This window comes from Pezoporus occidentalis, unplaced genomic scaffold (assembly GCF_034315485.1).
Source record: "Pezoporus occidentalis ecotype Australia unplaced genomic scaffold, CSIRO_AGI_Poc_V1 ctg53, whole genome shotgun sequence".
Taxonomy (NCBI): domain Eukaryota; kingdom Metazoa; phylum Chordata; class Aves; order Psittaciformes; family Psittacidae; genus Pezoporus; species Pezoporus occidentalis.
In genome coordinates, this window is record NW_026915866.1 from 6616956 (window position 1) to 6759621 (window position 142666).

At 42.8% G+C, this 142666-nt stretch overlaps 6 protein-coding genes across 10 annotated transcripts; 2 read left to right on the forward strand and 4 right to left on the reverse strand.

Annotated features, from left to right (window-relative positions):
* The first annotated feature begins 261 nt into the window (after positions 1–261).
* On the forward strand, positions 262–26370 carry METAP1 (methionyl aminopeptidase 1). Of its 2 annotated transcripts, none has more exons than XM_062637643.1 (11): positions 262–467; positions 10758–10809; positions 13071–13183; positions 14486–14546; positions 15035–15126; positions 15802–15885; positions 17369–17507; positions 20324–20455; positions 23017–23160; positions 24264–24329; positions 24497–26370. In XM_062637643.1, exons 1-11 carry the CDS (start codon positions 354–356, stop codon positions 24655–24657), a joined length of 1158 nt encoding a protein of 385 aa, XP_062493627.1. In that variant the 5' UTR covers positions 262–353; the 3' UTR covers positions 24658–26370. The 2 variants fall into 2 exon arrangements, with proteins under 2 accessions (XP_062493627.1, XP_062493628.1); XM_062637644.1 differs by having other exon boundaries at positions 13074–13183.
* A 2865-nt stretch (positions 26371–29235) lies between these two features.
* On the reverse strand, positions 29236–36187 carry LOC134173540 (alcohol dehydrogenase class-3). The gene is made up of 8 exons (XM_062637652.1): positions 36038–36187; positions 34975–35116; positions 34306–34393; positions 33271–33490; positions 32491–32751; positions 31555–31690; positions 30506–30644; positions 29236–29529 (listed from the first exon to the last, which is right to left on the reverse strand). The coding sequence occupies exons 4-8, from the start codon at positions 33466–33468 to the stop codon at positions 29505–29507; spliced, it is 759 nt and encodes a 252-aa protein (XP_062493636.1). The 5' UTR covers positions 33469–33490; positions 34306–34393; positions 34975–35116; positions 36038–36187; the 3' UTR covers positions 29236–29504.
* A 13241-nt stretch (positions 36188–49428) lies between these two features.
* On the reverse strand, positions 49429–59000 carry ADH1C (alcohol dehydrogenase 1C (class I), gamma polypeptide). The gene is made up of 9 exons (XM_062637636.1): positions 58828–59000; positions 57617–57718; positions 56246–56384; positions 54103–54190; positions 53775–53994; positions 52824–53084; positions 52212–52347; positions 51031–51169; positions 49429–49643 (listed from the first exon to the last, which is right to left on the reverse strand). Exons 1-9 carry the CDS (start codon positions 58843–58845, stop codon positions 49610–49612), a joined length of 1137 nt encoding a protein of 378 aa, XP_062493620.1. The 5' UTR covers positions 58846–59000; the 3' UTR covers positions 49429–49609.
* Positions 59001–71813: 12813 nt separating this feature from the next.
* On the reverse strand, positions 71814–83187 carry TRMT10A (tRNA methyltransferase 10A). Of its 4 annotated transcripts, none has more exons than XM_062637646.1 (8): positions 83039–83187; positions 81395–81696; positions 80229–80391; positions 78709–78780; positions 78177–78251; positions 77091–77240; positions 75764–75869; positions 71814–72200 (listed from the first exon to the last, which is right to left on the reverse strand). In XM_062637646.1, exons 2-8 carry the CDS (start codon positions 81667–81669, stop codon positions 72034–72036), a joined length of 1008 nt encoding a protein of 335 aa, XP_062493630.1. In that variant the 5' UTR covers positions 81670–81696; positions 83039–83187; the 3' UTR covers positions 71814–72033. The 4 variants fall into 4 exon arrangements, with proteins under 4 accessions (XP_062493630.1, XP_062493629.1, XP_062493631.1 ...); XM_062637645.1 differs by having other exon boundaries at positions 83035–83184; XM_062637648.1 differs by lacking the exon at positions 71814–72200 and adding an exon at positions 72438–73701 and having other exon boundaries at positions 83035–83187.
* Positions 83188–87703: 4516 nt separating this feature from the next.
* MTTP (microsomal triglyceride transfer protein) lies at positions 87704–116033 on the forward strand. The gene is made up of 18 exons (XM_062637654.1): positions 87704–87884; positions 92640–92827; positions 93379–93522; positions 95664–95771; positions 96184–96300; positions 97493–97632; positions 98479–98629; positions 102041–102198; positions 103102–103270; positions 103828–103935; positions 104924–105133; positions 106162–106373; positions 106978–107075; positions 107178–107299; positions 108057–108284; positions 112986–113110; positions 113431–113601; positions 114423–116033. Exons 1-18 carry the CDS (start codon positions 87824–87826, stop codon positions 114589–114591), a joined length of 2679 nt encoding a protein of 892 aa, XP_062493638.1. The 5' UTR covers positions 87704–87823; the 3' UTR covers positions 114592–116033.
* Positions 116034–120458: 4425 nt separating this feature from the next.
* Positions 120459–133270, reverse strand: CUNH4orf54 (chromosome unknown C4orf54 homolog). Its single transcript, XM_062637655.1, has 2 exons — positions 128856–133270; positions 120459–124131 (listed from the first exon to the last, which is right to left on the reverse strand). The coding sequence occupies exon 1, from the start codon at positions 133257–133259 to the stop codon at positions 128865–128867; it is 4395 nt and encodes a 1464-aa protein (XP_062493639.1). The 5' UTR covers positions 133260–133270; the 3' UTR covers positions 120459–124131; positions 128856–128864.
* Between the last annotated feature and the right edge of the window lie 9396 nt (positions 133271–142666).

The following is a 142666-nucleotide window of genomic DNA, read 5'->3' on the forward strand; positions in this document are numbered from 1 at the left end:
CAGCATGACTTGAAGCGGGGAATCAGGGGTATAGCGTCTCCTCTCACCTCCGTCAAATGCCGGCCGGGTTATCCCGTCACCGTACCGGCAACATCTCGCCCAGCCCTCTGTATGGGAAACTTGCCCTCACTGAAGGCTACCTGCGCGGCCGGCGGCTGCGCGGAGGGCAGGCGGGCGGGGAGAGGAGAGCAGAGGAGGGGAGGAGCGGCGCTGAGCGGCCTATAGGCCGCTCCTCCCCTTCTCTTCTCTTTTCTCCTCTCCTCTTGCCGCCCGCCCGCCCCAGCCGGCGGCACCTCCGGGCGGCGGCTCCTCCCCCGCCGCTCGCCGCGCCGCGCCTGTGGCAGCCCGGCAGCATGGCGGCGGTGGAGACCCGTGTTTGCGAGACGGCTGGCTGCAGCAGCGAGGCCAAGCTGCAGTGCCCTACCTGCCTCAAGCTGGGCATCCAGGGCTCCTACTTCTGCTCTCAGGTGAGGCCACTAGGCTCCGCTCCCAGCTCGCCCGTGGGGGTGCCTGCCTGTCCTCCTCACGCTGCGGGCCGGGTTTCGATCCGCGGCCCGGCGTCCCCGGCATTACCGCCCTGCCAGCCTTGGGTCCGCCGTTTGTGCCTACAGAAAGTTCCTCCGCACGGTGGGGGACGAGTTGGAGCCCGGGGAATGCCGGGCCGGCGGCCACGGGTGGGGCGGTTACCCCTCGGGGCTGGGGCAATGCGGGACTTGGCTGCTGCCGAGCGGACGGGGCGGTAGTGAGGGGTGCGCGGCTTGTCCTCGGCCTGAAGGTTTGGGTGGTGGGGGTGTGTGTGCCCATTAAAAATAAGGGCTTAGTGGGACAAAATGAGACGGGCTCATCAAATTCCAGCGTGTGCGTTTCTGTGTCTGCATCAGCTCTGGAGTTGCTTGGCTTTGATAAACTTGTTGCTTTGAAAACGGAATCTCCTTTTCCTTTAAATACGAGCTTCTGGGAAAATTACTCGCTGCTCTTCCTTTTTTTTTATGCCTTTAGATATGTTGCTTTAAGGGTACTGAACAGGGAAACTCAGGTTAGGCCAGTTGTCACACAGCCATCAACTCCTGTTAAACATACTCTGTAGGCCTCAGCTACCCTCACTTATTACCACAGTGGTAATGTAGTTTGGTCCTTAACTTAAATAGAAAGTACTGTCTGACGGCTGTTGAGTGGGTTTTTAGTTTGTTTTTTTAACAACATTAAAATGCACAGTAAAATGCATGGCCTTGTGCTTTGAACTTGGATGTGTAACGTCTGTCAACATTGGTGAGGTATGCGTGTTTTAATTTGGAGATTAACGGAGAACTTCTCTGTCAGAATTACAGTTCAGGGTAAAATCTTGACTGTAGATAAACTTAAAATCATTCAGTCACATAAGCTAAGGATAAAATTAACTTACTAGCTGGACGGGGTTTTTCTGAGTCAGGGTGTAAGCTGACAGTTATAGTTTGAATGGGGCTGGGAGAAGACTTCCCACGTGCACGTAACACACCCACAGCACGGTTTCTGGTACTTTCCCCTGAAGTCTCTGATGCCAGATGCTGGTAGTCAGTGCTAACTAGATCAGCTGCGACTCCAAAGTGTTCTTACGGTTCTGTGTGTCTAGTTCCTGTGTGGTGCTTATGGCTGGTTTGTGGGATTCACATTGTGTTTTACTACCTGTTTTGACATGTCTGATGTAAACCTCATCATAAATGCATCTTCAGCACATACAGATACTAGTTGATGATGACAAAGCCATTTGTTAACAGACCAAACAATCCTATGTGAGGAGTTCTACTAACATCTTCACTCCATTCTGTCCCATCTCTAACTCAGCTAATCTTATACAGGATGCAGAGATTCTTGTTATGTATATATTTGGTTTAATTATTTTGAAATATCTGCTACTGTTGTAAGGTAAAAGGGGAATTACCCAAAATATGTATTAGCTTGTTAAAAGAGGCTGCTGGATAACCAACCACATGCTTGTAAGGCTGTCCTGTCTAGAAAATCAAATACTGAACTGTGAATCCCAGTCATCTTACTCCTGAGTGACCTTGGGTGTACTGTTTTTTCTTGCTGTCCCTCACTGTCCTCATCAGTAAAGTAGGTAAGCACAATGATTCCCCAGATATGAAAGGTGGTTCAGAAGTTTTGGGACAACATCTTACAGAAGAGAAAGAAATTAATAGCAGCCTGTTTTCAAGACGTGCAAAAAATGTCATGCACTGAGAGAACAGTCCTCGTGTTCAGCCTGCAGTGAGGACCTTCAGCCTCCCTGAGTACCTCCTGCAGAGCTGCCCCAAGATTCCAGCTCTCCCCATCATCTCATATGTGTGATGGAGGAGACTCACTGCAGCGCTCCACACGGTCAGGATAGGTGAGGGGCTGCTGACAACCTGGCTGCCTGTCCAAATGAGCACACAACAGGTTAAGGAGTTTTGAAAGCCAGGAATTTTCCTCTGAGCTTCCAGCAAGTTTCAGCTGACAGTACTGGACTGGTTAGCATTTGTGAAACTTTTCCAGAGTTCTCTCTTTGTTGGTTTTCTTTCCATTGTAGTTTTGCAGATGTAACTGTTAGATAAGCCAGTGAGTGGGCCTCGGCTGTTACTCCACATTATAGCACAGCCTGTGCTGTAGCTGCCATGGTTCTTTTCCTTACTTCAAGGGTGCATGTTTCTACCACTTCTGTTAAGCTGGCCTTGATTCCTTGGTGAGCCACTTCTGTGGGCTTTAGAGTTTTCTTTTAATGGAGAAAAAGCAATTGCATTGATGGTTTTATTTTGCTGGTTTAGCTCCCCAAAGCTTTGTACAGTGGGGTCATACAACGCCAGTGCTCCAGGAGTGTGCTGCCAAAGAGCAGGCTTGTCTGTTGCGGCCCAGCACTCCGTAAAGTCAACCCATCCTTACTGAGTGCAGCGGTGGTAGCTGGGTGTGCAGGCACTGACTCTGGGCTGAGAGCAGGATAGGAGCAACAAGCTACCTGGTGTATGTCTGAGGACACACAGAAGCCTACGATGACTTGTTCACACAGCCAAAACTCCAATCAGAGCTAAAACTGAATTTGTAGGAGTTTGTTTTCTCCAGTGCTAAGAATAAGCGGAAAAGTGTGAACTACTGTAGAAAGGTAATCAGTATGAAGCAATGTGTTTGAATTATAAGTAGTAACATATAGTTTGCTAAGAAAAAATAATGCAGGATGTATAGGAATGAGAAACTTGGTGTAGTGAGGAGATTCATAGAATCATAGAGTGATTTGGGTTGGAAGGGACCTTAAAGGTTCCAACCCCCCTGCCATGGGCAGGAACACCTTTCACTAGACCAGGTTGCTCAAAGCTCCATCCAATCTGGCCTCGATTAAACGTCTTTTTTCATCACTGCACATAGAGAATTCAAGTGAACTTTTCAGATAGAGTGTATCAAGACAGTGATTTCCCCAGTGGGTTTATCATTTGTGTTTCTCCTTTCCTTGAGAAAGGGCATTATTCTGGTCATTTATTTCCCCCTGCATTTCTGCAACAAAAAGTATGCTTCAACAGCATGCCCCCAAAACACTGAAGTAATCTAACATCCTCTGAAATTCCTTTGAGCCAGCACTGTTCTATCTCTGGGTGTTGTGTACCTTGGAAAACTGCATACAGCTGTTGAATGATGGTTGTGCTTGTGGGTTATGGGTGAAAAGGGGGCCAAGGCAGCCAGATTCTGGCTGAGCAGGGAGGTTTTGAACTGGTAACGGATGGCTTTTAGCAGTGGAAGAGCTGAGGTTTTGTGTTGAACCTCAGCATTATTTTCCTTCCTTTCACTCCAAGGTGTATGTAACAAGAGGGAATATTCTGTGGAGGGATTCTGTCTGCTGTTAACCTTTAATAATATCTTCACTTAGACTAATAAATCAGGTACTGTGGCTGCCAGCTACCTTCTTTCACTGTCTTGCTTTCTCTTTTGTAGAGACTTGCTACAGTGTTCCTTGTCTTTAGCATCTTACACTGAGGTAAAGTAATTCAGTCTATCTTCTGAATGTGGAAATAACACAGAAGCCCAGCATCACATCTCAGGTGTATTGTTCCTCTAAGATGAATTTGCTATTGTGAAATCTGCCTTTATAGATGCATGTGTCACTTTTGTGTCAGTTGTATACAGCATACATAAACTGTGTTTAAATACACAAAAGATTTAAGTTTCTTCTGAGCTTTCTGTAAGCTGCTGAACGATAAACAGAGGGAAAGTATTAACTGTTCTTGAGATTTCCAGTTACTACTTTTATATGAGCCTTCTATTTGTAAATTGATCTCTTATTAATAATTTTGTGTTGCTTTCATGGAAATTTCCTCTCTCATGCTATTTATATCTGTGTAAGTGTCTCAGATGAAACAGAGTAGTCGGAGGTTTTCTGTGGACTGTATGCTAGGTTGGGGGCATTTCTCCAGCCCAATTCAGAAATACCTATTTCTGACCATGTGCTGGAAACATTCTCTCATAAAATCAATCCCTTCCTGCTTTGTGTACCTGTGTGTTGTCAGTCCCAGAGAGGCCTGGGTGTATGAAGTGATCTGGTTATGGGGACGAAAGTGGGGCCTGTGATACAGTGAAGCTGCTGCACATGAGTGATTGTTGGACATGTGTTTTAGGTGTTTGAAGGGAAACCATTTCTCCAAATTGTACAGTTAGCCACCAATGGGGCTCTTCCCATTTGAGGTGGGGCTTGTTAAATTCTAGTAACAGGAAAGAAATACTGCTTTGTTTTCTCAGAGGGTCTGTATACCGATTTACTCCTTTCCGAGAGGCACATTTTCTCTGATACTCAGCCCTGGGCCCTTGACAGCTTTGGATACTCAAGGTCACAGTGATTTGTGAAAAACCTGAGGAGAAGCATGTGTTGTCCTGTCCCCCACTTTGCTGTTGCTTTTGCATTCATTATGTTGCAGGTGGGGAACAGGGAGCAGTGGACCTGTATGAAACTATTTTTTATCCTCCCCTGTGTCAGACTGTAGGACATAAGTGCCATATTTCATCTTGGTTCAGTGTTCTTTGCTGTGCCTAAAATAGGCTTAAAACCTGCTGCTTGGATCCAACTGCAACACATAAGAGTTTCATTTGGCACTCTGCAGATACCGTCTGCTAGAAGGTCTTTCAACAGATTTCCTTCACCAGGAAGCTGACATTTTTAATTGCCTATAAATCACCATAAATACCTGTGTCTGCTGTAAATGCCTGGTTATTGCTGGTGCACAAATGCTGAGCCCTTGTAATTTTCTGAAAGTAAAACTTCAGACGGCTTTCTGAGCTGTGTTGAGAATACTGAAAGGACGGTCCAGTTTGAATGTCTCTGGTCAGTTGTTCCTCCACCTGTCTCAAAAATTGCTTGTGTATCTGTGTAAATCTAAAGAGTTGCAAAATGCAGTCTATTCCTCAAAGGAAGGGCTCTGTTACGTGGGACACAGAAGTCTCAGGGTGAGATCAGGCTTTAGATGAAGGAGAAAGCCAACCTTGCTCATACCAAGGTGCTGCATGTAGGTGCTTCCCTTGATTTGAATCGGAAAATGTATATTCAGCTCTTCTGAAAAACTGACTGGTCATGTGTGCTACTTTGGCTGGTTTGGGAATTCTGTACTGAGTTTTCAGGCTAGAGGCTGTCTCTGTGGGCTTGTACCGCACCTGGAAGAATAGGGTTCAGCATGAAGAAGAGGTCACATGTATTAACAATTGCATTCCTCAATGTACGTGTATTTATGGATAAAATGTACAGTTAATCTGTATTGTATTAAATATATATTTCACTGATAACCCGATATTTTTCTTAGACTAAATGGTGAACTTCAGCTTTTTTTTTTTGTCTTCTGTTTTGCATACCTTCAAGGTGGCTTGGTTAAAATTGAGTTCTCATTAAGCAAAACTACATCATCTCAGATTAAACCTGAGACAATTTTATGTTAGACAGACATTTTAAAGTTCTATTAAAATAATTGCTCAGAATATTTTAAATACAGTGTACTCCTTGGCACTGTTTCCTAGACATTTACCTGTTAGAATTCAGGGTATAATGACATGCAAAGGGACAGCCAGTCTGTCCCACAGTCTTGATTCCAGATGTCTTTTTTTTTTTTCCCTTTTATTTTTTATCATGTAGAATGGGTACTTTTGGAAATTCAGCACAATGGCTCTAAATGATGATCACAGTGAATGGAGAGGGGTAATTTTGTGGACATTGGACGTGAGTTGGAGTTCTCAGTAACTTGGGGTGGTTTCTGCATACCTGCTGGTAGGTGTATTTACAGTGTCAAATGCCAGGTTGTATAACGCAGCACAACCCAAAGGTGAAGGGCAGCATGAAGAAGAGTGTCAGCCTTAAGGCTGGAAATCACTGATGATGAGTTGGCAGAGCCAACTGAAGTGAGCTGCTATCTTGCAAAGGCAGTTCAGAAACACAGTGAGTATGCCTTGGATTCTGTGTTGTGGTGTCTGCACAGCTTCCCGTACTTGGAAAGCTTATTTAAAGCTAGTTATGTCTGTGCTGTACAGAGGTTAGCAGTGCAGTTGTATCCTAATCTTGGTTGATTTAGCACCCTTTTATCCCCTGGAATTTGCAGTTGGCTGGACTTTTCTACCTCTTAATCAGGTTGTGTAGATACATGAACCAAAAGAGTAAGAGGCTCTTTCCTATGACTGTAGAGATGACAGTAAATATAGGAAAAAAAAATCCTTGCTAAGTAGCTTAGTAACTGTTTTAAGGGGGTTGGTTTTGTTCTTTCAATGACTGGTTGAAAGGAATGAAAGGCCTAAAGTATTTGGTATGTTGGTAGTGAAAATGCAGTGTACTGTAAACCAAATTCTGCTGTGCTGAATGATTCTGTCAGTACTTCAACCAGTAAATATGTGTTGGGGCAAGTCCTTAAGGGAAAAATAATTTATAGAAGTAACATGGATTCCACCAGGTGATCCAAGAGGAATCTTTCTAGATCATAATGCTTATTGTGGCTTTGGTTACCTTTTGGTAATGGCCCAGGTTCTGGTGAACACTGGGTTAAGCTTGTCTTTAAACACAGAAGCAGTGGGGCTGGCTTAAGTGTGGCTTGAAGCCAGAAATGCTGTTAAAGGTTTAAATACGTTATGGCCTCTGTCTAAAAATCACAGTTGTGTTTTTCTTGATGACAGAGTAGTTGTACCCAAGATTGCTCTAAACAAATGGAAGATTACCCCTCCTCCCCCTGCCTTTTTTTTTATGGTCATACATTTGACCTCTGTTCTTGTTAAGCTCTCCTCAGTGTTCTTAAGTCTTCTGTCTCGATTGCTATATAAAAGATGGTTGCCATAAAACCAAAAATGCTGTAGGTGAGAAGGGTAGGGATGTTAATATCAGACATACTAATGGATAATGTAGCGTTTCAAGTGAAATCCAGGAGTCTTCCAAGAAACTTGAAGCCAAATTCATATTATTCATGTATAGTTTCCCCCTGAAGCTAATTAATGTTTTCAAATACAGCCATGTGAGATCATGTATTCCTTTTTTAAACCGTATCAGAAAAGATAATTAGTATTTTCATTTTGATATTAAAATCAGCCTGGATATTTTTTCCTGAATTTTGTTTATTTAATAATTGAAAATTTCCTATCCTGATCTCTATATGGCATGGGAACATGGAACAATCACTAGAGCCAGGAATGATAATGGAAAGATTAAAGTAAATGTCTCAGCAGAAAGCTGTGGGGAGAAGGCTCAGTGAAAAGCAGAATTTTCTCCAGAAAATTCTCCAGAAAGTGGCTCAGATGGAGAGAAAGAGTGGCTTTCCTCTATGGCTTGTCAGGAAGTCTGCTGTATAGAAGGTGAGGGTTTATGCAATATGCAGTGGTACATTAGTAGTGCTTTGTTGCCAGAGCTATGATTCTCCAGCCTGTGAGATGACAGCTGCCATATTTTTATCTGGAATTGCCAAGGCAGAGCCCTGAAGACGTGTGCAGTGAAGTGCTTGTGCAGTAAGTTGTTAAATATAAATAGTTTGTGTGTACCCAGTAAGTCCAATGCTTACAGGAAGCATATGACTGATCCTACACAAAATATATGGGTTGTAGGTGGATGTGCAGCATATCCTTTGAATGCCTTCCAAAAGTGTCAGATCAAGACAGAGATACTCGTTGGCTGTACACTGCATGTGCTTAGAAGAATGCTTCAGACTTGCTGTGCGTACTTGTCGCAATTGATGGATGTGCGTATAGTACACGTGTCTGGGATGTCTTGGTGTACAGCAGCTTGTTTGGAGCAATGCTTGTAGCAATTCTGATGGAGCTGCTGTTCTTCTGGAAACAGAGGGCAAGTAAAATCTGGGAAACATGTTTGGGATGACTCAGACATATGGCAGCCTTATGTTGGATTCTCTTCAGTTGTTTACAGCTGCAGGAAATAAAGAGTCAAAGAGGAGCCTGCTGGGTTATGATACTGCCAGTGGTGTGGCGTTTGCCTGCTGTTTTCAGGTTATGGGCCTGCAAAGAGGAAAGACTGTTGGTGTCGGAGAAAGGAATGGCCTTGGAGAATACACCTCAAAATTGCATGGGGAAGGGGAGAGAATGAACTAAAACCAGTAATTGCCGCAGCTGATGTATGTATTAATTCCCAAAATGCTCTTTTGTATCCCCGAAAGTGGACTCTAGATTTGTAGACTTTGGTAGCTGCTTTAAGGCCTTGGTTGTATAATCCTTCTCCTTCAGAACAGAGGCCTGGTGTTTAAAAGGGTATTAAAACCATACTGATGCTTCCAATGTCCTTGAAATAGGATTTTTAGCATTTTTATTTTTCTTAAAATAGGCCTCAGCTCCTGCTCCTTTTCTCCCAGCTCTCCAACAAAAACAGATCATAATGCAGCACAAAGGTCTGTGTATGAAGCAAGTTATACAAGTAGGACAGTAAAACCTCCTGCTGCTTGTTCAAAAAGATGTTCTCTCTGGTAATCCAAAGTGTTGGTTTCAAGGCCTCTTGTTGCTCAGACAGTAGGCTGAGAAAGTTGGGGCTGTTCAGCCTGGAGAAGAGAAGGCTGTGTGGAGACCTCATAGCAACCTTCCAGTATCTGAAGGGGGCCTATAGGGATGCTGGGGAGACTTTTCATTAGGGACTGTAGTGACAGGACAAGGGGTAGCGGGTTAAAAGTTAAACAGAGGAAGTTTAGATTGGATATGAGGAGGAAATTCTTTCCTGTTAGGGTGGTGAGGCACTGGAATAGGTTGCCCAGGGAGGTTGTGAATGCTCCATCTCTGGCAGTGTTCAAGACCAAGCTGGACGAAGCCTTGGGTGAGATGGTTTAGTGTGAGGTGTCCCTGCCCATGGCAGGGGGGTTGGAACTAGATGATCTTAAGGTCCTTTCCAACCCTAACCGTTCTATGAGTCTATGTAGCACCATGGCATGTTGAGTACCAGTCCAGAGAACGTGGCGGCTTTAATTCTGTGTTGTAGGAGAAGGATGACAAACAGCTGGTTTGGGTGATTTAATTCTGTGGTGTAGGAGAAGGATGACAAACAGCTGTTTTGGGTAATGAGTGGAAGAGCACACGAGAGGCTTTCTCTGAATATAGGCATTCTTGTGCATCACTTACTGTGTTTTTGTGGGTACAGTTTGATAACCACTGGTTGCAAGACTAACAAGAAGATGGGTCTGCAGGAGTAGACAGTCAAGACTGCTCAGTAGCAACCAGAAGCAGGGGTTACACATCAGGCTTAGTTTACAGATCTGCTGTCTTGTGCTGGTTGAGTGTTGTATACATTAGTTTGAATTAGTTGTTGGCTCTGGATGGTAGTTTTACAGTGGTGATTCAGCATTGGTATTGTCTTTCCTTATAAAGCAAAACAGTTTGCTTACTGCTTCTTTCTTCAGAAATTCAGCTATTATTGTAAATGATTGGAATTAGCTGTTTTCTAATGGTTGTTTTGAGTGCACACAGCCATTGAATTAGACTTTCTGCTACAAACCCAAGTAATTTCCTAATTAGCACCTTAAAGGATTACCTTTAATGCTGCCTTCTGCAACTTCTCTTCTTAAATTTCTCCTTTTTTCATGTCTTCATCTTAGTCTTTTTTCAGTCTCCTCCAGCTGCCAGGCATCTGCTGATTGTCACATGAGCTGCTCTACTTGTGCTTGGACAGAAGAGAAAAAAGTCGGACTCCTCCTTCACAGTCATTCTTGTCTTGATTTCCATTTAAACTTTATTATGGTTTAATTTCCTATTTCCATTCAGTAGCCCTCACTTACCAGCCCTCCTCCCCCTCAGTCTATTTTATTTGTTCCTTTGTGGTTGTGGTGATTGGCCTCTGTTGCTTTCCTGTGCTGGGGAAGAAGACAGAAGGATGCAGTTAGTGAGAGGAGATGGCTTCTTGTAGGAGCCAAGGGAGGACCATCCTGCTCACTGCAGTGCTGTCAGATCTGGTATGGGGATAGACTCTTGTGATTCAGCCAACATGGAACAACTGTGGTGTTTAGTTACTCATTAAAGCGATAAAGGCACAATATTTAGCAGATAGGATTAGATCAGTGTGTTTTACTGTGATGGGTGCATCTGTTTGGCTCTGTTTTCTGTCTGTTCTGGCTCATAAGCTGTTGAATGTAGTATTTTATATTGTTGAGACTAGCCGTTACAGTAGCATTTACTGCATCTTGCTGCAAGGGTTAATAAAATCGGTCTTCTAGTTTTCTTTTAAAATAGAGATGCTTCTCTTTTATGGGGATGTTATGTCTGTCTAGGATAATGCTACTTAAACATACATAATGTATATATTTTGTTTGCAATTCTAGGAATGCTTTAAGGGAAGCTGGGCTACTCACAAGTTATTACACAAGAAAGCAAGTAAGTACATTTTAAAAATCCATTTTAATAATGTTTTGAATTTGTTTTTTCCTGTACTGCCAGCTGTAGATGGCCCTGCTTAAGCAGGGGGTATAGAGGACCTACAGAGGTCCCTTCCAACCTCAACTGTTCTGTGATTGTGTGTCTAAGAGTGGTATGGGTGTTTCCAAGATATATGGCACTGGATTCCACATATCTGAAATTTTGTCTGGTTCCTGATACTCTTAAGGATCTATGTAAATTTTTGGACCTAGTGGTACAGATCTGTTTCTGTTCCCTTTTCTTTTTGTGTAAAGCATTCTTCAAGCTACATTGCTAGGTGCATCAACAAAGAAAGAGGGATGCTGAAATAAAGGGCAAGGAGAATAATAAACTGTAATTATAAGGCATTGCCAGGCTTGTGCCATCATAGCATCTTGATACCTAATGTAGTAAAAGGCAGTAAAGTGGGAAAGGTCTGTGTGAAGGCTTTGTGATAAGACACTTGGTGGGATGCAAGCAAGCCAGTCAGAGTGTAGCTGGGTGTACGTTTGGGGTGGTGGACCCCTTTGGGAAAAAAAGGAAGATGTTTTTGAGTACTGAAGCAGCCATTCATGGGAGGATGTATCATAGCTAGGATTTTGCTGAGTTTAGTTGAAGGCAATAAGAATATCTGTATGCCTTAGTTACAGCTGGTAGCTGTGGCACAGAAATACTAGTAGACTGGTGGATTCTCCCTTATCTGAGTAGTAAAAATAATCCATTAGTTTAAAACCAAACAATCGAACAGAGAAAGTCTTGCCTCCTCCCTGCTACTCCCCTGCCCATCTTCATCAATTCCTGCTTGAAAGGGAGGTGGGAATAAAAAGTAAGTGGCATGGCAGGGATTCAAATCCTCCAGTAATTTATATCCTCCTTTCCTAAAATCCAATAAAACTCCGTTTTCCATGATAGATGTTGCATGGTTATTAGGTTGGAGTAGCACAGACAATTACAAATGTTTTCCTTCTGTCTGCCTACCTAGCATAAGGGGTCACATAGTTCACACTTGCAGTCTGAATCCTGTTACTTTGTACCTGCATGGATATGAAACAGTGTTTGTTGTTAGTGCTGGTAGTCCTGGGGTGCAGTCTTCTGCTTCTGTTTATCTGACAGCAATTTTTTCTACAGCTCCACTAAATCCGTGATCTTGTTAGCTTCCTGGGTAACTGTTGAGCCCAAGTTGAGCTGGCAAGACATCAATGCAACAAACTGAAGCATCTCAAGGAAATCCAAAATACTGCTTCATTAAAACTTTTGGTTTTTAGAGTATCCTTTCTCAGTGGTTTATCTAAACTGAATGCCACGTGAGCAGATGCCATGTGAGCAGACGGCTCAGCTGTCAGCCACAGAGGCTCTAAGGAACTCAAGTTAGGGCTTGCTATGGCAGACCTTTGCCATCTCTTAATTCTTATGAGATATAAACAGAGATGAGTTAACAATTAATGCTGCTGTGCTCTTTCTTAACCCTTGCCTCCTCTTTCCCAGGAAATATTTTTCCTTTCGGTAATGCTCACAAGCCACTTGCTTCAATCCTTTATGCAAACACCTTAAATCTACACCATTAGACTGTGTTATTTGTGAATGAAGTCAGTCACTGGAGCACATTAGACATGAATTTCACAATGTTGAAAAAACTGGGAACTTCCAGCAGGTTGGGACCATCTTGGAAGGTGCACACACTGCCTGTCCTGAAATGCAGAAGTGACAGCAGTCGCACTCTCTCCATCAGATCTGGAGGAGCTGTGGGTGCCATGTATTGAAACTAATAGTTGGATACTGTTAAGCCTTCTCATCCAGGTCATTTCTGTCACTGAATGCTAAGACGAATTACAGAAAAGGAAGATTAATTTACAGTGCAAGAATGTTAATTGAAGGGATGATTCTTTCTGTAGAAATATGCTTTCTCCCCAAGAATTAAAACATGCACAGAACTAGGTTTTAGAACTATATATTAAGAGCAGCTTAAATAATTACTACACTTTATTTGTGCATTCAGCACTGCTGTCCTGACATTCCCCAGTTTGCTATTGAATAGAGCTGGCAGGATGTGAATTTTGAATGTGAAAAACTTAAGGGCAATACAAAATGAGGACTGCTACTTACACTTTTATATATCAATATCTAAAACACCAGCAAGAGTCAGATCTGGACTGATGTACTTCTGAGTCACTTTCTGGACCCCGCAGTTCTTATTCTCAGTAGGACTGATTTTGCTGCTGCCTTTTTTTTTGTCTTTTCAGAAGATGAAAAAGCGAAGCGTGAAGTTTCCTCTTGGACCCTGGAAGGTGATGTTAACACAAATCCCTGGTCTGGTTATCGATACACTGGTAAACTCAGGCCACATTATCCACTGGTAAGCAACAGGTGCCACTGTACTCAATTGCTGCTACGTTCTGTAGCAACTAATGGACCAGTCCTGACTTACTACTTCACATTTTAGATGAGAAAGGAAAGCTTCTTAAGCAATCTCAACCTGATGGCAAGGACATGTATGACTCTGTCCATATTTTTTTTGTGGTTCATTTTAATTTAACTTATCTGTATCTTGGTGTATTTAAAATTAGTGCATGTGAGGTGATATCCATCAGTAACAGGCTTAAGCTCATGCCTTTTGGCTGTATGTTTTGACATGTGTTCTGCTGCTAGTTGAGATGATGTCTCCTAGCTCTTTACTGTTCGCACCAATAATGGAGCAGTCTGTTTTGGAAAAACTCAAATGAATTAATTTTTAATTAAAAAAGGTTTATTTTATGTAAATGGTTTGAAATAATCTGGTGAATGAGCTGGTGAACAGCTTTGCTGAAGGAACAGAGGTTTTGGTGACCTCCAGCACTGGAATAGTGAAGAGTAACTGAGATAGTAACATTCTGAGCTGTGAAAGTTAGATTTAGAACACAGTCTCAGTATAGCTGTATTTTTAAATTGGTATAAATTTATACATGGAATGAGCCAAAGTTTTTACCCAAATAATGGCATTTCATTTACATTTGTCTTTTCTAATTGTCCTGTGGTAGAAATGCTGCCCCTGTGGCATCTTCTCTATAGTCTTCCCCATCTGTCACAGGCTCTAGAGAACAGATTAACAGAGCCTGAGCCCATGTATGTTTGTTAGTGTAATTGAAGAAAGGGTGTTTTGTCTCTGTCACCAGCTAAGTAATTTAGTAGTGTTACCGCTTTTTTGTCTTCTGACTGCTGTAGGATTATTGAGGCAAGTGAAACTATAATAAAAAGTGCTAATGACTAGGGTGATGAGTAGGAATAGCAATTTTGCTAATAGACATTAATAACCAGAGAGAAGAAGGATGCCTTTGGAACCAGTGCGTTTGCCATCTGGAAAATAGCAGAATAAACACCACAGTGTAACAGGGTAATACGGTATAAAACCAATCTCATTTACTTGACACACAAAAGTTTAATCTTTCCAAAGCTGTGATGTTGGCTGTTAGAAGATGTATAATATGAGAGCAGTAAAGAGTAACAGGAGAATCTTTAAGAAAAAAAAATTTGATGCGTTTTGGAGTGTTTGCGTACTTCACTTTTTTTTAGTGTAATTAGCCATATTTCACTCTATTTAATTTTGCTGGATGAGTCGCTGTTTTTGTGACTATAATAAGTATTCATGCAACCTAACCAGCTTTGATCATGATGTATCTAGACGCCAACGAGACCTGTGCCAAGTTATATTCAGAGACCGGATTATGCTGATCACCCACTAGGTAACTTAAAGCAAATCACAATTATGGAGTATCATTGTTTGTTTTCTATTTTTCTTTTAATTGAAAAGCCTTTAAAGCATGAAGGAGACACAGGAGAAGGGAACCTTTTATCTGTTCTTCTCAAAGTAGCTAAGAAAGATAATACGTTTCTATGAATAGAATAATTTCCTTGTAAGTCTGATTTTCAAGGTTGTGTTATGACTAACTAGAGACAATGGTTTTATGCAGTAAGTGAACAGGTATCCTAGCACATGCGGTCATTACGATGTTGTGGAAGGCTTATGAATTCAAATTAATATGGATAATGATGATAATGCTTTGACTTAGTGTTCATTAGGGTTCATTACTTTAGTCTGTAGTGAGAATGTATGTACTTTTATGCCATTGGTAAGCCAAGTAAGTTCCTTGATTGGACATGTGTAGCAATCACTCTTCCATATAATGTGGTTTATTTATTTCTTTTTCTCCTCTGCCTTTTTTCTTTTCAGGAATGTCTGAATCAGAACAGGCTTTAAAAGGAACCTCTCAAATAAAAATACTCACATCTGAGGATATAGAAGGGATGCGAGTAGTGTGTAGGGTAAGGGGGCTTTAGTTTTCATGGTGAAGTGCCTTTATTTGTCAGAAATCCATAGTGATTTTACCAGTTTGTGACAGCACATGTGACCCTACAAACGTTTAAAGCACTTTTCAGCACTGAAAAATAGCCTGGGAAAATAGGTATTTCTTGGTTTGTTTTTTCTCCTTGTGACTCCCGATTCACAATAAACTGTTTTGCAAGAGAAAATATAACATTTATCTATTTTGTTACTAAGTGAGATGTGTGGCTGAAATGTTGTTTCTGCTAAGAATATATTGTATCGTGCATAAATGAGAACAGAACTTCTTCAAGAGTTACTACTAACTAAAAACTAAAAGGCAAAACAGAGTCTTATCCCTAACAATTATTGAAGAAAAGCTGTTCAATTGCAATCACTTTCTTGTGCATAAAGTCAAACATTGAAATGTATTCAGGTAGTCTGAGTTAAGATTATGGTATCCTAGGTAATTGTGCTCCAAATTTTAATCAGAGAATTTTCAAATCTCACAGATGTGGCTTAGTAATATAACCCATAAACATCTGAAAGTCTTTGTAGAGCCCAAGCGTGCCCAGCTTTCCTAGCATTCTTGGTGGTGGTGTAGAAAACTAATAAGTTAATTGTCTAGGAAGTAGTCTTGGTCTTATTTTAAATCGGTCCTTTTGTTTTGTTTGCAGCTTGCTAGAGAAGTATTGGATGTTGCTGCTATGATGGTGAAAGCAGGAGTAACTACTGAAGAAATTGATCACGCTGTCCATTTAGTAAGATTATTTTATTGTTCTTCCAACATTTATAAGTGCTTTCTTTTCTCTCTTTTTGTGTTGGTATTGCATAGTTTTCTTTGTAGTTACATGAATTACCTTTTTTAAACTGTTTCCCAATTTGGAGTATGGACATTAGAAATATGTGTAGGTTCAAAATGAGTTAGGAACTCCTGGGTGCCTCTCTGTATCAGCTCCTTCTGTGAGTTTCAGTTTCAGGTTCTTTCTGCTTCCTCACCTGTTTTCTTGGTTAACATTATATAATTTTCTTTTTTCTAAATCTTTTTGCTCCAAAGATACCATTGTATAAAGAACATCATATGTAGGCCATGAATGTTTTGTCCTCTGTGGTGCTGGGTAAGATGTAAAGAGGAGAAAGGTTAATTATTTATGACTAGGAATCAGAAGTGAGGAGCCTTAGAGAGAATTGAAACAAGATGTTTGATGCAATCACGCAAACTAAAGCCCAGTCCAGTGAAATATTTGAAATGAAATATATTCAACTATTTTCCTCTCTGAACTATTCATAGATACTTGAATTGAGTAATTTTTATTTCTCTTGGCTGTCTTCTTGGTGCAGGGTGTCAGCTGATAATTGGGGATACTTGTGTGCACTGTGGGGAAGGCAGTGATTATAGATAAATTTGTTAGAGAGCTTTCTGCTTGCTGATTGTTTTAGAACAGAAATGCAGATAAGCATTTGCAGCTGCTGAGCCAAGATTATAAAGAACTTACTCTGGTTTGATTGGGCCACAGGTTTCTGCTGAACTGCATTAAACACTAAACTATTTACTTACACATAATGTGTAATGTGGGCAACTAGTAGTTTAAATGGTGTTACCCCTCAGCAGTTTTTGGAAACCTTTGCGTGGCAGATGGCTGACAATGACCAATCTCTTCAATTGGTAATTTACAGTCTTAAAATGTTATTCTTTTTTTTTAAATGAAAAAAGTTAACACAGTATTCCAGAACTGCTCGGTATGTCTCAGTGTGTAGATGTATGTATATAGAAGTATGTATAAAAAGTATGCATCAGTTTTTCAAACATCCCCAAAAGGTTATCAGAGGGAGTGCAAAAAATGCAGCTTAAGGTCTCAAAGCCAGGGGTGAAAGAGTGGTGCTAGATGTCTCTTTGTCTAACTTGTGTGTTCTGCAAAGGTACTTAGACCAGGTGCTTAAAAGTCATTGAAAATTATTCATTTTTTTAGCTAGATAAGTATTTTGTGCATTATTTTAGACCTAAATATTTTAGCATTTGTAGTTGAACATAAAAATGAGTAGAATTAAAATTAAACTCTTTACTGTCTTCCTGGTAAGAAATGCAAAGCATAACAAAATAGTGTGATGTTAAAAAAATGCTTGAAGAATCTTCTTTTCCAAGGGTCACTGCATTTTAACTTGTCATTCTTACTGTAAAGCCGTTGTGCATCTGTTTGTACAAAACTGACTAATGTAAAGTGTAAATTGTATTTTCTAAATTAGGCTTGTATCGCAAGGAATTGCTATCCTTCCCCTCTGAATTATTATAATTTCCCAAAGTCGTGTTGTACGTCAGTGAACGAAGTGATCTGTCATGGAATTCCTGACAGGAGGCCATTGCAGGAGGGAGATATAGTTAATGGTAAGTGCTGTGAAAATTAACCTTCACCATTTCTACCTTTTATTCAGTTAAACCATGCAGTAAGATGAGGTTTCACTACCAGAGGCTTTTGTTCTCATTTACAAATTAACCTCTGTTCTTCATATATTTAAATCAATGATTTTAATGAAATAATTTAAAAAGCTTGGTTCATTTTAAGAGCTTTATAACACTTCTACCCTGATCTGTGCATTAGTATACTACCTGAGTATTCCACTTGTGGGCTAGGCTCCAGTTGTTCCAGACTGCATAAATAGTGAATAAAATTTATATTGAATTATTGAATGGGATCAGTTCTGCATGAATTCTTGATTAGATGGCTCTAGATCCTTAAGATTTTGCTACAGACATGATGACTATCATGACTGTAAGGATCCTAATGGTGAGGTGTTGTATAGGTTCATATTAAAAACATACACTTTTCTTGAGCATTTTGTACCAGCTGCATTTTGTTCATGGTACTCAAGGTACTTACACCTTCTTGGGTGGTAAGGAATACTTAAATTACCATTTTTTGTTTCCACATTCTTTTTTTCTTTGCTTGTCATTAAAAACTAATGACATTGGTTTTGTAGAAACATTTGCAGCTTTTTTTATTGCATTGGTTTGCTTTTCTCTTATGTGTAAATAAATACCCAGTGTATTCTAAGGTTTGGCCTATCTCTAGAAGCAGGTTGGAATTCTTTTAGATTGTCAGATATTGGGTGTGTATTGACATGCAATAAGAGCTATTAAGTCTCTTCAGAATGAGTCTCACGATTGCTGCCCATTTCTATGTCAGGTTGATAGCTCTGAGCTGTAGTGTTCATGTAACCATTTGGGCAAGGCTCCTTTATCTTTTTTTTAATTTCAAAGATGGTGCCTTTGCACAGCTCTGTTGCCAATTTTTCTGGCATTGCTGGCTGCCTGAGAAGCCTAGCTGAGTTTACTAGGTTGGCTTCATCTATATGGTGCCTTACCTCTCCACTATTTGCATGCCACAGCTGTATATAATGCCTTTTGTAAGAGGGATACCATTGTATCACATCATTGTTCACATCCATTGTTGAACATACCATTGTTCACATCCCTGCCTTGACTGCATTTGCCCAAGCTTTGAGCCTTCTGCTTTCTTTTGATGAAGAGCAACTAGCTTACTCTTTTGTAGCTGAGTAGGTCTTATTGCAAAATGGCCCACATCTTATGGGTAGAACATCCCTTCCCCATGGGCTCAAAAGGCTTCCAAGTCTTGTAGGTTTCTTTTTGTAAGGAAGTGGCTCAAAAGCCACTTTACAATAAGGAATAAAATGGGGTTCAATGGAGATAGAAAAAGTACTTTAGAGGGAATGTGCCCAGTGAACAATAGAGGGAAGTGCCCATATTTCTCTTTACTTAAAACTTTTTTGCCTGTTGGAAGCAAAACGTGGCCATGTCAGAGTCTAAACCAGGTTTTTTGTATCACAGGAAAATGTCATCCAGAAGGTACTGGTAGGTGATGTCTAGTCCGACACCCTGCTCTGAGCAGGCATCATAACATTTAATCATCTTGTTCCCTGGGAGCAGATTCTTAAACAAAGCTCATATACCTACAAGTGAGTGAGACGTTCTGGCCTAATCTGGTAATGTCAAGAGGAAGTCTTGTAATCACATGTCCTGTTGAGACAGCCTCTTTGCAGCAAGTATTCTGGACACTGTGTGAAGGAGCTCTGATAGACGGTTCACAAGAAACTTGCTTGGATAAGTTACCAGGGTCCTGTTGTTAGTTACTAGGTAGTATTCCAGTAGTCCCGCACAATTCTGCAGTGAGTATAGTGTAACCCTGTATGTGCACGTATCCACAGCAGGCGGGATTGGTTTTGTGTAGTGTTAATTTCATTCTTAAACATTTACCAGCAGTACAGATTTATTGCTGACACCAATGGTTTTCCCCCACATTTTCCTGTCAAGGCTGTACTGGTCTCTCTAAGGGGCTCATGCAACATATTCCTAAAGTGTTATTGCCCAGTACAGTTTCCTTCATGGCTATGTACCAGTGAGGGCTAGTGGTTTTGGTACAGCTATTAGACCTATCAGGCTACTGACAAAAGCCTGATAAACACAGAAATACCCATTCTACCACAGGAAGTCAACTTGATATGCAAATCTAGAATATTTTGCTTGTGTTTGCTGTATATGATGACTAATTTTTCACTTGTCTGCTATAAAAGACAGGATACTAAAATAGTTGTCAGCTGTTTCTAAACTGGTAAGCCTGTTCCCATGTTTTGTAAAAGGACTATTTGCAGCGAGCATCTTGTATGGATGTTCTTAATCAAAAAAGCCTATCTTTTTTTGCAATGAGTTAAACTAAAAAAGTTTTTTTTTCCTCATTGAAATTACTTATGCTGCTATTTTTCAAGACTGAGTTATATCACTTTGAGTTTACAATCAACATTATACACAAAGCAAATGAGTTTTGCTGCAACATAATTCTAAACTCTTACTATATGTTCTTCTAAACCTTGGTTATTTAAGCATGCCCTTCTCATTCTTGCTGTTTGCCTGATACCACATGCTTAAATTATTTCATTTGAAAGAAGAAAAGAAAAAGTTCTAAGTAATTTAGTATATTTTTCGTAGTCAAGAATATTACTGGACAAGTTGCTGTGTATTCAGTGTTGAAGAAATGTTACCTTCTTGGCTGGAAGCAGTGGGTTTTAGCATTACAGTTTTTGCAAAGGTGTAACTACTCTAAACATGCATGGAAGCTTTTTCACAAATGAAGAGACAAAGTGAGAAATACACTGCTAATATTACAGTATTTCTGGTATTCCTTGCAGTGGATATTACTGTCTATCGTAATGGCTACCATGGAGATCTGAACGAGACATTTTATGTTGGAGAAGTTGATGAGGGTGCAAGGAGGCTTGTCCAAACAACTTACGAGTGCCTAATGCAGGCCATTGATGCAGGTAAACCCTTTGGCTGGAGCCTGAAGCATTTTGGTTTCAATTCTCAACCATGAATGCTCCTGTTTGCTACTATGGGGAGTGACTTCTGTTGTAGGACACAGAAGTGTTAGTGTGTGTCACCAGCAAATGATGTATAATACCGTGATTCTTCAAATGGCACAGTTCTGTGGGTAGTGTTGCAACTTTTACTTGTAATGTGGGTTGACAAGGAAAATGTAACTGATGTTCAGCTGATCCACATATGATGATACTTAAATGGAAACAGCCTTTTTAGACTGTTAGATGAATAAAACATCCTCAAACCAAGTTGTTTAGAGAACGTGAAGAACAAAGTGTGTTTGGAAAATCAAAGTATGGCTTCCTACTTTGATAATGTGAACAATGTTGCACAATGAGCCTATTAGGCAAAAAAACTCTGAACATTTAAGTGTATCTCTGTCCCTTCCAAACCTAATGGTTATTTCATAAAGCTAATTACGAGCTTTTCATTTTCATCTTTATGCAAGAAAAGACAGATCTATATCCTTCAGTACCCACAGAACTTCAATTATGTTGCTTAGATATGTCAGGGTAGCTTCACTGAGACATACCATGAGATAGAAAGAATGTCATGTTCAGCTCCATTCACAAAGGAATATACTATGTTCTCTTAGACAAATGGAGAAAAGAAACCAGAAATCTCCCAAGTGCCTGCAAATATTTGTATTATCTGTTTGGTTTTTTTTTATACCCTGCAGGTTTTTAAAATCCCCAGTAAAATTCACTCACTTCAAGGCCTTTGAAGACTGAAGTTTAAGGTGCTAGATCTGAAGTCTTTAAACTTGCACTTAATCAAAAGTAAATGAAAAAAAAACAAACTATAGTAGCTTACTTTGGTTAATAATTTGGAGATGGCTAGCCAAGCTGAGAAGACAAATCCATGTGAATGATGCCTTGCGTATCCATTGTGTGATCAAGAAAGTACTGCAGAGTTGAGCTGTGAAGAACATAAATTACCTGTTTATGTGGGATTACTGTTCTAAAACAGCCACTTTGTTTCTCAGAGCTAAATCAGAATGTTTATCTTTACTCCTATACTTTATTTTTATAGCAAATGTTACATCTGTCATCTTTCATATCCTGATGTATAAACTAGGACAGAAATCCACCTTCATGTTAATTATAATAAGATTTAAACTCTCAATGTAAGTTCACCAGCTTTCTAGATGCTGTAACAGGTTCTAATGGGTGTTAGACATTCCCTGTTAGTAGGAATTCTGGTAGCAAACGTCCTGGCTGTTAAAAAGGGTTGCCTCTCCCCTCTTTAAATCATCTTAATTTCTTGGCACTGTACCGGCAGAACTCTCACTTAGGAGAGTTTTATGAGAGAGAAGCAGAGGGCTCCTTGCTGCTTTGAGATGAGTTGCTTGATATTGTCAGGCCTGAAGAAGATGGTGCTTCACAACTAGTAGCATAAAAACAACAGATTGATGTTTCCTTTCTCACCATGTCTTTTTATTTTTTTAAATTATTTTGGGAAAAGCATGCACATTCTAGTAATCTAAATTTCTTTATTTTCTGTAAATTCAACTTACAGATTTAAGTTGTAGTTTAAGTTGGCAGAGAATTTTACTAAGTGGCTTTGTTCTTACAGAGTTTTAGCTTTGTATGTGAACTCTGCTTAAGATGCTCCACATAACCACACTACATCTGGCTCCTGAAGGAGCAGCATGTATTCAGGGAGTTGTGAATGATCTTGAAATAGCATTTACATTCTTTATTTTTTAGTGTCTCAAGGTTGCTTTTGGTATGCATCTTCATTGGCTGATGGAGGAGGCATTGTTGCTTTTATGGCATTATTACTCCCTTGTCCAAGTGCTCAAAGTGATTTCTTTCACACAGTTCTCATTTGTTTCAAACTCTTAATGTTTAAGGCTTCCTAAAAGTTAGCCCTGCATATGAATGTTCTGATTTGCTGCAATGTTGCCACTAAAAATCTTGCAGAGATACCCATTTTGGTTTTTCCCCTTCTTGGTCCTTCACGTATAATCATTTTTCCTCTTGATCTGTGTACATTTTTCACATAGTAGTAGAGAGATAAGTGTGTAATGAAATAGAGTTCATGCATTCATTGAACAAAGCACTGCAACTGTTAGTATGAGAAGTTACCAAGTACTTTCATAGAATCATAGAACAGTTTGGGTTGGAAGGGGCTTTCAAAGGTCATCTAGCCCAAACCCCCTGCAATGAGCAGGGACTTTGAAAGCCTTTCATTGTCTTTAGTTTTAAACTTCAGTGTCCTTTTAATATATGAGCACTTACATCCACAAAAGGAAGGAAGTAGTGTTCTTGTGAAAGAATTTTTATTCTCTCGTTTTCTCTTTTACATAAGACACTTTCCTCCCTCTCCCACGTTACTGCACTCACTTTTGTACTTGGTGGATTAAGTGATGATAGGAAGTTGCATTCTAGAACAGATGGCCACACAAGCCGTGAGCACTACAGAGATATTAGCCTGCATGGTGTTTGGTTAGTTAAGTTGAAAGCAAGCTCTATAAATTTGCATCTCTCTAATTTTGCAGTGAAACCTGGTGTTCGGTACAGAGAACTAGGAAACATTATTCAGAAACATGCTCAAGCAAATGGATTTTCAGTGGTTCGGAGCTACTGTGGGCATGGAATCCATAAACTTTTCCATACGGCCCCTAACGTGCCACATTATGCCAGTGAGTATTCATTCCCTTTGAGTTGTCCTGTAGACAAGAAGTGGTTTGCATTGAATGCCCACAATTTACTATTTTCTTTTATTCAAACAAAGTAGCATGTTACCTGACAGCCATTAAGGTAGCATTTCTGAATTCATGAAATAAGTTTTTCTGAACTCTATACCATTGCATGCTTTATGAACCTAAATATGGTGAATTTATCAGATATTTAGACAGTTGTGCCTACACTAATGGATAGTGTTGGCTCTCATCTGTATTGAGTAAGTACTCAATGTTTTTGCCTGGATTCTCAGCTAATCCCTTAAACATCCTTGTCTGACATGAATGGGCAAATGTTTCTATCCTTAGAAGGCCTATAATGCCATTTCCAGATGTAAGTAAAAGGCTTTTTGAAAGTGGCTGAAAACTTTCTTCAGTCAAACTACACTCCTAGAGATGTGCTCTGCATCAGTTCCTGTGCCTCCACATAAACATTTTTGGTGTATATCACATTGGAAATTTCTGGTGTTACTGTCCTGGATGCCTTGGAATTCTCTGCCTTTTTGTTTGCTGAAGACATGTGGTATTTTCACACTAACACTGCAATGACCCCATTAGGCAGAGTAACAGTGGAGCAGCGTGTCTTTCATGAATGGCATCGCAGGATTACTTAACCACGATCATATTTGGACAATTTATTTGAGTTAATGGTTCAGTGGAAACAAATTAAGAGGTTTCAAACCTTCTCTGGATATCTTAAGTGCTTCTTATTTGTATTGATTTTTTTAATGACGATTTTCATCATGGAAGTCTGCAGAAATTCCTGTATTGCAGTTGTTCAGTGTTTTCATAGAACTGGAGTTGAACTCCAGTTATTGGAGAGAAAGACAGCAATTCATTTTAAACTCCTTGAGTAAGTATTGTGGTGTTGGAGGAGGGGGAGAAGGAAAATACTCAGGGAGACCTTAATGTAGAATTAAAAATGGACAAGTGAGCGGCTCATCTCTGAGGAGCTTTTCTGAATTCACAGTATTCCTGCTGTATTATTCTAGGACAAGGATTCATTCATTTAGTAAGATGGGATCACTTTTTCTAATGCGAGTATTTTTTTTTTTTTTTTCCAGAAAATAAGGCCGTTGGAGTCATGAAGCCAGGTCATGTATTTACAATTGAGCCAATGATCTGTGAAGGTGAGCAATTTAGCAGTACAGTAAATTGGTTACTGTTATTTACCATTCAGTAGTGACGGAATAGGATGCTGGTTCTATTCAGTACAGTTGATAGGTTTTTCGTTTCTCTTTGGGGAACTGTGTCTGTTACTTAAAACCAGTCCAAAAGTCACGCTTTATGTTTTCAGGTGGTTGGCAAGATGAGACATGGCCTGATGGCTGGACTGCAGTGACAAGGGATGGAAAGCGCTCTGCCCAGTTTGAACACACACTCCTGGTCACCGATACAGGCTGTGAGATCCTGACACGGCGGCTGGATAGTATTCGTCCCCATTTCATGTCCCAGTGAGAGTTTAGACTGAGCAGGTGGAGCTGAATGATCCTTTTTTTCTTTATTTTTGTGTCCCTGTACTATGCATTTTTTTAAGAGTACAGAATAGAGATTTCAGCATTTACTTTGTTCTCAGTGATTAAGATAAGAGGAATATCTTGAAGAACCTGAGGAAAGCAGAGAAGAATTTAAGGAATTTCCTGCTTTACCTACAACACTCATGCTGTATTTTTCTTTTTATTTCAATTATCTGTTTAGCACCTTTCTTCCAATTAGACCCACAATTGCTTCTGTTACTGCCATGATATTAGCTAGAAAAGCGTGGGTAACCTTTCCCACTGGGACTTGATATTTTGGGATCCAGGTTTTTTCACCACTTCAATGTGCCCTGTCACTCTTGGGATGTGAGTGCCACCTGAGATTTTAAGCATTTCTAGTTCCAAAGACTTGCTCCTGCTTCTGGAGGTACTGTTCTAATGGGCTGGACTTTGTTTATCACTTGAGAAAGGGGCAGAAGGGAAAGACACATGCATGTTGCCAAGAACAGGCTACCCTTACCTTTATTTCTGTTCCCATCTCCCTTGTGATGGCCTCTGTGGTGACTGCAACTTAGGTGACACAGTTAATGGCAGGACTTGTTTCTCTTTCTGGAGAGTTGATAGTATGGGCTTTCTACAGGGAAAAATAATAAATTCTGTCTTATATGCAGCTCCCTGGAATAAGCTGCTTCTTGGCAAAGCAGTATTTCCAGGCAGTCTCCTGCTCCAAAAGCTTAGTGAAGCTGATGTGTCAGACTTGCCTAGGTAAAGGAATGAAACAAGTACCAAAAAGATCCCAAGATTCTTGGGATCCCCAAGCGTGTGAACTGGGGGACATATTTTTTAAAGGTACCTCCACAGAGCTGTGGGGGATACGATTTGCAAGACTTGCAATGAAAAGAGTACATGCGTATCTCAAAACAAGTCTGTGAGCAAATGAAACACCTTTGATGCTGTATTCATTTTCATTTGGTAATTCCTAAACAGGTCATGTTTTTCCCTCCCTCAGTTAAGTGAGTTTCATGCTTTTGGGAATGCTTAGGGGGCAGCTATGGAAATGATCTTTTTTTTTTTCTCAGATTGGGTATAGAGTGGGCAATGTTAGTATATATATATATCCCCCTTTATTTTCTGTTCGTAGGTAATGATGAGCTGGAAACTGTCATGTTAAAGGCTATGGATTGATTAAGCCTCTCTTCTCTCTACCCTTTCTTTTCCCGTACCCACTTTACCCACTTAGGTCCTTTCCACCATCTTTGGTGTCTCAGCTGAGGGAATTTATTTTTTCTTCTGAATTGTAATGAAAAATGTTTCAGACCCCACTGCAGACTTAGTCTTACACCACTGTAATGCAAAAAATAGTTAAACCAATGCAGACATTAAATCACACAATCATGGGCATAAAATACACCTTTTATATGGTGTCTGATGAATTTGTTGCCACATTAGACCCAAGAATATGAGGTACTGCATACCATACCCTTGGCTCCCCTTAGCACTGCAGAATTTAGGTGGGGGAAAGGGGTTAGTGCTTCACAGAACTGGACTCGTGTACTACCAAATACCAAACTTGCCAGAAAATGTCTTCTCTGCCCTGAGTGCCTCAGACCTCTGTTGCTGTAAGAGCATCATTGCAATGTTTTCATTACCTTTATTGTTATTTTTAATTATGCAGTAAAGTGACCTGAACTGATGCATAAGGAGTGCATGTGTGTGCGTGTGTGTGTGTACAGATTTTAACAGGACAGATTGTAGTACTTGAGTTGAATTACCTGTGTTGAATGAGATGTAATGTATTGAGGAGATGATTGTTCTGAAGGTTTGCCCACCATATCATTCAATTGAATGGTTACAATGGTCTTGCCTTTTCTATGTGTGTGTATGATGGGGGGGGAGGAGGGGGGGCTTCACTTTTGGTCTATAAAATAAAAGTTGCAGCTGCTTTTAACAGAAATAACTTCTTGTGATCCAACCCAGATGTGACATTCTTGGTTATATCCAGGTTTGATTGCACTAGTGCAAGCCGTAATGGTATATGCATGCAGCCAGTCAAAAATCTCCCTTAAACGAGCACGTGTGCCGCTGGAATACCTCTTTGTCATTGTACCAATACAACCAAATTTAACACTGCACGTTTTTAATATAGGTAAACTCTGGGGCTGTGCATTTCTGCCTATAAACTGAAAGAATAGTGTGAGAATTATTTATACTGAGTTCATACTAGTACACAGTATTTTTAAACAAGTAGAAAGCTTAGTCAGCATCTACACTAGGTTTTTCAACAGATGGCACATCAGCCTGAAGAACAAAACTTGCTTTAAAATATTGTGAAAGTCTATTTTCTCACCTATCTAGCTGAAACTTTGCTTGGAAATACTAGATTTGTACTGACTGCATTTGGGAAATTACCTGGTTTTGATTCTTACAAAAGTTGCTATTCACTTAAAAAAAAAAACAAAAACCCCAGCTTAAATCTATTTTCTAATGAAATTTTTATAAATTGTATACACTTTTGCAAGAAAACCAACCGCATTCCTGCAATTAGTTCTGAAGCAATCTCTTAATATATTCCCCTTACTATCATGTAAGAGTGTATGGAAACTCTTCATGCTGCTTCTGCAAGTTGACATAAATATTGGAGGAGAGATTTGATAGCCGATTTTGAATAAAAGTAACAGGATGAAGAGAGGGAACAAGCTGCATCTTCTGTGTGCCAGCTAGCAGAGTACATACACGTTTCACATAATCATTTGGTGGAAACATTTTGTCCACTGAAGTCTTTACAGATGGTGCGGTTCAGTCCCCTGATCACCAAGGATGGGGTACAAGCTCTTGAGTTTGAGTCCTGTTGCTAGCTCAGCAACTTCAAAGAGACTATTTCAAACATGCTCCATTGAATCAATTACTTTGCAGGACAAAGTAGTCTGAAAGCTGCTATGTAACAGCTAGGCCATCAGTTCTTCAGACTGGGAAGAACCTGTAGGTCTTTTAGTGCTCTGGTATCACTAAATGTCTTTTGCTGTTACTTTGGTATGACAAGACTAGCTTTCCACTCTTAAGATGTAGATTCTCTAAGTAATAATGTAATGCAGACAACATGATTATATGTTCTTGATCTAGTCTGCACAGCCTAGAGGAACAACTGTTACAGCATAAATACTTTCAATCTGTTAGATCCAGTTGGGGCTAGTTTTGTTAAGATGTTGAGCTAATATTCTGTTGATACCATCTTATAGAATACTCTCAGTGGAACAGCTTGACAGCAAGTTTCTACTAATCTGTCTAATGTTTAGCCAGCATTTCTGAGCTATAAGGTACTGCCACTTCACTGCTGTGGTGGAAGGCTCACGTTCCTGGTACAAACTCACTTTTTATTTCTTCTGGTTGCTCAAAATTGAGTTCTTATGGCATTCACAGGAGTCAATGCTGTTGTTTACCCTGCCTGAAATGAAGTTAGAAAAGCAGCTCCCTCAACTATTTTTAGAATGCTCTAGGGATACCTTGCTAATGATAAATGGGAAAGATGTAATTGTCCCAGTTGTACAGCAGTGACTTGAGTAAGGTAGTTGTTAGTGTTGAGAGGGAATTTCTTCTAGTAAGACCTTCGTTTGCATTCAGGGTTTCCTGGAGGAGTTGTTTTGACAAGGCTCCCTGAAAATATGAAACTTCTCTCTTAAGCAGTGTCCTTGGGTCATTGAAAAGCACTGACTTTTGCTGTTACAACTTCAACTGGGTAGCCTTTCTGCCTCTGCAGTCTGTTTTCTGCTATTCCTCTGTGTTTTTAAGGAAGTTTTATCTGGTTAGATCACTTCAACTATAGTTAAGGAGAAAATCTGCAACTCCAACATTAAGATTTAAACCTTCCTCCTCCAAAAAAACCCAACCAAATTAATTTCACAAACCCCTGAAGCCTTTATGAAATGATGCTCTTCACTGTTGTTCCCCTGCATCCGTCAAGAGCAGACTGTTGCTCTAATAGTAACATTCCATGCTTGACTAAATAGAGGTAACAATCCCACACTGTTTATCAGTGTTGGCTGCAAAGGCTGCTTCAACTGTGCCAGTACATTTAAGGAAATGGCAAAACTGCCACTGAATGAAGTCTTAGAGGACACCACTAAGGCAAGTGACTAGAGTAGTCTGGGCCATCACCTTTACAACAGGCCTACCTACAGGTACTGTAATAAGGCAGAATAGGGACTTCCCAAGTGAACCTGGGTACAGCTGGACACTTAGGTCATACATCCAACCACATTCTGCTGTACAGCTGGCTTCAAGGTAGAGCTGGGTGGAACATCACTGGGAGTCCTAGAGCAGCCTCAGAAGCCTGACAACTGTCAGGAGTTCTTCCCACTCTCTCAGTACAGTTTCAGCACATCAGTGCTGCTTCTCAACCCAGCTGTGATTAGCAGACTGCCTAGAGTAATGAATCACACATCATTTCCTACTGATGCTGAAGAATGCTCTGTCATGTACACACTGTAAAGTCATTAGAGGAAAACAGTCAAGACACAGCAATCATAGTCACAGTCTTACTGCTCAATAATTACAACATTGCTTAGAAATAAGCTTTTATTAAGTAGATTAATGGAGTTAGGAACTATTGAATTTGCAGAACAAGTTCCACAACCAGTGCTAATTATATAACACTATTCAGTGATTACTGATTGTTTTTGTTATTTAACGTTTAGAATGCTCACCCTAAAATACATCATCTTTCTAGTCCCAGTGAGTTTTCATTTACTTGGTTCTGTGATTCTATCAGAAGTTCCATTATAAAAGGAGAGTTACCATGTTGCTGGTCAACTGGAAGGTCCACCTTTGGTTCTAAAGCTTTAGAACAGTTCGAATGCTTAAAATGCAAAAAGAAAAGGAAAAAAGAGTTACCAGTAAGTCCGCTTTTTCCCCTTTCTTCCCTCCCTTTCATTGCTGAGACATACTTTAACTTAACTTTGTCTCTTTCAAGAATGAAGTTATGCTTATGCCTATAATATTTAATAAAAATCCTGGTTAAAAATGGGTTGGTAATGCTTGTTATCTTTGGGTTTGTTTTTTTTTTTTTTATAGTCTCTCCCCCAGTAAGATGCACTCAAAGTGGAAGCTTTTTCAAACTATGAGTGTCAGTTTTCAGGAACATTAATATTTACAGGCATTCCCTCTTCTGGCTGCTTGGAGAATTTTAAATAACTTCCATTATTAGTTTCATAGGACATGCTCAGGTAGGAAATAAAAGCAGTTTGTAACTGGCAAAGGGGATCAACTCTTGGGTGAAATTTGCACAGATGCAGTGTTTCCAATTGTAAAAAGTACAAATGCAGTTACTGTTAACTGACATTCAAAATAGGAATACATTGAGGTAAAGAACATAGTTACTATTTCAGCAGCATATTAACAGATCATTCCAAGAGATTGACTGTGCTGGTAATCTATCCCAAGTAGTTTGAAATACACTGAAATCTACTATTTAACTAAAATAGATAATACCTTAATGACTTGTACAAATGTATGAATGTGAACTCCCCTTCAGTCTCCTGAGGAAGAATATTTTAGCAGTGTTGGAAGCCCAAGACAGACTTGTCCCCATCATCAGCTTTACATTCCTGTGTAATTCCCTTATAAATTGTTGCTTCCTTTTTACTCTATGCCTGTGTTTTGCACATGCCTAAAACCTCAGAGAAAGTGTATTTGTTTATCTCTGAATGAATGTGTGTGGTATATATCAGCCTTTATCCTCCCTGTTTAAAACAGGATACTGAGCAGGGAACCTGTATTTTGACAGTGTCTCATCAAGAAATGTCTTCTGCACCTTTCAGTATTAGGAACATTACCTCTTTCCTGCATGCATCAGCTCAAAAGCCTCATTAATTCTGTCAAAAGGTAGGGTGTGAGTCACAAATTCATCAACCTTGATCTTTTTGGACATGTAGTCAGTCACCAGTTTTGGCACACTGTCTACGCTCTTCCAGCCTGAAAGACACAAAGCACACGATTGTGTTTTGCCTTTCCACCCACCTCAGAAAAAACAGAAGGAAAAAAAAATACAATCTCACACAGGCGCTTGTGTGATATATATGAAAAGGAACTAAGATCAGTGATATGTTTGTACCTCCTGCTCTAGGCAGGCATTAAGGAAAGCAAGACAAGAGCTAGGTCAGGCAAGAGCACATATTATTCAGACACCTAAGTGCACTAACTTTTCACTAGGTATTTCTGCATTCAACGTAACAGTGGCCCTGAAAAAAAGCCCTAGGAAAGCATGCACGAGGCATCTCTGTCAGCACCTCTATGTATCTTTATAACCCAATTAAGTATTGTATTACTTGGAGAAAGAGTAGTGTAATAATACCATCAAGTTTGGATATTTCCACAATCTTCAGCAACTACTGAATCCCCGAGCAATCAGTAGCTCTGAAAGTGGCAGTGTGGTTTTGGTCTGACAGCAGAAAATGTGGATCAAGCATTTGCTGCTTTTTTACTTTAAAGCTCTTTATAGCACATTCCCAGGTTAGCCCTACAATCTGCTTAGTGATTAAGCAACACAAACATGTTTATGTGAGTTCTCATCTTCCCAAAGACTAGGTCCTTTCACTGGACCAAACTGAATCAAACCTTCTTTGGGTGATAAAACAATCTACAGTGCTCCTTTAGTACTAAATAGCATATAGCTATAGCTCTCCTCAGAACACGTGAGATATTACACTGTGTTTATTTGTAGCCTATCTGTAGGAATATCAGCTTTCAAAAGTCTTAATATTGGAAGTCAACACAGCATTTACAAATAGCCTATCAGCTGCACTTTTCTTGCAAAGGCAAGGCGGTGTGTTCTTCCTAGCTTTAACCCATAATAAATCATTCCCATACCAAAAAAGAAAGTTACCTCCAAAGGCAGTTCCTTTCCATGTCCGCCCAGTTACAAGCTGGAATGGCCGTGTGGAGATCTCCTGACCAGCGGCAGCTACTCCAACAATCACACTGACTCCCCAGCCTTTGTGGCAGGCTTCCAAGGCAGCCCTCTTCACAGATAGGTAGGACAAAGCAGAGCATGTATTGCTGATGTTTTGCCAGTCTAGGCAACATAAGGTTGCACTTCCTTTCCCCCAGTTAATGCATTACCACACTAGCATTTAAGGAACAATAAATACACTAAAAATAGCATTAATTTTTCCATTAACTTTCCTCTTTTTACATCCCATCTGGCTTCCAAAGTCACTCTGAACTCCCACTGGGAGTTGGGATAAACTGTAATCAGAGACTGTGTAGACCATGTTACTGACAGTTAGGAATGCTGTTGGAATTTCTGAAAACTTTGCCTTACACTCCATAGTACTGCATTTCCAAAGGTTAAATTCATTATTTGAGGAACTGGGAAAATAGTCAGTGGTCCTTGAGATTTTATTGTTCATTGTACAATATATTTGTTGTGGGTTTTGTTAATTTTTCAATCTGAAAACTAAGGTTTTCAAAGAATTCCCATTAAGAAAAAAAAAAAAAGATTGTAAATTTCCCTGCCCATGGCAGAGGGGTTAGAATTAGTTGAGCTTCAGGTCACTTCCAAACCAAACCATTTTCAATGATTCTGTAAGTTGAAGTGCCATTTTCAACCTAAGAACTAGCATCTGTTTTCAATGTATAGTTAGGATTGGATCTAAAATGACCTTTTTATTCATAGCAGTTATCATTACTATTTAATAAATGAATTAGTATGGCATGTTTGCTGTAACAAGAATGCAGCTAATTTTGCTACCTAGCTGAACAACTAAGTGGCAGTTAGCTGTGCCCACCCTCTACATACTAATGTTATGCAAACACTTACCATGACTCCAACGTTACCAATGCACTCAAATGAGTAGTCAACACCACCATCAGTCATTTCCACCAGCACCTCTTGTATGGGCTTCTTCAAGTCTTCAGGGCTAATGCACTCAGTAGCTCCAAACTCTTTGGCTTTGGCATACTTATCCTTGTTAAGGTCGATGCCAATGATCCGGGAGGCTCCAGCTATTTTACAGCCCATAATAACTGCCAGCCCAACTCCTCCTAAACCAAAGACGGCACATGTAGAACCAGGTTCTACCTAGGAACAAGAAAAAAAAACATGAGTGGGGACACAGGTTAACAAGTCCATAATGAAAGAAACATGAAAGCAAATATGAGACTTCATCACTTAGATAAGGGATACTATACAGAAGTTTCATCCAAAGGCTCTTTAGGTTCGAAGCTTTTCTTTTTGCCCAAAGACTCAACTCCTACAACCTGCCTGAGACTCATACACACTCACCTACCAGCTCTGCCTCACCTTGAGCTTCAAACTATCAGACTTGCAGCAAGATTAAGATGAATTGGAAGAGTAATTTATATCTAGTTGCTATCAAAAGGGATGCAGAATCTTCTACCTGGATTTCCTCTGAAGGACATCAGGTTCTTCCGGCCTTTACGGAGAAGTTAGACATTCTTAGCTAAACTTCAACTTCACTAAAAGTTGAAAAGAATTTGGTACATCTTGTTTACAGTCCTAATCTAGTCCCTCAGCTATCTGTGTACTTTGGGTCAGATACAGTTTCAGAGAAAAGCCAGAGACAACCCCAGCCTTTACCTTGGCAGTGTTAACAGCAGCCCCATAGCCAGTGGAGATGCCACAGCCCAGGAGGCACACTTTATCGAGAGGTGCTGCAGCATCTATCTTGGCTACTGAGATATCAGCCACCACAGTATACTCGGAGAAGGTGCTAGTCCCCATGAAGTGGAAGATCTGCTTTCCTTTGCAAGTGAATCTGCTGGTACCATCAGGCATGACTCCTTTCCCTTGAGTAATTCTTGAGGCAAAGACAGTAAAGTACAAGTCAGCATTTTAAGCAGTCAATACTCCCAGCAGACAGTATCCATTAAGTAACTAAACCAGAGATGCAGTTGCACACTCTCACTGTTATTTTTCAGTCATTCCAGTAAACCCAGGAGCTCACAGAAATTAGATTCTGAACTCTTAAAACTTCATGCTGTTAATTCCTCCATGGAAGCACTGAAAGAAACTGAGTTTATCAACATGCTGACCTTGCTGGTTACCAATGCTAGCTGCCTGTGCCACAGCACCACACCCCCATGTTCACCTCCTTCAGTAAACCTCCCTTGCTTAGCACCAGCCAATTGTGTCACTGGGGGTTTTGTTTGGGTTTGGGAAGGATTTTTATTTTCCAGAATGGGAGCTGGAAATTAGCTGGGAAGCAGGTGTCAAGGAAAACAGAGCTTTCTGTATGATTCTGTAACACTTGATAGCTTTGGTGTTCAGTCACAAGAGCTTACCTCCCTAAAGTGCTTCCCTAAAGTATGGATTAAATATGGAGTCAGAGCATTTATGTTTTCAAAGCTGTGGACACAAGATAGCAGTTTCCACCTTCACATACATGAAAACAGGGAAACAGATTTATTAAAGGGCAAAAAATAAAATGCAGTCATTTTAGGGAAGAATGTAGAATAACTGACTCCTTAAAACACACTTTCCAAGTCACTAAATGATGCCTCAAGAGACTTATTCTCCAAAGATAACTCTTGTCTATTACTTTAGGTAATTAGAACAGATAGATATACATTAAACAAATACTATACTTTGTGTCAAAATAAAAAGCATACAGACCTTATCTTCTGGCACAGATTTGTTTTAGGATTCTTACAGAACTTGCACTCTCCACACTGGGGGATGTACAGAGGGATAACAGTGTCCCCTAAGGAAAGGAAAAAAAATACTCTGTGGCTAGTGATCAAGTCAAACAAGGCAACAGGAAAAAATGAAGTTACTAAGATTTCATGGCTTTTATGTGACCTTGTGTTCACTTAAAACCTTCTTCGTGTATCAAGAACTGTTTGCAGTATACAGTAGCACTGTTTATGGAGAGTGCTAGATAGAACACTTTTCTCATGTCTGAACAGATACTGAGCAGTTCATCATTACAGAACAAACAGGAAAGTTACTGTAAAACAAAACAATCACAAATCAACAGTGAGTGACATGATTAATAATTTTAAAGCCTTCGTTTGAAAAAGAACAAAAACAAAAACTCTAACTATATGCATATAATTTCAAGTAAGAAATTGGTATGGTGGGTTCTTTCAAGCATTAAACCAAGAGCACACTGAATAGAGTTGTGTTGTATCTCACAGACAAGAGAAATGTACACAGGCATACACACTAGAATAAGACAATACAACTCCTGTAATATAGCACTTCAGTGGCCCAATTTGACAGCTGACCCTCTAGTAAGGAAATACTTAAGGAAGGCAGAACAGTTGTAAGATATTTTCTTACCTGGCTTTACTTTTGTTACTCCTTCCCCAACGCTCTCTACAATTCCTGCTCCTTCGTGACCCAAGATGACAGGGAAACATCCTTCAGGATCAGCACCACTCAAAGTATAGGCATCGGTGTGACAGACAGCAGTGGCAACTACCTGCAAAGAAATAGACAACCTGAGGCCAACTTGAAAAACAGAATAGTAGCACAGATCTAAGTATTTCCCTTCGGTCAGAAATTCAGCGCAAATGTGCCAGTCTTGGCAGTGTTTGTGTTATGGCCAACATACTTTCACTCCTGCCAAGGCTCAGGAGTGCCAAGGCACTTTTTCTTACTTTGAAAAGTAAAGTCGTGATAGTACATCTTTTCTCATTTCCATCAACTAAATTCTGACATGAAATTAGCAGAAGATCAGACATCTAGTTTCCTAAAGCTAGAAATCAGTACATGGAGTCATTTCAAAGTAGGCTGGCATCTCAGATTTGAAGTTAGCCTCTCAAAGGTAAAATGACCACAAAGACCACACGGAACTCTCAGTACTGCATAAATCCAAGTCTTAAGCACCATGCAGAGACCCTTTCTACAGAGATAATTTTCACTTTAATGTGTACTTTCGGGCAGATGAGGGCTACTGGAAAGTCCTGATCAAACCAGAAACTTGGGTATGGGGAATACAGGAGACCAAATCACAGCTCAGCAGATAGTAACTTCATGGCCTGACTGAAGTAAAATCCAGCTTGTTACAGCTGCAACAGCTCACAAGCTGATGGTCTTCAAACAAGATCAAAGGTGCTCCAAGCTCAGATGTTTTGTGGCAGTTCAGTTGGTAACAACTGGAATTGATCCCCAAGATTAGCCATGATCACTAGAATGGATTGTGAAGTCACATCCATAGAAACTCAGCGATCTTCATAAACATAAGAGCTAAATACCGTAATTTCCTTCTTTGTAAAGCCAGCTGAGATGCTAGTTTACTAATGCTGTACGTTCAACATTTCTTCTGTTGGTAAACAAACTGTTCAGCTTTAATATATGGTCTCCCAAAATACACTATACAGCTAATAGTTGATATAATTACCTTGATACGAACTTCATGAGCTTTTGGTGGAGCAACCTCCACCTCCTCAAGAGACAGAGGTTTACCTGCCTCCCAAGCAACAGCAGCCTTACATTTAATAACCTAAAAGACAACAACAAGAGGACATCTGTTGTATGGTTCATTTAAAACAATTCTTGTTCAGCCAAGTGAAAAAAATGAGAGAAACAGTACTGGCTTTTGGAAGGAATCCCAGAGCTGGAACTCATAATTTCAACACAAAGGTTTAATTGCCCTACATTTGCTTTCAGGAAGACAAATAATAATAAGTAAACCAAGATCTGAAATCTGGATTTCACTCTCTTACTGAGCAAAAACTAGAACAAACCCAGGAGTGCTTAGGTGGTACTTAAATACTAAAATGGGTCAGGAGTCCTATGTCTCCTTCCTTCCGGTTTCTTGTGCTCCTCCTCACTCACAGAGCATGAGCGACTGAAAAGTACTTCGTCAGGGTAAGCGCTACTTGGCAACAACTAAAACATCAGTGTGTTATCAGCACCGTTCTCAGACTGAAGCCAAAACACAGCACTGCACCAGCTACTAAGAAGGAGAAAAGTAACTGCTACAGCTGAACCCAGGACAATGTGACACAGTAAATAACTGTGGAGTCACAGTATGGGCATTCTGCCCTGATCTCTAAACATACCAAAGATTTTGCCAGAAAACCTGAATTCAAGGCACAAAAGGAAAGAGGAGCCATCATTAGGTAAACAATTTGCAGGTTTTCAACCTATCCCTCATCCTCCCCTCATGAAGTCACTTGTTCTTGCACAAGAGACTGTATTCCTAAAGTATGAATTTCCACAAGCTTAGTTAACCACAGAATTAGAGAGAGGAGAAATGTCTCCTTATGGGATAAGTTCTGATCTTCCTAAAACTAACATATCTGGGAATATATTTTGAAATAGCAACTTATGATTCAGAAACTTTACAGAATCTGGCTTTTGAAACTGCAGTCAGCTCATACAGCCATAAAGGCTCCATGACTGTTCAGAACAGGTATTAGAAAAGCCCCATCTCCTGACCTGTCAATATTCAAAGCTTCCTGCTGTTGCTTTGCTGAAAATACTGAAGCCAATAACTGGAAAAAAGAAAAACACAACCACTTTCATAGAATCATAGAATCGTGAGGGTTGGAAAGGACCTTAAAATCATCTAGTTCCAACCCCCCTGCCGTGGGCAGGGACACCTCACACTAAACCATCTCACCCAAGGCTCTGTCCAACCTGGCCTTGAACACCGCAAGGGATGGAGCATTCACAGCTTCCCTGGGCAACCCATTCCAGTGCCTCACCACCCTTACAGTAAAGAACTTCTTCCTTATATCCAATCTAAACTTCCCGTTTAAGTTTGAGCCCATTACCCCTTGTCCTATCACTACAGTCCCTAATGAAGAGTCCCTCCCAAGCATCCCTATAGGCCCCCTAAAGCTCTTCATTTTCTCTATTAATGTATTAGCATAGGAACGCAATGGTTCAGTTGCTTGTAGCTACACGTATCAACAGCTGTCTCTGTCTCACTCAAGATGAAATCAAGCCCTCAGCAGTGACAGCAGCTCTCTTATCCGCTCAGAAACTGCTGCTCGTTTGGACCAGCCTTCAGCATCTGTTCAAGCGAGACCACGCAACCTGCTCAGACTTGGGGCACTGAACTGCTGCACAGAATTTCAAGCAGTATTCACCAGGTTCAGACTATTGTGTTTTGAAAGCAGTGACCTCGCCAGGCAATGGTTCTGAGAGCAATCAGTCTAGCTGTATTGAGAACATACTGGCACCACTGCTGCCGAGCGGCCTCAAGGATCGCCCTTGTTTGCCAAGCAGCATCATCCCAAACACGCCGCCGTTCTTTCTTCTCCCACCCAACAGTCACAGAGGAAGAAGCACGGGGTGAACATGCCCGACCGTCTCCCACCGCAGCTGCCGGAGCGCTCCTCACTGCCTCGCAGTGACCGCATGTGTGCCGGGGAGCCCGCACCTTCCCGCCCCGTGCGCAGTGATCCCATTTTCCCTTCCTTCGGGGTTACAGCCACAGCCGCCCCAGGCCCGCACGGAACCGCGCAGTTCAGTCTGCTGCGTGCTCTTCCACCACCGCCCCGACCGCACAGCTGGGACCCTCCGGGCCACGGAGCGGGAGCCCGAGCCGGCTGTAACACTCGGCGGGGAGCAGCGCCGGGATTTCTGCTCCCGACCCTGCATACACTCCCAGCAGGAGCCTCCCTCGGCTAACAACGGCACCGCGCACACCTTACGCTCGCAGGCGGGCAGTGAGAACAGGCCAGACCAACCCCCGCTCCCCCGTGCGCTCCACGCTCGCACCGCACCGTTCAGGCGGGAGCGAACGAACCAGCAACGCCCCGCGAACCTCCCCCAGCCCCGGGAAGCCGCCCGGTCACCACCGCCGCGCTCGCACGGCGCCGAGGGACGGAGGAAGGGACCCGGCTCCTTCAGTCTCGGTGTCCGGGCCCAGACGCAGCCGCGAGGCGCCTCACCCCACTCGCCATGGCGCAGGGCTGCGGCGGCCCGCCGACACGCAAGGCGAGGAGACGGGAGCCGAGGGGACGGAACGGAACGGAACAGGCGGGGAAGCCCCGTCCCACGCTGAGGCGCATGCGCGCTGCGGGGCGGTGCTGGAGCTGGGGCGGTGGTTACGGGACGCGGGCTCCTCCCGCTCTCCTCAGGTGCCCGGCGGGGACGGCGGAGCCGGAGCGCTTACAGGTGGTTAGAAGCCCGGTGCGGGCGGAGAGCACAGATTCACAGAATAGTTAGGGTTGGAAAGGACCTTAAGATCATCCAGTTCCAACCCCCTTGCCGTGGGCAGGGACACCTCACACTAACCCATGCCACCCAAGGCTCTGTCCAACCTGGCCTTGAACACCGCGAAGGATGGAGCATTCACAACTTCTTTAAGCAACCCATTCCAGCGCCTCACCACTCTCATAGAAAAGAACTTCTTCCTTATATCCAATCTAAATTAACTATGCAAGGGAAGTTCTAAAGATAAATCTGGGGGAAGGTTTATGCTGGTGCCTCCTTGCTTGCACATGACGGTGTTTTCCTCTGTGTATAAATACCTGTGTATAAATACTTTCAAACGTAATTATTTGGTCAGCTGTGAAACCAGTGATGTTTTAGGAATCGAGCACAATTTGAGGGACCCTCTCCTTATCTGCTCAATTTGCAGTCCTGCCCAGTTAGCGAGCGCTACCAAAGCGGCGGAAAAGTATCCCTCTAGCTGTGACCATCACGCTGCGGCAGGTAGGGGAGCTCAGCAATGGCCCTGGCAGGGCGTCCTGTAGAGCTGGCGGCTGAGCACAGGGCAAACCTCGGCCACGGGTGGGTGCTGCAGGCAGGTGCCTGAGCTCTGCGGAACTTCGATTGTACCCCATTGGGGAGCGCGCTGGCGGCGTGCGGAGGAAGCAGCGGCGGGGCACCACCAGGCGGCGCTGCGGGGATGGCGGAGCTCGGCACTTCCAGGCAGCTGTTAGGGTGCGAGTTACCACGGATCTGAACGTGAGCCGGCTGCAGTGTGCTTGCAGCCCAGAAAGCCAACCGTATCCTGGGCTGCATCAAAAGGAGCGTGACCAGCAGGTCGAAGGAGGTGATCCTGCCCCTCTACTCTGCTCTCGTGAGACCTCACCTGGAGTATTGTGTGCAGTTCTGGTGTCCTCAACATAAAAAGGACATGGAACTGTTGGAACAAGTCCAGAGAAGGGCCACGAGGATGATCAGGGGACTGGAGCACCTCCCGTATGAAGACAGGCTGAGGAAGTTGGGGCTGTTCAGCCTGGAGAAGAGAAGGCTGCGTGGAGGCCTCATAGCAGCCTTCCAGTATCTGAAGGGGGCCTACAAGGATGCTTTTCAGCAGGGACTGTAGTGATAGGACAAGGGGCAATGGGTTTAAACTTCAACAGGAGAAGTTCAGGTTGGATATAAGGAAGAAGTTCTTTACTGTGAGAGTGGTGAAGCACTGGAACCAGCTGCCAAAGAAGTTGTGAATGCTCCATCCCTGGTGGTGTTCAAGGCCAGGTCGGACAGAGCCTTGGGTAATATGGTCTAGTGTGAGGTGTCCCTGCCCACAACATGGGGATTGGAACAAGATGGTCTTAAGGTCTTTCCCAACCAAAACCATTGTGTGACTGTGATTCTATGATTCTACGATTCTGGTATTTGTCAAGGAAGTTCAGGCCTTAGTAGTTAACATCACAATTAGGTATGAGAGTTAATCAACATCTTTGGTGGATGCAGCAGCAGAAAAAGTAAAGAAATACCAAAACTGAAAAGATCGAGTTCAAGAACTAGGTAATGCCACTGCTATTAAATTTATGGGATTTCTCTTGGGGGGTAAGTGGAAAATGGCATCAAGACAATTACAAGCTACTAGTTGAATTAGGACTCCCCATTTCCAGACAGGAAAAAGTCACTTGCTGCTTATCAAGTAGAGCACTTTTCACATAAGTAAATATACTGCATACCTTTGTAAACTGAGGTATGGTTGCTTGTAAGATCTTGTGTCATGAATTGTATGAATTATAAATTATAAACAAACTAACAAAAAGTGGTGTCAGTAAGAACACTTGGTTGCCACAACACCAAAGGGCTCTGGTAGTATATAGGGACACCAATGGACTTGAAATCATCATGTGTTATCTACTGTGCCAAAATGACACCAATTACCAGCCTTTACTCAGGTGGATGAGCCACTTTTATTTAACCTGGAAAAGGAACATGTATAATTTTATATATGTTCGATAAATAGCAACAGTTCAAAGTAACTGGTAAAGTTCAAGTTACAATTGACTTAAGGCAGAGTTATTTTATAGCGATTTTGTTTCATCTAGGTTTAGATTTCCTTCAAAAAGGAATTTGGTTTTTAGTCCCAATCCTGCACAAATCTAGTTACGTGTTTATATTTATTACAGAGTTACTGGGCTAATTGATTACTTTCTCTGAGGCTTGTCACTGGTATAAAATTAAGGCTGTGCAGACACATGCAGTGTTAGGGAAACACTGTTTATTGGGAGGAACTTCTTATCATGTTTTGTCGGTAGAAAGGTGCTAGCACTCAACTGTAACGTTTAACAAGTTATCTTGGTGTTATCTCATTGCCTGCAATCTTATTGTTTTATGTTTAAAAAGTAGTTAGGAGAATTACAGGTAATTTTCATAGCAGGCCAAAGTGAGTTCTGTGTGCAGAAGCTACTGTAGGTTATCAGAGCAGATGGAATTTTTTAACCTCTGATAGCTCATTTGTGTATTCATGTTGTGTTGTGTAATTGCTGATAGTGCTGAGGAGTTTCCAGAAGCTCAAAAGGCTATGGACTGGGATAAGAGTTGCTCGAAAGAGACCAAAAGGCATTATAGAGTTTTGGGTCCAATGTTCAACACTGAAAGAGGCAGTGACCTGCTCAAAGAATGACCTGCTCACAGTGACAATCCTGTTCTCCAGGGAAGATTTTGCACAATTGTGCTGTAATATTCTGTGGAACTTGGTGCCGAAAATATATTAAATGTCCAACAGCATTTGCAAAAATGAAACCACATCCATGTATGTGTGTATAAATGTTACATGGTAATACTAAAATTACCTACTGCTTTGTATAAAATGCTTCAAGTAATAAGGGACTAGCTGCTGTCCCTTGTTACCTTTCAATGCTAGCTGCACTTTTTCAAATACATACTGATTTAATACTTATTTGTTAAATATCAAATAAATTTGTTAAATAATGAGACCAAACAAATCTTCTTCTGTCTCTAGATCTGCAGATTTCAGGAGTTGCAAATTTAGTTTCTGAGGTTTCTGGGGGGAAAAATAAATCCCTTCTGAAACAAATTACAGTAAGACCTTAAGTAATTTAAAGAGAAGGCTAGTCACATTGCTTCCCTCTACACATTGCTGACAGAGTATTTAAATAAACAACATATTTGGTAATGATTTATGAGGAATGGGGTACATAGGTGCTAGAATTTTGTATTAGGAAAGGAAAGAGGTTCAGGCAGCAGTGCTAACTATGAGGCATGGGAACGGTGTCAACACCAAAAAAGCTGGTGGATGAACTCCACTAAGTTTTCTCTACCAGCTACTGCTACTGATACAGAATCATAGAATCAGCTAGGTTGGAAAAGACCTTTGGGATCATCAAGTCCAACCATTACCCCAGCACTGCCAAGGCCACCACTAAACCATGTCACTGAGGACCACATCTACGCGGTTTTTGAACGCTTCCAGGGATGGTGATTCCAGCACTATCCTGGGCAGCCTGTTCCAATGCCTGGCCACCCTCTCGGGGAAGAAATTGTTCCTAATATCCAATCTGAACCTCCCCTTATGCAGCTTGAGGCTGTTAACTCTTGTCCTGTCACTTGTTACCTGGGAGAAGAGACCAACTCCCACCTCACTACAACCTCCTTTCAGGTAGTTGTAGAGAGCAATAAGGTCCCCCCCGAGCCTTCTCTTCTCCAGACTAAACACCCCCAGTTCCCTCAGCCGCTCCTCATCACACTTGTGCTCCATATCCTTCACCAGCTTCGTTGGTCTTTCCTGGACCCACTCCAGCACTTCAATGTTTTTCTTGTAGTGAGGGGCCCAGAACCAAACACAGGATTCGAGGTGTAGCCTTGCAGGTGCTGAGTACAGGGGACATAACATGGAACAACAATCATTCCATTTAGGGTGTAAATAGAATAGTGGAAAAAGTGTTTCTCCTTTTGTATTTTACTAGGTACATTTGAAAAATTCAGTGCACAGTATATTGGCTAAAACAAACATATAGATCAACACCCTGTTTTGAAATGTATCTCATGTTTTCCTCTCCCTAAAGCTGTTGGACACAATCCATAGTAGAGTCATCTACTATGTGACTTTCAAGTTGGAGCAGAGCACACTCATTAAATGTGCAGATAGCAGGGGGGTGAAAAGCACACTGAAAGAGGGGATGAGAAAATGATCCTGACAGTCTGGTGGAATGCTTTCAAAAACCGGGGTGCAGCTGAGTGAAGTGATCGCCATAGAATGGCAAGTGACAAGTCAAAACCAGTTCTGCAGAAGAGGAAGTCTGCAAAGAACAGTGGATGCCAAAGCGAGTTAGCAATATCCGGCTCTTTGAGGGGAGAGGAAAGGCAAATGCCACAGTGGCTGTGGAAACAGGAATACAGTTGGCAAGACAAAAACTCTTCAAAGTGGGAAGGACAAAGGTTATATAAGAGCAGTGTTAAGCAGCACGAAAAGTAGCTATACATTTGAGCGGGATATTTAGTCTCTCTGAGGAGATTAACTTTGACAGTATAACACAGTTTGAAATGGTAATGGAGTCGATGATCATTGGAGGCCTGTGACTACAAGTTGTCTCTCAAGAATGACAGAGTTGATCCTGCACTGGGAAAAAAAGCTGATCTACCTCGTCTCTCAAGAAGCACCTGAGCTCTGCTTTCAGAGGAGTTCGTTACTTCAGTAGTCTTGTTATTTTATGCATAGCAGATTGTGGGTTTTAAAAAACTCATAGGAAGTTTAAACCCCACACATTTGATCAGCATCATAAGAGATCTATTTGCTTACCATTTCATTTATATGAATGATATTGCTAGAGGTGCGCACCACCAACATTTTCACTGAAGTGGTGTAAATGAGAAGAATCTCATGATATATTGGATTTTTATGGGAACTAGATTGTATTTAAAATACTGATGGCCCACTGGTGCATTTGACATGGCTCTCGTAACATTTGTGTGTGAGCTCAGAGTATTTGACTTAAAATAAATGCCAAAGGATTATTCACATCATACACTACATCTGCATAGTGCTAGTTTACATGGTTCTAGAAGCAAAGATTGATTGATATTTGTGTTACTTCTATAACATAAAGATCTGGCAAGGGAACACTTCATGAGAAATGGTGTGTGACTGTCATCTCTTAAGTATAAGAAAACAGTACAGAGTCACAAACAGAAAACTTTAAATACTTTAAATCATTTAAATGATTTAAATAAATTATTTAAATGATTTGGCTAGGGATATTAAGGATAACAAGAAGGGATTCTACAGGTACATAGCAAAAAAAAAAAAAGATGCAGACTAGGGAGAACATAGGCCCCCTCAGGAAGCTCTCAGGAGAACTGGCTACACAGGGTTTGGAGAAGGCTGAGGTTCTCAATGACTTCTTTGCCTCGGTCTTCACTGGCAAAGGCTCTGACCAAACCACCCAAGTCTTGGAAGGCAGATGCAGGGACTGTGAGAATGAAGACCTTGGACCCACTGCAGGAGAGGATCTGGTTCGAGACCATCTTAAAAATCTGAATGTGCACAAGTCCATGGGTCCTGATGAGATCCATCCACGGGTCCTGAAGGAGCTGGCAAATGAAGTTGCGAAGCCGATGGCCATCATATTTGAGAAATCATGGCAGTCAGGTGAAGTTCCCGATGACTGGAAAAAGGGAAATATAACCCCCATTTTCAAGAGGGGGAAAATGGATGACCCAGGGAATTACAGACCAGTCAGTCTCACCTCTGTGCCTGGCAAAATCTTGGAGCAGATTCTCCTGGAAGGCACGCTAAGGTACAGGAAAAACAACAAGGTGCTTGGTGACAGCCAGCATGGCTTCACTAAGGGGAAATCCTGCCTGACCAATTTGGTGGCCTTCTGTGATGGGGCTACGGAACTGATGGACAGGGGTAGAGCAGTTGATGTCATCTACCTGGACTTGGGCAGAGCGTTCGACACTGTCCCACACGACATCCTTGTCTCTAAATTGGAGAGACATCAATTTGATGGATGGACCACTCGGTGGATAAAGAACTGGCTGGATGGCCGCACACAAAGAGTTGTCGTCAGTGGCTCAATGTCCAGCTGGAGACCAGTAACGAGTGGTGTCCCTCAGGGATCAGTGTTGGGACCGGTCTTGTTCAACGTCTTTGTCGCTGACATGGACAGTGGGATTGAGTGCACCCTCATCAAGTTTGCCAATGACACCAAGCTGTGTGGTTCGGTTGATACCCTGGAGGGAAGGAATGCCATCCAGAGGGACCTCGACACGCTTGTGAGGTGGGCTGATGCCAACCTCATGAAGTTTAACCATGCCAAGTGCAAGGTCCTACACCTGGGTCGGAGCAATCCCAGGCACAGCTACAGGTTGGGCAGAGAAGAGATTCAGAGCAGCCCTGTGGAGAAGGACTTGGGGGTGTTGGTTGATGAGAAAATGAACATGAGCCGGCTTCAGTGTGCTTGCAGCCCAGAAAGCCAACCGTATCCTGGGCTGTATCAAAAGGAGCGTGACCAGCAGGTCGAAGAAGGTGATCCTGCCCCTCTACTCTGCTCTCGTGAGACCTCACCTGGAGTACTGTGTGCAGTTCTGGTGTCCTCAACATAAAAAGGACATGAAACTTGGAACAAGTCCAGAGAAGGGCCACGAGGATGATCAGGGGACTGGAGCACCTCCCATATGAAGACAGGCTGAGAATGTTGGGGCTGTTCAGCCTGGAGAAGAGAAGGCTGCATGGAGACCTCATAGCAGCCTTCCAGTATCTGAAGGGGGCCTATAGGGATGCTGGGGAGGGACTCTTCATTAGGGACTGTAGTGACAGGACAAGGGGTAACGGGTTAAAACTTAAACAGGGGAAGTTTAGATTGGATATAAGGAGGAAATTCTTTCCTGTTAGGGTGGGTGGTGAGGCACTGGAATGGGTTGCCCAGGGAGGTTGTGAATGCTCCATCCCTGGCAGTGTGCAAGACCAGGCTGGACGAGGCCTTGGGTGATATGGTTTAGTGTGGGGTGTCCCTGCCCATGGCAGGGGGGGTTGGAACTAGATGATCTTAAGGTCCTTTCCAACCCTAACTATTCTATGATTCTATGATGATCTGTTCAGTATTCGGTTCTTTCCACATTAAGTTCTAACAGTATGTGAGAATCAGTGGTGAACAATGTTTGATACTCTGATGCTTCACATATATGTCGTGGAGCAAGCCCATTTTTTTCCTTCTGATTTTTGCAACCTCATGTATGGGCTCATTGCCCATATAAACTGTTTGCTAGGACACAGAAGTAAATATTTTTCTGGGTTAAAATGTACCTTGCATAAACCTCCTGGTGTTTTATTGATGGTAGTTTTAGACTGCTGAGTTTGCATTTATATTCTAGAAGAGATATTCTTTTTGTTATTGTAAAGAAACTGAGTAGTAAAAATGATTAAAATAGAATTGTAGCTGAAACGGGTAAGCTAAATAATGGAAACCACTCCAAAGAGCAATGTGTCCTTCCCATTGCTAATCTGGAAACAAATGCCACACATTAAAATATTGAATGCACACGGTTGTTATGTGTAATTTGGCAACCAGCTAGAATCAATGGACTTACCATATACTCAACTTTAAGCTGATGCCACGGAGGGACTGATAGAAAGCACAGAAAGATGATGGATGAAGAGGTTGAAAATAGAGTTGATGTGGTTAGATACCAGTAAAGAAAAACAGATTTTCCTGGTCACACCTGTGAACTTGACCCCAGCATGTCAGAAATGCCATATATTGATGATAGCTTTGAAATATTGCATGAGAGCTCTTCTTGACTTAAAAGAAAAATCGTTGCTCAGGTGTTGAATCCCTCCTAATTCAGCCTTGAGGACTTTCATGATCCCATCAGCTCTCACCTAGAAGGAAATGATAGACTAGAAGAGGCCTATCCATCAGAAAGAAATCCTTGTTCCATGTGGCTGAAAGGATTTTTTTTGTATACCTAAGGAATGGGATCCTTTCCTAGCAGACTATCAATAATGACATAAAACCCCTTCTTGGATCAGGAACCATTTAGAATTCTACAGTGAGCAGAAATCAACTCTTCAGCTATTAAACAAAATGATAGGTAAAGTAATATTAATATTTTGAAAAAATCAAAAGCCATCTGTTAACAGATGCAACCTGTTGCAAATCTGGTGCAAACCAGGTTATTCCTGATCAGAAAAAAGTGCAGCGTTCATGGATCAGGAAGGCATTACTCTGTAGACTAGTGCTTAGGACACCCAGCTATACAGTTGGTTCACATGTCCATGCCTGTTACCCTGTCAGTTCACTCACCACACTTGGTGGAGCAAAGATGTGGTTCTTATCCAGGATTAGTTGCTTTCATGTGCTTTGCACTCTTCGCTCCACAAGTGGACTGATCTGTCAGTGCTTAGCTGGAAACAAAAGTATTCTTCAAGCTGTTCAGGCAGACTGTAACTGATCTGTTAAGTCAGAATCTGTATAGACAGGCAGCGGCTGTACGTGAAGCCAAGTGATGTTTGCTAAATATTAGTGTGGTTTAAGGTCTAAGGAAACACCATTTGTGCTTTGCCACACAAAGGGTTTGCCTCGTGAGACGTTACTGGATTTTTCATGGTTTTTGAGGATTTTTCATAGTGTTGCCATGTGTTAATGGGCAGACTGTTCTGATGGGGAGTGTGGATCCTGCTCGCTCACAGACAACTCCTAAATGGAGGCTCACAGAGAGATGCGCATGTGGCCCTGATCCCACCTGGCACACCTCAGCATCAGAGAGCCATTGGGAAGCCTGTCAGAAACACGTCATTCACAACTGCACAATCACACAAATCAATCTTTACCTGAGGGTGGGTGGGGATCTTCAGGGAGAAAGACTCTTGGTAGTGTCAACTATTTTGTCATTCCCCAGTCAGAAGCCACTTCATTCCTCCTTGTGAAGACAGAATTGGATGGCTGCCTTATAAATGTCCCTAATAAGAATGATTTTATGTGTTTATTGTTTTGGATGCCAGCAACTGTCCTAATAAAGACACTAACAGCAGGTGTTTACTATGCTTGGCAGATTGCAACAACAGAGATGGGCTTTGCATAATCCTGAACAGGACAGAAGCGAGGAGGTTTGTTGTACTTTATTCCCTGGCAATATTATTGATTTTATTCTTCTACTCTCAAGACTGCTATTATGCCCTCTACCCTTAATGCAGTAGGGAATGCCTTGGAAAAAACTTTTATCTGGCATACGGAGGATACTTTATCTCTCCATGCTCCTTCTTTCTGTCCTCACAAGCTAGGTTAAAACAGGCTTCCTTTGGCTTCTGTTTAATTCAGGAGTTAAATATACAATAAAGTAGCTTGGCCTCCACAGAAAACATTTTGCTAAAATACTCTGAGAATTGAAATATTATTAAGTTTTTGTTTCTACTGAATCCATGTTACTACAGATGAGATCTGATGACATAAAGTGGAATTAAACCCTGTCTCATTTTGCTTTGAATAGTGATTCCATTCACACTGTTGATTCTCACACAACCTGCCTTGAAAGAGAGGAGAACTCTTCAACTGAACTGCATGTGAAAAGAATTATTTTATGGGCCAGAAAAAGTCTTCGCACCTGACTGCACAGGTAGCCCCACAGAAACAAAGGACTGAAGTTTGGGTCTTAATTGCTGTGTGAACGGAGTTTTATACACACGTGTTTAAGGATCTTCTGTTAAAGTCTAATCTCTGGGTGAACTCATCCTCAAATCATTAACCCAGCTGGGCTGCTCAAGGACTCTTTCTGCTGACACAAACACATCAGTCATCATTAGCACAGAGTCCCCTTGCTTCACAGGCTTTGCTGCCCAGTTACCATGCCCACGAGTGCCTGCAAGCTCTGAGTAGAACTTCAAGAGATAAGTTAATGTTGATTACATATACCAAGATAGAAATAGCCTCTGCTCCTGTTTCCTCATTGCAAACGCAGAAAGCAGTAAGATGCTTTGTGTTCAATTACTTGCAAACTGTTACCAGTCACATGTTTCTTCCCATTTACTCTGTATTTAGATTTAATGGTTAATACACTGCCTCTTTATTTAATGGAAACAAATAACAATACTTGATGCACATTCATATTTCTTCACATTGTTTCCCAAGCACCAGAGGCACTTGTATAAATTGGCTGAAGATTTAAAACTATACTGGTAAAACAACTAAGAAAGAGATACAAAGGTTAAACCAACCAAACAAAAGAACAGCACTCACAATGTGGGAAGACATTCTTCAGGGTGTAAGTCTTTGATTTACTGAAACATCCTTAACTGAAATTTTTAATTCAAATGCAAGGTCACCATAAATTTTAATCTCTGTAGTAATTTCCTTGCCTGTCAAGTAATGGAATGCTAAAATAATTCAGGCTGGACACAGTTCTGACCTAGAGTTTTACCATGCTGAGCCGCAGTGTTATAAAAGCCCTTCATTTTGCTTTTATTAAAAGATTGCATATTAAAGGCCATTTAAAAAATCCAAACATTCTCTAACACCTGTGACAGCAGCAAGTCCTGTCATTCATAATATGCTATTAGAGGAAAAGTGCAGCACAATTTCTTCTGTGTAAAGAGGATTTAAAGCAAGAATCAGTAGAAAGAGGCAGAAGGAAAAAGATTATTTCATTTATAAACACTGTGCTTGAAGTCTGGGGTTTGAGCTTGATCCTTTTGTTCCAAGGGAAAGTGATGGACCTTTCAGAAACATCTTGGTTTGTGCGTCATACCAGTTGTATTGGAGGATAATGAAGTTTGTATTGGGGCTAAGCCATCTGCTGTTAACAATTAGGAATCCTGAAACACCAGGACAGTGCGAATACTGCAATATAAAGTGACAAGTTAGTGGCTGTAGATAAGCCCCTGGGCTAACATCAGAAAAACACTGCTGTTTTCTCTGCTAATCCAAGCTAATGCTGTCAGCCAGGGTATTCCCTCCTTGCACACCCCAGCCCACACTGCAGCAAGACTGCAAAGCAGATGGGCAAACTGTACTGCAGAGAACAACAGTCATGCAAGACTGCACAGCCTTCACTCATGAACTCGGGGCTCCTGGAAACTCATCACTAGACAGAGCCTGGGAAGTCCTTGGAGTGGGGCTGAGACACGTCTTTGCAGTTAGGAATGGCTCTAAGGGTAACCGCTGAGTGGTACAGCTTGTTCTGTATTCAAACACCGAAGTGTTTCATCTAGTGATGATGGTCAGCTGCAACAGGCCTCTGTCTTCAGGCGAACTGCCAGTCTTTTAGCAAAGCTGATAGCGTCTCTGTCCTCATTGCTTTCCCATTTGCTACACTAGACCTAAAACTGACATTTACAGCTCATCTAAAATAAGGACAGTCAAAAAATGACATGCGTGCTGTGTAGTTAGAACCTTAGAACAAACCGCAGGGGCTAAATTCTTTTGTTACATGCTTTATACATTTAGAGCAAGTAACACCTAAAATAACTGCCAGCAAATGACAATGAAAAGAAAATGTGAATGTAATTCTCCAGACTGCATAAGTTATACAGGGTATAGTCCCCACATGTACTAAGGTACACACATGTATTTCCCACTTCTGCCAAGAATTTCCAATTATTCCCATGCAAATCTTGTCAAATGTCTCTGGCAAACAATATTTCCAATTTCAACACCCCATGAAAACAGTCTGAGCTGAACTCTCACAAGATTTGAGGAAGGCATGAGAGCTAAATTCTGAGTTTGCAATGTTTGTATACACCAAGTACTTTCTTTCATGAAAAGCTCCAAAATTCAGAGGAATAGTGAATTGCTCTTCTAGTAAATATTGTCTATTTCTGTGCTCCTGCTCCTCAGTCTAAGATGTTTCTTCAGATGTGATGTAGTTGACCCTGGCACTCCACAGCTTGGCATTCCCAAGCTCCCTTGTTTGTGTGCTCTTTTCCTATGGGTAGTGGGCACAGACTTCCTCACTGCTGGGGTCTTTTCTTCCTCTGCGACCCAGTGTCTTTGCTCAAACCAGAATATGAAAATTCCTCTACAAGGAAAGACAGGGCTCAATGTATTTCAAAAGCTAAAGCTTTGCTGGCTGTATCACTACAACTGCAACCCATGGAACCATACTGGGCAAGATTAAGGGATGTAGTGTGTTGCCATTCCCCTTCCTCACCATGAAGTCATACTCTGCATTACCATACACCTCCTTTAGGTTATTTATACAGAACCTTTACAATTAAATATGGTTTACCTCTTCCCTGTCCTTAGCAGATCAAATCCTTCATTGATTTTAGTGAAATGAAGTCTGTGAGTTATTAATGGATCCAGAACAAATTTTTTCTTCATGTAGTCAGCAACCAGTTTAGGGACTGAATCTTTACTCTTCCAGCCTGAAAAAAAACCCACAGATAATGGATAATGAAACATTAAATGCTTGGGAAATACATAAACCCATTGGCAGCTTAAAGTTTTAGGTAAACTTTCAATAAGAGAACAGCATGATGAAATGCTGCAGCATGTCTTTACCTCTGTAACACAGAGTGCACAGCAGAAAACATGGGTTGAAGTGCAGCTTTACTGGTGGAAGACCTGTAAAAATGTTAATCTTTCCAGAATCCAAACTCTTCCCCACATTAAATACTCTTTCAACTTGTCTGTTGATGTCTGTTGCTCACTAAGCCACGTATCATACAAAAGCCAGAGTGGGGACATCCATGTTGGTAACTGGAAACTGGATTGACTGATCAAAACTGAGGGGGGCAGGGGGCAGATATGCCTCTTTTTTCTTTCAAGCAGTACTAGATAAAACTGTCTCAAACAATCAGATGCCCTTCCACAGGAACCTAATCTGTCTCTGCTATTCTATTCAGGTGTCTATTGAATACATAAGAGGAAGTGGCTGGGAATGAGAAAACCTGCTGCTGGAGCCACGTTTTTGGTGGCCTTCAGCTTTGTGTTGAGTGAGCTTGGGCTTGCCAAGCTTTATCTTCCTTTGTCCATTTCTCTTATCTTTCCTCCTTTCTTTCTCCTTATGTGTTTTTTCTTTTCTATCTCTTCTCCTCCCTCCCCTCCCTCTCATTTTCCTCTCTCCTTCTACCTTTCTCCCTCCCTTTTTTTTCTCATTCCCCCCTTTATTTCCTTTCTCCTCTTCCCCACTATTTTTTTTCCTACTTTTTTTGTCTTTTTCTCTTCCTCTTGTCTCTTCTCTGCTTCTTCTCCCCTGCCTCTGTCTCTGGTTTTCTCTCTTTTTCTCTCACCATTAACTAACACTTTCCATAACTAATTCCCTTTGTGCTTCTGTGTCAGCAAAACAGCTATCAATATTACTTCCAGCAGGACAACCTAAGCAATGAATTTATACATATGCTATTTCATTCAAGGTAACTCACAAGTTTCCCAAGCCAATTAAACCACTTCTTTCCAAGCCCTCACCTCCAAAGACAGAGCCTTTCCAGGTGCGACCAGTGAAGAGGAGCATGGGGTCAAAAGTGATCTTCTGTGCTGCAGGAGGCACTCCCACAATCACACTGACTCCACAGTTGTAATGGCAACAGGCCAAGGCTGCGGTCTGCATTGGGAACAGAGGGACACCCAGAGTCACAGAAGATTTGCTGCTGAGGCCCAAAAGTTTGCATTCCTCCTCCTCGCAGGGCTCTGCTTGCAATTCATTTTTTGTAACTGAAACCACACCAAACAGTTTCCATTGAATCTGCTCACACCACTGTGTTTGCTGTCAGGGGTTAGATACATCCTAACTTTGTTCTCCCTCCCCATTTTGTCTTAGACATTAGCGATAAGCCACTGCTGGAAAGCAGACAGTGGGCTATGTGAAATTTAGCCACCCTGGTTAGGCCAGGGGACTATGCTCAAGCTCTCTGCCCTAAGTTTTTGAGCATGCCCCTGCATCTCAGTGGCAGATAGCTGGAACTAATAGGTTTGAAGGTAGCCTGACACTTTGCTAGTGGCTCTCAGCTCCTCAACCTTGGTGCTTAGTGAGACCTAACACACTAATGCCTCATTTGATGACATCTTTTGGTTGCATACCATGGTGTCAATACGGCCGACAACCTCAAAGGCGTAGTCCACACCATGGCCAGTCATTTCGATCAACACCTCGTGAATAGGCTTCTTGAAATCTCTAGGGTTGACGCAGTCTGTGGCTCCCAGTTCTTTGGCCTTGGCAAACTTGTCACTATTGATATCAACAGCAATGATGCGGGAAGCTCCAGCCACCTTGCAGCCCATGATAACAGAGAGGCCAACTCCTCCAAGGCCAAAGACGGCACAGCTGGAGCCTGGTTCCACCTGTAATACCCATACAAACATGACATACTCTAACAGTCTATGTAAAGTACAATGCATTTTCTTACTACCAACATGTTTTCAGTTAAGCTAGTTCTCGTAATTTAGAGATTACCTGCTGAGAAGGAATTTGCACATACATACCTACTAGTGCAGCAGCCAGCTATACTGTTATAATCCTACATGTGACTAAGATAAATTACCCTAAAATACATTTCTGAGACCAGATTTTCATCACTCTTCTCAGCTTCAGGTTCAGAGACATGTTTTTTTTACAATGCTTTATATTTCAATGGTGTTAAGATCTGTAGTGCCACTGGAGACAATGACAGCTGTAAAAGTCACATTTGTGTATTGCTACGAATTCTGAGTGTTACAGATATAGGCTTCCTAGATTTCAGCTACAATAAAACAAATCAGCTCCTTTGTAATGTTTTTTCTAGGGCTGATAAAGCCATGAGAGAAAAATTAAGAGATGGTAATATGCATTTTTACTGGATTTTGATTTGAAGGCTTCTCAGTACCTTAGAGAGACAGAAACTGAAGTAGGCAAAACCCGAGTATCTTCCTTTCACCCTGAACTCTGCAACAGAGTCTATACCTCCTGGCTGCTCTGCTGATACCCCACATGCAGGCCATACAATCCTGAATAGGCCGCTATGAGTTACCAGAAACACCCACCATGATAGTTACCTTGGCAGTCTGCACAGCAGCCCCATAACCAGTTGAAAATCCACAGCCAATTAGAAAAACCTTTTCCAGAGGAGCAGCAGAATCGATTTTGGCTACAGAAGCTTCATGCACTACTGTGTATTCAGTGAAGGTGCTGGTACCCACAAAATGGTGAATTGCTTTTCCTTTACAGGTGAATCTAGTTGTGCCATCAAGCATTAATCCAGCAGCCGAAGAAATGCTGTTTGAAAGATGAACAGAAATAATGACAAGTTAAATCTGTTGAGTGTGATCAGCTTTGTATAAATCAAAGTCAAATAAGGGTTGTAGGTGACCCAGGAAAACTCACTCATTTTTGATGCACAGATTACCCTTGGCACTTAAGCAACTACTGCACTCCCCACAGGACGGCACAAAGAGTGGAATAACCTTATCTCCTAGAAATAATATAGTAATGACAGGATTTAAAAAGGCAAACAAGAAGCATGCACATAAAAACATGAAGCAAGTATATTTAATCCATAAGCAAATATGTGCTAGGAATGCAGTGCTGGTTTTACTTCCTTCTGCTGCCCTTGGAGGATACACTGTCTCTCTCTGTTATAAAGCACCTAACTAGGGCAAAGTTATGACAACTGATTTCAGTACACAAAATTCTTGGTGTCTGCCACAGAACTGAATCTGAGCTATGTCATAAAACTCTGTTAGCTACTGACATTCCCGAAGTACTCATTCAGCAGTTTATTGAATCTTCTACTTGAAAGGGAAATAGTAATACACAGGTAAAGAAACTGAGATAAAAATTGGCACCCACTGAGACAGTAGATTGGAGGGCCAAGATAACACAGCTGTAAATTGTGCATACAGACAACGGGAAATTGAGCATTAATCTACCAACCCTCTTGAGTCTCTTTTCTATTTTACTGTTGCATTGGAGTAAAGCAGGTAAAATGTTTGTCAGAGAAGCAGTGACACACACAGGCTAAGACATCTCTCATTCCCTAGCACTCTTATATGATGGACAAAGTAGCACATAGCTTCCCAGTGCGATTTTTACTGCTATGCATTTTCCACAGCAATGATGTGTGGTAAATCCCTCATAATCTCTAAACAGGTAACCCCTAACAGAGATCAATTTGTGATTTGGCAGCTCTAAAATGTGGCTAATCCTTGATACATTGAAAGGCAAGGGAAATCTTTGATTACCACTAAAACATGGAAAATACCGACAGAACATGAAATGCTCCCCCTCTGCCCCGGCCCTCAGTTAACTTAGAACTGTGACACAGGCTTAGTAAGCATTCTGTTAAAGAAACTTTGCGCGTCTTGGTGGTCGTTTTTAGAACTTGAAGGTGTAAACTAAGCAACATCCAAGAAACACGATTTTGTGTGTGTTCAGGCCTGCTGTTTCACCTGGAAACACGTGGCAGCTAGAATTAGACAACTGAGTGATTTATGAAGCCAGATGTAAGAGAAAAAGCAGCTAGAGCTATCACTGAATATACATATTTTTTTTGAGCTAAAGCAGAAATCTCAAGTAAAACTTTTTATTATCTCACATACCAACCTGCTTTGGACAGACTACATATTTGTTGTCAGTAAAAAGACATTGGGAATATGGAGGTGTTAAAAATTAACTACTTAGATACTGTAACAAACTGCCTGGATAAAATCAAGCACTACTGGGCAGATTTTGTTCACTGCATAATTTCTGTTAATAATTTAGCCCTTATTAGAGTCTGTTTGGTCCCATACAGATGTACAGAAATGCTGTCTCATCTTGCAGCAGTGGAAGGAACATCAGCATCTTTCACTAACTTCCCTTTCTACCCACTGTGGTTCAAAGGGAGTGTAGTGAGAGGAGCAGCCGGTCCAGAGAAGTGTCCTCTTCAAAGCAGCCCATCTCTCAGTGAGCAGTGTTGTCTCACCTGCACTGGTACTATGCAAGGCAAAAGCAAAGCCTGCAGCAGGGTGAGCACCGCAGTCATACCCTGATATCTTTGAAATGAAGTAATGGAACACAAAGACCTGAGCTCTGGTCTGCTGAAGTCAGTGGATTATTTAAGGGGTAGGAGAATTGAAAGAAAGTGTTTTGACATGTTGACTAGTGCTTTGCTTTACCTTACTCTTGAGATGAGCTGTATAAACCGGGGTTAGAGAACCTGTAATACCTGATTTTCTGTGTCAAAGAGCAAAGAATCTGTTCTTAATCCCATGACAAGAAAAGTGCTATGTAGGTAGAAAGCAAGCTGCAGATGTTTTTCCCAAAATCAAAGAAATTGAATAGAAAATCTGAAAATAAAACAAGATTGGTAACACAAAAAGATGTAGACACCACATAGCATCCTTTAAGGTATCCTCGAAAAAAATCAGAGTTGGAGCATTTTCCTCTGCAATACAAGCACTTATGCATGTAATCATCTTTGACTTAGACAGAAGTGTCAGGAAATAGGAAACTCAGCAGAGGGTTTGTGTTCAGTGCAGTTTCACACCTGGTTTGATTGAAGTTACTCCCTGCCCAACACTCTCCACAATACCAGCTGCTTCATGCCCAAGAATTATTGGAAAAGGCATAACCAGTGCACCAGTTATCACATGGTCATCAGAGCGACAGATCCCTGTGGCCACGATCTGATTTAGAAGAAAGACAAGAATATGTCAGCATTTAACTATGCCATGTCATATATGGAAGTGAAATGGTATCATACATTTGGAGAAGTAATTTGCTTCCCTCCAAAATCACATATACACAAAATAACTACAGGGAAAACACTTCTGTTTGTGTGATTCATGATTTTCATGGGTTGCATGAGTCTTTAATCTACAAAGCAAGGCTCCTTTGGGAATGTTTGCTATGCATTACTGAGCTCCGTAGGAAGTGTCATTGATTATCTGGCAGGACCCATGTTCTAGCAATGTAATCATATATGAAGAACAGCATGCAATAAAATATTTCAATATTTGTAGCTAAATACATAAATAGAAAAAGTTTGCAATATTGCAGAAATATTACCATGTCAAGTCAATATAAATTAACCATCAAATAGTATTTATAAACCTAGAAATATTATATACATTTTCTATTCCTTATTTTAAATGATATTATAATATATAATAGATATGTTACATAAAATATGTATTATACAATGGCATGGCATTATATACCATTACATTTTAATTATTACATGTTATTTATGTATTTTAAATATATGTATATGTCATCCATACAAAAATTGATGCGACACATGGTATTTTATGCCACATTTGCCTTTTCTTGCAGGTAGCACAGTAGCATTATTTCTTCTGAAACATTCAGGTATGTCTTTGCAGCTTTTGTTCTGACAAATGGAGTTGTCAACCCCATGAGAGGGTTCTTCTCACTGGCATAACACTTGAAACTGCTCAAAAATAAAAAACAGCTGCTGAATTCCACTGAGAAAGGTCCTGAATTGTGAGAGACGCTCAGCACTCAGTTAAAAAAGGAAGCTCCCACCCTACTGAGCTATTTCCTAGCATAGACTCAAAGTAAAAGAGAATTTCTTGCTCCATACTATGGAAGAATCAGATCTTTGCCTTGTGCTGTGATTTCTTCAGCCTATAAGAAGCACAAATGTCTTAGGAAACAAAAAACCTAACCCTAAAAAGTTTTTTTTTCGTTTTAAAAAGACCCTCATGATCAAAGTCAGGATTCGAAGCATGTTCCATAGGAATAGTAACTACTGAACAGTAACTGAATAGTAACTACTGAATACTAACTACTCAGCTATTAAATGTTTTCTGACTGGATCCTCAAAATCTATAGAAATAATCCTGATAAACAGCAAGATAGAATAATAGTTGTTTTAATTTTTATTTTTTAGTACCTTTATGCGAACTTCGTGCGCTTTTGGTGGGGCAACTTCCACTTCCTCAATAGAAAATGGTTTATTGGCTTCCCACATTACTGCTGCTTTGCATTTAATAACCTGCAAACAAAGCAAAGAAAAAGGGAACGGCACTTGCAAGTCACCACAGACAGAATCTTATATTTCTGCATGTGAAACGCCAGCTCATATTTCAGGGGAGGAGCAAGAAAACTACAGGGAAAAACCCCAGACTTGGTGAATTTGCCTACAAGTGATCTACAGTTTATTTTGCGTTTGTGGTATCTCAAAGAGAGCATTTATTTTTTGTCCCCTCTTGTTTTGTGTGGCTTTAAAATAGTGAAGACAGCTGGCAGTAACAGCAAGATCGATCCCCATACTTTCTTAAGGCATATTACAGCAAGGCATAGGCCTTGAGTCGTTTTCTAGGGTCTGGGCTCCTGTCCATCGACCTTGCTTGCATGTCTCTGAGTCAGTATCTCTCAGGTAGTGGAAGAAGCAACATATACTGTCTTCAGCAGTGGAATTCACCTACATCTCTCTTCTCACTTTCTAGCAAAGATGCAAATACTCATTTCAGTTCCAGCTCAGTACTGATACATATGCTTATACTGATGCATATAATACTTACTTTTGGTCAACATTAGATTAAGCTCCAGAGTTGTTATGAACATATTGAAATTTAATGACTGTTCTAACATCATCACAATTACACCCCAAAATGTAACACAATATTAACTATGGGTTTTTTTTAGAAAACAAACTGATATGAGTTATAAAGAAGCTAAAAATAGCTTAAACCACTGCGGGATCTCAGAATAGAAACTGCTGGAGCTGATAAAATACATTGATCTGAACACTTACTACACTGCATCACGTTTCAAACTGTCCAATCAGGGATTAAAAATAGTTTGCTAATGCTGGGGAAGGTTATTCTTATCCTGGTGCTGTTACCTCATGTTGCCTCAGTGCTTAAATAAATAAATAAATAATGTTCTTGATTTTACATTTTATATTCTTTCTCATTTAAAACCATTTTGTAGGAGAGTACAGTTGCCCACAAGTAAGGGCTGCTCTCCTGCACCTGCTTCCTCTTAAACTCTCATCTGTGCTATACCACCAGAACTGAGGGTGTCCCAGCAAAGAAACTGCATTTAAACATGCACTACTCAGCTGCAGGAAAGAAACTTCTAATATAAATTTGTGCTTACTTTGCCTGCCGTGCTCATGTTGACCAGTGTGTCTGTCTCAAATCCTGCCACCACCGATTCTTTGCGCCAAGAATTCAGTCAGCTGCTAAGCAGTCAGGTTGCTGATACCCCAAATCCTGTCTGTGCACTGGAAGCTGCTCTTGTGAAGTGCTGCTGCAAGTGCACTGCTCTGACCTTTTAGCCAAGCCTCCCAGCTCAGAGTCCCACCCCTTAGTCAAAGTGCCAGAATGAAAATAAACCACCCACATGCTGAAACCTCACTCTTCATAGTGCTTTTGTCTCCCTTACTCCTTTGTCACACTCTTCTCCACCTTTTCATACCTTCCCTAGGGTTGTCCTCAACATCACAGGAAGAAAGCAAAAGCCTTGGCTGGAAGGTGTCCCCTATTTCCACCTCTCTGGTAGGCTGCCCTCCAAACCCGCTGCTCCCATTGACACTGCAGCTGCAAAGAGAAAAGGGAAGAGTGGCTCTTGAATTCATAGCAGCAGGGATGCAGTGAGAACATGAAGGTTTACTTTGTATTACTTTGGTGACACTCGTAAGAGCCCAGTTAACACGTTCAAACATGCTGTTGTGCAAGCTGCTTAAGAAACATACACTGGCTGTGGCTGTGCCTGTTCCCAGTCCTGTAGTTTCAGAGTCCAGGTACTCATTAATCTGTTGGAATGTTTCAGCGAACAGTGACCAAGGCCAATGTGCTGATCATATCGATGACAAAAATTAGTCACAGAGAAGGGGATGCATGAGAGGATGCATGTTTCTTAAGATGTGCAACACCCTGCTCCATTTGTGAGTGATTGCCTGACCAATGGGCTCCATGGACATCCACCAGCACAGGCCCATCACTGCTCCTGCACCAATGTACCTGCCCTCACCTGGCACAATGTCCTGGTGCAAGGGGTTGGGTGGACATGAGCACTGCGTGCCTCTGCTGAGCATTTCAAGCCTCATTTACTTTCAAATTATGCCACATCGTGGGTTGACCCTGGCTGGATGGCAGCTGCCCACCAAAGCTGCTCTATCACTCCCCTCTGCAGCTGAACAGGGGAGAGAACGTATGACAAAAGGCTCACGGGTTGAGGTAAGGACAGGGAGATCACTCAGCAGCTACCATTAAAGGCAAAGCAGACTCAACTAAGGAAGTCAGTTTAATTTACTACCAATCAAATCAGAGCAGGATAACAGAGAAATAAAACCAAATCTTAAAATCACCTTCCCCCTACCCATACCTTCTTCCCAGGCTTCATTTCACTCCGCAGTTCTCTACCTCCTTTCCCTTGCCAAGACTGGGGGATAGGGAATTGGGGCTGCGGTCAGTTCACCATGTTGTCTCTGTTGCTCCTTCCTCCTCAGTGGGAACACTCCTCCCACTCTTTCTGTGCTCCACCGTGGGGTCCCTCCCATGGGAGACAGGCCTGCCTTCCCGTGGGCTGCAGTTCTTCATGAACTGCTCCAGTGTGGGTCCCTTCCATGGGGCGCAGTCCTTCAGGAACAGACTGCTCCAGCGTGGGTCCCTTCCACAGGGTGCAATCCTTCAGGAACAGACTGCTCCAGTGTGGGTCTGCCCACAGGGTCACAAGTCCTGCAGCAAATCAGCTCCAGCATAGGCTCCTCTCTCCACAGGGCCACAGGTCCTGCCAGAAGCCTGCTCCAGCATAGGCTTCCCAGCAGGGTCACTGCCTCCTTTAGGCATCCCCCTGCTCTGGCATAGGGTCCTCCCTGGGCTACAGGTGGGTATCCGCTCCACCATGGACCTCCATGGGCTGCAGGGGAACCTCTGCTCCAGCACCTGGTGCACTTTCCCCTTCTTCTGCACTGACCTTGCTATCTGCAGAGCTGTTTCACTCATATATTCTCAATCCTTTCTCTGGCTGTATCTGTTCTTGTGCAGTAACTTTTTCCCCGTCTGAAATACGTTATCCCAGAGGTGTTACCACTCTCGCTGATGGGCTCAGCCTGGGCCAGTGGTGGGTCCTTCTTGGATCCGGCTGGCATTGGCTCTACTGGACATGAGAAAGCTCCTGGCAACTTCTCACACAAACCGCCTCTGTAGCTCCCCCACTGCCCAAACCTTGACAGGCAAAACAAATATAGCCCAGCATTCTGAAAATAAGACCGTTCCTTCAGAAAGAAGCAAAAAAGCGATTAAATACTGCATATAGAATCATATTTTATGATTCTATATAACCTGACTAGCACTTACTAAATACAGTGCTCTCTCAGGTTCGCCTGTATGACTAATTAATGCAAGAGGGGTACTGGAATAGGAAATAGGGAGAAATACTGCAGACGTATGTAACCTCAGGCAGGTACAAGCCAGAATACCATTGGCCTTGGCCACCCGGGCACAAGCTGGCTCATGTTCATCTGGCTGTTGACCAACACCCCCAAGTCCTTTTCCACCGAGCAGCTTTCCAGCCACTCTTTCCCAAGCCTGTAGCATTGCACAGGGTTGTCATGACCAAAGTGCATGACTTGGTACTTTGCCTTGTTGAACCTCATACAATTTGCCACAGCCCATTTATCCAGCCTGTTCAGACCCCTCTGCAGAGACTTTCTATCCTAAAACAGATCAACATTCCCACCCAAGCTGGCGCTGCCGGCAAATTACTGAGGCAGACAGTCACGGTCTCCAGGAAGACATTTTGTTATCATAGTTGATGCAAAAATTAACTGAACAGCAGTATCAAAGAATTCTGCCTTGCAGTTCCTCCCACATCCTTTGAATTTCTTGAATTCCTCATTCCAACAATGCCCTGCTGTCTCTTACATGTAGCAAAGGTGCAGGTATTTTCTGTTAACTCTGGCTCTCTAGTGCTCTTCCCCCATCCATAGGCACAGAGGATTCATCAGGAATGAGACCCACAACTTCATGCCAACCTTGTTGGCTTTATTTATAAAGGATTGATGAAAGTACTTTCAGAAACAAAGTACTGTGGGATCAGAAGCTAGCAGCTCCATGGACCCTTCTGTAGAGCTTCTGCTATCAGCTATCTTCTAGATTCAACAGTGTCTTAGCCTGCAAGTTATCCAAACATTTCTCATTGTGGCACACTCCTCTTCTACCACAGCAGTCACACTCCTCTTCTACCTCTCCAAGTGTAAAAAATCCCCTTCCCACACTTCTGCAGTTTTTTGCTCTTCTCCAACTTCTTGTGGATGCCACATATTCCCATTTCTCTGAGTACAAAAAAATGGAATGTTCCCCATTCTTCTGCAAAAGACCTTAAAATCACTACAAGAAACTTAAATCTACTTTATTGTTGATATCAGATGCAAAGCTTTTATCCTTCTCTTTTATCCTTCTCTTAGCCTTCCCAACATGGCTTGCAAAACCAGCAACACAGAAAATGAAATGAATGGCAGTCACTGGCAGGTACAATGTCCTGAAAGAGTCGCATCTGGAGGCCACAAGCTAAGGGGCTGCTAAGTCCCCTCAGTGAGATCAAAAGCACTGATCTGGTCCACTATCACAGGGAGGAAAAAGTCATCTCTGATAGCTACTTTCTGGAATATGAGCAGTGGTAAGGAAAGAAGAGCCTGTGAAACTGAGGCACACAAAATATCCTGGGGCTGAGTTAATATAATAATGTGTGAGTTTATATAATCCTGCCTGAGTTGATATAATAATGCTTGAAAACTTGAAGGATTTCTGAGGCGACCTGAGAAGTGTACTGGAGTTGCAACCTCAGTGTAGCAGGAATCTCACTTCTGTGGGCAAAGCACCATTGGAAACATATCTGGCAATAACCAAGCTCAGGTGATTTTATAGCCCTGTGCACAGCCTTATTTTCCTGTGTCTGCATGCAAATATTAACTCTCTGTGGAAAGTGGTTATTTTTGATGATGAATATTCTCAGTGAAAGAGTGCTAAAAACTTAAAGGATGAGCTGAAGGTACACAATCTCTTCCCTCTGCTAATGACACCCAAAAGGCATGGCTGGGCTGCTGCCATGGCAAGCAGCGTCAACAGGAGTGTTTCTAGACTCTCCCATACCCTGAAGCCACAGCTGCTCAGGAGATCAGACAAGCTGAGTTGCTGCCCACACAGCTGAAGGCTTTTCTGAAGGAAAGATTCGTGCTCCAGGGGGTACATTACCTGTGGCAGCTAGCAAAAAGGTGCTGCGGAGCTAGCATCCTGCTGCAAAGAAGGTCCTCTACAGTGCTGCTTCTCAGGTAGTTAGACCTTCCTGCCCCTTACATCATCACTTACATGCTTTCCAGCTACAGACTGAGAACTGCTGAAAAAGCAACAAAGGACTTAATGACATGAGCTAACATAAAAGCGTAAGTAGGATTATTAGCCGTAGAAAAAAGTCAGTATCTTGTACTCCTACAAGTTACTTTATACACTATGTTGAGTATGCACTGCAAGAAAATTAAAGCAAATGGAAAGTGCCCACAAGCAGCATTGGTTGCTCAAGGTAGCCACTTAGTGGTGGAGCAGTACGTAGCTTGCTTCCATCCTCCTGTGTTTACAGCTTCTCCAAACTGTATATGGAATAAGTAAAAATAACAAGACAAATAGGAATCAAAGTTTCCACCACATTTCACTTTCTGTGAGTTCACATTCTTTACTTCATCTCCAGCATTTGGCCTCAAGCCATCAGCAGAAGAGCCAACCTGCTCTGCAGAAAGACACTCCACAAGAGAATACGAAAGGTTATGCAACAAATACCAATTTCAAGTCATTTTGTGAACCTCAGTTCAACCACAACATGTGGAAGGGCAACCAGTGCTACTCTCAGTTTAGCTCCTCAGGGGAAAAGTATTACTTCTCCAGAAACATTCCTCATCCTAGGATGGCGTGCCATATAAAAGGTAAAAGAGTTGCTGACGAACCACAAGGATAACCTGGACAACAGCCCTGGCAAGCACCAAAGGAAATGTGAGTCTAATGTGGTTTTGATCCAAAAGCACCCACTGCTCCCATTTCCTGTTTCTAAGAGAAGCACCTCACCAAGAAAAGCCGTTACCTTCATTTCAATCCATTAAGCATCTTTACCTGTCCCCAGCAATGAACCATCTCAGGGTGGTAACATAAAGGTTAGCAGCACTAAACTTTACAAGGTACAACTAAAACTGTTTCCCCAAGACAACCGCCTGGGATTTCTTTTGAGCCAAAATTCTGAAAATCCTCATCAGCTACTTCTCTGCCATGTTAAATCTAGTTTGACTCAGGTTAATGACAAAAATGGTGGTTTATCAAATTCTTTTTTACCCTGGCTAAGAAAGGAGGATTCCAGTTGTTCATGAAATGCTGCGACTCCCACTAAAAACCACAAGCTTTTTAAGAGAGGCCAAAGAATGACTGGCATTGCTAAAAGAGAGTGCTTCACCCTCCCTGGCCACTCTCCAGATTTTAGCTGGAACATCATCACTGTTCAGGTAGTGATTAATCACGCTGTCCTCTGTAACTGCTTACAGCCCTCGGCCAGCTATTCAAGTCTGCCACGTTTCTTCACTGTTTACACACCATTTCATAAAGCCTGTAGCATTATAAAAATTGCAGGTTTGCTAGACGTTTCCAATTCTTCCAGCACAGACTCTCCTTGGAGATCTACGTTAACTGTATTTGCTTGTTGTAGTACAGACTGTATCCTTTTGGTTTTTTGCACAGGAATAAACAATGCTCTGACCTGTGTTGTAACAGCTATCCAAGTGAACACCCAGTGGCCACAGTCTTCCACCAGCAAGAAGCTGACCAACCACATGTGCTAACTGGGACCATCACAAGGAGTGCATCTGTCAGCTCCTCCCTTACAAAGCTTGACGATTTCATGCAAAGTCATCTAGGCTCTCCACAGTCCATGGCAAGTGAGTAGAGGCACCAAACTGCCCTATTATACAGCAGCAGGAGAGGAACCTGAGCTGTTGAAGGTGCTGAGGTCTCAACTAGGGCGCTGTATCATCACAGCTCAGGTCCAGCTAAGGAGAACATAGGGCAATGAACATACATTTAGAGGGCAATTATTTCTTCCCTTTTATGTGCGTTAGTCACCACACCTCACAAGGTTTCTCCTTCCTAATTACCCTTGCATCTTTACAGCTTTTAGAAATTATATGCTTACTAGACATCTACGAATTCCATCATTATCGGCAGTAACTCCATCAGTAAGGAACATTCTGCAGTAATGGTTACACACTGGAAGCATGCATCTATGAGATACATCTTCCAAGATTTTCTTCAGATTATTATACATCTCAGCAAATAATTGCACTAATGTACTATGTGAGGTAGTAAAAGCAAAACAAAAAGGAAAGAAATACAGTCCTCTAGAGATCTCTCAATATCGCTTGTGCATTTCTATAGGTAAAAATGCCCCAGGGCCCAATATAACATAAAATGTATCTTATGGTCTTTCTGGTTTTCAGCTTGAGAAAACACTCTGCATGTTGATTTCCAGAAGTATGTGCTGATGTTGCTGAAAGGATTTAGAGTTACATTTCTTCACCTAAAACAACTCTCCAATTCAGCACTGTATCTCTCTCACTTCTCAACACTGTAACCTGAGTCGACAGCCTCAGACTGCTGGGAAGGACAGCACAGAAGCAAAAAGAAGGATGTGAGGAACGGGAGCTTAGAAGGGAGATGGTGTCATGTAGGGTAATAACTGAGATATAACTGTATTGCTTTCAGCTCTGTCATGTCACTGTGCTTTGCTAGCAAGAAATATTATCAAACCCAATACAAATGGGAATAAAATTCACTTTATTTCAAACTGCTGGGGACAACCCATTACATTATACAACAAGCAAGCACAGGAAGGAGGTAAGGAATGCCATCCAGAGAGACCTTGACACGCTTGTGAGGTGGGCTGATGCCAACCTCATGAAGTTTAACCATGCCAAGTGCAAGGTCCTACACCTGGGTCGGAGCAATCCCAGGCACAGCTACAGGTTGGGCAGAGAAGAGATTCAGAGCAGCCCTGCAGAGAAGGACTTGAGGGTCTTGGTCGATGAGAAAATGAACATGAGCCGGCTTCAGTGTGCGCGCACAGCCCAGAAAGCCAACCGTATCCTGGGCTGCATCAAAAGGAGCATGACCAGCAGGTCGAAGGAGGTGATCCTGCCCCTCTACTCTGCTCTTGTGAGACCTCACCTGGTGTACTGTGCGCAGTTCTGGTGTCCTCAACATCAAAAGGACATGGAACTGTTGGAACAGAGAAGGGCCACGAGGATGATCAGGGGACTGGAGCACCTCCCGTATGGAGACAGGCTGAGAATGTTGGGGCTGTTCAGCCTGGAGAAGAGAAGGCTGCATGGAGACCTCATAGCAGCCTTCCAGTATCTGAAGGGGAGCTACAAGGATGCTGGGGAGGGACTCTTCATTAGAGACTGTAATGACAGGACAAGGGGTAATGGGTTAAAACTTAAACAGGGGAAGTTTAGATTGGATATAAGGAGGAAATTCTTTCCTGTTAGGGTGGTGAGGCACTGGAATAGGTTGCCCAGGGAGGTTGTGAATGCTCTATCCCTGGCAGTGTTCAAGACCAGGTTGGACAAGGCCCTGGGTGGTATGATTTAACGTGAGGTGTCCCTGCCCACAGCAGGGGGGTTGGAACTAGATGATCTTAAGGTCCTTTCCAACCCTAATTATTCTATGATTCTATAAAAAGCCTCCTCCCCTCACGACATGAAGATTTTTTAGAATACTTACTGCCAACAGTTTTGTCACTTTGCAGCTCTGCTTTGAAAGAAAAGAATCTTTCTTCAATAACTCTTTAGTCTCACACTGCTAATTACTCGTCTCCTCTCTTGCGACTGTACAAGATCTGAGGGCTAAATTAGCATTCCATTCCAAACGTTTATCACAAGGAGAATTGCGCACTCTTGAGGAAAAGGAATGCAAGTGTTGCTGACTGGCGCCGGACAGCAGAGAGCATCACGAAGGCGTTTTACAGTAAAGATGCTAAAAACACAGACCCGCTTTTCTCCCAACTTTTGCATTTTAACTGGGAGGTGGGGGTCTGCTGAAATGTTGATCTTTGACTCCTGAGCTGGGCATACAGTAAAGGCTATGCTTTATTTTTACTGTTCACTTATACATTCAGAACCCAGTTCTTCAAACTGTGTTTACTGTGGTTTGGCTGCAAAATAACTCACGGACAGTACCATATAGCCACACTCAGTAAACTACTGTTTCTTAGAGCAGTTAGCTCGCTTTTGCTTTCCCTATGCACTTACCTTATGCCAACCACATTTTGATTCCTGGGCCTTTAATAGATTGGTGACGCCTACACACAGAGAAAAGAAGAGCAGTGGTTCAGCAGCTCACTGACTTCTGATCAGAGATCCCTGGAGAAGGAAATAAATGTAAGACATGAGCACTGTATACAGTATACAACTTCCTACGATGTTATGCATTTTTACTCCTCTTGGGGATGGCATGGAACTTTGTTGGTCAGATTTCCCTCCCCACACCCCTCCAGTGTAGAGCATACTGACTTTTGTATTTAGCATTTACTATGGAGTTGCATTCCCTGAACTGGAAGTTGCTGTTGGCAGTCACTGGGGGAACAATGCAGCTGACTCATGGGCTGAAACTTGTTCTCTAAAATCTAGCCTGCAAATATTACATGTCATGCACAGGGGGTGTTCTATGTAGCAAACACTGCTTAGGATTCCCTTACTGTGTCTCTCAAGCGCTGTGTACATATCACTCATTCAACATCACCTTTTGCAGACTGGTGTTAGCTCACACTGTGGCAAATCTGATGGGAGGCCTTAGGCTAGGCACTTTGTAAAGCTGTAAAGCTGCACACTCACACAGCTAGAGCTAAACACATGCAAAAACTGCCCTGAATCAGCTTCTCTTCATTCATGGGAACTATCCTGTACATCTTCCAGGTGCTGCAAAACTCACAAAAATGTTTCACAAGGATTCACTTGCCAAGATCCAAACCTGGTTTTCAAGGTCAATTAAGAAAGATAACAAGCACATATACCTGACCCCCTTCCTGAAAAGCACCCCTGAAACTCTCATAGGCCTGAGCTGAGTGGGGGTGCTGAGATGGAAAGAATAGGATCCAGCCAAGTGTGCTTGGCCCAGCTGCCACTGAGCTGAGCAGCAAGGTGACAGTACACTGATACTAGTCAGTCAAACCTCAGTGCACTCAGGTTTGGTTCAGGGTAGAAAAACTCCCTCTCCCAGTGTAGCTCTGGGCTGCTGTGGGAAGGGTGAAAGCCAACAAAAGGTGTCTCGCTGATGTCCTTAAGTCCTTTGAAAATGAGTCAAGGGAAGCACTGAATTCACCCCTAAGCATCCAGATCAGCAAGTGGGAATTTCCATAAAATTTCTGCTACCTTCACATTTCAAAGAAAGACTTTGCGTTCAGTTTGATTTATTCTGAACTGACTGACACACTCAATTGTAGGGAAGCTAGAGCAGAGAACATGAAGAGCCAGAGTCTCTTAGAGTCTCTCCATCCTCTTCAGAGAGGTCCAGAAGGGGATAAGAATGAGCCCAGGTAAAATCTGCAGTGAGGTTGCTAGGATTAAGGATAAGCTAAACCTATAGCCAGGTTTTAGTTTTCTCCTCCCATGAAAAATGCAATAGCATAAGGCTGTGCACAGTCTTAATCAAAAATGCCCTTAACTACAAACAAACTCCACACGTCTTTGATACAAATGTAGTCATTACACCAGTATCACAAGATTTCAGGAACACTTGACTCCCCTTTGAGAAAAACCTGTATCTTGCAGTGCACAGTTTATACCAGTTGTAAAGTTAGACATTCTTTCTTTTTCACTCAGGTCGTCGGCTAAAGAATCAGTGGCAAGTCTAAACATGAAACAGGGTAAGTAATGAAAAATGCTAAGATATCATGTATCTAGGCTACTAGTCCACAAACAGCAGAGCTTCAGAAGCTCTAACATTTGTCTTTGCAGCAGGACCCAAATTAGAATCACAGAATTCAGGTAATGAGAAACTATATTTAAAACCTGTATTTAAGTTCTCTATGGGCTGATAGGAAAGACCCTCTATTCTTGTGGCAAATCCATGGGTTTCTCTTGATTCATGTAAATCTTCTTCTAATGAGTGCAACTCAGAAATACAGCCAGGTGAGGGGCATGTGTGCAACTGCATCTGCCTCTTGCTACAAGGAACATATCAGCAAGAGATACTGATTTAATCTCATCATTAAAATCTGTTCCTGTAAGTCATAAAGAAGTGGAAAGCATGATACCAACGACCTTTGGGATTCACCTTCATCTAATAAACCTCCATCCCTCTTTGCAGAATAAATAAGGCTCTCATACTTTTTCAGCTACCAATGCCTGCTTTGGCATCCTCTACCGAGCTAGGGCAACCCGACAGTACTGGCACTCCCAAGAAACACCACTATCAGCTCTGTGTCCCTTCTGAAGCACACAGAGGCAACACAACTCAGTCCTAGAGTATGTTATCATCCTGCCAGATCTAATACTACAAGCATTTACTGTTGCTTATAATTCTACTGGAGGAGTGGGTGAAGAATAGTCTACAGAGCAAGGAAGAAGAAACTTCCAAAGCTACAGTCTCTGCTGTTCAGAGCTGTCCAGGGAGGCTTCTTTGCTACAGAGTAGATATGCTTCTGTGCTCTTAGCTGCATATGGAACAGAGCCAAACCAGTCCAGCATAATCCTAAGCCTAGCCTGGTAACAGCTTTCTTTTTCAAAATGTTTTCCAGAAAGGGAGAAATAATGTCTCCTCTCAGCACTGAGAAAAAGAGGTCCAGTGCAAGCAGACACACTGCTCCCAGAGAAGAAAAACAACTGCAAGCATGCAGTGGAAACAACAGACCTTCCCACCTTATCAGAAGTCTCTCTTGCGCAACAGCCACCCCCAAACAATAGATAGCCCCTTTTCCATGGACCTCCACCCCCTTCAGAGCCACTGAAGCATATCTCCCACTCACCTTCACATATAGTAATAGGTAGTATGTAGATAATAAAGATATCTCTTCAGACTCCCTGTTAAAATAATTTTATGCTCATTGTATTTAGTCCTCAAGCAATTCAACTAAACCATGCTGCAACCAAATGCTTTTGGGTCATAATCAGGTTGCCTCAATTGTATATAAACCTCTGTCCTCAGTGTTTCTTATCAGCTGTCTCTCAGCATCAGCCATCTCTCAGCATCAGCCTGCATTAGCTGAGCCTGACAAACTTAATTATGTCTGAGGCTCACTACTGAACAGAATCAAAATGAAAGCAACCATGTTAACATAGCCTTTCAACAGCATGGCTCCTCCATGAAGCTGATAGGTCATTGAGAAAATATATTTGAGCAAAAAGGGTGGCAATTTGCAACAATAGCTACAATCAATTTCATCTACTCGATCATTTCCATTCCCAAAGCATCTATTACTATTTGCTAGATTTCTGAAATCAAAGCTCCCTCAAGGTCACTTCACCCATCCTAGCAGCAAAGGTAGAGCAAGGTTATGTTCAATGTGTGAATCTCAGGATCAGAATTAAAGTCACTTATGTTGGGAAGTGTCTCAGATACAGTAACCTATTGTTCCAGCATGAACTTTGCCATTCCCCAACACAAATGTTGCCCAATCCTAAACTTAACTTGGGCAAGTGTCATCTGTCACCTTCCCTGACCCCATCTGCCACTGATCTTAAGAGTCTGAAGAATCTTAGGTTTAATAGGTGCTATGTGAATTAACATGCAGCATCTCAGCTGTAAAAATGTAACTCCTTGTAATTTCACTGCTTTACACATTTATATCAGAGAATCTGTAATAGATGGTGGGTACACTTACGCTGCACTTTTTGTTACAGAAATAAAAACAGCAATGCTTTTATGAAAAAGCTGATCTAGTTTCTGGACCAAAAGCAATCACATTTTCATAATGCTTAGCAAAAAACCCACATGACTTGAGCAACAAACCACAACCTATACTTTAACCAGACAAAACTTTTCTACCGCTATTTAAAAAGTATAGAGAGAAGTGCACTAAGTGGATAAAGTCATATCCAGTTGGTTGCCAACCCTTTACAGACCACAGGGACCTGTAGGCATCCCACTTTCTGGTCTCCATTTGAAAACTGTAACAGAGGGAGAAATGAGCATGGATACAAACCAAGTAATACTTGGATCATCCCACTGATTCCAGCCCAGCAAAGATGGACAGTTACAACGATGTGCTCTTACACTCTTCAGCCATCCTAAGTGAAAGCTGAACTTGTTCAAAACCTCCATATGTCTGGCTAGTCCCTAGAGCACAAAGGGATTGTGCAGGTTCACAGAGGCAAAGTAAATCCACACATTTAAGGTGTCCATTTCAATATTTTAGAAAAGCACTTGAATTAGTTAGAAATAAGTTAAATCAGAACATCCAGCCAAGAGAGTCTATGACTTTGTTGGTTTTTTTTTAAGGAAAAATAGTTGTCAAACAATACAATACATATAAGATGATAAAACAGGTACACTGAAACTGAGTCAGTGACTTGTAAGAAAGAGTTCACAGCTCCAGGTACTGTTCTTAGGCTGTGTGATAATTTTGCCAAGAGAATCAAGAAGTAATCAAAAGTGATTGTGCACTCAATGTGCACCATGTGCCAACCAAGGCACATGATTTGCACTTATGCAGGCATTCATCCCACTCTAGCTGAAGTACACAGCATTGGCTTAACCTCACTTGTATTTCATCCACTGACACCCCTGACAGCTGGCACATGAACGAGCATGGCTCTGCTGACAAAGGCAGTTCAGTTGCTTGTCTGTTGAGATGCTCAGGAGAACTGTAATGCTTGTTTGAGTGCTCATGGACACTTTGCCACAGGCAGTAGTGGTGCAAGTTTTGGGATCACAGCAATGCTTGTCATTCCCTGCTTTGAAGAAAACTTAGAGCAGAAATACAGGAGAATGAATACATTAAAATAGTAACTACTAATGCTCTTGGGTAATACACCCAACCTGGAATGTATAAAACAAATATTAAAAAAAAAATTAAAATTTAAATAGCTTCCTTGGGAAACAAATTCTGCATTTTGACATTAATTTATTATTATCTTTTTTTAAAGCTATTAATATTGAAGTTTATCTTCACCCTTCGTGTCCTGAAACAGCTCTGGGGCAACTATGGAACTACAGAGCATTGAGACAATTCACGAGGGCAGGAGATAGTCTTCAGGGTGTAACTACTTCACGTCCCAGTTCTATCTCATGAACTGAGCATCTCATCTTTCCCATCATCTCATTCTGAAGCCTAGTTGTTCTCCGAGTCATTGTCTTCATCTTCTTTTCCAGACAGAGTATGTTTGGATGAATCACTGGCTTCTTCCAAAGGAACAGCTCCTTTCCGCTGTGGCAAGACACTGAAAAAGGCCTCCTTCCAGTCTCTCTTCTCCAGGTATGCAAGGATGATCTCAAACACTGCAACATCAAGAAAGACCATCAGCTCTTTTACAGGGACATAAGTGAAATTCTGACAGGAACACATCCTCAAATCCATCTTTACAGTGGTTTATGTGCACTTGGTTGTGACATCTTCAGAGTAAAGCTGATGAAGTACAGGCAGAAGCATACAAAACAATTCTGCTACTGCTGCAGTCTAAAGTCAAAGCACACTTTGAGTCTCTGGTTTTAAGTTACTATAGCAGTTCTTTTCTCTCAGGGTCAGAGAGGATTGCTCCTCCCGCCACCCCGAGTACTTCAGGGCTTACCAGTGCCTAATGCTTTCTGATGCTTGACAGGAATACTGCTGTGGATGTACTTTAGCAATGACTTTGTCCCCTTGCTAACATATGGACAGCTGGAAGTCTTTCTAAAACCTGCCATAAATCAGCTTTCTCCTTCATTTCTAGCTGAGCTTATAGCAAAAATCCTTACTGGTCTCTTAGTCTGTGACCCTTTCTTGCTGTTTCTATTACACTATCCATACAGTCCACTCTCCTTCTGTTTCAGCTGCCAAAACTTTCCCTGATTGACAATAGATCCAAACTGCATTATATACAAAATTCATCAGCAAATTCTTACTTAGAAAAATCTTAGGCTACCTAAAAAAACAACCCTCTCAACACAGATTGAGAGTATTCAAACCCTATGGCTCAGCAGCAGCAGGAAAGGCAGGAGGTGGCCCTATGTACAGCTGGTAAGTCAGACAGACTTGGATGACAAATCTGCAACAGAGGGGTGGCTCTTCAAGCTTGAGGCTGTAGAAACAGGGCTAAACACCACTGGAGAACGCTGACTTCAACAAATACACCCAGCACAAGCATTCCTGATGCTAAGTGACAGCATATGAGAAAGGATCAAAGGAGCTAAGAAGGGAAAAAAAGTTACAGAGGTTAGGCAGGTGTGCAGAAAGGGAGAAGCAGCATGGATCTTGCACTCATGAGAGTCAAGTTACAGAAAAGTGGCTTATTTACTAGAGGTTTCCTGAAAGCAGGTTTACTGGACAGCCAGCTGCTCTCTGAGACATGGAGATTGAAGAGTTGGCCATTTTACTACGCAGGTTATTCACCTGAAACTTACTGTGAAGGTATGAGCTCTCAAAAGACTATATTCATATCCCCTCACACAGAAAGCATTTGTGGCTTAAGAGACAAGTGGAGTATAAGGAGCATGTTTCTTTGCCCTTGCTCTAGAACTTCCTTTATCTGCATAGTAAAACCAGAATTGGTCAAAAGAGAGCAGCTTCCACACGAGAACGGAGGCTTCTATGATGGGCTGCAACAGCAACAAAAGTCTTTTGCAAGGACAGAAAAAGGTAGTGGGAACAGTCGGTGGACATCATTCTAGAGGTGAATGAAGCAATATGGTAACATCTATTACAAAGTAGTCGCCTTGGGATACAAACCTGAACAGGAGAAAAGCGCTCTCAGCTGCACTTGCAGTTGTGTTTTGCAGTACAGTGTTTTACACAGATCTCAGTCTAAGTCTTAGAATTCCAGATCAAGTTAAAAAAGAAAATGTTTCATCTTACCGTGCATCAGTTTTCTAGCATCAAATATTTCACACACACGCACACACACACACACACGTCCCTCATCCCATTTTAACATGGCAATGCAGGCACTGAATTTTCTGTGGGAATACACGAAGACTTGATCCCAAGATAGAAGGATTATAAATCAGTAAGTAAAAAGCAACAAGTGAATTCACCTGTTAATGACTGTCAATCTCCCACCACCAGAGGGTCCATTTAATTAAAGTGCCCCATAGGCACAGCAGCTCAGAGACAGTTTCTTCTTCTGCAAGACTTTCCAACTTCATACCTACCAGAAGTAATCCATAGGGACCTGGAAGGTCCCATAGTCTCATGTGGTGAGCCCTGCACTGTACTCTGTACTAGCTTCAACTTCTGCACTGAAGGTGGGAACCCAGAGGCCAGAATAACCAAATCAGAAGAGAAAGGGCAATTTACACAGTTACAAAAGCAGCAAAATGCAAAAACCTCAGTGCAAATATCCTTCTCACCTAGACAAAATTTGTAACATGAGACTTGAGAAGCAGCTTGATTCTGTCCACCTCACTCCCTTGAAAGCTGTCCTTTTAGATTTAGGTTGTAAACTATTAGGATTACAAATATACACCAGAGCCTTAATTACAACAGTAAAAGGTACCTCTGCTTTCGGTGGTGGTGGACTTAGGTTCATTTTCCTGCCCCAAAATCTTGAGCAAAACACTATAATATTTATAGCCATAATATAATATATAATCTAAAAAGGGTCTGTGCATTAAGAGCCTTTCATCTGTAATTTGAAATGTTTTAGAAAGGCAAGGGTAGACAAGCTCACTCAAAATGAAACCTTGCCAACTGAATTGCAGTGAAAACAGGTGCCTAGATCTCCGGGACAAAAAACATGCAAAAGACCATAAAGCAGATAAATGAAAGCCTCAGTGTAATTAACTCAAATTATACCCAGTGCTCAAACATCTACAACCCAACCTCAAGAAATGTTGACACTAGAGGTCAGTATAAGATTCTTGCAGAAAAACTCCAGTAGAAAGCTACAGCTATCATAACTCTTGATGAATAACACTTAAAATCCTATTCTGCTCTATATAAAGCAACATTTAAAGATCAAGTTTTAGAAACATGTAAATTCTTACAAATACATGAGGTTTGATAATTTTTAATTCCAATGTTCCACTATATTCTCCTTCATGTTTAAATAATCTTTATTGTCATGCACATACATACCTCATCAATCAATGGCATTTTAAGAAAAAGTTATCATCAAGCAACGTGTTACATAATAAAATGAACTTGAAATAAAGCAAGGTAAGAGAAAATAAGAAAATCCAAAGTGGGGCAAAATAAAGACTTGGACACCATGACAAAAATCTCCATAAAGGTTTGAGTAGGCTCCATTTTGCATGTATTTATGTTAAATGATGCTGAAAGCTAATCTAATGATAAAACTGAAAGTTTAAAAGGCGAGGGATTCAAGACTTGGTTAAGCAATTGTATGCTTTTAAATCAGTTTAAAATGTGGTTTTAAATCAGAACCAGGAAACCAGATAAAAATAGTTATGAAAGCTCAGCAGATGGGAGTACTGCTGAGATGAGGTAAGTCTACAGGTACCTAAGCAGTTACTGCTAAATGAAGGTTTCCAAAGAGGTGAAAACATCACATTTATCCTCTCCTGTGATAAAAAACATGAGATAGTTTCCAACATTTGAGACATTAAGGCTGGCAACAAGACCAGGATGGTAAGAATACCAAAATTATTCATGGGACTAGTCAACAGAATAGCAAGCACACTTGCAAGCACAGTGGCTAAGACATCATCCTTTACGTTAACCATATCTGAAATATTTGAAGGCCAGGACAGTTTCTGTATCCCAAAGGCAAGTAGATTCAAGAAATATGAACACAATAAAATAAGATTTAGGCATCTGCGCTACAGTGTACATTTTGAGGGTTCAAATTCTGAATATCCCAGGTATATTCCATAACAACATCATTATATTGTGATCTAAAACTTACCATGATTGACAGCTAACACTTTCCGACTCTTCATCTTGACAAAGTTTCCAAGGGGGAGCTGTGCATGACCAATGCCCTGCTCTACAGCCTTTTTGTAAGTAATTCCCTGTGAGAAAGACACCAAAAGAACTGGACTGAGAATCACCATTTCAGATCAGCCCATACAGATTACTACAAGTACCATTTTTCTGGAAAGGGTTTTGCCAGTGCTGCCATGACCTTGCTTTAGAAGGTATTTATGAAAAGTAACTTAACCTGGTTACACAGTATTTGCTTCAAGGGCTACCTCTGGAAAACTTACTGCTTTGAACATATGTCACATTGTGATGTACAGCCAGAAAAATTGTAAGTAAAACTTGTTCAAGCAGCTGCAGCTTCAGAATGCATCAGCTATAACCTGTTCTAAAGGTAAATTTATGCTTAAGAACAAAGTTACTCATATTGCAGTAACTGAATATTTTTTCAGAGGAAGAGTAAAGGATAAGGAAATTTTGTTTCCTTTTTTAAGGTTGGCAACTCCTGTGGCAAAGACAGGCAAAAAAGCCCCTTGAAAACTATGTGAACACTTCATACCATAATGACTACATAAAGGATCTGCTTCAACTTGCTCCTAGCCTTAAACTGTGGATTAACTGTTGAAGTATCATTTGGTATGGTTTAAGATCCATTCCTTTTTTTAGCATCACATTGAAATATTAAACATGTCACCAGAAATCACATAGGAGTGTCTTTGAAAAAAAGCAGCAACAGTGCTTTAACTTCCCAGCTGCAACCTCAATGACATTCCAGGTCCACACAGCACTATCCCACGTACAGGTACGGAATCAGATCCCTGAGGCATGTATGTTACTTAGCTAAGTCCTCCTGACAAGCAAACTTATTAAAAATGGACATCCAAGATCCAAGTGCTGCTCTTCAACTATATTTGGGCACATGCACATACAAGTGCATGCACACACACAAGTGCATGAACAGAAACCAAACCCTTCTGTCTGAAAATACAGCCCTCAGTAAGCTGAGCAGTGTTATTAATTCCATTCCTATATTTAAAATGAAAAGATAAAACCCTACAAAGCTCTGCATGTCTGCGCTCTGGAACAGAAGCTGCTTCTATCACTACAAGGTTTTTTCTCCCATTTCTCCAAAATTACTTTTCAAGCCTTTTTTGAAGATGCTTTCTTGTTGTTGATTGTTGATAGTTTACACATGAACAATGTTCATGTCAAATAAGCGCAAAAAAACCCAAACAACCCCAAACACCCCCCCCTCCCGTCCCCCCCCCCCCTCCCCCAAAAAACAGCTGTAAAGAAAGAGACCCACAGTTTACCTTGTGGTGGTTGTGATCCACCAGTCCTCCAATGACATAGGCTTTCTTCTCATCAAGCTCACTGAGAACATCTGGGGAGTCTGATGTAAGATATACTAGGTCTTCTTTCTTTATTAGCTCAGTATAGTGCTCTGTTCTAATTTGAATATCCTCAAAAAAAGGTAGTAAAAAGAAGTTACATTTAAGTGATGAATTCCCGGGCAAGCTTTACAGATCCAGGATGGAACTAGCAAATAGAAATCCAAAAGCATGCAGTCATTTCACATCCATCATTCATGTTTGGGTATGTAGCACAGTCCAGACTAATTTCCGCATAAATAATCCACAGTCCCTGCAGCACTGACTGTAAAACTAATCAGGAAATTTTACAAAACCCCAAAAGAACTACACAAATCTTTAAGTTCTTGTGACTCCCTTCAAATGTTACCATATTTATCTTAGGGACAAATAATTTTCAAGTCCACCTTTCTAAAAAAGGTGAAACCAGAAGTTAATGCTTAATTGACATTACTTGTTTGATAACAGTAATTTATGCTATGTTTTTGCAAAGCAGCTATCATGTAAGACATACTAAAAGTAGAACTGTTTTTATTTATGCAAAGTCATCTTCATTTGAAATTGTTGGAATACTGGTTACTGGTTTAACAGGGAGTCGCAAGGAAAGCCAACATGAGCTTGCCCATAAGACAAGCTATTGCTCTAAAGAACACTTCAGTGTTAAGAGGAAATATAATGGAAATAAAGGTGCATACAGAGAATCACATCATAGAACTAGAGAATGATTTGGATTGGAAAAGACCTTAAGATCATCCAGTTCCAACCCCCCGTCATGGGCAGGGACACCTCACCCTAAGACCATGTCACCCAAGGCTGTGTCCAACCTGGCCTTGAACACTGCCAGGGATGGAGCATTCGCAACTTCTTTGGGCTTCAGTGTCTCACTTTGCCAAGAAAAAAAGGGCACTGTCAAGACAGACAACTGTGAGAGCTGCCTAAATCAAGTAGTCTTGCTTAGTCTATCAACCTAGTTAGCAATTATAATTAACGCTTCTTTCTCTCTTTCTCCAGAAATAGTCAATTATTCACCTTCCAGTTCACCCATCCTTTGTTACTTTCATTCATGTTGCTCTTCAACTGTCCCCCATGGCTGGTCAAGTAAAACTTTGAAAAGAACAAACAAGAGGTACAAAATACTGAAATGTTAACATGCCAGTAGTTCCTTCACAAGACTTACTCTACCCTTAAATATTAGCTAAAACTCTTCATTATTTTAGCTGAAAATGGTACTAAGATGATATTCACGTAATTGTTGACACATTTAAAAGAAAAACCAGTCTTTTTTTTTTTTTAATCCATCCCACATAAAACTGAGCATCAACAGAATCTTAGTGGCATCCAGTATCTGACATTCTTCATCTGCATGCACATACTTTTTAATATACACAGGGATTTTTATAACATGTGGGTTGAAAACTAATCTCCTAAAATAGAAGTAATTTTCTTATTAAAAAGAGGCAGCTTCAATATCTTTTTTCTACTACAGCTCTCACCACTTAGGACACAGCTGCCTTTCTCATGTGCTTTCTACAGGGCAATAGCTCAGTTTGTTTAAACATACCTGCACAGGATGAAATGCTTTGCGGTTTTCTGCATAACATCTCTGAATTTGCTTGTGAAGCTTCTTAACATCCTGTATACAACACAATTTGTTTTTACATAGCCCTTCAGAGAGACCACCACAAAATGCTTTACCATGAGCCAGTCAGAAGCTAGAGAGAAAAAGGAAGCTTTTAACTGGCAAAAGTGGCTTCTAAGAGTGTGTAGACATCAGAACCTGAGAGAAAAAACAGCCATTGTGAAGAGATTATGCTGACAAGAAACCACACACATCTACAAAGTGTACTTAAGACACCTTTATGCATGTAGTTGATTTACAAACAAAACAAACAAACATCACTGCGATTTAATTATATGTAACAACATACTCAAAATTAACCTGAAGGAGCAAGCAGATTTATCACTGTAACAATCAATACTCATCTCTCACCAATAATATAAACTTAATAATAGATTATATTTAACAAAAGTAAATCTACATAATTAACCTGAAGAACACAGAACAATGCAGATAATTTAGTGGCTGACACTGGCATTTTAACCTGATAATTTGGACAACAGTTAACTATAACTATTTAAAATGCAGACAACTTAACTTAGTCAATTATGGGTTTTGTAAAGAACATACACAGTTTTATTTTCAGTGCCCCTAAGCAATGTTTTGTAAATGTAACAGATTCTCATTTTAACATGACCCATCATTATATTGCTTTGATTCACGTAATGCTTTCAGAATGTTTTGATATCTCCAAAGGATTCCAAATAAACTAGACTTCATCACTACAATATTGCAAGTTTCTATACCTGCAATATTGTAGTGATAGATACTAGAGAAAGAATGTAATTTACCCCACTGCTAAAGGCCACAGCCATCTTCACTTACAACACTTCACCCTTCCTGACCACCTGCAGAAGTGCTAGTTTTTCTATCAGGCCTAAGAGGGGCTCTGCCTGACAAAACATATGTTAAAATGATGAAGATCAGTAGAAAATGCCCAGTCAGCCTCTTTGTGACTATCAAGGGGGACTTCTGGTCTCCTCAAGGGTATTGCTGAAGGGCTCCTCAGGGAACCAAGTTCCAAAATGCCAACTGGAGCTTCCCCAAAATTCTGAGTTGAGTGGCACGAGCCCCTGTTAGTACTACACATGCGCTGCAGGACACTCAACAAGTAGCCAGATGGGCTTTGCAAATGCTTGAATTCAAGCAGTGTTGCAGGGCAGTGAAGCCCCTGAGAGCAGCAGAAGGGCTCAGGGTAACAGGGAGGGGAAAAAGCCACCTCAGAAATCAAAGGCTGCACTCTTACAGGATGCTGCATATTAGCATAGCTTACACAGAGGTACATTTCGAAGCCTAAAAAATTCAGCAACTGACATAAACAGGTCTGGGAGTCATCAGAATCTGAAACATGCTAACAATCCTCCGCAAGCTGCTCTCCAGGTTTTGTGCTCTAACACAATTGCTCCAATGCTGTCACTGAAGAATCTTTCAACACTTGTATGTGACGGGTGAATTTCTTTTACCTTTAGCACCATCAGGTCATCAAAGCTGCAGTCCACAATGAGGCGAAGTGTACTAGGAACAACTTCCCTTCGCACACGCTTTCTATCATTCCCTTCATTATTGGAGTCCAACTTTGACTGACGTTCTTGTTTTCTCTTCTGGCGTTTTTCTTTTCGTTTCTGCCTAAATAAGCAAACATGTCAATCTTCAAAAACTACAGCCAAATCTGATGAGGAACGTGTCACACACATAAATGCACATTTCGATGATCAAGGTGGTTGTCCCACAACTGTGGTGGTTTAAACTTACCCTGTTGCTTACATTTGTGTTAGACTGGTCGCAGCACGAAACACATACCCTGTCTTTGTGAAGTTCTGTATATACCTACAGCCATTTGACACAAATTCAGTCAACAGTGAGGGTCTCATGGATTTAAGGGTACTTTCAGTCAGGTCTCATAACAGAAACAACCAAAAAGATTGCCAAAACTGCAGCATCACAATGTGGAAGGCAATTTACCTCCTGTTTCACTGAACAGTTTTCCAAAGGCTTCTGAAACAATTGTTTCTTCCCCCTGTTCCCCTGATGGGAGCAGGCAGTTGGGAGATCAAATTTCAGAGACAGCAACAACCACTCTCTTGGGAAAGAGCACTTTGCATTCAGCAGGACAAGAATAAACCACCTCAGCCCATTTGCAGGTATGTTTTTTCTCAACATGATAAACTAGAAACTCAGCATCTCCCAAAACTGTTTTAATAGATTGTAAGTCAACATAACTTACAGCACAGCACTTCATGTGTCAGAAGAAATCTGGTTTTATTCACTGTCTCTGTAGATTCACCAAGTCTGGCAGCACCAGGGAAAGAGGGGCATTCAGAAAGGAACAGGGCCACAAGTTATTCCTCCCTTCTGACAAACCAAAACCATGCAAGTTTAAATCCCTCCTGATATCCTCTTCAAGTTGAGGAACACCTCTAGTACGAAGAAAAGATGCTTACCTTTATAATTTCTTCATATGCAGATGGAGTAGCCTGTGACTACTGCTTTAAACCTGTGGCGTGGGAGAAAACTGGTTCAACTGCCTTGGTCTGCTAAAGCGATCTACACTCAAATTCTACTGACACATCATTATTATTAGCACTACAAACCACACACGACCCTAGGAAAGCTATTTTGCAAACCATACCTCCGTAGATCTTTCTGTTCTTCCCACTGTTTCTGCTTCAACAGCTTCTTCCTTTGCCTCTTGGACAGGAGCTCAAGGCATTCTTCCTTGTTTGAGCCTGTCTCCTGTCTCTCTACTGGACTGCCACTGGACTTCATCTTTTCTTCCACATCAGGAACTTTAGGGGACATGGTATTTTCTGTTGGCACCTTTGGGCTTTCTATTGGTGTTTCTGATGACATTAGCTTCTGAACAGGTTTATTGACTGATTTCTCAACGAGTGATAAATATTTCATTAAAAGCAAGCTTTTCCTTTGTCAATTCTGTAATAACCAAAATAATAGCACAAGTTTTATTAACAAGAAGTTCAACTAGAACAAATATCCCTCTATACGTACCATAAACCTGAATAAAGAAAAAATAATAAGATATAGCCTTTTTCTGTTTTTTTTTAAACTAGGTTAGTGTCTGCAAACTGCAACATATAAAATACTAAAGAGATTATAACCCATATTCAGATCACATCTGAAACTCTGCCTGCTACATCTGCACCTATTTAAAAGTTTTCAATTAAAATCTTTGTGAATCACAACTGCATAAAAGTAGGGAAACGTAGTGGATTAAATGTAAAAGAAAAAACAACAACAGTACTATTATGCCTACAACTATCTCAACTACACAAACAGAAAAATTAAGAGGCTTCTTGTGATATAACTGTGGCAGCATGTTAGAGAAATATAATTTTAAAGATACTAAAGCCATTTGGGGGAGGGGGAAGAATTGTGATCAAGCTTCAGAATTATTTTTTATTTCTTCTGAAATCAAAGACATTGGCCAGCCACTGCGAGTGGACAAAACACAGCAAGTAAAGGGATGAACACACCAAACTGTTAACTCAGCAAAACTTTCTGTGCTCGAACCAATTACAACTATGCCATCTCCCTCCCAATAGCAAGTATTGGTATTTTTTATACTAGTAGCTCCCCAACCACATAGTTTTCCAAAAATAACCACTTCACTAAAGAACTATAGCCACAGTCAACATGCATTAAAACAAAAAAAAATCCCCTGGCTTCTTCTGTAACAGAAGAGCTGGAAAACACACAAAACCCCGGAAAGCCAGAAGTGTTTTAGCTAACATGCCCCGATTTCCATGCCTGGGGGTGTTAAGCCGTAAGGCCCAGGGAGTGAGGATGGGTTTGGGTGCCAAACGGCAAGGCCTCGCATGGCACAGGTGCATCAGCACCACGACAGCATGTACGCCCTGCACAGACCGACTTCTATACATACCGCTGTGGGTGTATATATAGACACGCACACATCTATATATACATACATACCCACACGTATCCATGTATACGCGCGTTATATATGTAGAAACAGTCGCGTTATTTTTGCTCACGCGCCCGAGTACTTCGTAACTCAACATAACCCAAGTGCCGGGGAGAGGGAAGGGGGGGGCCGTGACCCCGCCACAGACGGCAGCGACAGCCGGGCGTGTGGAGGGGAGGTTATCACGCTCCCCAGGTCGTGTGGAAGCCGCCATCTTCCCCTCCTTCCCTCAGAGGAACAGCCGAGCCCGAGTCCCGCTTCCCCCCCGCCCGTCCCCAACCACCAAGGGGTAGCAGGCGCGGCGGCACAGGGAAGCGACTGCAACGTACCCACAGGGCCGAGAGGCAGGTAACCAGAGGCAGAGAAAGAGAATAGCAAAAGCAACCGCGCCCCATCGCCGCGCACGCGCACATTCCCGTCAGCCGCGACTACAAATCCCGGCGAGCAACGGGAGGCGGTGATGGACACTGCCCCAGCGCTGAGGGAGGCGCGGACACTGCCTACTGTGGCACTCACGGGCCCATGGGAGGCTGGTAGCCGTGGCGAGACCCGTCACTGCCTGTTCAGGCAGGCGGGCGGGCAGGCAGGCAGGCAGGCAGGCAGGCAGGCAGGCAGGCAGGCAGGCAGGCAGGCGGCTAGTGAGTTGCTCTTGCCCCGGTCCTGCTCGGCGCCTTGGGTTTGCGCTGACAGCTGTTTGCTGAGCCAGTTCTGTTTTCACGTGGGACAGCTTCCAGCCAAATAAAATTAAAAAGGTACAACCATAACAAATGCAGATTAGCCATGTGTTGTGTGGGCTTCTCATTTTTACCTCATAGAATCATGTAAAGTAGTTTGAGTTGGAAGAGACCTTAAGATCACCCAGTTCTAACACGCCTGCCACGGGCAGGGACACTTTCCACTAGACCAGGTTGCTCAAAGTCCCGTTCAACCTGGCCTTGAACGCTGCCAGGGATTGCTGCTTGTAACAGGCTGGCTGTCAGAGGCAGCTGCTGCCAGCCCTGCCACGCTGCCCTGCCATGACAGCGGTGTGAGTGACAGTGGACATAAGTGGTCAGGCCCTAGGGGCTTTCAGGGCCTGTCCTTGCAGGCAGGTAGGTACACAGGAGAGCTGACTGCTTTGAAACACCCTGTGCCAGGCCCCACAGCCTTCCTCGTGCCCCTGATGAGTGAGAGTCATGAGGAACGCTGTGCTTCTCCCTTGCTTCTGGCTGTGGTGGCTCCACGGGATTAAGAGGAGCGAAAAGAAAACCTTATTTTTATCTGATGGTTTTGATGACACTACCGAGTTCACACAGGGGCCAGTGAAGTATTTTTAAGTGGTGGCATTCCTGAGAGCAGATTTTTAGCTCCAAAGGTCCCCCAGCAATGCCATGTTCCCTCTGGCTCCTAAAAAGGGGTATGTGCGTTCATGCTTCATATTTTTAAAGGCCACTGCCAATTCACTTTTTAAACTCTGGTGTCAGTACTCAGCAAAGGGAGATGTTCTTTTGCCTTCAGATGACTTCATGAAAGAATGCTGCCCTGGTACAGGAGCTCTGGAGACTGGGATTATATTATATGAGAAAAATGTATTTTGGGCAGACTAAATATGTAGATATCTGTTTGCGCCTGGTTAGTGAGGCACATGAAGTTAGCAAACATACGAGTATGTGCTACCATAATACCCTTTTCATCTGCATCAGTGTTTATCTCAAGTTTCATTGGTTCCAGATATACACAGCCTTTCAGTTTTAGTGCTGGTTTCAGGTTTACTATGGCTGCGTTATAGTCACAAAACTATGGTGTCTCTATAGTAAGACACTGATCTTTAACTGCTGTTGGTATTTAGTATTTGCTCTAGTATTTGATTTACTTTGTGATTCCTATTCCCTGCATTACTTTAAAAATAGCTAGATTTGTATTTGCTTTTGCTAGTGTCTATTTAAAACCTCACTCATGTTACTATTAATATCTAGCATCACACAAGTCCAAAAGCACCACTGTCCTTATGCAGAATCCTTCGTTTTCTTTTGGTCATTAAAATGCTGCAGATCAGTTACCAGCAGAAGCCCATTTGCTTGCTTGCTTGCTTTTTTAGAAAAAATCCAAAAGGCATCTAACAAATATTCTCAATATTCAGATGTGCTTTTTCTTAGAATGAAAAAAGTGTCTACACATTTTGATTTATAAATCTGGTTTTGTCATATTGCACTTTCCAAAGCTAATCCAGGCCCCAATGTCCTCAGACGCTGACATGGGGTAATGCAACTTCTGCTGAAGTCTGCCAAGTGCCAACTGGTGACAAAGCAAAATGATGCCCTGAGCAGTTGCAAATACCTATAAAGAGCTATCTGACTGAATTTCATTATTTTGAAAAGCCATGACATGACTTTTCAAGATGCTCGATCAAAGGGAGAGCTTCCTCTAGCAACGGAACAAAATACCCCATAGTCTAAAACTGCATATTGAAGCATTTTGTAGAAACAGCACTGAAGGTCGAGAGGCAGAGTATGGAGAAAAGAAAAAAGATTCTCCATGGAGGCCCAGGCGTAGATACTGATATTACTCTCTGTGGGGCAGGTCTGACTGCAGCACTCATGCGAAGCTTAGGATGCAGGTGACACATACCTTAGTCAGTATAACACTTCACCTTTAGCCAGTGGCTTGGCTGGGTGTCTTCTGCCAGTGGCAGGGACAGGTGGTGCCTTACTCACCAAAACAGCAGGAGCTGGGGCACACAGGCTCCAGGTGAAGGGTGAAGATGGACTGGGGTACTTTGGTGCACATAGCTGAAAGTTTGAGTTGAAAACTGAGATCTTCACAATGTTGCTTGTGAAGAGAAGACAAAAACATTTTGTTGAACTCAGAAGATGTGAGGAACTCTCATCAGTTTTATTAGGTTATATAAAGATATGAGACTTATAGTTTGAACTCTGGAAACTGTGCAGCAACAGTAATACTTTGACCCCAGTACCTATGCCAGCATGGCTTGAAGTGTGCATTAGGGGCTCATTCTGCAACCTCTGTGTGTAATGGACTTTGGTGGGCACAACACTTCTTTCATTGGTGTAATTTGACTTCAGGGAAGTCACTGCTGATTTAATCTAGCCATAACTGAGATGAGGCCCAAGCCTCCTGTTTGTAAGACGTTCGAGGAATATACTTAGTATGCATTATGGGTATGTGTATAGGTGTATTTATGTATATGCACATGGAAATGTATGTACACTATTTCTCTACATGATGGTTACATCCTTAGTTCTGTAATTGGCACTACTATAGTGGTGTCCAAAAAGATATGCTGATTTACCTCAGCACAGGATATGGCCTCTGATATTCTAGTGTCTAAGAGAGTCCCTTTTATTAACAGCATTATTGCAAGGAAGAAATAAATTTACTGTGTCCCAAGAGCATAGGAAGAGGATAATTGCTTCTCTCCAGATTTCAGACTAACGCCAACTCCTCCTCACAAGTGAAGTGTGAACATTTCATTTCCAAAGCAGCATCTATACCTCCAGTTTCCCTCTAGCTCGAGTTGGTTTTGCAAACAGCCTGGCAAGTTTCTTGTTTACCAAATGCAGCAAAAGGTTCAGCTGGAGTTCTCTGCCCCAGTCCCTTGAATTCAGGAGCATGTCACAGCCTATGCTGGGGAAGCAGGATAAATAACCACGAACTGGGGAGAAGCAGTAGCAGTCCCCATGGTTTCCTACTAATCTCCTCCCTCCCATGTGCATGCATACTCACACACCACATGTGAAGAGCTCCCATGGGGACTTCCACAAGGTGTGGAGATGAGTGTGAGCAAGACGCACTGGCATGGACCTGCTGTTTCCCACTGCTGGACAATGACTGGCATCCACAGTGCTCAGCTTTTCTTTTACCCCAGGGCAACAAAGGAGGCACTTGTACCACTCAAGGTGAAGGCTGTTCTCATTTTATAATCCCTTACTAATACAGAGGAGCTGGTGGCAGTAATGGAGTGTTGGAAGCAGCTAAATACAGACGAGGGTGGCACTGATTCAGTTGGGGTGTTTGTAGCTCACAGTCTTGTTAAAACAATCTCTGGAAGTGGAATGGAGGAGCATGGTGATGGCTCACAGGTGTGCCTCCTCTACAAGCAGGACCAGATCCTCCCTCTTCACAGAGCAAGGGAGGCTTTGTATGCTGCGGAAGGGGATGCAGGCTGTGACACCCAGGGTGTGCCAAGGAACATAGGGAGGTGACCTGCTGCCTCACCGTCACCTAAGGGACAAGGAGGTCCTTAGCAAGCCCTGTGGCCCTGAGGCTTAGTGTGACATGGCCAGGTATTTAATCTCAGAGGAAATGGGGAAGCACATGGGTTAGTCAGCTGGGAGCTTATCAGGGGAGGCGGTAAAGTGAGTGTGAGAAAAGGGAAAAATAGGGGTGAATAGGAGGGCTTGGTTTGCCCTGCTCCCAGACCTAGGCAAGCAGGTTCTCTTCACTGAGGTGGGACAGAATGACTGGTTTATCTCACCTTTTCAGTCTCTAACCTCTGCCACTACAATGGTGTAAGATGGGTGCTGGGGCTGCTGGAAGAAAGAGAATCTATTTGGTAGGATACAATACAACAGGAACTGACATGCATTTTAGTCTCTATAAAAAGTAGAATTGCTTTTAGGGATAGCACTGATAAATCCTATGTACTTTTGCTTCCAGGAAGACCTTTAAAAATCATCTGCTTCTGGGGTTGCTCATAGAGTTAATACAAGACAAGGGAGACAGTGGTGAGGATCTGGCCTCTGGTAGCAACAGATCTGATGGCCCTTTTGTTCAAACAGAGGAGGAATGACAGGATCTCCTGGTCCTGCCAGGACTGGAGGTGCGCTCCCCCCATGCACAAATGTGGCTGGTGGGCTTAGCATTCAAAAACGAAAACTGAGGCAATTGATAAATGGGATAGAAACCACCAGTTACCTTACTTCTTAATAATTAACTGGAAGTCCTTTGATGAACTTAGTACCTGAGTGTGGAATTTGGAATCTGACCTTTACTACATCTAGATAAACAGTGTGGCCAGCCCCGAGTCTCTCTTGGAAGGCACCCCTCCACTCTCAGCAGCGCACTTCTTGGAGGCTCTCACACTTCCATGCTGCAGTCAGAAGCTCACTGGAGTCCAGCATGATTCTTCTTACTGTGCTGTTCCTTTGCATCATTTCCACCTACTCAGCCTCTGTTAAAGGTAGGTCTGTACCGGGCTTGATTCAGCTTTTGGCTCAGCTGAGGCATAACCACTATGTGTATGCAGGTCTGTTTTGCATCAAAAATTATCATCTTTACTTATCCATCCTTGAGTAATACAAACGCATTTAGTAATTACAAAGGTTTAGGCACTTGTGGCATTCATGTCAGCGGGGGAGATAGAGGAGTGTTTTCAGGTGCACAGGGCCAGCAGTGTGAGCCAGGAGACTGAGGATCTTGACCTTGCTTAGTCAGGACATGCTGTGGGGGCACCAACTAGAAAGAGACTATTCACACACTCAAAAGTTAAACACACAGAAGGGCTTTGGTGGAGCAGAGCCAGGAAGTGCTCAGGGCTCTCCAGGTTTCAGCTTCTGAGCAGTTGAATCGGCTACCTCTAAAGTCAGTAACAAGCATCCCGTTAATTTCATGGGAAGCTTGCTCTGCAATAAGTCATGAAAACCTGGATGTCTGCACAAGCTCTGGGAGCAGGGGTTTACTCAGGTGTGCTGACAAAGGTCAAGGGTATGAAATCTGGAGACTGCCCACTTCAGCAGTGGCAGTGTATGAAACAAGGAAATATGTCTTTAGTAGTGGTCCTTTGTGTACAACCTGACATTAAATTTAGAGGAGCAAAAACCTTAAAACATGACCCAACACCTAGTTTTTGGTTTAACGAGTATGTCCATATTATGATGAGGAGCAAGGAGGGGGCATGCCATCCTGGGTTCAACTATTAAAAAGGCTGTAGAGCTGCTCTCATGGGTGCCTCCCTCTGCTCCCTGCAGGGCATCCAGGACACTGTGTCAGTGTAATCACACAGCAGTAACTTTCCTCCCTACGTCCATACTAGCTTACGACAGGAGGTGTAAAGCAGAGAAGTTTGCAGGTAGTTCCTCTACCCATGAGTGTAATGCCAAGTAATGATTATGGCTAGATACTGATGTGCCATATTTCTGGTACCTGCTTGTCCCAGCTTCTCCTTAACATCAGTTAAGCAAAGCTCCTTCTTGGTATGAAGTAATATTTCCTTGTCACTTCACATCACCAGGATACCCAGCAAGGATTTTCTCATTAATTAATGAGTCCTCCCTTCAGCTCTGCCAGGTCTTCTCTCACTCTTGTGCAGAGAGATTGAGCTAATTTACTGGCCCAAGGCCCTGGTGCTTCAGTGACAGAGCTGGGATTAGGATGAGTGTTTTACCTTTCCACCAGGCCATGCTGCGTTTTGGAAATATGGAAGGAATATTCTTTGCAAGTCAGCTAGATCAGCTCACATGAAATTTTTTTACTTCAGTTCCACTTGAAAAGTATGTTCAAAGAAACGGATGGGGTTTGCTTTTAAAGCTATCCAGTATCAGAAACAGTGGCAAATATAATTTATGAAGGTAGAGCTAGCAAGTAGTTAGAGACACACATGCTGTGCATGCCATATATATTAATAAAAGGCACAGGGCTTGACAGCTGTCTCTACTCATGCAGTGTAACCTTCTGTATTATACAGTATCATGATTTAATTATAGACTTGGCATGTTACCCTTAATGACAGACACTTAACATTACTAGTCAAACTATGTGTTATGCACTCCACCTTGAAAGCAGGCACTTCTGACCCCAAGAGAGCATGGCCAATTGCAAGTCTTATGTCCATCTCTCCTTCCTTCTCAGTCAGTGGGACATTTGCTATCAGCTGAAATGGTAATTGCTGTACAGGCGGCATGGATTCCAGTGCTGTGCTGAATACAAAGGAAAGAGCTTCTAAATGCAGGTTTTTAAAGAAAAGTTTCTATCAAAGGTGTAGGAATATAACTTTTTAAATAGTACAGGTGTTTCCTTCATGAAAGATGGTATGAAAATTTAGTTATGCTGTTTTGAATACTGGTTCTGGGAAGTGACACTGTGTCTCTGTCCCTCAGCCACCAATATCCCCCTTGCCTCTCAAACTGACCACATTATCCAATTGTCTCTCTTGGCTTCCCCATTTGCACTGGGGTAAGTGCTAACCCCTTGGGAACTGCTTTACCTCTGCTGCTTCTCTTATCATGATCCACTGCTGGCTTACCCTTTTCCATCAATGAGACCAGTCTTGCAAACAAAAGCGTCTTCTGTCCTGGCTCCTGCAGTATTTTCCACAAATGAAATGGTGAAAGCTTTCAGAACTTAATCTTCTTTTAGCTCCCAGAAATACTTTGTGATTATTTATCTCTTCCATGACATTTGCAAGAAGCTGCTGTGTCATTTGCTCACCTATTTCCTTCAGGAGTGAGAAGCTCTTTTCTACATGGGGACCAGCAAATGCTAAAAGGGAGGAAGAGGGAAGGAACACTTGAAAACGGGAAAAAGATCTATAGGTTGAGATGTGGGAAGTGGGTGGGTGAAAGATGCTTTTAACTGAAAAAAAGAAAGGGAGCAAAACCACAAACATCCACCTTAACTACTAAGACACATGTCTGTGAGCACCTGGATAATTTTTCTTGGACATGCTTGCCCTCCACCTCTTGTCTTTAGATGGGACTGTATCACCCTCTGTGTTTAGAAAGCACCTAGTGGGTGGCATTCATAAAACCTCAGCTGATATTAAATCATCAGCACTGCCATTTCTGCTGCAAATGAAGGACATTTTGAGCCAGGGGGCAACCAGCTCCAAGGTACAGCAAGGAACCACGGATGATGTTCCAGAAAGGCGCAGCCACCTCTGGGCAAGCACTGAGCACACTCTGCTCTCAAGGGCAATGTAGCTTCAAAACTGATAGGAGTGAGAGGAACTGGGAAAGGGGTTAGGAAATTCACAGTAAACTGAGGGAAGAGTTTTATACCTCTTGGTCACTTTGTTTTGAAGCAGATGCACAAGACATGCAAACCCAGAAAAGCCCTGTCATGCCAACATTAATGCTTCAGCCTCCCTGAAAAAAAAAATGAGCTGTACCTCATGCAAACAGGCTGCTCTCCCTGGGTTACCAAATTTGCTGTGCCACATCTCCAGCAGGCGTGAAGCATATGTCAGTTTAGTTTGATGTAGCTTTGCCAATTTACGCAATTTACAGACCAAACATGGTGGGGTGACCATTTTCATCAGGGAAAGGTTCTATAAAGCTGACCTTCATCTACTGCTATGAACAGGGGAAGAAAGCAAACGAAACCTTAAGAAAGGGGGTTTTGGACCCTTGGAAGACTGCAGAATATATCCATCCAGCCATGATGGAACTATACTATGCACTATACCTACCTAATTGGGATTTAAAATCTGAGAGTGAAATAAGGCTTTGATTTTCTTTTTTACCAATACAGTGATTTGTAATTTATTTAGCAGAGTCAAATAAAACACTAAGGGACACGGCATAAATCAAGATAGGCTGCTGATTCTCTGCAAGGGACTTTAAACACACTGATTACATTACAGCATGCTTAAGAATTTGTCTTGAGATATTTCGATAGATTATATTTTTTCCCTGCACTTGTCATAAGACTGAGATGCATCTCCTTGAGGACAGCACTTTGCTTTTCTTAGATTAACTCTGTTATCATTTCTGCTCTGTACTTTCTGAACTCCGTGAAGAAATTCCCAATGGATTCAGTGGTTCAGCATTTGGGACTGAGAGGCTAGTGCCGTGCTGCTTACAGATAGCACCTAAGGTCACCGTATGTGTATTTGCTTTGTGGATGTAAGAGCACTTTGTGTTCAGCCAGCCTCTCCTCTTTTTCCTTCCCTCTACTCACTTCGCCAGTTTTTCATATCTGGAAGAGACCTTTGTAGCCATCCACACCAGCGGAGGGAAGCCCTTGAAAGGAGTGAAAAGGGATGTTATGTATACTCTTCATGACAAAATATTTGAAGGGTATTCAAGAAGAAATTGATTTTCCTTAAACAAAGATTTTAGGGGCACGGTCTTAATTCCTGTGCCTGAGGCTGGGTAGAGTTGTGACACTGGTGCCACACATTCCCCACGTGGCTGTGCATGAGGCAAAAGAAAGAGAAGATAGGAAATAGTGTGGTAGTAAGCAGTTTGATGAAGGAAAAATATAAGTAATTTGTATACTACAGATTTCATTTACAGTAACAAGAGTGCAACTGAATCCCTAAGGAACAGTCTGAGTTGTTAATGCAGATGGAAATGGCACCATAAATTGTGTATGCAAATTGCATTTATGCTAGAATTTGGCTTTTATATCCCTTAAATACATCAGTTAGCAGCAGAAGCACAGCTAAAGGGACAATTCTTTAGTTTAAAGAACAAGGGCTTAATTACTTAATCTAAAAATATTTTCCCAATATCTTCATTACATTCCTATCTCCCCCAAGTAAAACTCAATGGAAAGATTGCCAATAAATGTGAAATAGATGCAGAGAGCAATTTCTGTTGGCTCCAACAGATTACATTAGTGCATTTCAAATTGCTAAGCACACAAATTGCATGATTAGTTACAGTATTTGGAGCTGCAGATAATTTTGGATCAATTTCTAACTCTAGTATATCTGAAGTAAAGAATTTTCTTTTATTTATATAAGTGTAGAGATAGAACAAAGGATTTTCTGTTCGTTCTTATCTTAAATATATGGGATTAGTGTAAACTTAATCATGAAAATCCCCCTGCTGCTCCAGTGGGACAAGCCTCTGTGGTTAAGGGTAGCAGGTTCAGTCCCATAAATTTTTTGTTGGCAACTAATTTTTTCATTTTTCTAAAGCTGTTTCTTAGAGAAAATAACAGATTATGTGAGTCAGTCAATTCTGAAACACTGTTTTTGCTTCCTGAACAGGGCACACTACTGGACCAAGCTTAAATAATGACAAGCTATATAAATTTTCTTACTCAACTGAAGTGTATGTTGATCGTGTGAAAGCATCACTGCAGAAAAGTGCAGGATACTGTCTTTCTTCTGGTGTGGATGTCAATCTCTTATGGAGAAACCCAGAGAATGATGATGACCAGTTGGTCAAAGTTACGGTAATGAATGCCATTAGACAACTTAAATCATGCCCATTTATCTAACTGCAAATCTAATCTTGAAGAACTCATTTTCAGAAGATGAGCTAAACATTTTATTCTTCTTATCACCTACAACCAGTTTCTTCAATAAGCTGATTCATATAGAATAAGACTCACAAGAAAATACCTAACATCATAAGCCAGAACTTCAGAATATCTCCTGTATTTTGAAGTGGCTTCATACAGCTTCTACAGTTTCAAACAACTGATGTGCAAGCACCTACCGAGGGACAATAGGTTATCTGAAATTCTCAGTTCTAGCTGAAAATCATGACATTTGCTAAATACAAACTGGGTTTGGTACTTAGTTTTATGGTGAATTTTTCTGCCACTAATTTCCCCAGTGGTAAGTGCTGGTTTCTTTTGAAAACATATACATAGTAATAATGCAAGGTTAATGATCAGAACCAGAAATGAAAACCAAAAAAGATGTATTAAGTGATTTAGCTTACCCCAGGCCAATGCTAGGCTGCTCTCTACACATATTTTCTCTGCTTTTACTTTGCTAGATAAAAGATGTTCAAGTTGAAAATGTGAATGAACGTCCAGCTGCTAAAAACATCTTCAAAGGAAAAAACACGGAGAAGATCATTGGGAAAGAATATCTGCAAGCTTTACAGAGGCCTATGGTTCTTGAGCTTGTCCGTGGAAAAGTAAGACCCTGTCTTTTAAAATTCAATCCCTAAGGAAATCTGAGACAAATCTTTTCTTACAGGCTTGGAGAATTCACTATCCTTTCAGTGTTCTTAATATGCCGTAGTGTCTTATCATTCTATGTAGAATGTTTGGGGTTGGAAGGGACCTTAAAGCTCATCTAGTTCCAACCTGCTAGGGGCAGGGACACCTCCCACTAGACCAGGTTGCTCAAAGCCCCTTCCAGCCTGGCCTTGAACACTTCCAAGGATGGGGCATTGACAAACTTCTCTGGGCAACCTGTTCCAGTATCTCACCATTCTCATAGCAAATGAAACACTATAGTTTAGAATAGACTGTAATTCACCTGTACAAGGGGCCCTTCCAGCCCAAGCCTCTTGTGCACTGAGAACACCATACATTATGGAAGTAAACAGCCACAAATATGGGGGTACACATATAGATACATGCATAGTTGCTATGTAAGACACGTGCTGTTGACTCCAGTGAGGCCAGGATTTTATCCAAGCTCTGAAGGCAGAAAAGGAGATACAGTTTGTGATGAGGGAGGTTATACTGAGTCTGTGAGGAACAGTGTTAATCACTTTAAACCCTTATCAAATATTTTAGAATGCTAGCTTTTCCCACCTCTCTGGCTTGATTACTTACTTCAGTGTCAGCTGCAGTTTCAACAGTCCTGAGTTAATGAGCTTGATGCTAAAAGAATGATGGCTTTTCATGTTGCTCCTCCACTGGGAAACTGTCTTCAAAATTCAGAAGAGAAGGGACACTGAGGAGGTGTGTTTCAGTGGGTGTCTGGGTTTTGCAGCCTTCCCTGACAAATCACTGAAGCACCATCCCCATGTTCAGTTGCAGCTCACACAGTCCCAGTTTCACTCAGAAGTAAATACATTTCCCCCTTTTTTTCCCTGTGGAGCTGCTGACTTGTCCCCTTGCACTTAGCCTACTGCTCTGGCCAGGTGGTGGCAAGGCTTGAGCCATGGCTGCTCCTGCCTCCTCTCTATGCTCCTTCCCCCTCTCATTGCTTGTTGTTAGGCCAACAGCCGTGTTTTCTCCTCTGCAGCCCAAGCAATTCTCAGCAGGTGGGACGTGGGTAGAGGAGCACTGAGAAAAGGAGGAAGGTTGAAGGTCACACTCCCTCTTCTCTTCTGCAGAGCAGAGTGAGGGCTGTGACATCCTATCCCACAGCGTCTTTACCTCCTGCTGTAAATAGGCACTGAGCACATACCCTGGCCACCAGCTCAGCCTACTGAATTGCAGCTGCTATCAGGCCTGCTCAGTAACTTTCAGACTCAACCTTGTCATCAATTTTACACAACATAAAAAGAAACAGGACAGCACTGGCTCCCAACAGTACTCATCCCTAAATGAGAACAGAGGCATCAGAACACCACAGTCAAAATACATCTGTTCCTAATACACTAAGCAATTCACACTAGACTAAGATTGAGATACAGTATTAAAAACTTGTGCTTTTTCTCTGGTAAAAGTATCTGTGCATTCCTTTTATGATTTCTCTGTGGTATGATACTTTCATCCCTGGCATGGTGATTTCACTTTCCAGGATTACCCTGAGATAACACACTGATTGTACTTACAGTTCTTGAAAAAAACAGAGCACTTTTAAAGCACCTTGAATGCAAAGTGGAGGTGCAAAGTCTTCTTACCATAGGAAAGGCTCAAGCACAACAGGTGACCCATGGAAGTGCAAAGGTTGTGATGCATTTGACACGTCATTTAAGCCATTCTAACTGTAATTTACCTGTGATTCATTCTGGGTTTTTGTAATCTGTGACTAAAGTGCAATAGATATTATGCCCCTGTGAGGAAGGATTATCTGAAGAGCATGTAGAAAAATGAGTCACTTGTGCAATTATGTGAAGTTTCCCATTTACCTTCTCAATTATCTCTAATTAACATGAGGAAACTGTACTTAGGTACAGCTGAAGCCCTAAATATGTTTGTACTGTTATTGCCAGGCCTTGCAGCCCCTGGAATTTGTTTAAATAAGGGCAATGGGTCCAAATTCAGCTTCCCAATCAGAAAAAAAAAAACTAAAGGGAGTTTTTCTAGAAAGGATCCTCACTATTACTTTCTCATTTAACCAAATTTGTAATATACTTGGATTTTATTCCTACAGGTCAAAAACTTCTACTCATATGAAAATGAACCTGCTTTTACTCAAAATATTAAGAGAGGTCTGGCAAGCCTTTTCCAGCTGCAGCTGCACTCTGGTCCTGCCCATGAGGTATGGTGCTAAATGTGGCAAGATAACCATCATCAAAGAAAAAGGCAGAGCCCAATCTGCTCTGAAAGACAGACCTGTGGTTCCTGGTAACTTCAGAAGGCATGTGACAGAAATCAGCTCTTTGACTGGATTTGAGGTTGGGGATGTAAAGACAGTCTTCTGAATATTTGGTGACACAAGTCACATTGCTGCACTTAACGTAAAGAATCGGTGAAAATCCATTTTCAATTCTTTTGTCAGTTTAGCAGAATTTGGTAATAAACCAACTTAAACTAGGTCACTGTAACTGATAAACTCAAACAGTGCAGCATCTCTGGTGCAGGATTCCAACAGTGGAGAAAATTGTTCATCTTTAGAAGGTCCAAAAGGTAAATTCAAGAAATTATTGTAATCTGACTCTTTTTTCTCCAAGGTGGACATATCTGGGAAGTGCAATACTACTTACCATGTGAGGCAAGATCAAGTGACTAAAATAAAAGACCTTGCCTCCTGTGAAATAGAAAAACAAGGATTTACCAGCCACAACCGGGTATGATTTCTTTAACAAAATAAAATCCGTTCTGCCTATTTAAAATATATTTTAGTAGCTATTACTCATTTTCTCAAAAGTTCTAGTTCAAATTCTACATGTGCATCTAGTAGTATTACTAGAACAAATTTCATAGGTAGTACCAATGGGGAGAACAGGGGATGGATTCTCCTCTCTTGAATGGATTCAAATGGTTTTGTGTAAAACACCTTGGCTCAGCTGACATTAAGTACAGCATGCAAATTCACATAATTTCTTTGCTCTCATCTATAACATATTTTAGTTTCTATGAAGATTTACGGCACTTTTGTGCTGACTGTAGTCAAGTTTTAATTGATATGAGGCTTCATTTCCTTTGGGGGAAAACACTAGGTACAGTCACAGTCATAGTGAAAAGAGTAATCTTTCTCCCAGTTGCTAAGTCACAGTATTTAGTCTACACAATAAATGCCAGGCAAGATGCTGACTCCTGAATGGAGCCCTCTCAGGTTTGTCTGGAAGATCAGAGGCTTCCCTAATTCACAGGTGTAATGTAGATGTGCAATACAGGTAACTGAAGCCCTTCTATGGCCTTAATGGTCCTCCGCTACTAGTAAACTCCTTTCTAACCAGTTACTACTGAATGCCAGCTGGACAGGTGCTGAAGGCACTGAGATTCTCTGCATCAGAAACTGACCTTCCTCGGCTCAGAGAAGTACAAAGGTAGCATGTCCTCTCTTAATAAACTGCCTTAACACTATGACTGAATTCCTGATTTTCACATTTGCCACAAAGACTTCACTTTGTTTACAAACAGATCAAGCAAGGTGGCTGGCTTTGCTTCCCCCGTGTGAACATGACAATCTTATTTACAAGACATTCCCTTGGAAAAGCTTTTTATCTCATTTAAGATGTTCTTATTTGCAGCCTGCTCCATTACTTTCTCCCCTCCTCTCTTTCCCCCTGTCCCCTCCCAGCACATACTGAATTTGAAACACGTAGTGCAGAAGTGAGCAGCTTCTTCTAGAAGTGAGCAGCTTCTTGACAACCTGGTATATAGGCTTAACTTGAGATGTTGTCAACCCACATGCACCTTCCTCATTAGGCTGTATTGAATTTCAAGTTTTGCCCGGATTTGGAACTGTGAGCTGTTTTCCTATTCTGTTGTTTACTGATCAGCCCTTTTCCTGGTTTATTTTCTCATTATTTTCAGATTTTAGATGTCAGTACAAAAGCCACATCTGCCACAATTTATGTGCTGGAAGACAGTTTCTTTAAATCCATTAAAGCAGAAGAAAATTATGCTTTGGCTCTGAATTCTCGACGAAAAACAGGTGCCAAAATAGTGTCAAAGTAAGTTGGGCAATTTGACTGGCACTGATAGTAGTAGGATGTTGTGGTTCTAGTCAGGTTATATATGCAGGTCTTATAGCATCAAGATCTAAACCTGTAAACTCTCCAGGTAAGGATTTAGGCCTCTTTTGTATCCATATGGTACCAGGTTCAACTTTGATTGAGGGCTATACCATACTGCAATAAGAAATAATGGCATTTGTAAGAAATTAAATGAAAACAGCTGGAATTGGCCAAAACATTTTAGGCAAGACAGTACTTCTGCATGTGTTCTGTTTCTACATCCTCTCATTTCTTAAGAAATACTTCCAATGGTTCCCTATTTCTAGCATGTGAAAGTTCAGAAGTATAGAAAACAAAATCAATCTGCATAAAAAAGGAAACAACAGTGAAACCTAAATCTGTGTTAGGCTCCACACTCCAACACTCTGGAAGTTTGGAGATACTCATGCAAGATAAATGATTCAGGTATCTTCTTAGTATTATGATATTAAAAAATGTACATTCAGACTCTCACTTTCCAGATCTTCTTATGAACAAATACATGAAACATTTCAGAATGCATATGGTTGTTTATCAGGTGCTATAAATCCATACTTGTAAAGTCTGTTGTTAGGTAATTTATGCCATATACCTCTCACAGTAATTCTGCTGGTATCAGATACTTCTGCTACCTTAAAAAAGCCATGGACTTGCCACGTTCTAACCATTTAAGATAAAACTTTATTAAATCTGTGTTGTATGTTTTTGGCCTGTGGAGGGATTTTTTGTTTCCTCTTGCCATGATTCTGCATTTCTGCTCTAACGGTTAAGTTCTAATGGTGTCTTCACTGTATGGATACACAGGCAGAGACTGGAACTGAAGTCAGTAGAAGCTGGGCCTGGACTGATCGCTGGGAAGCAAGTGGCAGGTGTTATCAAGACCTTGGACTCCAGTTACGTTGCTGTGTCACTGGTAGCAGAGCCAGTCAAATCCAAATGCAAAAAGTGTCCTTCAGTAAGTAAACACAAGCTTGTTGGACGTCAAATTGGTTGGCTGAGCAGAACAAGTGTGAAAGAACTTTCTGTCCAAACAGCCCACTAGCAGAGGTCTAACAAAGCAATATAAAATATACCCAGGAGTGGGGAGCACAGAAGTGATGCAATAGTGCTCCACCACACAAGGGTGTTTTAAGGTCAGCCTCTAAAAGTACCAACCTTTTTGTTCTCTTTCAAAGATTAAGTGCAGTATTTCTCAAGACCACTAGAAAATACGCCACCCTTTTGCTTTATCTCATCTTCTCTGACTTTGAGTTAGCAGGAGCTAATTTCCTCTGGGAAATGTAGTGATAAATTACTTTTAACATAGTTGGCCAGTGTTTAGGAACAATTCTGTCATGGAGGAGCTGAACTGCTCCTAGAAATTAAAGCTAGTTAGACATTCCTTAGGCAGGCTAATTATTTATTGGTAATATATCTAGTCTCTTCTTACTGCCCAACCGTGAAGAAAGTAATTTATTTAAAAGACTTTATAGCTGTTTTATAAATATAAAATAGGGCTTTAGTACTCTTGGCAAGTCCAATACTGTTCTCATTTTTCCCCTGGAGAAAAAACAAACAAACAAGAACTTGGGTTCTATATTTAAGACATCTAAAGACTACCAATGGCTTGGTACCATAAATGCATCATCTTTTGTTTTACTGATGCTATGCATCATAAATTAATATAAATTGCCACAGTGATTGTTAGCAAACAGTTTTAATGATATTGTGGAATGAATTTAGCAGTGGATGGGAACATCAATTTAAAGATTATTATTCTCTATCAGTTTTTGATAAGCAAGATAAGGCTTCTGTTTAGCACACATAATTTTAACCCTCTGGAGATACTCCTTATGAGCACAAATACCTTACCATACTGGAACTTGTGCTAGTTATTAGGAAGTAGCATTGCACCCTGATAATTTATGTTGTCTGATGCTTGTTGAGCTGCAGAGAAGATAAAAAACATGTGTTGGGGGAAATGAAATAGAAATGACGCTGCATGCGTGCTGGAACAGTTCTGAGCAGGGAACATCAAGGGATCTTAAAAGAGCAGGGACAGGTGCTTTTTCCCTGACTCTGTCCATCGAGGATTGTGCTGACCAATTTGTCACTTGGAACCAAGTTTGTCATAATAGTTATAATTTCCAGACCAAGATAACAAACATAGGGTATAATTCCAGAGCACTGCCTGGGGACTGAGCTATACCATTATAAACCTAATGGCATGATGAGAATGAAGTCCTGCTTTCTCACTGTATTTTACAGTAGCTGCTATGAAAAGATGGCATCTATAAACAGAACACTGTATCCAAAGCAGCAACATAACATTTGGTACTTATATATCATGGTATACATTAATGCCATGCTGACATGGTATGCTAAGAGTTTTATGTTTTCAAAACCCTTTTAAAATCATAACAGGTCTTATGTCTATCTTTCTGAATTTGGTAAAATAACCATTACTGTTCCCACTTCACAGACGGCAGCATTAGCTTATGTGATGTTACGGCCAACATTTACATTTAAATTTAGGCCCAGATTTCTGTGTTCAGACATCATAAAGTGTGCTCTTTTCACACGAGCTCATGATTGTTACATTTTTTTGTGCTCCTGGTTCCTGCGAGAACGGATGCTTGCCCCAAAATAAGGTGGGTTTGTTCTGTCTTGTGCAGCCAGCCTTTGTAGGTTTGTAAAGCAGCTGTCAGGTACTGACATTCAAAACCAAGTCCTGCTTAGTTTAGGATCTCTTGTTTTGTCTTGAATTTTCCTGGAGTATCCACAAAACCTCTGGTCTGACCCCTCTGTTCCTGACAGAGATTTTTGTCCGAGCTCAGCTGAGTTCCCATGTGGAAGTGCATGCATCTGTCCCTGAATCTTTGGGGTATTCAATCCACACTGCCTGACATTCACATCAGCAGAATGAGGCTCCTTGCAAAAGTCAGTTGTGAATGCTGTTTTTTAAAATCATGGTTACTGCAGGAGATGGCTGCTGCTCCTTGTGGCCGATGAATGGCTACAGCACCCCTCCCAAAGAGGAAGACTTGACCTTCACTCTCTTTTGCTTGAGATGGCTTCAACTCACATCTCCCACCTTGGTGTCTCTAGGGTACGGGCTAAGCTGACTCAGAGGAGCCCACACAGCTGGGCTCTGCACAGGAGGAAATATAGGATCAGTGAGGTTACAGATTTTTTGCTGGGCTATGGTGCAACTTCAACATGGGGAATAGAAAGTGCCCCCCCCCTCCATGTTTATCCAATTTCAGCTTATAATAGCCACACTGACCTTGGTGCTAAGTATTAATCACCAGTTGAGGTTAACAGGCCCATCTGTGCCTCAGAACAGGAGCTCCTCCCAGCTGGTCATTAATCCTCAGGAAATATCCTATGTCTCAATCATTGTTGCCTAATTATTGTTTGTTACAGTTGATGGAAGTTGCACTCTGTACTGCTGAATGATACTTCTATTTGTGGGCAGGTTCAAGTGCCATTGCCTAATACAAAACCCTTGAAGAGAGGAAGTATTTTCATAAAGGTCAAATGGCTGTTAGTGTTATTTCCCACTTGGGAAAACTGCAGTAAAAAATGCTGCAAAGAACAGCTGAGTTTTCACCAAGGAATGTTCTTGATAATTTGAGATAACAGCGGCAAAGGCAAGTGAGAGAGGAAAGGTCAAAATACCTGCACTGGTTTCTTATGGGACTGTGTCTGGAAGAACATATAGGTGCTTTGGTACCATATTGGCTCATTCAGGTCAAAAATGTGGTGCATGGAATAAATATAGCAGCAACATATGATGAGGCCAATACCTGTTCTAATGCCATCTTACCTATCATTTCGTATAATAACCACAAATCTCTCCCCATCTTATGCAGGTTTATGAATGAAAAATGGGAAGTACTTGCGGGACATTTATTCCTGTTCCATAGTAACCACTTAAAAATTACCATCTTCTAAGAAAATATGATTACTTTGTGAATTGGGAATTGTGCATCTCCCAATCTAAAAAACATTCTGTAGGAGAAAATGGAAATGGAAGGCAAACACTGTATTCACCAGAAAGCACAGTAAATTTTCAAGAGAAGATAATTCACCTTATTGTAGTTGCAGTATAAATAATCAGGTTTTGTTCCAAAGTAGGTTGCATTTAAGGCAATGTATGTTATCAGGAAAATACTAAAGTGTGTGAAGAGTGAAAGCTATAGAAAGGTTTCAAAAATATTTGTGCTGAGGTATCATAAATAATACTTAGCTAAAGGATGAGCAAGCTATTGAATTTCAGCTAATTTGAGCAATAGCTGGCCCACATATCTGCATTTAGTAATTCTGATTTTGAGAACTGAAACCACAATCTAAGAAACTTGATATAATGTGAATTATTTTGCAGCTTTCTGAACACTGGAAGAGCATCAGAGAACAAATGTATCCTGAAAAACTCTCCAAAGCTGAAGCAGCTAAAAGCTTTTTGTCCTTCATTCAGAACATCAGAAAAGCTACGAAAGAGGAGATACTGCAAGTTATTAGAAGTGAAAACAAAGAACTTCTGTAAGTCATTATGAGCAAGCTTTCAAAAGGTTTAAGTTACTGAAAACTGCAGAAGGACAAATTGCATGCAAAGAGATTCAATTATACTGGTGATGTCCTAGCAATGCAAACCCAGTATTCAGTATTGTGTACAGGAACAGGATTTTTTTCTTAAGCTGTGCTTGTTCCTGTGCTATAATATGAGCAGTGTGCTGCAAATATCTACAGATACAATATCTGTATCTGTAGATTGTATCTACAATACACAGCGAACATGCTTTGTAGTTTACCCGAAAGTTCTCATCCTGACTGCTTGTTCTGAAACACTCTGTAACTTGTTCTTGACTTGCCCATTTGTTTCCTTCAAATGGAAATACAGCCAACCAGTTCATGCCTCGTTATTGTCCTAATATTAGAGTTTGGGTGTGAGCAGCATATGCACCTAGGCTTGGGGGTTGGAAAGCATTTCCGAGTATCCCACCATACAGTCAGTATCTTTCAAATTATAGCAGTTGTTAATAACGGAGATAAACCTGAGAGTAACTCAGATAGTGTCGAAGCCTGCTCTCTAATTGTCACTGTGTATGTAGAAATAAAACACTCTTTTCCATTTTCAACCTTGTTCTCTAAACTTTAAGACACCCTGGATAGTTCTGGGGTTTTTAATACTTTCTTTATCCCATATTTGCATACATTCAAATATTAGCATCCATGGATATGAACAATTTCTGGAGTACATTTACCATTTTGAGGAGGAAGAATTCAGGGATACAGTTTTTTTCCAACAAGAGTAAAAAATTCTGTCTCTTACCTGCACTAAAGAGATCTTTCAGGACATTAGCTTCTTTCTTTCTATACGAAGCAAAGTCTTTTCAGTATTCTTTAGCTCATTACAATGGTATCTTCATTTCCACTTCTGTGTAGCCCGCAGATAGTGGATGCCGTAACCTCTGCTCAGACCCCAGAATCACTGGAAGCCATACTGGAGTTTCTTGACTTTAAGGATGAAAGCACTTCTCTCCTGCAGGAGCGATTCCTGTATGCTTGTGGATTTGCTTCTCACCCCACTGAAACGCTCCTGAAATCTTTAACTGTAAGTCAAAGCATAAAACAAATACAATGCAGTTAATACTCTTGAGCCTTATCCCTGTCAAAGGGGATGGGAAAAAGAAATGACTGTTCCTGTTTCCAGTTTTCCTTTCCTTTTGCTTTTCAGAGTTAACTTCAAGTGTGCCAGTAGCATAAAGCCTGGAAACAACAAAAATGCATAAGTCCAGCCTGCAAGTCTATTTACTCTGTAAAATGTTATCAATATCTATTACTTGGAAAACAAACATGATTCTGACTTAGCAAAACTATTTGAGGATTGTTTGATTGTTGCAATCTTAAAGGCTTGTAACCATTTAATACTCTTTATTTTTAAACACAGCTTCAAAATGAATCTATTTGTAACTCAAGAAGAAAATGGCAGTCAGTTATTATGTGTAATGATAGAGCAGTGCTCTGCTTAGCCTGAGCCCGGGCCCTTGTAGTCATCCCTGCCTTTGCATTGCACTGATGTTCACAGGAAGTGAGGGAGGTTATTCAGCCCACTACAGACTGTGGTTCATCGTATTCAGAGAGACTCACAGCATTGCTTTTGCATAACAGGCTAAGTTCAAGGAGGATATTGCAAATGAAGAAATAAGAGAAACTCTTGTCACTGTCATGGGAGCACTCATCAGGAAGCTGTGTGACAGAGAAGGCTGCAAGCTTCCAGTGAGTATCTGCTGTTCAAAGCTGGCCAAATTCTGCTCTGCAATGCATGTAAATTATCCCTGCTGATGTTACTGGGAGAGCATGAGAGACACGGGAAGCATATTCCCCCTGTTTTAAAATAAGCCCATAAAACCCTATGTTTGACAGATAAAGGGTTAGGGATTTGTTTATTTGTTTGATTTGAGGTTCATTTTGATTTGTTTTTTTTAATAATGACATTGATTTTATCAGCTTTAGGCTTTATTCTGGTGTCTTCCCATTTCTCCCAGTTTGCCCTTGTTTGACAGAACTTTTTGTCACTGCCTACTCTGTCAGCAGAAGCAATGCTTTTGCTTCTTTGTCCAAAAGCTTTGCATGTCCTCAGAGAAACACTGGCAAACTCAGGACCTCTTTAATATTTGCAATCATCTAGGTTATTTCAGCTCTGTGAAGAAGAAACATTGGTTCAAGTACTCAACTCTACCCCAAACATGCATAGAAGAACCAAGGAGGAAGGCTATAACCTTGACCATGGATTGAGTAGATGCCGGGGATCAGACAAGGCACTGCTACCTGCTAGATCTGTGCTGTTTGGGATTGCAGCACACTGCTGGAAAGACACAGAGCACCTGAATGCCTCTAAGGAGTCCATTTTTCCTTCCCCTGTTAATTGCCAAGTGCTCTTACAACATTATGTTATGAAGCACTAATGAACACTTTTCTTGCATTTTTTTGTGGGGACATGTTGACCCCACAAGTAAGATCTGGGTCAGAGGAAGAGCAGCTAGCAAATGATAAACCTATAGATCAGGTGTCACCATGGATATAGCCACTTTGTTTATGCTGAAGGAAGCCATCCACATACAGTTTGCAAATTACACTTTTGCTAACTGTGCAATGGTGCTTTGGACCTAAAACATGCTAGAACCCAGCCCTGCTCCTCCTACTTCTGCAAGGGAAAAAGATAGTTTTATGATCACCATTTAAAGATGCTGTTGGCTTTCTTTAGGCTGTTGTGGAAGCCAAAAGGATGATTCTAAATAGACTGGAGAAGGCTAAGAAAGATGACAATGTGAGGATGTTCCTGCTGGCACTGAAGAATGCACTCCTTCCCGAAGCAATTCCACTGCTTCTGAAGTATGCCGAGTCAGAAGGGCCCATCAGCAATCTTGCTGCCACTGCCTTGCAGAGATATGATCCTTCTTTTCTCACCAAAGAGGTAAGAAAATATACTGCCCAAGAAAAGAAGTGCAAGAGACTGGATTAAAGATAAAGCATAAATTAACAGAGTTCATTTGTCAGTCCCACTCTTTTCAAAGATGCTCCACATGTTTTACTTTTACCTCCAGGAAATTATTTCTTAGTTTAGCTCTAGTTCCAGCCAGAAAACTCTATACATTCCTGGTTGCCAAATCCCAGCTCCCAGTCTGCCAGTGCTATTCAGCCTTTGGTTCCAGACCCACACACAGCCATTGAAGGTGGCAGGCAGTCTGCAGGGAGAACTGTTCTTTCACAAGAGCACTGCCTTCTCTGTGATGTGCAGGAGATATTAGGAACATTTGGGCACTTGCATATCCAAGCAGAATGCATGAAGTAAGGACTCTACGTCTTACCTTGTAGCCTCCAAGAGTAAGGGAAGAAATAGCGGAACATGAGGACCTGCCTCTGTGGCATTACCCTGCATCCCATTCCATAGCTGCTGCTGGCAGCTGTGAGTGAGGTTGTCAGGGTGCTGCTGTGCAGTGAACATGCTAGAGGCTGTTCTGTCAGTGGGGCTACCTGGCTTTCTATGGATTTATCTGTAACAAAGATGCGTCACAACTTCTCAGGGACATGCGGCCACCAGAGGCACAACTGAGAAAATTAATATTGCAAGATTCTTCACTTTTTTAAACTACATTGTCTGTTAACAGTCAAATCTCTCTCTTGATCTTACCACTGCTACAGTATTTTGATATTAGTGCTTCTACTTATTTACAGCCCTGCTGTGGAAATCAGTGTGGAAGGCTGCACTTGGACTGTGGCTGAGAAAACATAACAAATGCCCCACTTGCCCATGTGGTCACTGAACTACACGGCTCTTACATTCCAAAAGGACCATGAAAAAACAGGGTGCTGAAAATATATTCTTAAGTATTAGCCTTAGCTATGGAGCTAGCTTGAGCTGATATTATAAACAAGATTCCAGTCTGTACTTTGCTCAGTCATCTGTGTGAGCACTGATTGAATAATCTGTTTCCTGACCAGGTGAAGGAAACAATGAACAGGATATATCACCAGAATCGCAGAGTCCATGAAAAGACAGTGAGAACCACTGCAGCTGCTATCATCTTAAACAGTAACCCATCCTACATGGAAGTGAAAAACATCCTGCTCTCCATTGGTGAACTGCCTCTGGAAATGAACAAGTACATGCTCTCCATGATCCAAGATATACTTCACTTTGAAATGCCTTCAAGGTACATTAAGTTCAGTATAAATAAATTCAGGTCATCCTAATTTCTGTACAGAAACCCAAAGAACACACAGGTTCTCATGAATTTCTACTGTAAAATTTAAGGAGAGGATAAAAGGATGCTTCATTTTTGTGTCACTTAAAAGTATTGATATTTTAGAATAAATATCTGCATTTCAATGACATTAATTGAATAGCTATTTGCATTTTCAGAGGTGCAAATAAGAATTAGGCATCTAACTTGCATTATGGCAAGAGATGTCATCTGTTGGTCTTAATTCTTTCAGTGGGGCTCAGAAAATTCTGAACATCACAGCCCTGGTGAAAATGGTCAAAATGTCTCTTCTTCTCAACACCACTGATTTTTCAAGCAAGACCTTTGCTTGCCTTTCTGTCTATGACTGCAGAGAGTAGCTCAATTGGAAAAGATACTCTGGGTTAGGGCAGATTTTTAGTGTGAAAATGTGAGGGTTTTGAAGACCTTCTTTCCTATTGGGAACTTCAGCCTCTCTCAAATCTGGAATTTCTACAGAACAGTAATACTTCGGTACTGCAACGTTTTTGTGTCTCTGTGTTTTCGTTTGTTTGTTTGTTTTGAAATACCACAGCAAAACAATTCGGCAAGTTCTGAAGGACATGCGTACTCATAACTACGATCGCTTCGCCAAGACAGGCTCTTCCTCTGCCTACTCTGGCTATATTACACGTATGTAACCACAAAACTGCCTTTTAGCCCTGCTCATATTCCCAAACACTTGATTAATCCACTAGTTTAGTCACAGGTACCTTCTTCCTTTTTTTAATTAAGGTGGTCCAGATGTGTCATCTACATACAGTCTTGACATCCTCTATTCAGGCTCTGGCATTTTAAGGAGAAGTAACATGAACATCCGAATTTTTGACAGAAATGCTGAACTTCATGCCATCCAGGTAACTGCCACACTGTACATGAAAACTCTACCAGTATGTGGGCCTCTTCTTCCAGTTTCTAGATCAATTCAACTAATGTTTAAGTTTGCTGCACTTGGCAGAGAACAAGCCAGTAACAGGGGAAAAAGAAACTCGGAACAGCCAATAAGGCACATGTTCACATATACGAAAAGACAGGTGTTTTGTTCTGTAACATGTATCAAGTTCTGTCTCTGGTTAAAGCCTGTACTGTTAACCTGATATAATCAGTAAAAGCTTTGGGAGTTTGTTTGGGTATAACACAGAATAGAAATACAAGGAGTAGATCAAATGCATGAATCAGAGATTTAAATGAGATTAATCTATTTTGGATTTTTCTTAATGTTGCCTAGTATCTCCAATATTATAATGCTCCTAAATTTCTGCAGGACAAAAGTTGTGCAGTGGAACATCTTTGGGTTTTCCTTCCAGCTGTCTTTGGGAAACAGTCATACAGAAAAAGGAAAATCTGTTTGAAAGTAGGCTCGAGACTGTGATCTGCATTGTGGGCAAATAATTCTGCCTGCATCTAAAGGGAAGAAACATGCCATGAGATTATTCCATTTTCCATTTTTCTAACTGCTTTACTTAGTTCCTTTAAGTCTTAGCCTCATACTGTTTAATCTACAACTACATAAAATTGAGTCAGGCTCATAGACATTAAGAAAACGTGTAGGGTTGTTAACAGCTTGGATGAGGAAGAGTTTTTCAGTGATTCTGTATCACTATTGCTTCTTAGGTGGTGATTGAAGCTCAAGGTCTGGAGTCCATAATAGCTGCAACTCCTGATGAAGGCGAGGAAAACCTGGACTCCTATGCTGGCATGTCAGCCATTCTGTTCGATGTCCAGCTTAGGCCAGTTACATTTTTCCAAGGGTACGGTGATTTAATGTCTAAAATGTTCTCAGCAACTGGAGATCTCATTAACGTGGTGAAAGGACTTATCCTCCTGACAGACTACTCACAGGTACTGACAGCACACTGCTTGCTTCTTTTTCTGTCTCTTAAGCACAGATGCTCCCTCCCCCACACCATTGTTGTGGAACATCTTATTTTCTTTCTTTTTCATGCTAATATACCTGATCGATGTTACATGGGCTTCACTCACTATGAAAGCAATATAAAAGTCACAGGTATTAAAAAACAGAGTGAAATTACATGAAAAGCAATCTAGAGCAAAGGTGAGGACATGTATCATTTTAGAAAACAAAGTAACACTGAATAAAAGTGAATCCAACTGAGTTTCCTATAGAAAACTCTTATTGCTACTGCCTGTGGCCTCACCTCCCACTGTTTCTTGTAATACAGTATTGTCCCACGTGATCACCTAAAGTTTTCTCTTCACAAGTGGTCCAGAGACCAATTAGGCAATAACTGTCAGGTATGGAATGAATGAGTCACTGGTACTCAAACTTTCCCAAATAACTAACCTTCAAACAGCAATGCTCAGAGGTCCTTAACCTTATTGCTAGGCAAAACAAGGAATTAAAATGAGGATTATGTAGCTTTTATACAACTGTTATGCCAAATAGGCTGTTAATATTATGCTTAAATACAGACTCATATATTAATATAATCAGCTGCATAATGTATTACTGAAAGACAAAAATCTAAACATCTCTCTGAAAGTGCAGGGTCGGCACTTGGTTGGATATTTTTGCTCTTCCCAAACAGGAATCCCCTTAGAACCTGTGGATTTAACCATGATCAGCACTCAGCTCATGAAATATCTGCACTCAAACTTCACTTTTTTGCTTTTCCCCTTTCATTCTTGGCAAAATAAAATGCCAAAAGCAGATGATGAGAAAATCCACTCTGATCAAAATTATACTGAAATACCCCCTGCACACTGCAGCCTTCCCCTTCCTAAACCCAGCTCAGCCCCTTTATAATTATTAAAAGTCTAGAAGGCTTTCCATGTAGCCCTCTAGTTGTATGTAGTCAGCACATATTGGCTGACTAAAGTTCATTCCAACAATACTATATGGTTCACACACAGATTATTGGCAAAAGCTTTATCATGACCTATTCAACAAACAGACTGCAGAGGTGAGAAAGATAATCACGTTCAGTCCTGAGCATATGAGCATGGTGTTTACAGAACTGAATATTTCCAACTGCTGTGCATGCACTGAGCTCCATAGATACCCTGGCTGAATCAGCTGGCTGGGCACCCTGAGAGCTCTGCCAGCCAGCAGATTCTCCAGTCCTCTTCTTTGGAGAACCCCACGGAAGTCTGGGGCACATCAGGGCTGGGATTGCATCCCATTTTTAACAGCACCTGGGTGTAACATTTTCAGTCAATCACTGACTCTCTGGAAGCCTGCACAGCAGTGTGATGAGGTGGGATCCCACCTGCTTTCTCTCTTTGGTTGCCACTATCACACTTGCTGCCTAAGCTCTTTGGGAGCTTAGTGGACACAACTGGAAGTGTGTGTTCACAACCAAAAAGGCACTTGTTCTTACCTCTACACCCCACAACGACAAAAAATATTTGAAGTGCTGTTGAACACAGCTTCAGCATGAGCTGCATTTTAAACACAGCATATCTTCCTAAGAATGCTCTTACAGATAGGTTCCAGGTCAACAGCAACATCAACATGGTTTGGGCACTTCCACATCACACAGTTAAGCTTCATTGTAAGTGTCCTCACCTGTCAACCTACAGTTGAACTATGATTACAGCTGTACCAGAAAACGCTCACAGAATGGAAGTGTGAATGGTGTAACACTGGAACCAAGGAAAAACAGTGCAAGAGAGACATAATTAATCTAGCTTCTTGATAGTTAAGTACTACCTCCGCTTTCCCTGACCAGTGTGGACATACCTTGCCCATAACATAAGGCCCTTCACAAATTCATAGTGTAGACAATCAAGCCAAACATGGTTTTACCTTCTTTCGAAGACGAAAACCAGGCATGGAAAACACAGCACCCAATCTGATACCAAAACTCAGTGTGCCACAGTTGGCTGCAGTGATTTCAGAGCCAGCAAAACCCAAACATAAGATACAAACAGCACACTTGAGATTAGACTTCAGAAGGATGGCTTGGAAGCCAAGACTGGAACTTCAAAACAGGAGAAGTGAATTGTCAGAAAAAACCCTGTGTAATATTCATGTTGACATTTTTGCACTAGTGCAGCCTGAAGTTGAGAAAAGTTATTTTTAATACTACAAAAATTCTGCTTCCCTATAAGAATGTTCATTAGAATCTTTTTGCACAGAAAGACCAAAACTGAGTAGTACTTAAAGTGCTGTCAAATCTATCAAATAACTTGCCCCCCCGCTCCCCCCCCCCCCCCCCCCCCCCCAATCTTCTCACCCCAGTTATTAACTCTACAACTGCAGTAATCACAATAAGCACATTTTGGAGACATGATTTCCAAGTTAATAATGACGCTTCTAAAGCTTAGGCTCCTGCCCACCATCTGTAACATCTTTTCTCACACAACTCCACAAGCTGAAGAGTCAGAATGCATTTTTCAGTTCTCACAGAGTTCTCTGAGGGCTAAGAATGACCATCCAGAAGTTAGAATTCCCCCTCAATAATTCCCTATATAAACAGCTCTCATAAAACTGTTTTTGAGACCCCTAAGGCACCTGCATCAAAGTTCAGTAGTGTTAATATTTCTCCTAGGCAACACACCTGCTAGAAGCACAGAGAAATTAAATACTGTCTTAATAGGTCAGAGAATCCATTTGAAAGCCAGACCCCAGTGGAAGATAGCCAGTTCCCAAAGAAGTGTCTGTTTCAGCAATCTCTGCATTGCATTACAGTAGCACTGTCAGTGCAGTGTGTAAAGAAACTTTTCTTATTGAAACATAGCACATTTCAGCATTCAAACAGTGACAAACTAACAATTCTGATCTTTCAGATCCCATTTTCCACTGCAAATGACACACAAAGCTTAAAATAGGAAGGGAAAGGAGAATACTGCTCCTGAGGAGGCTGGGTTGCTGTGATTTACACCTCCCATCAGTCTGAATTGGATCTGCAATGAGGCAAAGGACAGGATTGAACTCTAAATAAGGAAATAGATGAGCTGGTAAAACACAGGACAAGTGCTCCTTAGCTTCTCTGCTGGTTTCTGACTTAATTTGTGGTAGCCTTTAAACTCTTTAACTGTGCAGACACTGCAAACCAAGCCTACTCTAATATTTTTAGGTGCAATTTGACAATGCATCTAAAAATAGCTCCTCCTCTGGTTGTGTGTACGTGTCTCTGCCAGATTGTATACTGTTACCTCCTCACTCATTAACAGTTACCCACCAATTCAGTCCCAATTAAAAGCAAAGTCAAAAAGTAAAATAAGCTTTACACCTAAAGAGACTGACAAATAAAGTATTCCTTGGCTTATTGCAGTCCATACAAAAACTCCCTTTGACTTCAGAAAGGGTCAAGCAACTGATTGCCAAGTTGGTTGTGTGGAGATTGTTCCAGAGATTTATTTACCCTAAAAAGTGAAGTAGCCATATACAGGCACCATAATCACCCAAGTCCTTGATTATGGCCAGAAAACTTTAATGCTCTGAATAAAATGCTCTCTAAATGTTGCTCCTTGCTTTAGGGATTAGAAAGCCAGCCTGTCTCTGCTTGCTTCTTTCTTAAATCCTGGGACAGCATTAGCTGGAACCACTGAGCTACTGAATACCTGAGAAGAGGAATTTTCAAAGTGCCTGGACATGAGAAGGGGGGGGGGGGAATAGGGTATTCATATATCCTACAAATGCTTGCAAGATTACAGGTGCTGAGAATACCACAGGCACAGAAACCCAGGAGGAGGGGGGAAACCACCTGGGAGAGAGGAGGATATTCCCTGTATGTGAGGGACATGATCAAAATAAACTTTTCCCAAATTAATGGTTCTTTTTAAAACAGTGAATTAAGCTGCTAGTTCTTAGGGAAGCAGGACAGCTCTATAAAGTGAGTTTGATTGCCAAGGTCAGTGAACCTTAAAATCTTGGCTGGGTATCAAAACTTAGAAGTAATGAGCTGCCATGACCCTGAGCTATATTATCACTTCCGAAACAGGCTCCATGTGATGAGTTTCCAGTCCAGCCACAGAACTTTCAGGAAGCCAGGAGTCCACTTGATCATTGATTTAAAAGGCATTAAAAGCAAATCCATAGTGGCAATTAAGGCACATTAGCTAATGGGTTTGACCACCCAGCCACTGCAGACATAATTCCTGCCATACAGTGGATTCAGCGCCACTACACGCTGCATGACTGCTTGCAGCACTGTGCATCCTACTGCCAGGATGGGGCTGCCTTCAGGTGTCCAAAAGTCACACTGCACTGCACCACTGCTGCAGTGAGCTTAATGACTTAGCTGAACTGCCAGCAGAGCCTCTGTGAGGCTTGTGTGGTAGCTCTTGCAGACAGAGGCCACAATACCGCTTACAGTGATACTCATTGCAGAAATTACACCAGCTGGCATATAGCGGAGAGGCAAAGGATGCAAGGCACCTTGCCTTAGCTTCATCTCAATTTCTAGGGAGTGATGTACATCAGAGATGTTTTGTCCGCCCTTTCAGAAAAGCCCTCTATTCCTTTTTGTTCCTGAAAAATTATGAGTGCCGTGCTGGCAGTACAAAAGGGAATAAGGAAACCACTGAGGTCTGCAGTCAGTAATGGGGGTTACCTGTGCTTTCTAATGGCTCTAGGAGATCCAGCTGCAGTCAGGGCCGAGGGCCAACGCGGAGTTCCTGGGTGGCCTGGCCATTGACATCTCAGGAGGGATGGAGTTCAGCCTGTGGTACAGGGAATCCAAAACCAACATCAAGAACCGGTGAGATACTCCCAACACGCACTGTAGCTGTAGAGGCTTCTGAGCCCTGGTAGTCCAAATGAGAAGAATTTAAATATAAAAGACCTTGCAGATGAGTTAAAATTAAGTAAGTTATGTGCATGGGAGAACATTTGTACTTCTTTCCCTTTACATCTGGGTAATACCGGTTCCCACTGGTCTCATCTGAATTTATATCTCTTTACCTGAAGAACAGGCTCCTTTCTTCAGTTTTCATGCATGGATGGTAGAACTGTTTGCAACTTAATTTCCTCTTTCTTAATGTGTTTTGAATTAATTGCAGTGCCTGAATTTATTTGCAGGGTAGCCATGTTTATAGCTGGTAACACCGAGGTGGACTCCTTCTTTGTGAAAACTGGCATGGAAACCACTTTTGAAGTAGAAACAACATTAGACTTCATCTCCACAGTGCAGTTTTCGCAGTACCCGTTTTTAGTCTGTATGCAGATGGACAGAGTTGATTCTCCATTCAGGTAAGAACTAAGAGCACACAATTTCTGAGGCTTCCTTCCAGCCAGCTGCTGAATCAGAAACTTGTGGTGTTCACAGTCACAAGATATTAACGGAGACCAAATTTTAGCCTAGCACAGTCAGATGCAGTGTAGGCTGTTACAACTTCTCTCCCAACCCATTCTCCCCCATCTCCAACCCCTGAGATTCAGAAAGTACCTTTTTTAGGATCACAACATACCCCTTGTTTATGATCAGTTCTGACAGTGACCTGAAACTCTGCCAGCAGTAGTTCTCTACTACAGTGTTGAGAGATGAAGTGCATAGCTATAAACTCACTGAAGTGGAAAGTTTTTTTCATCATCTGCTATTTACTGGCATCAACAAATGTATCTGGTGTGTTAAGTTCTTGCAACTGTCATGTTTTATCATATTTTATTAAGGCACCAACTTACCTGAAAGCTAAACAACTGCACAATAAGATAAAAAGATGCTTTCCAGTAGCCAAAGAGTGGCAATTGTATTGCCATGTGAGAGAGTGGGTTTACGACTTCCTCCTAGTCCCTATTTGCTAACACCTAAGAGCAGTCACATTTGCAGAGCCTGTGCCAGATTTCCATTCAGGCTTTTCTGATCCAAAAGGTGGTAAGCCTGAAATGCATTAAAGAACTCTAGCATCTCCAGAAATCCTAAGAAAACAGTATGCTATTTTGCAGATACTACAACACTTTCTGATCAGACCTATATGTGGTGGAAGTGTAATGTGTTTATCTAGCATAACCTACATGGTACAGATTTTGTATGTATTTATTAATGCCAGACCAATCATTTTGTGTCTTCACAGGAGTTATGTGACTAAGTATGAAAGTCTACCATCGGGCAGACGGTACACTGCAAGGAGGGAGAAGGCAGAACCACTGGCAGGCAATGAATACCCTCTCCATCAAGAGAACTCCAACATGTGCAGGAAGGTCATCGGTGTCAAGTCTGATTCCTCCAGCAACTGGTTTTAAATGAGCACCTGAGGTTTTGCTTTCCTGCAGCCGTGGCTCCCTCAATGACTTCAGCTTGTACATGCCGTACTAACTTGGAGCTTGATCTTGTGCCACCGCAGTTAATGGGAATTTTGGATGGGAATTTCAACAAGCCAGGATCAAACTCTCAGTGTGTGCAGTCTGTTTACATGTTAACCTGTATTTAAACCTTTTGTAAAGAAAAGATAGCTAAGGCAAGTAAAGACCAATTTGGTAGTATTCCATGCACTCCCTCAAGGGTGCTGCTAGTTCTTTAGTTTTACCTTTTTGTGCCAAAAGAGAAAAGAATCCCTTGTTTTATTTTCTTGGGGAACACTAAAGTCCATGGTTTTGACATGCAGTAGGAACAATTATGATGTATAAAGAATGATTATTTATGAATATATTTTAAAGTATTTAGGTGGCTTAAGCCTTTGACCGACTCTCATTCAAATACTGAAGTACAGTTAACATCTAAATGGGACCAAAATTTCCTGCTTACTCAGTATTGCCTGTTTACAAACAAGCAGGTTTTATTTTACATGGTTTTAAAGGATTTCCCCCTTTTTTAAGCAGTCAGAGCTTGATTGTTATTATTATTTATCTTTTGAGGGTTTTTTTATTATCTGCTGTAGCTAAATACAATTGACTAAAAATATGGGGTAACACTTCCAGAAGTACTTATGGTTGCCTTAATTCTGCTATAATTTCTGTAGTTACCACCAGAGGCAGAGTTAAGTCAACACTGGCTGCTCTTCAAGGTTACCCCCTGAAGGTTTGTGCCCCTGTGTGTAATCAAGGCAGGTGTATCTCAAAAATGAGCATTCACTAAGGCAATTCTGAACTATGATGAAAGAAAGGGTCCTGAAGGAAATCAATTTTGAACGCACAGTTTAATGAAGCTTGCGCAGAGCCAGAACATTTTCTTCTAGGTAGGTTCTACTCATATTTCACTGCAAAAAAAGTTACCACTACTCATGCAATTCCTTTGATTAAAATGATTGTACCTTTTTGCTCATTCAAGCAGTGTCTTCATAGGAACTGTGTAAAAAAGAAATATGTTTTACATTTACAACAGCATGGCAGATGAGGAAAGAATATACCTTATTCCTACTCAGCTGATCTCTGACATGATTCATTTTTATATGACAAGGTGGGTGACTGCTGGTCACATAAAAGTAAAATAAAAAGCCAGGAACGCTTGTTTTCCAAAATAAACGAAGCCAGGCAGGAAAAACTCACGGATTTCATGGAGGAAAAAAGGTGGAAAAAAAGTATGACAAGAATTTAAAAGAAATCCAAATTCTTCTGTGTTGTAAAAAAACCAAGAGTGCAGAAACCTGCAAAACTCAGGCTATCAATGGGATGAAGCAGTCTGCTTGTTGTCTTTCCTGAAAACGCTGACACACCTCTAGTCAAAGCATAAATAAACCAGGTAAAAATACAGACTGAAAAAAAAAAAGTTTTGTTTTCAGGCTTGGTTTTTGTTACCTTCTGGGTTGTGAAAACCACTTGTTAGAAAAGGAATGGTCCTTTTAGGGGCAAAAGGAACTATTTAATTCACCATCACTTAGGAACCAATAACGTGAGTTGGACACCCACTTGTCCGAGGCTCCCCTTCTAGTCAAGAGACTGAAGTATCTCCAGAGGGTGACATGGGCCCTGAGCAGGATACACCACATCCTGCCCAAATCCTCTGCCTAGAGGAAAGGTAAGACAGAGATGGCCCTCTTCAGTGCTGCCACTAGAAATAAGTTAAGACCAAAGCGATACCAACACTGCTGGCAGTGACACCACCCTGTAATATAACACAGCAAGCACTGCCAGCAAGCCTGCTCCTCATCCTCAGCTTTAAACGCCCTCTTTCACTCTGTCAAAGGTTTTACATGACACCCCATCCCTGGGTATTCCTCCTCCTCCTAACTCCTCCCTCAATGAGGGGTTGTTTCTCCTTCCTCCCCTCCAAACCCCCCCTCGTTCTCCCCAAACACAGTCCTTTCAGGAAGGCTCCCACAAAGCTGTCTCTTTCCCTCAAAATCCATGCTCAAAGTCTGTACCCTCTATTTTGTAGACACTATTGGGTCCCACCACTACTGTTTGAGAAATTGAAACTGAAGATAAGCTTTTACATTTGTTATTACTACTTGTTATTCATGTCACATCAAATGAAAAATAAGAGCAGAGCTAAGTATTCACACACCCAGAAAGAGGCAGTCTTCTCCTGCAGTGATCTGACACCCTAAATATAGAGTGAGGACAATGCGTGGCACAAAGAAATAGCTATCATCACTATTTCACTTGTAGAGAATTGAGATACCAACAGATGACAACATCAACTCCACATCCTCATTTGCCTCAGCAGTCTGCCAGGCTCATCCATGACTGCACAAGCCAAAGTCAGAGTAAAAGGTTTCTAGATAGCAGAATTTGTAGCTGTTTGACCTGTGTCTGATAGTAGCAATGCCGCTGCAAGGCTTACCCTCTCTCAAATTTATCAAATCGAAGACCATTCTGAACGTGTGCCTGTAAAACAGGGCCCTCTGGCATGTAAAAATAATGTAACATCCGTGCTCACATTTAAAAAAGCATAGCATAAAATACTGTTTGATTACAGAAGATAATCTGGCTGTGGCCAAGGATCTGGCCAACAGCACCAGGTGTGCTTCTTCTTCAAGTGAAATGCACAGATCTGTTTAACATCAATACATCAAGTCTCCCAGAGATACTGATCCGTGCCTTTGGCTTTGTTATTTACTCATCAAGCCCTGTCACAGCTTGTTGAGGAAACTCGTGTGCCCATCTGTCCCAAAATGGGACAACCAGCCTGTGAGGGCAGTTCTGGGGCTTCCACAGCTTTGACAACATCCCTTGTAACTCAATCAAACAGAGCCTCTGTTGATCCTTGAGAAGCAATACGTGTCCTCATGGATACCCTCTGCTATCACAGCAATACACTTGCTTCTGAAGCCTAACAGCTGGACATAATGGGGATTCCAGAAGGGGTTTAGTCTAACAGCTGGGTAATAGAAGGCCATGGCTTCCTTACATGGGCTCCATAGCTACGGAAACAACAAAACTGAAAATCTTCTAAAAATAAGGTGAAATTAATACATTGCTTAAGCCTGCATTTGAAGTGAAAACACACTTAGGGTTACAATCAGGGCAAACACTATGAGTGTTTATCACATCAGTGGGGATTAATCACAAATACGCAGCATACATCTCTAGTAATGACTGTTATGCATACTTTTAAATAATCAGCAGTGGTGGCAATTAAACAATAATTCATACATGAAATTTAGAGAAGCAAATGCTCAGTCCTTTTTAGTTAGAAACCACAGAAAGAACAGTTCAATGATAATGCAGCTATGTCGAGAAAGCAATCCAATTGCAAAAGAGATGTTTAGACTTTCCCCTTGGACTTTCAGAGAGTGCTAATTTGAAAAGAGTATTTTCCATATACTTTTCAAAAAAAGTATGGAGAGGGACCTTTTACAAGAGCACATAGTGACAGGACAAGGGGGAATGGCTTTAAACTGAAAGAGGGAAGACTTCAATTAGATAATTAGATATCAGGAAGAAATTCTTCCCTGTGAGGATGATGAGGCTCTGGCACAGGTTGCCCAGAGAAGCTGTGGCTGCCCCATCCCTGTCAGTGTTCAAAGCCAGGTTGGACAGGGCTTTGAGCAACTTGGTCTAGTGGAAGGTGTCCCTGACCATGGCAGGTGGTTGGAGCTGGATGAGCTTTAAGGTCCCTTCCCACCTAAAGCGTTCTGTGATTCAAATAAATAAAAACAATTAGAATTCCAGGGTTCAGCTTCACACTTCACTCCTCCCTGGCTACCCATCGTGGAAGGAACTGCAGTCTTTAAGTACGGATATGGCTTAGGAGTTACAAGCACATGAGACGCACACTGCAACTGTACCTTAGACAACAGCGACAATCCAAGATGACGGCAATTATAGAATAGGTGCTTTTACTACTGGGCTTCTTAGGGAAAGGTTAGAGTTCATATTTCTCAGTGTGCTTATTTTGACCTCCCTTCTGCAGAGGTTTCAGCTTAGCATGTCCACCTACCATGAGAAACCATCAGTGCTGTGAAGAGCTTGTTACAAAGGTTGAATAAAACCACGCTCCAGGAGCAATTCTTGGAGAAAAGTAGCAGCTCACAAATTTTCCTATTAACAACACCAAGTCCCTTTGCAATTTCAGACTCCTCTAGTTTGAACAAAGCGATCTCTGCTTTACACACACACTATTAATTTGGTTCTGGTTTGCTCATCCTTTGATCTCCTACAGTCTCTCAGCTTGCTCCTCTTGAGCTAAGCCTGTGTGGCTGTGCTCTTCCCCAGTTCTTTTCCCTATTCTTCCTTTCAATATCTATGCTCATTCCACTCTTAAGTCTTTTGGGTCTACCAATTAATCCATTTGTATATCTGTATAGGAATCACTAACTTTACAATGGCACTGATGACACCTACCCTAAATGCAATGCTAAGGTACAGATTTCAAAGAATCCAGAAGGGGAGAGCATGTCACAAACACCAAACCACTGTTTTACCAGTAAACTTGTGCTTCCATCAAAGTAGGAAATCTGTGTTGCCATGTCTTGGAATGATACTGTAAATTCAACTGTAGATGTCTTCACATTGTACTACTTGCAGATAAAGGAGGTGGGAATCTCTTTTCCTTTAGGCATCTACAGCATGTGATTAAAAGGAAGATCATTATAATGTGCCCATTACATACTGAAAACTGAGAAGTGAAAGTGTTCTTTAAAACTGCAGAACTAATCTTTCAGCTTTCAAGGTCCATTTTGTGATTTTTCATGTGTTTGATTCGTGTTTTTTTTAAACATTTGGATTTGACTTAACATCAGAAAGCTCCTCAATCTCTGTTAGGGTAGAAGGAACAAAAGCAGTAAAAGGTTTTTCCTAGCAATAATTCAAGCAATACTGCTATCCACTAATAAAGTAAATCTATTTCTGATCACAACACAATATTAGACAATGAAAACAACAGAGAATGAGCAGAAAAAAGTTATTTACCCAGCAATCGCTCTCTCTGAACACATTACATAGAATCATAGAATACTTAGGGTTGGAAAGGACCTTAAGATCACCTAGTTCCAACACCCCTGCCATGGGCAGGGACACCTCACACTAAACTGTATCACCCAAGGCTCTGTCCAACCTGGCCTTGAACACTGCCAACACAACTTCCCTGGGCAACCCATTCCAGTGCCTCACCACCCTAACAGGAAAGAACTTCTTCCTTATATCCAATCTAAACTTCCCCTGTTTAAGTTTGAACCTGTTACCCCTTGTCCTGTCACTACAGTCCCTAATGAAGAGTCCCTCCCCAGCATCCCTACAGGCCCCCTTCAGATACTGGAAGGCTGCTGTGAGGTCTCCACGCAGCCTTCTCTTCTCCAGGCTGAACAGCCCCAACTTTCTCAGCCTGTCTTCATACAGGACGTGCTCCAGTCCCCTGATCATCCTCGTGGCGAAGATCATCAGCCATCAAAGAAAGATGCAGTTACCCGAACCCATTTGCTAGCCAAAGTTCACTGAAAATGGGGAGCTCCTTTTTCATTTAAGTTATATCTGGGAAAAAAAAAATAATCAAAGAGAGTCAAATGAAGCAATGCCTCCAACTTCCCAACTCCCTTTATCCTAAGAGGGCAGAATGAACAGGGAGATCAAGTCAGAAAGAGACTTACAATGCTGGGACAAACACAGGTTTTGGATCTTCTCTCCAATGAAATCTTCTGTTACTGTTCACACATTGAACCAAGTAATGCCTCTGTTACTTACTCTCCACAACAGCAAGGGTAACTTCACAAACATACAAGCAATCATGGAACTGCAGGCTTACTTGCACTGTGTCTTTTACTGAAAAATACATTTTATTTTATCATAACATTCAAAAAACCCCCCAACATAATACAAATGCTATCTCATTCAGTTACAAACTTTGGTACTCAGCGGTTTCAGACAGTCCTTCCCGCCTGGTCATGACGTCCTGAAGCGTTCCCGAGGTGCAACGCGCTGCTAGTGCAATTCTCAGAGCGACTCTGCTGTCCTTCCATCCCAGGCTCAAGGCATCCTGCAGCGGGATCACTTCGGGCTTCACTTACACACTTGCCACAGGGGCATCTACATTGAGAGCAGCTCAAAGAGTCCATTTGTCTCTTCTTTTGTTTATCCCCCCCCCCTCCCCAGGCAACAATCATCAGCACAATGTGTACACAGCATTTTTCCTTTTGCCTTATAGCTCACCGCTCTCTCATCAGACATACCATCCACATCCTCTTAACAATCATTACTTACTTCACACTTGCACTTTTAAATATCTTTACACTGATAACCCACCCCCTTAAAAAAGGGAGGAGGAAGAAAAGAGGACAAAAAAAAAAAAAAGAAGAAAAAGAAACAGAAAAAGGGGGAAAAACACAAGCATTTTAAAAGTATGTGTTTTCAGGTAGCCACGAGGCAATGGTAGTTTCTAAGCACAAGGAATGACACTTTGGCCATCAACGCTAGAGAGTAAAGGTAGCTTTGAATGCAGACAAAGGGGGCGAAAACAAACCCACACAACCCATAAATACATTTTAGATCATTCACCAAGTGATTCACCAAGGATTAAATTTAACTGAGTGAAACCAACCCTGCTGCAAAAGACCAGAACAATATTCATGCATCACTCCAGTTCCGCGCAAACTCTTAGTTGGCACCCTGACAGAGAACACACAGAAGTGGCTGGCCGGTGGCCACAGCCCCCAGACCATGATAGGAGGGCTAGGACGGAACTCGAGTGGTGCACAGGATTTTTCTCTGCTTTGCATATGGGGTGAATTTCAGCTGTAACATGCTATGACTGCACCTTGAAACATATAATACTAGCAGCTTGTGAACCCTGACACAGAGGGCTTGACTCTAATTCAAGATATGTGGTTACACATCACCCCATCGGCTAAAGCAATTCACCATGTATACATGGAGGAGCACCATATTACTGGATATTTTCCGGCAACCTTTTGTGGCATTATCTGCTGGGCCCAGCTAGACTCGAGCCCAGAGCTCTGGTTTTATACATGTAAAGTGAAGAACCTGGGACTCAGGTCTGCAAGGCACTCAGTGCTCTGGGCCAAGTTCAGCAAAGCATTGCATTGAATGGTGAAAAGAAAGACTGCACTTCCACTAAAGTTCCCAGGAATCTGCTTAGATATTTGAAGTTGGAACAGCATGTGAAGGCTTTGCTGGACTGAGCCTGTGAAGTGAAGCTCCTTGCAAAACTGACCCATTGATGCAAACATGGAGTCTCTTTACTAACAGACAGTATTAAGCAGACGCTGTTTGACATTGGGACTGACACATTCCACTGAAGAAATCTCCCCTGAGAAAATAAATAGCTGTTGGCATTGCCTCATTTCATTGCTTTCGTCTCCACAGGCAGTTAAAAAAATCCCTGCAAAATTTACCCCCTTCAAATACACCCTGAAATCCCGGGCACGTGGGTTTTGTGCATTTTTTTCCTTTCAAGTACACTGGGTGGAACTGTAAACCCTGAGTTTGTGTGTGCAAACCTATATCTTGTAAACTGCAATGTGAAACTTCACTCTGAGCACCAATATAGGAAAAGATAGGACAGAAACATTTTGAAACAGAGATGCTAGTGTTATAATGTACGTACCATACACATGTATGTCACAGGGGACAATCTACTCTGGTACCTGCACTGTCCTGCAGTCCAAAGTACTGTTCTGTTTAATACTGATGCTCTAGTAATGTCTATGGACTTATCAGTCAGGAAAATGGTGAAGCAGCATTCATTTTCTTTAAGAGACACTCAGCCCGAATCCCAGCAGGAAGTTACAGCTTGTAACTGTAGACTGTAACGCAAAGTGCATGGGGGTTAAGCTTACACAGTATGTGCTCTAGCTGGGCACGCCAAGCTCTTTAGAAGGGTTAGAACAATATTTTTCCATTAGATTTCCACAACGATGAAGATAAATGAGAGGATACATGTTAAATCACTCACTATCTGTACAGCTGCAGTGCATTTCATCCTGAGGGCAATTTCAATTTGTGCCTGTAAACAAATAAACTGCATTTGAAATGCAATCTCACACGTATGGTTACAGACAGTTGTAGCTGAGTGTTCTGTGTGTTACTTAGGAAAACGAAAACATGGGCTTTCTTTAAGAATGGAAAACCTGGAAACTTCCTTAGCAGCAGGAAACCTTGAGAACAGGCACAGGAAAATCCTTTCTGTGGGCAAATGCTGAAGTACGGGCTTACGGGCTTTGCATTTAGTTTCTAAATTTTGACTAGGCTACCTCAAGAAAACTTTATGCTAAATAATTTAGGTTTGACCTCACATTTATTGGCTTCCCAAAGTGCTTCCCTGAACTGAAATTTTGGGAAGGGAACACTCTACTATACTTCAGTTTTACTGTCATGATAACAGCTGTCTTTTGCTCGTTGCTGGCAACAAAAGAATCAGTTTAAGCACAGTTCAACATATGGACATAAATATCGCTGCATTTTAGTCATCTTATTTTCTATTTTCTTGTTCAAAAGAGAAATATTTTCTTAGCAAATACAGATAGTGTGGATGTAGTCCTCAGATAAATCTGCTAAAGAAACAACTACTTGGGGCTGTAACATCAACTCCCACAGGGGAGTCACTGAGGTTATGTTTTCTGCAATGTTGCAATTCAAGGAAGAATAGACTGCTGTCTTAAAGAAAAATAAATGCTGTCCTCTCCTTTAGAACCAGGATCTAAAAATATGACATTCTGTTTCTGGCTTCCCAGTATTTAAACACTGTCATAATTAAGGCAACTTGTGATGTTCAGCACAGTACAGAGGAGCAAACAGAAAACGAAAGCAATCAAATGTGTTTTCTGACATTTACACAATCTGGTTTGAACCATGCCAAAATATGAACACTAAAGGATAACCTTAACACTACAGATCTCTCCAATTGCAATTCCAGGTGCAGAAGTTCGGAGTACAAACTAGACATCTGCTCATGAATCATTATGAAACCTACAGGGAAGACCCTCATTTTCTGCAATGGCAGAGAGCTGAGAGCTTTTTTGGTTTATTTTTAAGAGTTGTGGGGCTGCACTGGAGGATCACAGCACGTTCCAGGGACCTGAACAAAGCTGAGCATCTATCCACACAGAAACACTGCTGCATTTACACCCTGTGTTTTACAAACAGCTGCAGTGGTACTACTACCGCTAGGCACCAGCACAGAGGCAATGCCTGAAGCCTGCATATTGGCTTCCATATAAAAACAGCTTTGCAGAAAAAAATGCAGTAATTTAGTGTTGCTCACATAATGAAATATATGCATGCTCCCAAATTGGGGGGTATTTAGGAGAAAACAAGAAACTTACACACTTGTTTTGTATGATGAAGCAGGAAAAAAAAAAAGAGAAAACTGTAGAAGCAGTTTTTAGGATGAATGTTTAGAGTTACCAAGTGTATTTTGGATTAAAGGAGTGTGATTCTTCTTCCTTACCCCTGTAAACAAACAACAAAAACAGACAGAAAAGCATCATTAATAAAAAGTAGATTGTTAAGAGAGCAGCCACAATCATTTGAGCAATCTTTACTACTCTAGAGAAGTGAATAGTGTCTCCTTCATTATCACACTACTTCTTGCTACTAATTTCCTAAGCTACTGCCAAGAATCAGACAATAGCACCCGACTTTTTAAACTGAGTCAGTGGTCATGTAGCCTTAGCTTTTGAGCAGAACTAACCCCTGCAGCTCAAGGTGTGAAATGTATGGTACCTTATGACCCTGTAGTTCCCCATGGCTGGTTCTGGGCAACCCCACGCACATAGGTGGAAAGAGGGCAAGTGATCCATCCAGGGTTTAAGCGATCCATACACTTGGAGACCTGAGCACTTTACTTCCTAACACAGAATCCACCATGGTGTACATAAGTGAAAGTGAAACAACCCATAAACATGTACCCTAAGATTTGTGGAGTTAAGACTTAAATACTGGCTTGGACAAGTATCCAAAGAGTCATTTGCCACTCCACTAACTTCTATTATTTAAGCATTATTAACTACTATTATTAGCTTCTCTTATTAACTACTATTAACAAATTCCATTATTTAAGCATTATTTAAATGTTTCCTAAGTAGCTGTAGGTTTTAACACAAGCTCATACTTATTCCCCTTTGTAGCTTTACTACATCAAATGCTGAAGCCCTTTAAATTCTTGGAATATGCCAGTATTTCCCATTAAAATTGAACAGATGCTTTACTAAACTCTCAGCAAAGGCCTCAGCATAAGTAAATCCTACATACTGCATATTCCACTGCAAGTTGACTTTTTGACTTAGTAGTGTGGACTACACATTCTGCTGAATAGGGCACAACTAAAACAGAGTTTAAAAATATTGATGCATGAGCCTTTAAAAAAAATCATTTGTATATACTATCCATGCTGAATTAGTTTTTAAAGGTAGGCATAGATTGTCAGATGGCAGGTAGGAAGGAACACAACTAATAAGTATATTTGCATACTTTGGTGAAAGAACTGCTCACATTTGACTTAGCCGGTCATGTACAAAAATACCCCATGTATTCCTGTAACTATAAGCCAGCTTCAGTTTGGGCACATGTTTAAACAGAACAAGATAAAATACCCTTCTAATATTGGCAGTACAAATTACTACAGTTACTTCCCATTTTGCTGCATGTTATTTTTTCATTTATTTAACTATCACAAAGCAGAAACTCCCCAAAGTGTAACGTGAGAATAGATACAAAAGTTAAAACACATTTTTAGTCATTCCAGCTGGGAATGAGCTCCCTCCAGGCAGATCTCTCACTACAGATTGGCGCTGCCTAGGTTTGTATGCAGGCAGGTTCGCAAGATACTAGAACTGAAAATCAGCATCACGTTTTTTTCCCATATGAAGGAAGAAGTGCAGCAGAGAACTATGTTGCTAAAAGCTTACCAACTACTGTTGGCAAGTGGAGGGAGAAAAGCAACCTCATGATATCTCTCAAAAACATGTACATACTCTCTAATATTTGTTGTGTATAAAAAAAATTAAGAATTGTTTAGAAATATCTTAGATTTTGCCAGAGTCCAAATAGATAGGATCTATTCTATCCCATTGATTACACAGAAAAGAGCATCAGACACAGAAAGAAGTGTTGCAAGAGCAGCAGATGTGCAGAGGACTCAGTGCCAACAGCACCATGGTCATCCTATTGCCACCAAAGCTTCAATTCAGCTCTAACACACTGCTCTCCAAGAGGTGACAGTGACCAAGATGAAGCAGTGCTTGACATGGTGACACTGTCATTGACATGGTGATACTGTTTGTCAATGAAGATGTAAAAAAAAAATTAAAGAAAGGATGAAGATATTATGTGCAGGAAGGAATACAGGCATGGAGAGGAAAAGCATTCATTCAGCTTATTTTGGCTACTAAAATAGAAGCGACCTGAAAGGACAGCATTTTATTCAAACCCCATGTTCATGTGATGAAACCTGGCTGGCTTAAAAACCATTTTAGGATCTGCACAGCATTGCTGCAACCAATCTGATTTGATATGAAAGCAATTGGATTGAAAAAATGATCAGCAGTTCACCCTCTAATTCATATGAAATTACACTCCTGCTCTTGTTAGGGAAAGAACACTACCCCAAGCAAACAAATGTGTTTAATTAGGAAGAGAAAGACAAAAGAGATAAAGGAAAATAAGGGAGTGGGGTGCAGATTAAGAGAGGAGAAAAAAAATCATCCACAGAACATGAGCTATGTAGATGAATGAAAATGCTAGGTAGGTACACGGACAGAACAGCATATCGTGACAAAGGCTATTGATGTGATTCCCCTCTGGCATATATCATATACCTTTTCCACTGAGAGCTATAACCAAAGTCTGATAACAAGCTAAAAGCATCTTGTACCATGCAATTAAAATGATTTGGTTTACTGCCTTTCAGAGCAGACTGAGAAAAAAGCCCACAACCACACCACATCCATCACGCACCAGCAGGACACCTACCTCAACACGTCTGAGGTTGCTGGGAAGGGGATACCCCTGTCTGTATTACACAACATGCCTCTTAGCATCACTAATGGTAAAAGATGAAAGCCTTCTAACTGCTGAATGACCTTCTGTAATGAGTGTACAAGAATTTGCATCACCAGTCTCTTGGGGCAGATTTCACACCTGTGTTGCAATGGCAGAGCTCCAGTACAACCCAAGAATGCAGAGCATTGATGCAGCCACTGACCACCCCAATGAGAAAGAGCAGTTCTTAGAGAGCATCACCCACTTCAGTGGTATGCCAGGTGCTGCGAGCAAGACATCATGGGATAATCCCCTGGGAAAGGAGGGGCAAATCATACCCTGAATATGATGTTTCACTTTTAATTAGTGAGATGAGAAGAACTAGAGCTTTTCATTTAAATATCTGCTGTAAAATAGAAACACTTGCACTATACATGACATCTTTTCAAAGGTAGCAAGTCCCTAAACTGAAATCTAGTTAACTTCCCTGTGCTCAGTTTGAATTCAGCCTACAGACCAGATGGAAAAAATCAAATACCTCTTGCTATTTTATTTAGCTACTCTACCAAGATTTTACTGACAAGATCAACTTGAGTAGCACAGCAGAGCTCAGCTTCAACTGGCACCTTGCCTGTCCTGAGTGACCCCATAAGGGCCAATGAAAGCAACCAAGACAGAAAAATGTCACTTTCAAAATAAAGTATCTACAAGCAGAGGTGTATAAATCATTTCAGCAAGGTTTCATTCAACAAATAATTTACTATAGCAGATGATGCAAACTGAAAGAACTACAGAAGCAAACAAACTCTAACAAACACGGGAAGAAAGAATTTACCCTTAAGCATGCAACTGAGAAAAACCGAGTGCAAACTGGTGACTAACCCAAACCTTCGAATGTCACTGCTGGTGTGTCTTGATATACATGAAGAACAAACTCCATGAGTCTTCAGTAAGTTACAAAAGACTTTGGGAGCTCTGCCCAGTACTGCACTCAATAAAGATGAGCTGTGTGTTTTAAAGCAAGAGGCTACAAGAAATCTGGAGAGGGAATTTTTAAGTGGCATTTAGTGATAGGACAAGGGGGAATGGCTTTAAACTGAAAAAGGAGAGATTCAGGTTAGATATTAAGAAGAAGTTCTTTACTGTGAGGGTGGTGAGGCACTAGAACAGGCTGCCTAGAGAGGCTGCTCTAGTGGAATGTGTGTCTGCCCGTGGCAGGGGGTTGGAGCTGGATGAGCTTTAAGGTCCCTTCCAACCCAAATCAGTCTGTGATTCTATCATTCTATCGCTCAGGCTAAAGGAGCAGTGACACCTGAAGGTGCTTGCTTAATATTTCATGTATTTGAAAAAGAATTATCGTATCATTGTTCCTTAGTTATTTTGTGCAAGACATCACACACTTGGTTTCAATGTGTGCCGTAGGCCTAGTCCCATGCCCTATCCCTTGCTCCAGACCAGGCAGTCAATGCCCCACACGCACATCCCCCAGTCTGGAGGTTGGCCCTGGGTTACAGGCTTGGGTTTACAGCCCTGGTAACCAGACACTGGCAGTGCTGTGTCAGGCCAAGCTTGGAGTAGCTGTATGAAATCCTGATTTGCAGTGCAGGCAGCTGTAGATGCCCCTGTCCCCATCAGCAGCCCCATAGCACTGGGAGAGCACCCCACGTATCCTGCTCCCTCATCCCACTAACAAGAAGGATGCAAAATAAGGGTTTGGCTCCATCAGACCCATCTCTCACTCTTCCCAAGGATGGGGAGAAACAGAGGCTCAGGACACAGATGGGTATTTGCCTCTCCATGGGGAGTGAGAAAGGGCGTGCTCTGCCAAGGTGGAGGGGCGGTTTCATGGCTTGAAAGCGGTTTCAGAGGAGGTGTCCAACCGCATTCCCCTGCCCAGGAGCAAGGGGATGCAACTAAGTCAGGGTCCCCCGGCCATGGGGCTGCACAAACACAGGCTTCTACTGAAACTGCCTCCAGTATCCTGCTCCAAGGGATACCCAACTGCACTGACAGGCATGTGGAACCTTTGTGTTTCTATCCTGTGGCTGTATTTTAGTCCTGGTGAGGGCCCCCCTGTGGACCTCAGGCACGTTACCTCAGGATGAGAAGCTGCGGCTGCCAAAGCTCCCATTTGGCAGTTAACCTGGTCAACCCTTAACCATCACTGGCGTGGCTAATGGCCTGCCCCCACTCACCCACGCTCTTCACCGGTGCTCCACCACAAAGCGCATGGTGGTGCCGTCGAAGGAGGGCGGCGCGATGATCCGTGGGCCGGTGGCTGGTGCTGTGATGCTGATGACCGGCTTCGCCTCGGCTGCCCCGCGCCGTGGCGGCGGCGGGCCCTTGCCGGTAGCCACGTAGTAGGGGCTCTCGGTGAAAGCGGCCTCTGCCGCTGCCGGGCTGCCGGACTCGGCCGGGGCGCTGGCATCGCTGCCCGAGTGGGAGAGCGGGCGCTGTAGGGCACCGGTAGGCAGCACGGCGGCGGCAGGCAGGAGGCCGGGGTACAGCATGTACGTGGCGCCGTAGGCCCCGGCGTTGAGGGCCAGGGGCGAGAGGGGCAGAGGGACGGGGGCAACTGCCGGCTGCTGGGGCACAGGCACCTCCACATACTGCCCTGTCTCGGGGTCGAAGAGGCGCCGCTTGAGGAGCTGCTGCACCGGCGTGTCCACCAGGTAGTACTGCCCGGTGCTCACGTCCAGCAGCATCTTGCGCTGCGTCTGCGGGAAGGGTTCGGCCGCCGTGGCCGCGGTGGGCATGGACGGCGAGAAGCAGAGCAACGGCGGCGGCGCGCCACCGGGTAGGGCGGCGAAGGGCAGCGGCGGGCGGTAGAGGGCGGCGGCCGGACCCTCTGCGGGAGGCGGCGGGGCGGCGGCGGAGCGCTCCTCGGCGGACGGGGGTCCGGGCAGGGTTACGGGGCTGCCCTGGCGCTTGGCGGTGCCGAAGGGCTGCAGGCTGCATAGCGCGGCTGCCGTCGCTGCCGCTGACACCGGGCTGGGGCGGATGCCGCCGTTCGCCCCAGAGACCGGCACGTCGGGAGGGGGGGACCCGGGCTCGGCGGCCGCCTTCAGCGGCAGGGACAGGTAGTTCCCGCAGTCCGGCCCGCGCTCCGCATCGCCGCCGCCCGCAGGAAGCCGGGTGGAGCGCGGTGCCGCCGGGCCCCGCAGGCCGCCCTCCGAGGGGGGCTTGCTCGGAGCGGGGGCTCCTGCTCCTCCGGCTCCGCGGAGGGTGAGGAGGGCACGGGGGACACCGGAGGGTTCAGCGCGGGGGGCCGGCGGGCCGCGCTGCCGCTGCCGGGCCAGGCTCTCGAAGGCGGCCGCCTTGGCCGAGACCTTGTCGGCGTTGGTGTTGAAGGGGCGGCGGGGCAGCCGCTCGCTGACGGGCCCCTGACCCGGCGGCTCCTCCGGCTTATCCGTCGGCGGCGGTGGGGGAGGAGCAGCGGCGGCGGCGGCGGCGGCGGCTGGAGGGGTGGGCCGGGACGCGGCGTCCCGTTCCTGGCTGGCGATGAGGGAGAGGACGTGGCTGTCGGTAATGGGCAGAGGGTCGCTCTTGCGCTTCCACTCGCGTTTGTTGAAGCTGTAGAGCTCCTCCATGCTCCGCACCGCCGCCGTCAGCTTCTCCAGCGCGTTTTGTACCGGCGCCGCCTTGCTCTCCTCCCGCGGGTCCTCCTCCGGCCCCCGACCCCTCTCGACGGGCGGCTGGGGTGGCTGGTGCCGCCAAGGCGCGGCGGATTTGGAGACGATCTTCAGCACGGCCGGCTGGCGGGGGTCGCTCTTGTTGGGGGCGATGGTGGCCACCGGCAGCCTCCCCGAGGTGCGGTGCACGAGGACGGTGCCCTCCGGGGGGCAGGCCGGCGCCCTTCCCGCCGCCTTGGGCCCCGCCTCGGTGGGCTTGGTGCTGGCGTGGCCGACCGCCTGGCAGGTGATGACCACGGGGGAGAGGGCCCTGGGGACTCCGGCGATGACCAGCTGCTGCTGGGGCTTCTGCTCCTGGCCGCCCTGGTCTGAGGCTACGCTGCCCTTGTCGCTGCTATCGCCCGAGTCGTAGTTGTAGGAGCTTTTGATGAGCTTCCGCACGTCCCGCACCTGGTGGAGGGGGCCCTGGGGTCTATTCTTGCCGTCCCGCACATCGCGCACCGTGAACTGAGGCACCTTGTCTGAGCCGTCGCCGGGCTTGGGCAGCCTGAGCTGCTGGCTCCGGCCCTCCTCTGGCGGCCGGCCCGCTATCCGCGGCGTTAGCAGCTGGGCGATGCTGAAGCCGGCGTCCCGGGGCTGCTGCAGGCTGCCCAGGCTGATCTTGATCTCGGGAGCTCTGGGCTTGGCGGACGGGGGGGAGGAGGCGGGGGCAGGGGAGCACTTGGTCGCCTGCTTGCCGGGCTGCTTTTCCCGTGGGGTGTGCTGCATGGCGGGGACGAACAGGCGGGACATCTTGGTGGACTTGCCGGCGGAGATCTCGCCCAGATCGGCCCGCCAGTCGTGCCTGGAGGAGAGCTTCAGCTTGCCGATGGGCGCCCTCTCCTCTTTCTTTTCCGCCTCCCGCTCCTTCCAGGACCTGAAGGCGCTGTTCTGGCTGCGAAGGAAGGTGGCCTTGATGGCCTCGGAGGCGCTGCGCTTCACCTCGCACAGCTCCTCCGTCAGCGCCCGGTCCAGGCTGCGGTTCCCCTCCCGGGGAGTCGACGCCTTGGAGGCCGGTGACCGGCCACCGCAGCCCTCGCCCGTTTCCTCCGCCGTCGCGGCGGTGCAGTCCGAGCCGCCCTCCGAGTGCCGGGAGCTCTGCCGCTGCACACCGCCCTCCCGTTGCCCCTCCCGCCCGCCACCGGCGGGCTCCGGCTCCCGTCCGGCGCCCGGTCCGGTGTAGGAGGTGTCGGTGATCTCGCCCCGCTCCATCTTGAACTCGTGCTCCAGCTGCATCTTCTTAGAGATGACGTTTTTGAGGAGGCTGGAAGCGAACTTGGACTTCTTGATGGGTCCCCCCACGCTGCACTCCGCCGCCGGTGGTTCCCCACCGCCCGCCTCTGGGGTCGGCCCGGCCTCGGAGCCATGGCCGAGGTCCAGCAGGGTCACCACCCGGGAGCCTGCCCGCAGCCGCCTCGGTGACTCGACGTGGGCGATCTCCCCATCGAGCTTGCTGACCACGAACTCGAGGGCTTTGGTCTGTGAACGGCCGGAGCGCAGGAGGCTGGGCTCGGCTCTCTGCCCCAGGCTGCCACACTTAAGGTCCAGGTAGGTGGACCAGCGGTTGATGCCCAGGGCATTGTCGGCAAGAGAGGCAGAGGAGGCGCGGGAGCTGGGGCGCAGGGTGTCGAAGTAGGGATAAGCCAGGCTGCGGAAAGCCCTGGCCGTCAGGTTTCGCACTTCTTTGTCGGCATCGTCCAGCTCGCTGACGGCGCTGGAGGCGCCGCTGGAGTGCTCCCCGGCCCGGGCGGCCCCGCACCGCGGCAGCAGCCGCGCCGGTACCGCAATGAATTTTTTCGCGGGGTCCCGGGCAGCGTCCGGTTTTAAACTCGCATCGCGATCAGGAGCCGTGGGGACACGGAGGCTCATGTCGCCTTCATGCTTGGCAGCGTAAACAGTGTTTTGCTTTCCGCGCACGTTGCTAGACTCATTTATAGCCCGGGAAGCGGCTTTGATTGATAGGAGAAGCTGGGTGGCCGGGCTCCCGCCGGAGCGGCCGGACTGCTTGGACCGGCTTTCCCCCGAGCTGGCGCGCTTATCCCCGCCGGGGGTGTCGTGTTCGGAGGTAAGGCTGACGATCTCGGTGCTGCTGGTGTTGTCGATGCTGTCCGTCTGGTTGTTGGGCTCGCTGGTGCTCGTGCTGAGGTAGCTATTCTCCTCCTCCTCCGTCGCCGTGTCCCCCGGGGTCTCGTCGCTCCCGAAAGAGGCGTAGTCCACGAAGGAGTAGATCACGTTATTGTCCTCGAAGTCCCAGCGGGCGGCCAGCCCTGCGTCGAAGTCCATGTCGTGGTCCACCTCGCTCAGCTGGATCTCCTGCGTGCTGATATAGTGCGCCTCGTCGCGGTTGCCGCCGCTGCAGCCAGGGGGGATGCTAGGGGGGGCACCGGGGCGGACCGCCTTGCGCCCCGCGTCCTCCTCCTCGCTTTCGTAGCCGAAGGAGGACGAGGAGGTTTTGCCCTCTGTCGAAACCGGTTCGCCCATAGCGCGAAAGTCGCCCGCCTTGGGCACCGGAGAAGGGCAGGAGGACGAGGAGGATTCCGGGCAGACTCCCGCCTCCGGCGGCCCGCAGCTCCCTGCCTCCCCTCCTGAGGCTGGGTCAGCGCCACAGCCCTCCGCCGTCGCGCCCGGGGAAGGCGGGTGGTCGCGCCCGCGGTCCGAGGATGCTGTCCCCGCGGCACCGGCCTGCGACCCGCCGCTCTCCGAGCCGCCAACATCCCCTGTCCCGGTCCCCGGTGCGCCGCCGGCCGTGGCCAGCGCAGGGATCTTGCCGTTCTTCCCCGGCCCCCGCGGCGAGCCGCGGATCTCTACATACGCCGCCGCCTCCTCCTTCTCCTCCTCGGTGGCCGCGCTCGGGCTCGGGCCCGGTCCCGCCGCCGCGCCCTCGGGGCCCGCTCGGGGGCCAGCGGGCGACCGGCCGGGCGCGTCCATGCCGGAGCCGTCGGGGCGCGGCAGTGGCCCGAGGGGCGGGCAGGCACGTGCTGGGGGGGCGGCGGGCCGCCCGCCCCCTGCCCTGCCCACCCCCCGCTCCCGACCTCTGCTGGGCCCGGCTGGGCATCACCGCCGGGGGGCGGAGGGGCCGGGCCGGGCCGGGCTCGGCCCCCCCCTCGCACCCGCGGGACAGCGCAGGCCCGCTTGGCCACCGGGAGGAGGAGGCCGGTAGCCCTGCGGGATCTCGGGACCGGCCCGGTCCGCTCCGGGTTTTTCCGAGATGAACGCCGCTTGGCCCGTCCCGGTCGCGGACTGTCCATAGAGTCATTGAACGTCCTGTTTTAAACGTCTGTGTTTGCCGGAATGAGGGCGCCCGGACACCCCTTGGAGGGGAGAGCCGCCCTGCCTGCAGAGATGCTGCTGGCCGGCTCCTGGAAGAGGCAGCTCCCAGGGCACTAGGCTTGCCTACACCAAATGCACCCTCGTCCCACACACAGCAGTCAATTTTTCCTCAACCTACCTCCTGCACCTCGTATCCCAACTCGCAAGAGTTACAACTTAAACAAATAAGCACCTGCACGCTTGGGTGAGCAAGCCGGGGCTTGGGCTGGTAACATCAGACATTAGGTAGGGTAGAGCTGTGGGAACCCCCAGACCAAGTACCAGGATGTGTTCCTACAGCTGCATGCACTGTCATGAGTGGCATAGCATGCAGCTCTGCTAGGGATGCTGCACAGATGCAGGGACCAAGAGGTGGAGCAGTCACTATCCCAGACCTCTCTGCAGTGCCTTCCCCATTAAAACAAGGGCTTCCCAGCTCCTCATGCCACCCAACAGATAGGCTACTTTGCTGCCACCCCCCTTCATGGGGTTGCAGTGCTGCCTCCAGGAAAAATGGCCTCCCTCCTTTACTGGGCCCAAGCGGTGGGCTGTGAGGGTCTCTGCTGCCTGGCAGAGAACAAGTGAGGTGGTTCAAGCTCTTACTACCCTACATAGGCACACAGTAGTTTCTTAGGCTGCAGACTGACAGCATAGGAACTATTGCTGAAGCACCAGGTGATATTTTAACAAAGATTCAGAGGGTTTGGAGTGAGTTGGGTCATGTGTGGTGAAGCTCTCCCCATGCAACAGGGATAACTGGTTCCCATCCCTGCTGAGGCTGTGCTGCCGCCAGTGTGTTTTTAATGAGAAGCTGGGCATCAGCTCTCAGGAGTGCTAGGCTTACCCAGCCTTAATTTTTCCTCAGCCCAGGTTCACATAGCTTCAGCTTCCCTTGTCCACACAACAACTGCACGGTCCTCCACAGAGCTGTGGTAAACAGCACCACCATTCCCTAAGCACAACTTCACCAGCTTTGTGTCCCCTCCACACACATTTTAGACTTCTTCCCATGTCCCAAGCAGCCATAATGAAAACATGACAACGAAGAGTATTTTAGCATCTTATTAAAGAGGCATCTTGGTTTTAACTGGCAGTGGGACAGGAGTAGATCCTCAAATACAGTCCTTTACAAATGCTGGGGATGCAGAGGGGTACTAGGTTTTAAACCCTGATCATTCATTGCACTTGGCTGCATGCCCTGTCTCCTGCTCTGCCTCTCTTCTACTGGTATGCCTCCTCTCAAACAAGATTGCCACCCCACATTCTCACTGCCTTCACCCTCTGATCCCCCAGACCAGGGTCTTGGGTGTCATTCTCTTGCACCTTACTCTTTTCTAGTATTTGGTTTTCCTGCATCAAAAACAATCAGATCTTTGCTCCCAAAACCTGTTGTTGGGGTTTTTTTTTGAAGTTATGATTGTTCATATACTCCTGCTGAGATCCCCACCAAAATGAGCATCAAAACTTGACTGTATTTACAGAGTCTAGTTTCCAGCTATGATCCAGACATGTTTTTACTGCTATTTTCCTTTGTGATATTTTGAACTGAATCTACGCAGTCTTACAACACCAGGTGATGACTCTCACAACTGAGGATGAGAGCATAATGCAGCACTCATACATGTATGTTTACAACTTATCTGTGTCTCCACCACAGGGAATTTACACCCTTGATGACAAAAATACATACATAAAAACCACACCTGTTCCTCTCCACTTTCAGTTATAGCTTGGAAGCCTGTGTGCCTTATCCACTTGGATCAGTGTATTTCCCATGGCACTAAGAGGTTGATACAGTGTACAGAGCTACCCAAATCCTAATGCCCTTTGAAAAAAGTGAATCTATAATATCCAGATTAAGTGCCCTAATCACGTATGTGTGTTAGAGGAAGGAGAAAAAAAAAAGAACAGAAAGATTTCCTCCTCTTTTTTAATCAGAAATTTTTGCACTGATGTGGTGCCAGCCCCTCAGAGATGCTTTGCTGTGAATCTGGCCTTGAGCAAAGTGTAAAATTCCATGGGGGTTTAGGCTTAATTCCTTCTGCTCAGCCCTTCCTCTCAGCTACCTTAGTGTCAGCTTTTGTAGAACCTCTTTTTGAGGTGCTTAGAAACTGCCATTCATGGTGTCCAAAGCTTGGGTACATGCTTGAATACAGGGACTGTGCTCCGAGGACTGCTCCCCTCTAGGGCTGCCTTACAAAAGATAAAAGTTACTCAACAGCTTTGCAAAGCTGGGCATGGTGTTTTTTTTTTTTTGTTTGCAAGTGTTTCTATATCTCTTACTTGCCAGAGAAGCCCTACAACAAGCAAAAGTAAAGTGATAGACCCATTTGCTCCCTGTACATGGGAAAACCATGGCTCCATCACACCTTCTCACAAACAGCAATTTCTTGCTCTGCGCTGGCAAGACATTGTCATTGATTAGTAATCAGATCAATGTTTTTTTACTTAATAATATTGGATATCAGTAAATAATCTCATCCTTATGATCCTAGCAATACCCAATTGTGTTCATTAATGCCAAATAGTCTTGCGTGTTTTCCACCTCAAAAACTCTCTCACTTACTAAAGCTATCAATGTCTAAGATTTCTGCATCCAAATCTGTCTTGAAGTGTTACTGAAGCTGTCCTGACAACCCACAGAAAATCTCTACAGGTAATGGCTCTCATAATGTAATAGGTGCTCTACTTTTGAGCTCTTACTGTTAAAAATAACCCCACATACTGTTTACCTGCATTCTGCCCTTTGTTAATATAAGGTTAGATTAGACAGGTGAAGATAATGGGCTGAATTACCTATGCACCTTAAAATACATCACTACCAGGGATGTGGGATTTAAAAGAGATTTGAGAAGAGGCATTTAAAAGGAGAATAAGGACACTAAGAATGTTAGGGAGACTGTAACTATACTCTGCATAGGAGACCATGCAGAAGAAGGCATAGGGTTTTTTCCTTTAACTGGCACATGGACAGAAAAGTGAACAGCTGGTGAAGGAACAGCAGGAGGGGAAGGATTTAGCTGAGCTTTCACTGACTAGGGAAAGGGAAAATATTAATCTGTTTAACATAAAGAAACTTTAATACTGTGTTACACAGTTCTTACATCACCGAGTCACATTTTTTAAAAACTGGAGTAGGAATAAAATTCTCAAAGAAGTTAATAAAATCAGGCCAATACAGAAGGAAAATCAAAACAGTATTTGCAGAGAAGACAGACACAGTTCCAGTAACTCAGACGGCCTGCTGGAAATGCAGGTTATGCTTCTTGCATAGGAAGAAATGATGGCTGTTGCAAAAAATAGGAAACAGCAGGATTCTGCTGCATCTGTGCACACAGCAAAAGGCTTTGTTTTGCTGCAGGTTCAGAGAGATGAAGAATGATACAGTTACAACAGCACCCTTCTTTGGCTTCAGGACTATACCCGAAAAGGAGGGAGCGAAAGCCCCTTTGGGAAAAGGAGAAGGGGACTTGTGGTTTAACAATGAACAGTGAAGCCTAGCACACATTATAAATCTCTGAGTGCTACCAGACATATTAAAAAGAAATACAATACCCACACATATGTGTTGGTATGGAATCTTTCTAACAAACCCAAGTGGAACTAAAATGAGATTTTTTTTTGTAGTTTGCACTAAAATGTTATCTCTTCTGGGCCTGGGTGACAGAGTGCTAAGTAAAATCCAACACCTGGATTTAAGGGTCGATCCCTTCTTGTACAAAGACTACACCCACTAAGAGAATCTTTCCTTTTCTACCCTGAGCCTGTTGGAGAGATTGAGGGGCTCAGTCACTCAAATTGAAACCATATGTAGTTCCTTCCTGGCAGACCTCTCCCTTTTAGAAAAAGTCAGACCTTTCAAAGGAAAGAAACTCTGGAGCTGGGTGGATTTCAAGACCCTAACCTGAGTGCTTGAGCTTGCAGGATTCAAAGGCCTTGGCAAGGCCTTCCAAATGGGAGGCCACTTTTCCTTCTAGGATGAGATAGGATTGTGTTCTGGATGTTGCCTTATGCTCTGCAGTGAGCTTCCATATAACTGAGCCCCTGTGAGAACTGGCACCTGAAGTGCTTGTTAAACAGCAAAACCCGTCTGTGTGGTGCTCTCTGGCGCTGGCTATGAGCAGCTTCCAGTGGATACCTTACAAGGTCTGCAGAAGATGCATATATTTTTAAAACAGATCCTCCCCTTACTACTCACCCTTCTCTTCCAGAAGAAATCCACAAAATCTCATGCCAAAACAAACAGGCAGGAACATAATCCCAGAACAAGCTTAGATTTCTTTGGTACTTTTCAGTGGCGCTGCAAATACAGTCTAAATATCAGTTCATGTATTTATATGGGGAGTCTGCTACTTGGATGAAATAAATACTTGCTGAATTTTGCATATGTCAGGTTAAACAGTGTCTAAAATGTCACTGATACAAGAGAATATTCTGGTGGATGTTACACATAGACAGCAATAGCACATGCAAACTGTGGGAACATGTTGAATAAGAGTATTTATAAACACTTTATTGCCTTCATGAACATCCTGACAGGTGCCTGTCCAACCTGTCCAGACAGATTTCTGCTTGCAGAGACTTCAGAGTTTCCTCAGACCATCTCCCCTTGATTATCCACATACCATCAGAAATACGATCCTCAGGTCTATCTGACTCATCCTTGCTGTAAAGCCACTATTTCTGCCACGGGTGGAAGAAGAAAGAGATGATTCCCACTCTCTGCTACAGCTCTTTGCATAACTAAGGGTGACCAGTGTTTCCTTCTCTCCATCTTTTCACTATACCTGACAACCCTAATTTACTTAACCCTCTCTACCCGTGGGACATACCTGTGAGCTCTCTCATCACTGCTCTTAGGACTTCAATTTGTACGTTTGTATGTGCAGTACAAAGAAGTGGCCACAAGATACAATGTGGAGTTTCACCCCTGATGAGAAAAGGGGAGGGATGACTTTGTGTCCTGCTCACACAGCTCTGAGTAACATCTGCCGTTTTCATGCTCTAGTTACTAATGAAAATACTGAACAAACACAGTTGTGTTGACCCCCATAAACTCACTACTAATACAAATGATGCAGTATTTCTAACTGACTGTCAAGCATGATCCAAGCTCAGTTATGACCTATACAATTTCTCAGCTCGTAATTTCACCTGCACAGCACTTCCCTAGCTGGTGAAAGAACAGTATTGCACCATACCAAAACCAAACGCCATTTCTGCTCTCCCTGCAAAGCCCATTGCTCTATTTTAAAAGGAAGTTAGAGGGGCTCATCTAGAACAAGCCCTGTCAAACTCATGTTAGCTGTTATTAATCTGCTTGCTGTCTTTCAAGGGCCTACCGATTGCATGCTTATGCCAGTATTTCTTCGGGAACTGAAGTTTCACTGTCTGATCTCAACTTTGCTGCTCCTTCCCCCAGGTCTCCCGAGGTCTCTGTTCCACAGGACCACCTCTCCCAGGTCACTGGATCTGCTCAAGTCTGCCATCATGGGCCTGCCTTTGGAAATGAACTTTCTGCTGTGACCCTATTCTTTGTACAGTATTATCAGGTAACCTGAGAACTACACATGTATCTGATTATTTGAACTGTGGAAACGATTGCCACAAAACCCGAAACCATGACCTTTCCTTGAGGTGTTCTCAGCCAAGCTGGTGGGGGGACAGGAGAGCTGATTTATGGCCTTTCCTTAAAATTACCCAAAACTGATTATTTATAGAGGTAGACTTGAGCTGAAAGGTTCAGGCTCAAAACCTGTCTTCTTCATAGTTCATGGTGTTTGTGTTTGGACACTGGAAAACAAGGAATGATCTCTCAAAGCAATGTAAACATAATAGGATTATATTTGATTACATTTTTATTATATTTTAAATTACATCATATTATTTATAGTTACTATTTCTCTCATTCTCTCTCATTCACATAGCTTATTAATTTATTATTCATATTGCTAGATTTTACTAAATCTACTTTTATTTATTTATTTATTTTTTTTAATCTAGTTTTAACTGGCCAGGGACTATCACATGAAAATATGAAGTGGTACCAATCACTGTTTTTCACTTACTTTAGAATTAGGAATGGGAACAGCCAGGCTGGATTTTACATTGGGTAATACTATCCTTTTATGCAATCAGCTGCTTTGCAGAGGGGTTTTGAATTCTGGCAACAATTTGTTGACATAGAAGAGCTCCAACAGATGAATGTGTGCCCAAGCAGTAAATTGCAAATCTGGTACCGTGAGACTGCAACATGCAATTGCCATGCTTTGGAGTGCAGCCAGAGTCGGATTGGGATTAATTTGCTTGCAGTGTTCAATAAATAATGTTGGGAGGGCCATGTGAAAAGCGATCCTTCTTCGTTATGCACACCTCCCTGCCATGGGGTCTATCTTTGGTCACCGAGCTGAAGTTCGTGTAGCAAGCGTCTTGGGGGTATTTCTCACTGGGCTTACAGTAAAAGCCAGCTAAAGTGCCTCCCACCACCTGGCAGTGGAAAGGAGGATCAAGCACCCTCAGAGTGAAGCCTCTCTCGGGATGGGGTTTCTATATATAGGGGAGCTCAATAAACACCATTATGAAGCACATGCGATCCGCCTGCCTGGAATTAAGGTCACATACATACTTTTGTATATGTTTCTCCGCTGGCTCGCTTAGCTTACAAATTAAAGAACCACAGGTGAGAAGCTGGCTATGTAATGAGGAGTTATAAATCCAACCAGCTCCCATCTGACAAACCCCTTCAGTCAATACATGAGGCAACTGCGGGGAAAAGGAAGAATGAGATTTTTAAACCCAGGTGTAAAATCCATTGTAAAGGTCAGGTTTATAAGGAGACCATCCCAAAACGCTAATGACATGACAGTTTTATGAGGCTGGAAAATGATAGCTTGGCTGAAGCTGAGTAATACTAGAGCAAGGGATTTACTTAAATTGGACTACTTTTCTTTTTAATTTTGTCCTTGATCCCATCAGATCTCACTGAGATGAGAAATTGCTTGTGTAAGTAGCCCCCCACACTCAGCTGAACTACTGAAGTAAGGAAAGGCTATTTATGTAATGGAGGCATTACTATGTAATCTTATCTTCCAAAAGTTTCATGTAGTTTTCTGCAGTATATAGTTGAAAGGTGTACACATTTTAATGTCTATACTTTGCAAAAAAATATAGAAAACATCAAATATATCAATTATCATAGCCTCAGAAACAGAAATATTAACAGTTACACAAACTTCAACAGTTTTAACTTAGAGAAACACCATTTCTCTGTTGTAGTACAGGTAGACAACCCGTCCAGAAGATCTTACAGTCGAATACATAGTTTTAACAGAGATGCACACAAGCATAGCCTGCACAACCTTAGCTGTGCGCCCTGAGAACAGGCACTTGTATATCTCACCAGAGCAAAAGTACTTTTTCATTTGCAATGTAAGAATGTCATCTTAATACTTCAAAAAGCAGTGCCAACACCCAGTCTGACTGGTTTTTTACTCTGTCCTAATGCTTGTGCAATTAGTTAATTCACCCTCTAGGAGACTGTAAGTCCCTGGAAACATTCTTCATCAACTGGGCAATCCCTATGCTGAAGCATAATGCAATTTTCACTGAACTGCAATTTCAAACTCTGGCCTCAAAACATACAATATCTATCTATAGCTATACTAGGTTTTTGCTTATATAGTTCCACATTTCCCACCATTCTTTTAATCAGCAGTGACTTAGGAAAAGTAGGATTATTTTAAACATAAAATCTGCCTATTCTCTTTTCTCCAAGCAGTTCAAGGTTCTCTGACTAGGTCTATTATTTCCCTTTGCCACTGTATTTTGAAAACACAGGTGTGTTTCAGCACCTGAGAGCATGGGGTTTTGCAGGGTTTTCTGCACTGAGCACACAGGCCTGGTCCTGTGAGGTGCTGAGTGCTTCCCAGGAAGTGATGAGCTCTCTGAAATCCCTGAGATTCAGATCCCTGAGCCAGGCAGACACACTGACCACATCTCCCCGACACCCTCCTGTGAGTCCTCCCATCTGCAGCATACATCAACCTCGTCCTCCAGTGTTGCCTTCATGGTGGTTCTCAATTAATAAGTTGCACATCCCCATAGTGAGGTAGGGTGAATCTGGGGCAACTACCATCTGCTGTGGAGACCACTCTGCCAAAATGCTGATGTATTTCATAGAATCACAGAATGGTTTGGGTTGGAAGGGATGTTAAAGCTCATCTAGTTCCACACCCCCTGCCATGGGCAGGGACACCTTCCACTAGACCAGGCTGCTCAAAGCCCCATCCAACCTGGCCTTGCACACTGCCAGGGATGGGGCAACCACAGCTTCTCTGGGCAACCTGTCTCACCACCATCATAGTGAAGAATTTCTTCCCAATATCTAACCTAAATCTTCCCTCTTTCAGTTTAAAGCCACTCCCTCTTCTCCTATGACTACATGCCCTTGTAAAAAGTATTTGTATTCTTTCTGACCAGAGCATATTCACACGTAGCTCCTCAGCAAAGAGGTATGGTGTCAAAACCCACTGGGCTGATAGGCTCCCAGTAGCATATCCCCATACAGCCCAGCTGGCTGCTACAGGGTGTTTCCCTCCTCTCAGCCTCAGAACCCCTGACAAATCAACCCCATGGGGCAATGCTCTTCCTCCAAACAAGCCTCTTCTGCTCACAGGCTTTTGCAGTTGCCAAGCAGCTTCCTATCCCTCCACTTGCACTGGAACACCATAGCTGGAAATCATGCAACTGAGCATGGATTGTCTTCTGCTTTGGGGAAGTCTCAAGGTTGAGATAAATGAGAAGGGAAGACATCCCCTCCTGTCTATGGTTTCCAGGCCTCCACATGAATCAAGATCGAGAAAATGAAACAACCCCCACCTCTGTTTCAGAAAACTTAAACACAATTCTTTCTCCTCCTCTTTTTCCAACTTAACTTAAACTATTTGCTAAATTCAACCTGAATTAACAAATAGGTCTGAAATGTACAGTAAATAAGTGACCAGCTGGGAATTCTATTTGACCACACT

Bases quoted from the DNA above. Each gene is read 5' to 3' on its own strand.
- MTTP (XM_062637654.1), top strand. From the start codon at position 87,824: ATGATTCTTCTTACTGTGCTGTTCCTTTGCATCATTTCCACCTACTCA. The intron at 95,772-96,183 runs GTATGGTGCTAA...TTTTTCTCCAAG, and splicing joins ACTCTGGTCCTGCCCATGAG to GTGGACATATCTGGGAAGTG. The intron at 108,285-112,985 runs GTACTGACAGCA...TAATGGCTCTAG, and splicing joins TCCTGACAGACTACTCACAG to GAGATCCAGCTGCAGTCAGG.
- METAP1 (XM_062637643.1), top strand. From the start codon at position 354: ATGGCGGCGGTGGAGACCCGTGTTTGCGAGACGGCTGGCTGCAGCAGC. The intron at 13,184-14,485 runs GTAAGCAACAGG...TGATGTATCTAG, and splicing joins TCAGGCCACATTATCCACTG to ACGCCAACGAGACCTGTGCC. The intron at 14,547-15,034 runs GTAACTTAAAGC...TTTTCTTTTCAG, and splicing joins TTATGCTGATCACCCACTAG to GAATGTCTGAATCAGAACAG.
- LOC134173540 (XM_062637652.1), bottom strand. From the start codon at position 33,468: ATGCCTGATGGTACCAGCAGATTCACTTGCAAAGGAAAGCAGATCTTC. The intron at 32,752-33,270 runs GTAAAGGCTGGG...TCTTGTTCCTAG, and splicing joins CTGCTGTTAACACTGCCAAG to GTAGAACCTGGTTCTACATG. The intron at 30,645-31,554 runs GTAACTTTCTTT...TGTGTCTTTCAG, and splicing joins GAAAGGAACTGCCTTTGGAG to GCTGGAAGAGCGTAGACAGT.
- ADH1C (XM_062637636.1), bottom strand. The intron at 54,191-56,245 runs GTGTGAAACTGC...TATTATTTCTAG, and splicing joins AGTAACTTCAATCAAACCAG to GAGATAAGGTTATTCCACTC. The intron at 51,170-52,211 runs GTGAGGGCTTGG...GTTTTTTTTCAG, and splicing joins GAAAGGCTCTGTCTTTGGAG to GCTGGAAGAGTAAAGATTCA.
- TRMT10A (XM_062637646.1), bottom strand. From the start codon at position 81,669: ATGAAATATTTATCACTCGTTGAGAAATCAGTCAATAAACCTGTTCAG. The intron at 77,241-78,176 runs GTGAATAATTGA...CCTTTTTTTGAG, and splicing joins AAGGATGGGTGAACTGGAAG to GATATTCAAATTAGAACAGA. The intron at 75,870-77,090 runs GTAAACTGTGGG...TCTTTCTCACAG, and splicing joins TGGATCACAACCACCACAAG to GGAATTACTTACAAAAAGGC.
- CUNH4orf54 (XM_062637655.1), bottom strand. From the start codon at position 133,259: ATGGACGCGCCCGGCCGGTCGCCCGCTGGCCCCCGAGCGGGCCCCGAG.